Source organism: Caretta caretta, chromosome 18, assembly GCF_965140235.1.
Source record: "Caretta caretta isolate rCarCar2 chromosome 18, rCarCar1.hap1, whole genome shotgun sequence".
Taxonomy (NCBI): domain Eukaryota; kingdom Metazoa; phylum Chordata; order Testudines; family Cheloniidae; genus Caretta; species Caretta caretta.
Window position 1 is genome coordinate 15,689,952 of NC_134223.1, and position 144,179 is coordinate 15,834,130.

A 144,179-nucleotide genomic window follows, 5' to 3' on the forward strand; every position below is an offset into this window, starting at 1 on the left:
CAGGCTCGGTAAGAGCAGTGTGGGTACAAAAGCACGGAGCACTTGGTTATTTTCAGACTCTATGCTCCCCTCCACGTAATTGCCTATCAGCGTTTTGGGTAGAGTTGGGGTTTTACCACATGCAGGCTCTGCAATTTTCTACCCGGTGAAGAGGAAGGGGTTAAAGTTCAACTGGGCCATCTCTTTTTTTAAGGTTAAACCTAAAAAAAATAAAAAGCAGAAAGCTGAGCTTTACCGGCGCCAACCTTCAATATCAAATCAATACATTTGTCAAATTCTATAGACTGTAAGGGCCCGATTTTCAGCTATGTCATTCTCAGTAAAATCAATGCTCAGCCCACCTCAGAAAATGAAGCCCAAAAGGTCTAGATTCAGTTCTATTTTACACCATTTGAAGCGGATCCAAAGCCCCTTGAAATTAATGGGAATCTTTCCCTTGATTTCAGTGGGTTTTGGATCAGATCAGGACCTGTATGTGTTATTTGATTAAGTACATGGGAATTTGGTGGGAATTCTCCTAGTTGACTAGGGAAACCAGAGACAAAGCTATGAGATTCTGTCTCCAGTCTGCTCTCTCTCTCTTTCTTTCACCCTAACAGGAGCTTTGTGCTCCTCCTGCTTTAATTCAGTTGGTTAGATCAGTGGTTCTCAAGCGGGTAAATGTACCTGGGGCTAGGGGTACGCAGAGGTCTTCCAGGGGGTACATCAGTTCAGCTAGGTATTTGCCTAGTTTTACAACAGGCAACATAAAAAGCACTAGTGAAGTCAGTACAAACTAAAATGTCATGCAATGACTTCTTTATACTGCTCTAAAGACTATACACTAAAATGCAAGTTCATTTATATTCCAATCAATTTATTTTATAATTCTATGGTAAAAATGAGAAAGTGAACAATTTTTCAGTAGTAGATACTTTTGTATTTTTATGTCTGATTTTGTAAGCAAGTAGTTTTTAAGTGAGGTGAAACTTTGGGGTACGCAAGACAAATCAGACTTCTGCAAGGGGTACAGTCATCTGGAGAGGCTGAGAGTCATTCTGATGTGGTTGCTTTTGGTAGAACCAGCTGCAATCCAAGTAAGTCATTGCTGCACCAGTTCCCCACCGTTTTGCCAACATCCCTCAAATCATGGCTTTATAGACCTGTTCACACAGCTCTGCTGATGCACCTCATTCCAGCACCCCTGTGTAATTCGAGTCCTGATCCACAGGGAAGCTGGACCAGGACAGCGAAGGATGAGATGCAGTCTAAGGCACACACACACACCCCGTCCCCTTGCCTGCAACATACTTATGCACAACTACGGTTGAGCATCAGGAGAACACTTCTTTTGCAGGACCAGTTGAATGTAAACCCAGCTCTCTTTAGAACAGAACTGAAAGGCTACGCAAGGCTCTCATTGTGATGCTCAGAAAAAGAGTGCTCAGAAGTGCAAGATCTTATAGAAAACACGTTGCCCTCAATGGAACTACCACAAGTTACGTCAGCCGAGGGTCTGGCCCGCATGTGAATCCGTCTCCAAAGAGGGTATTCGATTCCTTTTCTCTTTCACGATTTTATGACTGCCCAGGAAGAGGGATGAAAATAAATGTTGCGGCTGTTATACCCTAAGTTGCTTGAATCCTCTTTTTCATCTAATTTTTAACTGTCCCTTCTAAATTCCCTAAAAGAAACAGGAAAGCTCAAAAAATCAACCACAGAAGCCTTGACTTATATCAGAGCATGAAGAAATTGCTCTTTTATATTTTTTTAAAATGGTTAAATCTGTTCCTTATTCACTGCTGGCAAGGTGGTTAGTCCTGGGCAGTTGTATACATTTACCAGCATTTCAGGGCTGTAGACTCTAGAGGACATAATGATTAAAATGCAGAATGTGGGTTAACAAGAGGCCATCAGCCCAGAGAGGTATGGCACCCTATGGAGTTAATCACTCCACTCTTTCCCCAAACTCCATGGCCCAGAGACAATCCTTCCCAGCTCCCAGAGATTCCTGCTTCCTTTGATAAAGCCATTCAAGGGAGAGTGATGCACCTGTTCATCATCCTGGGGGGGAGGGATAGCTCAGTGATTTGAGCATTGGCCTGCTAAACCCAGGGTTGTGAGTCTGATCCTTGAGGGGGCCATTTAGGGATCTGAGGCAAAAATTGGGGATTGGTCCTGCTCCAAGCAGGGGGTTGGACTAGGTGACCTCTTGAGGTCCCTTCCAATCCTAACCTTCTATGATCAGTTCTTTTGTATTCACTGCGCTATTAAAATGAGGATGGTATTTGCCAGCTGTGTTGTTGCAACTCTGTGGGCTGCAGGACTGACCAAGGGCATCATTTCATGATGTTTTAATGGGCAATGCCCATCTCCTCTCCAGGACCCCTTATTATGGGGAACTGAGGCCCCGAGAGGCTAAGTAACTTGCACAAGGTCACACAGGCAGGCTGTGGCAAAGCAGGAAATCAAGCCCAGGTCTCCCACATCCTAGAACATAAGAATGGCCCTAGTTGGTCAGACTAAAGGTCCATCTAGCCCAGTATCCTGTCTTCCGACAGTGGCCAGTGCCAGGTGCTCCAGAGAGAATGAACAGAACTGGTAATCATCAAGTGATCCATCCCGTCGCTCATTCCCAGCTTCTGGTAAACAGAGGCTAGGGACACCATTCCTGTCCATCCTGGCTAATAGCCATTGATGAACCTATCCTCCATGAACTTTAGTTCTTTTTTGAACCCTGTTATGGTTTTGGCCTTCACAACATCCTCTGGCAAGGAGTTCCACAGGTTGACTGTGTGTTGTGTGAAGAAATACTTCCTTTTATTTGTTTTAAGCCTACTGCCTATTATTTTCATTTGGTGACATCCAGGCACACACACCAACCACCGGGTCATCCTTCCTCAGACCAAATCAATAATACCCGGTACATTCACAGATCCCAATCTCTGCTCTTGGGTGCAAGGACAGAAAAGTGACATCTCAAACCAATTGCTGATTATCTCTCTTAGGTACTTACATGGCCCCCAAATATCATGATAGCTGAGCACCTCACGATCATCATTGCATTTATCCTCACAACATCCCTGTCTGGTAAAGAAGTGCTGTTATCCCCAGTGAAACTAAAATGCATGACTTTCAATGAGACGTAGGCTCCCAAGTCATGTAGGAAGTTTTGAAAAATGTTATCCTACGTGACTTTGGAGCACAAATCCTAAAGTCAATGCTCAATACTCTCTAGGGCCCAGGTCCTCAAAGGTAACTACATGCCTAGCTCCCACTGGAGTTAGGTGCCTAAATACCTTTGAGGACCTGGACCAGGGCTTCTTTGAAAATCCCTCCCTTGACCTTCATCGTGATGACTTGCACCAGGCTACACCAGGCATGCTGAAACACCCTAATTCCCCTGTTTTGTCTAGCCAATTATACAGATTACACACATACACACTTTAGACAAACGTTTTATTTTAAAAAAAATTCCTCCATTTACGATACTTAGACTATAATACAAAAGTTTGTATACAACGTGTCTATTTCACTGTAGGAAATATTAATTACACTATATGTATAACATATAACAATACATATTTTTTAAAAAAACATGTTTTCAGGCAGCTGTTGTGTTCTGGAATACATTTGCCACATTTTGGCACATGTGGTGACTATTTTGTATACAAAATAAATATTTCTTTTTAACTACATATTGAAGAGGCATTTAAAATGAAAGACTTCTCAGCTTTGCTATAGCATTTGGATTTTTTCCCTTCATCTATTTTATACACTCAGGCATACGAAATTACATCTGAAGCTATTTACAGGAAAATATATTGCAAAATCGTGTAACACATTATGGGTAGGCCAAACTCACTCCAGGTACGTCCACACTGCAATTAAAAATCCATGGCTGGCCTGTGCCAGCTGACTTGGGCTTGGGCTAAGGGGCTGTTTAACTGTGGTGTAGGAGCCGGGGCTCTAGGACCCTGTGCAGTGGGAAGGTCTCAGAGCCCAGGCTGCAGCTTGAGCCTGAGCATCTACACCACAATTAAACAGCCCCTTAGCCGGTGTCGGCTGGCACGGTTCAGCTGCCAGTGTCTAACTGCAGTGTGGACACACCCTTACAGGCATGTTAAATATTGTGATCATATATATAAAAATCACGTTTTACATGATTGAGAGTATACATGTAAAATATATTATAATATATACACAGAAGTACGTACACACACAGTAAAGCCCCGATCCTGCAAACACTTATGCACATGCTTAGCTTTAAGCACAGAAGTAGTCTCTCTGGAGTCTAGTTTGTATATGTTTGCAGAGCTGGGACCATAGGGTATGTAATAAACTATACCCATTTATATTAGACAAACCAAAATATGTAGGGCATAATTAACTTATTCATTTGTACAGTGCAAGGGCAGATCCTTTGCTTTTGACGCTGTTGAATGCCAATAACAAAACTCGTCACTCCTCAGTTTTCAAAGAGCTCTGAAAGATTTTTCAGAGTACTTCAAACATGAACCCTCACCCACACGGCCAGGAGGGAGGTAAATATCACCACTCCCGTTTTACGGACGGACATACTGAGGAACAGAGGGATTCAGTGATTTGCCAAGACCAGTTTCACAGCTTGTATTTAACAGGGCACTTCCCATTAACTTTAAAACCCATTCACCCCCTTGAAAATATCATGAGCCAACGAGAAGACGCGCAGCATCTCCATTACAGACACACTTGGCAACCAGTGTACCATTTGTTCCTGCTCCAACTGAATTTAATTGCCAAACTCCTATTTATTTCAACCGGGAGCAGGATCAGGTCCAGTGCTTGGTCAGTTCTTGAGTGTGAACTCCCGCAAAGCGTTCAGATACAGGATGGCAGCCTGTGTCTGGATTGTCTATCCATTACCGGCAGGATTCTGCATAGTTGTACTGTAATGCTACCTGCAGAAAGCCCTGGGTGTCACTACTGGAATATCAATCCATTGGCTCTTCCCAGCCAACGCCACATTTCAAGAAGAAGAAATATTATATCTAGGGGGCCTTGTGTTTTCTGCATTGTTTACATTGTCATGTTCCGCCACACTAGCAAGACAACACCTGCATTCCGAGTGGGGTTTGCGGAGGTTACTTAGCGAATAACGATAATCCTGTGGGCCCAGAAAGGGGTTCAAAAGCAACAGCGGAAAGGGGCAAGAACCAGTGACAGGGGAGCCTGATGGTTTGTGAACCTCCAACTATTTGGAGCTTTGAATAGTTGGCTGGAGTTTGATTGTAATTTCGTTCCACATGCTGATTCAGTTTAATTGTAATGTCAGGGCCAGGAGGGCCTCGAAAGCTACGCTCGTACCCATGGGGGCCAAACACTCAATGTAGATATAGGCAGTAGGCCAGATCCCCAGTGGCACACACGTAGTTCCACTGAAGTCAGTGGGTTAGGATCTGGCCCAATAAATACTATCTATGCTTTCATTGGAAGTTCTCTATTCCTTCCGCTCCCCTCCCTTTTTTCATAGTCTCTGCATTTGCTTTTCATGCCGTCTGTTCCCACCTTTCACCTACTTTTTCCCATCTGCAAACACTCATCTTGACAGGATGTTCATTGTGATGCACATGAACATAAATAGGAAGCACAAGAGTGGGTGTGCACTGGGCATGCAGGGTTTGCAGGTAAAGTAGCGGTGCAAATGCCGAGTCCTAAAGTCTGAAATTGAGACAAGTTGCATGCTTGTTCTCTTTGAGCGGCCGTCTCTTAATCTTTTCCTCACGTATCTGAATTTGCTTTCTCTCCAGGCTGTGAATATAAAAACTCTGCCCTTATACATAGACACACAGATTTGGACTACCCTCTAATAAGGACTATTGGGATGGTATGAACACACTGGTTTAGCTTAACAGGTGTCTGACAGGCAGAGAGGAGCAGAATGGCTCCAGATCAACACCTCTCAACAAATGCTTAAAAACGGTTAAGAGGCATTGCTGGAGTTACCACCTTCCATGATTCTGTTTCCATGTCTCCAGACGACCTACAAAATGGTTTTGACCAGGAAAGGCCAAGGCCCACAAAACACAAGACAAAAAAAGGATACTAGCAAGGTTTAAAGGGGGCCACTCTCTCAGGGGGAGGGAGAGCCAAAAGGGAAACCAGACTGGAATGAGACTCGGACAGAGGAGCCACTTGGGGGTCTGGAGAAGCTAGGCCTGCCTAGGTCACCAAAGGATGGTAGGGGTAGACTGTTGTTTTGAAATCCTTTCTCGAATGCATTCTACTATTGCTAAATACAGTATTTTGGGTTCTAAAAGGTCTGCTTACCTTATACCATTGGTCACAAACTCCCAAAGGGAAGAACGGTAGGTGCCCAAACTCATTTGGACCTGCTCGGTAAGCTCAGTTGATACCCATGGTACTATAGCCCACGTCTCAGTCTAAGAGTGGGAGAATCACATGATTCCACCCCGAGAGAGGAACAGGCATGAGGCCTAAGACCTGAGTGGGTGCACTCAGAGAGACCAGAAAGGAGACAGAGGTGCAGTCAGCCCTGGAACGAGCACCAGCACATACAGAATATTCCTTTACATGGGGAGTATTTGTTGCATTGCTAGGTTCCTACTGTCTGGCACAGATGACAGTACACTGTAGTATAACAGGGAATCAGTTTTTGATGAGGCTGGAATTGGAGTCGACTTGCTCTTCCTGGATAGGAATTCGAAAGCTCTTTCCATCTGAAAAACAGAGTACAGAAACTTTGTACAGAGCAGGAGGGGAAAGAGAAGCAAATGGCTCTTCTGGTTCCACACACACACGGGCGCACAGAATTACTCCGGCAGGGAGCGACTTCTAGATTACTGCTTGCTGGTCTAGCCGATATGGGGTATCTAATAGAAGTGGGATGGGTTAAGGGAACAATGGGGACCTATTTTATTGGGGCTGTGTAACGAGACGAGCAGGCAGCAGAGGGCTGAACCAGAACCATGCGTATAATTGGCTTTGAATTGAGTGCCCGCCCCCTGGCCAGTCAAACAATTCAGTCATTTGGAAGAGGTGAATGAAAGACCCTGCAGCAGCTCATTTGTACATGGACAGAAAAGGGTCACACCTTCAGCAGGCATCTTATACGGTTGCCCGGCAGAGTGGCAATTTTTTTATTATTTATGTATTATTGATTCCCCCTCTCCCCAAGTAAGGGGGAAAGTAGAAAAGAGATAAAGAAAAAAGGAAGAAGAGTACAAAATTGCACATAGAGGGGGAAACACACGTGCTGATGGCGTACGCAGACACAGTATATTTCAGCCAGGCTGGTCCGGTGTCACAGATTCACTCAGTGAGTATATGAAGCTATGTTATTTTTTTCAGCATGCTGTATCAATCCAATCCTTCTCCTCCGCGAGCTGATCTCCGTGGTGCGGGTATGTGTCAAATATTTTGGTAGCTATAAAGCCATACAGAAAAGAGAATAACGAAGTAAAGAGAAAAAGGAAGGAAGGGGGAACGGTAAGCAAGGCAGGAGGAAGAAAAGATAAAGGACTGGGAAGAGAAGGAAGGGAGCAGAGAGGGGAAAGGAGAACATCTCAGTTCCTATCCACTAGGGGTTTATTAAAGCCTTCTAAAAAGTTAAACCAAATCTCTTCAGATTTGTCTGAAGTCCCTCCTCTCTGAAATACTGTCTGTCCTTTAGCTACCAGGTCATCCCGATCACTAAGTCAAGCTTTTACCCCTGGAGGGGAAATTTCTCTTCCATCTAAGCAAGCCATTCAGCTACAGGCACTGCTCTAGAAAGCCAAGCTTTCTGTGAGCTGGAGAGTTTCCAGGGTGATCAGATACATCCCCCAAAACAGATCTTGGCTCTGGCAGACCCGCACCTCCAGCAACTGACTGAACTGGCCAGACCCATGCACTATAACTTATGCAGGGACCAATATAAAAGAAAAATAATTTTCTGCTGGATCAGCCTTAAAACACAGACCACAAGCAGAGTTTTTAAATGTTTTTCAAGGCACTCTCCCATTGGCTAAGGGCCAGGGATGTATGCCAATCTTTGTTCAAGGCCCACCACAGATCATTTAAATTAGAGAGTCATGCAGCGAGAGAAAACTTTACTGTTCACCAAACTTGACTGTCCAGAGGACAAGCAAAGTTGATCAGTGGGATTGTGAAATATTTTTGGCAGACTCCAATGGGGCTGTGTCTACACTGCTAAGCAATAGGGTTGGAACCCTGGGTCCCGGCTTGACTCAGGCTCGGACACTCTACCCCATAGAGTCCTAGGATGTGAGCCCTGGGTTAGCACAATGTGTGTTTAGTTGGAAGGGGGATTAGGAATTGAGCCTGAGTTTCAACCCTGGGCCTACTCTGCAGTGTAGCCATACCCTGAGAGACCCAGGTTATCCACCCATTCTCTCCAAATTAATAGTGTAGAACAGCAAGCTTTTAACAGAGACTCACCGAGTTGTCCATTCACAGGAGGCCTCTTTGTCTTATCCTTTTTGGTCGTCTGGATAGTCAAGAGGAGGATGGACATTCCAGATACCATGAGCAACGTTAAGCAAATCAGAATGAGCGATAAGGACCCTAGGAGAAAAATAAAGGAAGAACATTACATACGCACGAGAGAGAGAGAGAACACACGCACTGCTGAGCCCCTGCGTTATTACCATCCCAAGTTACATAAGACGTAGGCACTCTGATGCCATGATGATGAGCATTACATAAAAACTTGTTAAATCAAATAAGATGAGGAGCATGGAATCTGGGAGACTGAATGCATGAGAAAGTGATGATTCCAATAAGGATAATGACATAACTGTGGCAACCTCACAACCATGAAGGGAACCTATCGCCCTACAATTAAGGCTACATTCATGTCACAGGAGTCAGAGTGTCCACGTTTCCCATAGTTTTTAAAAGCTAACCATGACTGCAAGTGGGTAGGTGGCTACGATGGTAAGAGATTAAATCGTTTCACTGAGTTGACAGTTCATGTGAGCTGCCAAATTCAAATCTAGCACGTACATGAAGCTAAGGAAGAGCAGGAACCAAATCAACTGGGGAAGTGGAAATGAGCTCATTCTTCCTGCCTGAGGAGGGAATACACATGGGAGGTTATGGGATGCCTGGGTGGTACAATCACCTTGTTAATGCCTTGATTTATTTTTTTAAAGATAGAATTATTTATGTGTATATACAGGATGAGAGGAATGCTCATTGAGAGGCTGTGGGAAAACAGGTCTGAGGAGGAGAGGGGGGCTGCATGGCATATAGGGTTAGGAGAAGGCATCCAAAAGCTTGGGGAAGGGACAGAGGAGCTTGTGGAAAAAGGTAACAAAGGGGGCATGCAGAGGAAAAGAGGAGGCTGGCAGGCAACAAGTGATAAGATGTTGGCACCAACAGAACTGTGTGGGGAGTTTGAAACCGCTAAGGAAGGTGATGTGGAATCTGAAGTGACTGGTTACAAAGGGGGCTGATATAGTTGGAGGAAGATGAGTTTGGCAATGGCATTTTGGATAGACTGCAGGGGAACAAAAGAGTTGTTCAGAAGAGCAGGCAAAAGGAGGTAACTACTAGAAGACAAGACTCAGCCTTCCCTTACCCCAGTTAATCTCCTTTTTAACAGGAGTGGTGGAAATGGTGTCTTTGGATGTGAAGGGGGTGGATGCTGTAGTAGATCCATTGCTTCTGTGGCTGATGAGAGAGAGGTACAAGGTGGATGTTTGGAGTGTGGTGGCCTGTTTGTCCTGGTCATCGCAGATAGCATCTTCTGTTTTTGTCCCAGGTTTCAGAGTCTTTTTACCATAAGCGAGGCAGCTGCCAGTGTAAATAAATAAATGGAATTACTTAAACAGCTTCAGTGCCAAATATAAAGGTGACCTGCACAGGAAAAAAGATGGAGCATATGCACATTTTTGGGAGGGTGTGTGTGTGTGGGGGGGGGGGGCAATGACTTCTTTATGTTGTATAATGAAGGCCTGGATTTTTATTTCATTTTTTTAATTTAAAAAAAAAACACAACAAATCTTTTCCTGCTTACTTGAACATTGGAAATTCAGATGAACCCTCCCAAAGTGGAGCATGGGTTTCAGCTGTATTCCCAACTTCTGCTCAACTAGAGAGAACACCATGGGATGAGACAAAAAAGAAGAGGGGTGAAGAATTGCTCCCAGGGAAGAAAACATCATTGTTTCAGGCAATGCATGCTGGGTTAACATGAAAAGACTCCGTGCTTGTAAAACTAAACTGGCTCTTTACAAAGAAGACTGTTTACATGGATGTCGGGACATCAGCTAGCGTTCTCTAGTCATGTGCACACAGACCAATTTCCTGGAGCCTCCTCCAAACTCTTCCCTCTTGCAAGCTGTGGTCCTCCCTTCAGCTTCCATGTGGTCTGCTACAATCACGAATAGCTTCTCTGTGTGAGGTGGTGGAGCCCTTTCCAGTTATGTGACATTTCCACTTGGCCATCTTTCTACTGAAACCATCATGGTGGAAAAGGGAAAACGCAGGATACCAATGCATCCCATGAACTTGGCACATAGCCCACTTGCAGGCATCCTAAGAGTCATCATGAATACAAGTCTTACTGCGTTTGTTCCTGGCTTATCTTCGGGAATTCCATATACTAACTTTAGGGAAGGAGATAGAAGGGACTGCTGTGAGCAACTCTTAACTACTATGCAAGAAACAAAAGTTTAAGCTCAGTTTGTTTGGGTGAGGGATACGTACTTGACCCAGGGCCGACATCTGTCATTGTTTCCATTGGAAAAATGCCCATCAGGACAAGGGAAGCATTCTGAAAAATAGACAATATTTTAAAACTATGGTTGTTTGATACAGATTTGGAGTAGCTGTGAACATCCTTTGGATAAGCCAGGAGCAAGAACGATACATGACCATTACGACGATACCTTACATGTATAAAACAGCTTCCATTCCAGAGTGTCATGCAAAACCAGAGTACATACAACAGCACCACTGAAATTGCAGTCAACATTTGGATATGTACAAAGGGAAAGTAGCATACTGAACAAGTACAACACCCTTTTTATTCTGTTTCCTGGTGAGGTACCTTGCGTTTCCTGCAGCATTTTGCACATCCCCCTGTTAGCAGTGGTTGTCTTGGAGATGGAGATAATTTACAAAACAGCCAGCAGGTGCTTTTCACTAGGAGGAATACTGTCATAATTTTTTTAAAAAGCTAATTACTCACCTTTTCCTGACGGGGATTCCTCTGACGATCTGCTGTCGTATGGGGTGTAACCCTTCATGCACATGCAAACTGTATCGGATATCTTATCACACTTCTTCACCTCCATGCTTCCCCTATCTAGGAGCAAAGAGTTGGGGAGGTGGTAGGGAAGAAAGGAAATTAATTAAAAGCACAAATGAAACTGGCCTAGTGCTCATTGTTCTGCACTGGCAAATGAGAGACATGGAGGTCAATTCTAGTCTCTTGAAACTCTGTTTGCATGCAATGGATTCCCTTGTGCCATTTAACAAGGTAATTAAAGAGCAAATGAATGGGTTCAAGTTAGAGTCTTTGACTTGAAATATGAAAAAAAAATGCAAAATTAAACAAAACCATTTTTCCCCAGTCAAAATTAAAAAAAAAAAATCCACCAGCTCTTATAATGGCTTGAAAAAATGAGCAATTTTTGTGTGTGCAAAAACTTTATCTCCCAGCCCTTTGGGGAGCAGGAAAGAGAAGGGGGGCCTGAGAAGAGCACCTAAGGGCTTTAGGGGGATAGTCTGGGGACCCCTTGTAAAGAAGTGGCCACTGCATAGCTGACTTACCTGTGTCACAGACGGTGCAGCTTTTGCACGAATAGTAGTTATGCTTTGAGTTATAGTATCCATGTTGGCAGGGGACACACTCCGTTTCTGATGTTGGCGAGCAGCGGTTTTTCATTTCCTCACCTAGGACAAAGAGCACGTATGGGAGAGGAATCCCTTTGTGTCACTGTCCGGGCATTAACAGCCATGACCCACTTCTAGACACCGATTAGCCTTCTGAAAACAGACAGGAACATCCATCCCCTTCACCAATGCATCTCAAACAGCATTTTTCTACAATGGAACTTTTTGAATTATTTGAATGTCAGGGTATGCAGCTGAGGTCACTGACAAGGGTCAATTTGCCACTACAGCTGTGATACAAGAGGCTGATATCTGTACAATACTGTGGCTTTCCCACAGTACCTCCACCAAGATAAAAAGTCATTTGAACTGCCTTAGTAGAGACCAAGGGGCAAACAGATGCATTGGATGCTAAAGCAGGTAGGTTGATAGACCTATTATGACATGCAGCAATTAAATAGTTAATATGAATGTCTATAGCATCTTTCTCCAGGGGGATCTCAAAGCACATTAAACATTAATGTATTAAGCTTGACAGCCTCCCCTCTGAGGTACTGATGCATCCATCCAAGCTCTTCTATTGGCACTCATCGTGGTAGCAGATATTGTTGTCCCCTTTTTTTAAACAGGAAAATAGACCCAGAGAGAGCAAGTGACAAGGTCACACAGTAAGTCCGTGGCAGAGCCAAAACTCGAACCCAGGAATACTGCCGCTCTTTAATAGAGACTTGCAGCAGGTGGATGAAAGTACAGATTCTCCAGGCAGGAATTCACAATGCAAGGAATATTTACACTGACACATGACTCATGATCTTGAGTCAATACAGGGCTCCTATTTGAAACAGGGAGGTTGCTACAAAATTGTAAAAGAAGTTTCAGTAAATGGATAAGCACCTTCAGTTGAGCAACATTGTGCAAAAGAAAATGTTTTAAACCCAATCCTGCATATTTCCCTTGACTTCTGAGCTTGTAGGATCAGCCCCTATAGCCCAGATCCTCAAAGTTATTTACGCATCTGACTTCCATTGAAATCAGTAGACCATATGAGTCTATATAACTTTGAGGATCTGGACATACTTTTCTCAGTCTTCTCTTCAGAGCACTTCCCCCTGGCCCAAACTGAAAATACATTGACATATCCATAGAACGGGGGGGGGGGGGGGGGAGAGGGGGGGCACGGAAGATGTGGGAAATTAACTCTTCACACAAATGTTTCAGTTTTGTTTTGTACCCAAATCAGTATTAGCTCTGCCTTTCAGATTTGTGGTTTGATAGCACTGAAGTCTTTCCTAGCGTCATCCAAAGGTGGACCACTTCTAGGAGTTGGAAATTGATTCAGCCTCTCTCCTTAGACACAGGTGCCAACTATGATAGCAGTGTCTAATATGAACACCAATTCATTTCTAACATGCTCAATTAGCATGGCGTCTGTCCACTAAGAACTTGATTAATGTCACCAAAATCATTTCACTTTCACCAAAACAGCTGTCAGAGTAGTCTGGATTCAAACCACTAATTCAGGAGTGACAGGAGATGGCATCATTTCCCACAACTGAGATCAGAGGAGTGGAGTGCTTCAGCGTTTCGAGCATTGGTCCCGAGTTCTAATTCTGGCTCTGATGCTCATTTCTTCTGGCATTGGGCTTAAATGTTCTGTTTCCCCATCTGCACTATCCCACTGTTATTTAGCCCACTCACAGGTATGTCAGGAAATAATCAAATCACATTTGTAAAGTGACATAAAACACTACAGCACGTCTCTCCTTCTATTCTAGAGATTGCTGCTATCTGCTTTACTCACGGCTGTTACAGGCAGCTAGGTAACAGATCTCATGTGTCTCTCTCAGAATTAGAATTCCCCCTTTGAGGAGTACTTGTTTTAGATACACACGGCATTATACTAAAGGAATGCCTGAATGGACAGGAAGTGCCCCCTGTTAATTGTTGGTCAGTTGTGCCCTGAAACTTGCATATACTCCCCAGAGAACTTGCATATAATGGGTAGGTTTTTTGCAAGAAATGAGGCACACTCATGTTGCTGCAACAGATAGTGCAACAATACTGTACTTTGTACTTTCAGCTGAGTTCAGAATGCTTTTCAAACATTAAGTTTCACAACACTTTTGAAGTAGGTAACAATTCAATCTAGTTTGTTTTGTAGACAGATAATGAGGTGCAGGGATTAAATGACTTGTCCAAGGGCTAACAGCAGTCAGTGGCAGAACCAGGAATAGTATCAAGAGGTTCTGAGTCCCATCTTATGCTCTAGGTATCGAGGCACATTTCCTGTATCTTGCTAATGGCCTAACATACAGTATAGGCCAGTGGTTTTCAAACTTTTTGTATTGGTGACCCCTTTCACGCAGCACATCTCTGAGTGTGACCTCTCCCTTATAAATTAAAAATGGGGGGGGGGGGTAATTTAATGGGGGCTTGGGACTGTCAGCCTCATGGAGCTGACAGCTGGCGACTCCCATGTAACCACCTTGCAACCCCCTGAGGGGTCACGACCCCCAGTTTGAGAACCCGGTATAGGCTACTTGAAAATAAGGAGCCAACATTTTTATGCTCAGTACTTTTGAAGTCCAGCTGTAATTAATTTTTTATTCTCACCCTTGCTCTTGGAAAACGAGGATCACACTGTACTTTTTTCCACCCCACTCATTCATTTTCTCTAAATTTCACTGGGTGCTAACAGCAAGCAGTTCTGAGAAAGGATAACTCATTATTCTCACAGCACTAAAACCCATTAACTCATTATCTTTTGCTCATCCTACACTCTCAGGAAACAGACTACTCTCCTGAATGCAGAATGTTCCAAGAACTGGCAGGCAAAATTCAGGGCATTTTCTGAGTAGCTGGGAGAAAATTCATTTGAACAAAACCACAACACCCACAATCAAATGACTTTGTACCACAGAAGATACTGTCTAGATCAACTATCTTGACTGCTGCATTTTCATATGGCAATTACCAAAGAATATATATCTCCACTGTTTTACCTCAGTAATTAATTGCAAGACATAGGAATATATTTGCCTGTGGAGACAGGAGGGAGAAAGGTTCACCCCCCGTCTAGAACTGACTCAGTAGCTTCTAACTAAGCGACAGCCAGTGGAAACTCCCTCACCACATTAAGGAGAAAAGAAGTAGCATGTGACCCATGAGGGATTGGCTGTACCCACTTTCCAGGGGTGGGATGTATCCCAGAATGAGGAACTCAAAAACCCTCATAATTCAGTAGCTTTGTGAATACGCTGAGAGGGCTCACGCAGAAGCCAAGTCTCAAGAATGGGGATCTGTTACAACCAGGTTCTTTGGAAAAACACTGGTTTCAGTTTTCGCTGCAATAGCGAATGCAGTACAAATTTTCCATGGACAGGTGGATGGAACCGTGAAGAAAGAAAGAGCTCTCATTTGGAGATGCAGAGACAACTCTGTACAGGATTTTTTTTAAACGGAAACCTCTTGCAAAAAGGTGCAGGCACACAATCTAATCATCCTGCACAGGTGAGAATGTACCTTCCCTTCCTGTCAGCCCTGAACTCTACATGCAACTTTCTATTAACAGACTGCCCAGTGTGGTGTCACATGCCAGTTGTGGTTACTCTCGGTTGTCAAGTAATTTCTATAATCATATCCAACTAACAGTGCCTGTGTATTTTTTTTTTTTGCACTTTTCCACTTCCTCAGCTCTGTCTGCAGAACTGTCATTCTGCTCTAACAGCAGCTGCGACAAAGAAAAAACAGACAGAGCAAAATTCATTCAGTTTCTACCAAAAAGGAGAAAGTGGGAGGAAACAAGTACTCCGTTTGCTGCCACCTATGGTCTTGCCAAATCGTGCTCATGAATTACGTGAAGCAATGAGAACTAGCTCTCTTCACAGGGAGAAGTCCACATGGCATGTGGATCATGCCTGCAGAGCAATTTAAAAATCCAAGGATGCCGGCCATCCATAAATCTTGATTTTTCCAGTGATATTTGGCACGCCCTGTTCTCTTCAATAGGACAACATATGGTCGGTCAATCGACACTTTTTTTTTTTTAAACAAAAACATATAAGCTTTAGCTACAGTAAACGCTGTTTCAACGGAAGCAGCTTTAAAGACATCTTGCACAGTCTTACCCTTAACTTTACTAGACCTATTTTCTTATTAAGATGACCCACCATTGCAGCTACAACGTAAGTATTAGTGCAACAAGGCTTCTATGTCCACCAGCATTTTAACCAACATGGCATTTCCTCCTAATCAGAGCCAGGCTAGACAATAGGTTAGTTAAGGTGTTGGCAGCCAGTCTGTCTAGCATCACGGACCTGCACCAGTGGGAAATTTTAGGAAAAAGAAGCCAGCGTAGACGAGCCTTTGAAGATTTCATTCCGTAGAGTGACGCATAGAGTTTCTCACAGTTACCCACTTAAGTTACAGAAAGAGTTTATTGCAAACTAGACAGAATTCTAGACATCTTATAAAACAGTATTTTACAGTTCAGACTTTGTTTCCTACATATCAGTAACATTTTGGGTTCACAAGATTATTTCCCCCACCCCCACCTCATAAAGTGCTGGACTTTACATCTAACAAGGACTGTCAATACTGAGTTGATGATGAGGACTTACCAGGAGCACAATCCCTGCAGCATCTTTTATGTAAGGGATATTCAAATTGTCCACATATCAGCCCTGAACACTGCATAGCAGAGAGCAACAGGAAGAACAGAACAGCAGTAAAAGAAGAGAAGACAAATTTGGCTAATCCTCGTCCAGCCATGCTGACTCTCCACTTCCCCTGCAAAAAAAAGTAAACTCTAGGACAGGTTGAACCTAGACTGCGGAAGAACAGGAAGGCAATTCATATGCCTGCAATGGGGAAATTCCCAGCCATGTACCACCTCTTTTCAGCTCCTCCTCTTTCAGCTTTCGGGTTCCTTCAAGGAAGCAGGGAAAATAAAGTTTTCTAAATCAATTCTATGAAAGAATTATTTTAGGCCCTAAAAAAAGGGCCACATGCCATTTCTTAGCTTAAGCTTTTATTAGGAACGAACCACGTCCTTCGTGAGAAACCCCAGCCTTAGCCTCCCGTTATGTGAGCTGAAGTGCTGTCACTCATTTTGAAAGCCAGAAGGAGGAACAATAGTTTTACAAGAATTCTGGTGAGCAGCTTTTAGGGATAGTGGTTAAACGTCACATATTAGCCTCATGCTTTGCAAGTATCACTCCAGCTAGTGTAAATGGGCAGGGCTTTAATGGAGGGAGAAATAGGAGACAGTGTCCACCATTATTAGGACAAAATTAACTCCTAAGTACTAAAACTAAGAGTGTGGTACATCAGGGTACAGTGGAAGTGAAATACGGACTGTGTACATGCTAATTCCACAGGGGCTAGGTGCACATGGAATCAGCCCCTCTGCCCTTAGTACAACAGTGGGGCTACTGCATTAGAGCCACAGTAGCTTCCACATCAGCTGCATTGCTCTAGCCAGGGGAGTTTGGCCTATACACGAACCAGCTATTCTGACCCTTCTCTCAAAGCCTTCCTGTGCTCTATGGGAAATGAAGCACCCTGCAGAACTGTTTCCCTTAGGGCACAGGAGATGAGGAACCCACATGGATGTCCCTTAGCGTTGTTTGGTGTCCTCCTGTACAGCAAAATCACACCAGTTCTGTTCCCTTCCATGACTGAGGAGGAGGACCTGAAAGAAGGTGTGCCTGGGACGTGGGAGGGGGAAGCCAGCAGTAGTGAGAAGTGTGGGAGAGGGCATCAGCTTGTTCTCCTTCATGCACAAGTTAGTACAGCACAGAAAGGGAGAATGAGACCGATGACAGAAGCAGCAAGGTTTCACCTACATTCATCATTCAAGTTTTATCAACAGGAGTTAGATACACAGGTTTCAGGGCTCCCAGAATCTGCTTAGCTACCCTAGTGATAATGGCCTCTAAAGGTGTTCAAGCCAAGGCCCAAATTAGAAGACAATAGTCAAAAAGGGATTTTATTTGATTTTTATTTAAAATTTGTCAAGTGTTTTAGAACCAGACTTCTAAGCCTTGGCATTTCGGATGTCAATTTACAGTTCACTTGCAAGAAACCACCACCAGGTCTCTATTGGAGGGAAGTAAATTTGGACCTGAAATGAACGACGTCCCTTATAATCTGATACAGTTGAGAGGACTGCAGAGCAATTCTATTGCTGTATTTTATTTATGCTGTTCCCCTAATGTCTCTGAATTTTTAAAGACATACCCCAAATTTTTTTCCAGTCTACAGTCCTCTCCAAATATTTGGAACGTTACAGCATTAGTAAAGCCGTTCCTTTCAAAAGAAACCAGAGCTGCAGATTTTTTTTTTTCATTCCAAATCATCTTTTGCTCTACCTGCAATGAAAAAAGAACATGACCCACGCTGGTCTGTACATAGGAAATACAGGGGCCTCAGTCTTGCTAGGTAACATCACTATAAAAAAAAATCAGGTAAATATAATTTTATATTTTACTGACTTATTTCTTCCCTTTGCAACTTTTGATCAAATTCAACGGTCTTCCTCCTCCTTTCATAGCAAGTAGCAGGATCTGTTTATTCATTTGGAAGGGAATCAGAACAAAAGACTTTGATGTGGATGAAATTTACAAACAACATAAGGTTGGAAATGTGCTAAACTCATTTAAAGCAAAAACAATGTAAACGCTGATGACTATGTATTCAGATGCTACTTCATTACAATTGAATGCTGGTAAAGTATCATTCAGTTGGTAAATACTGTTAATGTACACACTTTACATTGCAGTTTCAGGAAGTTGTAACTATATGCACACACCCTAAGTTATATCACACAATGAATAACTCAACGTTAGTCTACTAAAGACCAAATAGGTTTCATTTAATTCCCCCCACCTTTCCCCAAAACACAAACCCTCCCACCTGCCATGTGCCGGTGATAGCTTGGCTACCAAGCACTTTATAGCAGTAGGCAGACTGCTTTTATGTTATGAACAGTGGTAAATGACCATGGATAAAAGCTAAAAAATCAACTACTGTAAGTAGTGCTAAATGGAAGAACTGGATCAATAGTAGATTACTGGCAGATGAAAACTGTCCTGTGGATAAAAATCTGACAGATGCAGAAATTGGGAAAGGCAAGATTGGAAGTAGAACACTAAAGAACCATAGGATGATTAAACAGAATGGTATCTGAACTTAGTTTCCTTCTTTGTAAAATGTGGAGAGAGGAATCTGAGTCTCTCCACACAGCCCAGTTGCCCCCTCTCCTCCACCAAAAGGGGTACTAGTTCTTGAAGAGGGGGAGGAGACAGACAGATTGTGTAGATCAAGTCTCAGTTTCTAATCCTCATGATGGTAACTGAACAGATTAATCCACAATGAAAAAGGTAACAGTGATGCCAGGGTAACATCAGGTGTGAGATAAAAAAAAAAATCATATCGGAGGTATTGTTTCAGGCCCTGTCTACACTACAAACCAACCATGTTTAAACAAAACCCAAAGTTGGTTGCAAGTCCTAGAGTAGTTGGGGTCTAAGTCAGTCTCTGGAGACTCATTTTAAAAGGAACATCCAGCTACTTTTGATTATGAGTAGAACATGAGTAGACTTTCACAATTTCCCCACTCTTTCCCCCCTTCTATTTGACTTATTTTCACTTCATGATTCAATTTCTTTAATCTGAGGTCTTAAATTAGTTTGTCTAAACGAAGAATCTCAATGCTGGAGCATTTCCAAAGCACAGAGAAAAATATTTAATGCAAAAAAGATCAATGTATATAAAAATACTTTGATACAAGCCATTTAACAAAAAAAGGGGACATTTTAAATCAAAACAAACAGCAATCTCTGTATTTACATTATATTAAGAGAATAAACTTGATCAGATAGAACACACCTTAATTGAAATTTCAAGCAATCCCCCAAAAGATGGGTTTTTTTTACAGCAAGGGTAAGGCTAGAATAAAGTGAAGCATTTTTTATTTTAAACATGAGTGGCTATGACCCTGGTGTTACACGATTCTCCATAGAGATTACCGCCAAAACAGATTAAACCAAAAAGCTCAAGGACCCTTAAGAAGTTCTGAACTGCCTCTGCTAGAGCACAGTACAGCTAGAGAAGAGTGGGACATACATTAAACCAGTGGAGGTTGAGACCAATCCTACTTGTAGGGATTAGCTTGTGAGACCTAACCAAATAGCTCCACTCATTTAACAAATTTAACCAGACAGACAGTGAATTCTAATTAGTTGCAACACAGTTCATGATTCTAAAAGCTGAATCCATTTTTTCTCCCTGCAGCTCCCTGAACATTCACAGGTTAAGACATTCCCCTCTCTGTATTTAGATATGTGAACAGTTTTGAAATGAAAGTGATTAAAATGAGCTTCTCGTTCCCACAGCTGCAGAACAGCACAAGAGTGGGACTTCTGTGACACTGTAGATCAGTTTCCATTCAGCTTTAAATCGAAAAAAGGATTTCACTTGTAAAATTTCAAACACTCCTGTTTAAAAAGGAAAGTAATTTTTCAGATTGTGAAAGCAGTGTTGGAAAAGCAGTTATTTAATAGTCTCCAACACTGCACACCCAATATCCAGACTAAAACGTATTGTGAAAAACGCAAGAAGAGGAGGAGGATGAACCAAAAAAGTACAGATCGGGTTGGACAGCCTTTAAATCAACGTGGTTGCCATTTCCTCTCTCATGGCTGTCTGTTCTTTCCAGCCATATGGTTCCTGTCAGCAGAGTGCTAAAAGAAAATACTTACTCTGTTCAAAAACTTTGACTCAGATGCAGCAGGCTTCTCATTCGTATAATGGAATGCAACGAAAGCCATGCCTGTCCAGCCAAAAGCAATGGTGAATATCAATAAGCTCCTCAGCAGTCAGAGTTCAACTGATGGAGCCTTTCACTTAGAGTGAATATTTTAAGAGTGTTCAAATTTTTCTTTTCTTCACCCGGCTAGTGGCTGCTCTAGTACATTTAGAAGTGAGTGAGGTGAATATATATTAAAGGCAGCTGAAAACACAACCTAATCAGCCCACCTGCATTAAGACAGCGTGCACCTCTGATGCAATTTACAGCTGACGTTCATGAGCTGAAAAGTACATATCCACACCCCTAAATATAAAGGATCCTGTGCTGAGCAAAACCAATGCAGCTTTTAAGCCAACTAATTCCTTGCTGGATTCTCCTAGAATGCTGTCAGAAAAGAAATATCTGAAACGATCCCCTTTAAAAAAAACTAAGATCCTCCAATGTTAATGATGATTTTCATAGATCAGCAGCTTCGTAGGCAAGAGAAGTTAGATATTTAAAGATGCCTTCACAAGGCCTAAGCTGAATTTTCAGCTATAATAACTGCACAAGGTAGTATGAACTGGTTAGTCCAGATCTTGCCTTGTTACTTACAGCCCTTTCCTTCTTTATACTGAAGGTTAAAGGAGAACTGCAGTTCTTTTATATGGACGGGTTTTTTTTTTTTAAGTCTAGGACAACACATCATACACACACAACACATATAGCAGCAAGGTAACTTTCTTTTTGTTTTTGGAAAGCAAGAAGGTGCTTCAGAGCTCTGCAGAGATGAGCATGATCAGAACTCCTCATGAACATTACGTGCGTAGTCCATAAGCTTGCTGCCAGTGAAGTATTCGCTGTATTTCAGGATCTCCTCCAGCTCCAAGTGATGGTTCTGATTCTCATCTGCCACAGCTATCATCTGCTTGGCTTCATTTAAGGCATTGTACTCATTCATAGGATCCATGTATTTCTACAACAGATAAGAAAGGATTCAATTTCTGCCATTGGGTGCAGTACAGCACATGCCTCGAAGCCAAAATTTGGAACCCTCAGCCTTTGACTGTTTGAGAAAATACTGAGGCCTCCATTATTTGACCCAAAAATGAATATAAATGATAGAAAGTACCAAAATACGTCAGTCTGCCCGGTCAATAACTTTCCTCTCAAAGGTCCTTCCAAACCCCATCCCCTCCTTGGTTCTACCAAAAGTCCAAAACTTCTCTGATGTTAGCTGGTGGCTGACTGCAACTGGTATTTCTACAATTTGTTTGATGTGGAAATTGGCCTCCAGCAGTCTTAGTCAGTGACAGAAAGTAAGAGACATCTGCAAGTTTCCAGACACCAGATTAGACCTAGAATCAGGCAAGGAAAGATCCCACACAAAATAAAAGTAGTGGTTGCTCAGGCCCCACTAGACAACTTTGGGGATCTTTTTTATTTTTGTTTCCTCCCAATTTCTTTTTCCGAGGAAAATTTCACCTGCAAGTAGAGAGGCTGAGTTAAGGTCTCTTTGATAGGCTAACCTTCAATCTTTTGGATTAACACTTTTCTGCATAGGCGTTTATTACAAGACCTCTTTTACAAGTAAAGCTCATATGACTGATGAGAGAAATTATCTGAAACCCACTCTGCATCATGCTTTGTTCACAAAATTGCCAGGAGATGCAGATGCCTGCTATCTAGTTGTTCATGAACTGTAGGAGACATTAAGAATACAGCTTGATTTTTAGAAAGCAAGTTTAGCCTGCAGTGCTGGTAACAAACAATATCTTTGATCTTCTAACCTGAGCAAATGTGATCAGGAAGTCTGATGGAAGCCCTGGATCCATTTTAAAGTCACTTCACTTCCCAACTCTAACAAATTCTATGAGCATGTGCATGAGAGACACAGACACAATAAGTATTCTGTTGATACTGGTTTAAGGAATCTGTGCTCTGACAAAACGACCAAACCTCAGATAAAAGACACCCGTTGCCTCTTCATTTAGACTTTCTTAAACAATGTAAAAAGAAAAGGAGGACTTGTGGCACCTTAGAGACTAACCAATATATTTGAGCATAAGCTTTCGTGAGCTACAGCTCACTTCATCAGATGTATAAAAGTGGAGAATGCAGTGAGGATGCTTTTATACATACAGACCGTGAAAAAATGGGTGTTTATCACTTCAAAAGGTTTTCTCTCCCCACCCCACTCCACTCTCCTGCTGGTAATAGCTTATCTAAAGTGATCACTCTCCTTGAAGTGATAAACACCCATTTTTTCACGGTCTGTATGTATAAAAACATCCTCACTGCGTTTTCCACTTTTATACATCTGATGAAGTGAGCTGTAGCTCACGAAAGCTTATGCTCAAATATATTGGTTAGTCTCTAAGGTGCCACAAGTCCTCCTTTTCTTTTTGCGAATACAGACTAACACGGCTGCTACTCTTAAACAATGTAGATTTTCATGATAAAGGAAGGTTTTTCTTTCAAAAGACAAAACCCGATTTTTTTCAGTTTAAGTTATTATTGAATAGAATTTATCAGTCAGACACCACACATGTGGAAAGTAAAAACACAAGGCATTTGTAAGGACTCTCCCCCATTCTGAACTCAAAATATTCCACTATGGAGAGAAAAAAAGGATTCCATTCATGATATAGGTAAAGCTCTTCAAGTCAGATAAAGCAGCAACAAGTTCTACCAGAGTAATTTCAAGGTGCCAATGGTTTCTAAGACTTACTCTCTGCCTGGCAGATTTTTGTAAAATGGAAACTAGAAAGATACAAATTAAAATCTCTCACAATGACTAACCCAGAAACAAAAAACACATCAACCAAATGTGATCACCTGTTTTGATAAGATTGCTAAGAATGTCCCATTTTCTGTGATGACTTAGTTTCACACAAGAATTGACACTATTAAACTTTGGCTCTATTGAACATTAAAACGGAAACAAAATTACAGAAGTTTCCACGACATCAGGCTTTGAGTAAATGAAAAAAATATAGATTAAAGTTGTAAGAGGTTTCTTTTCTTGCACGATTTATGGGTGTGGGCACTGGTGGTCACTTTTAGGAGGAAGCATTGCTTTACATGCACTGAGGACTTGGGACAGGTGAAGCGAACAAATCACAATATTTAAAATTTGAGATGTATTTGTAACTATCAAATAACCAGGATTTCTGAAGGAAACTTTTGATCTAGATAGCCTCCTCCAAACCCAGTGTCAAAAATGTGACATGCAATACTGTGACACTAGCAAACTAGATTCCAACTTACACCAAGGTCCCCATGCTCACTTGGATACTGACAAATACATAGCTGGAATCGGTCTGGATCACCTGTGTGTTAGTACTGGTAAAACAGGTACCCAAGTTATAAAAACGTCTTTAGCGTTTAGACTTTATTGAATGCTTGTAAATTGCTGCATGCATTAATCTCACATACAACATCTGTATCCCATGTTATAAGGCAACGGTGGGCAAAATTTTTGGCCCAAGGGCCACATCTGGAAATAGAAATTGTAGGGCAGGCCATGAATGCTGAAAAAAAATTGGGGTTGGGGTTTGGGAGGGGGTGAGGTCTCTGGTTGGGGGGTGCGGGCTCTGCGGTGGGGCCAGAAATGAGGAGTTCACTTTCCTCCCTACTATTCCAAATTTAGATTTTGGAACTCAGAACTTTTTGCACATGTTACTGATTACTCCTTTAATAAGCATCTAAACAGAGCATCTACCTTCTGGAATTTTGTTCTCTTATTGCTCACTAATCTTATTCCTCCCCCCAGTCCCCGCACCCACACACAAGTGACCTCCCTTAGACGGGAGAACCAGTGAGAAAAGACTCATTAACTCTAGGACTCCTTCACATAGCAAGACAGAGCATAGTCTGCCCAATCTGATTCATCTCTAGTTTTCATGTTTTTAACAATCCAGTCTTTTCAGAATCAAAATCTCTTAAACAACAAATGCATGTGGTGAAGTCGATGGCGCACCTATTTGGCAACTTTTACAGGTAAGTGACTTTTGAAAAAAGTATATTCACAAATCATGGTTCTCACTTTTTTTTTTAAATGAATTTGAATACACAGGTTGTCAGTTACTCACATTCAGATCGGAAGTGTGCTTCTACTCCTATCAATGATTTGGTTTTGTGCACTACACATTTAAAAATTCCTATGCAAGGCAATATGCAAAAGCAAAAGAAAACAAAACCCCAAAAAAACAAAACAAAAAAAAAACAAAAAAAAACAACCTGGCATGTAAGCTAAAGTTACTCTAGCATCCTTCTATGTTTGTACCTGGTTATATTATGGTCCAAAATGTAAGCATAAGAACTGCATCTTTTCCATCACCCTTCATTTGAGGCCAGGTTTTGGCTTCCTCTGGGTTTGGAAAGTGCTGTCATATTTTCAACGATATACATAAATAAAATAATGATTTCAGAGTCACCCACCTCCAGCTCTTCCATGGTGACAATGCCATCGTGGTTGGCATCAATCACTTCCTCAAATTCCTTCTTTCTATCTTTCACCCAATCATCATCAATATCCTGAGCTTGCTGGTTCTCTACTGTACCAACAGGCAAGGAAATGAACTCTGAAAGGGTGAGTTTCTTATCTCCATCTTGATCTGTAATGCAAGCCAAAAAACAACTGGAGTGAGGAGTCTACTTACAAGTGTCCATTGAGAAGTAAGACATGAACAATTCCTAGAGTTCAAGGCTCTTGGTGGTACCCTGTGGTTCCAGCACAAGTGTAAGTGAGGAAATTATAAAACTGATTCCATTTGTTCCTTATAACAATTTTATCCGGTCTAAGTTATGTTTCCAGTTAAAGTAGAAAACGATCAGTCAAGAAAATGGCTGGCTAAGTGAGATAAACCCTGTGTTTCAGTGTTGACCTTCTGGTTATAGGCACAAACCCAACTCCCTAGGTGCAAGAAGTTCTGTAGTTCATACTGCTCAAACTGCTTATGCCTAGGGGTGATCCATGCCATCTCTGATCTGAAGCAGAGCAGCAGAGAAAAATGAACCATATACTGCTTACACTACACCTCACCTGCCAATAAAGTGACAAACAGGAACCAGTTCTTTCTGAAAGGACACTCAAAGGATATTAGGCCAAAAAACTAACATGCTTTAAGAATGATTCAACTGAGAAATCTTGACTTGCAAGTTATTTCATTTTTCCAACCGAAGAGAAAGTTTAAAAAAAAAAAGAGCCATGCAATGTACTGTCAGATTAACAGCTCACTATTGCATGGACAGTAGAGGGCTTTGTGCACCAGCTGGTCAGTCAGTCTGGCTATACATAGAACACAATTGTTCCCTCCGCTTCACCGCCACTTTCATAAACCACATGTGTCCTTTCAAACCAGTTTCTGGTTTATGAATGATGACAGCATGTTTTTAATCCTCGCATGAACACAAATTGGCTACAGTGTTTTAACCTGTTTTTAAAATAGTCTTCACAATGTACACTTTTCCATAGTTTGTAAAGGTTTATAGTATAAATTCCCATGCATATCTTAAGGCTTTACTTGTACTTATTTGAAAATTATTCCAGTAAGTCCCTTACTGAAAGACATACAAGTTGAATTTCTTCTTGACATGCAATTTGGAAAAATGAGAACTCTGGGTGTCTCCAGAGCCCTGGACTTGTGACATTTTAACAACATTAATTTAATTCAGTAGGGATTCTTAATATATGTGACAAGTGTTTCCTTGTCGATGTTTGAAATGATCTTTTCTTGATATTGTAATCTTTGAAGCGTGCGATGTGCATTAGAAGAAACCTACAGAAGGATTTCCAGTAATATTTTTTAAGACTTACTACTGATGATTGTGAATTTGTTTTTGAAATAATGAATTGTTCTAGCACTATTATAAAAATACATCAATCATTCTAATTAAAATGGTGACAGAGGAAAGTTAAATATATGAACCAGACTCTATTAGTAGTCCAATGAGAGGTATCACAATTTTATTTTATGTATTTGATGTTTGCCTGTGAATGGTATAATGAAGGTTACGTTTTAGTCATGGGTATTTTTAGTAAAAGTCATGGACAGGTCACAGGCTGCAAACAAAAATTCATGGCCTGTAACCTGTCCATGACTTTTACTATATACCCCTGACTAAACCTGTGCTGGGGGGAGGGGGGCAGCCCTGGGGGGCACCATGGGTACTTGGAGAAGTGGGCAGGCCTGGGACGGGTTCCCAACCCAGCTCCTGAGAAACCACAACCTCCAGCTTCTAGCTCCACCCCAAGCCCCAGTTCTACAGCTCCCATTGGCTGGGAACCACAGCCAATGGGAGCTGCGAAGGCGGTGTCTGTGGATGGAGGCAGCATGTGAAACTAGGAGGTGAAGGAGGGGAGTTCCTGTCACCCTTCTGGGGAGCCCCCCCCAGGTAAACACCGCCCTGAACCCCAAACCCCAGCCCTGAGCCCCCCACACCCAAATTCCTGCTGCTGGAGAATGGGGAGGCCCGAGACTGCCCCAGCAGCAGCCAGTGCAACTGGCCAGGAGTGCCCGAGCTGCTCAGGTGGCTCCCGGGGATCAGCTGCACAGGCTGCTGCAGAAGTCACAGAATCCGTGACCTCCGTGACATACACAGAGCCTTAGGTATAAGTGATAACATTTAAAGCTCATTTGTTTTGATATAACTGTAAAGAAGCATTGACAACCATCAAATCTGGGCATGCCTATCCTAGATAAACAGGAACATCCATCATGCTTTTTAAGATATATTCCAGAACCGACACAGACTCTTGCATTTAAACAGCTTTTACATTCCAACAAGCAGAGAAGTTATTTTGCTGAACTCTTAACAAGTTAAAAAACACAGCAATGATTTTGTGGCAATGAACACTTGTTGAGGTATTAAGTTCTTAGAAATATCGACTATTTCCTACTTTAACATGCGTAAAAGGTATGATTTTGGATAATCTACTAGTGGTACCTGGAAAGGACAAAGTAGCTAGTTTCCACAGCGTCCTTGTCAAAGGGCAACCGAGCTCAGAACACCTCAGTTTTCCTCCTTCAGACTCTCCAGTAACTCCATGTGAACTTTCTTGACTCACTAATACCCTCTTTGGGGCTGGTTTATTACTAAAACATAGTTCAAATAATCCATAACGAAAGTCCCAAACGTAGTTCATTTCTCACACCCAGCGCATACCATCCTCAGTCTCAGATCCTCAAGTTCAGACACAGCACATACTATGTTCTGGTGTCTTCCACCACACCCAGGCTCTTTGTCAGTCCTCTCCTGTCCTTGAACCAGGACCGCCACCCCAGCCCTTCAGCTCGAGTGCGACCCCGCTCTTCCTAGCAGAGCATCCCCCACCCCAGCTTCTCTTATGGGAGTTAATCCTCCTCATGGGAGCATCTGTCATGCCCTCTATTCTGTTAACTGTTTTGTCTAAGACAGGCCAAGAGGTAGGCCCTTCCACTGTTCCTCTGGCTCCAGCTCTCTAGCGTGGAGTCATCAGTGGATAAGCTTGTCTACTGCACCCCTGCTTCAACCCTCTCTGGCCCTCAGTTTTGATTCTTAGGTTTAAAAGTCAGCAAACAACTCCCTCTGCTGCTCTCTTGCTTTCAGCCTTCCCCCAGGAGCCACCACAGCTTCCTTCGGGGAACTCCTCCAGTATCCTGATCTCAGGCTGCTCTCACTTGCTGATATCTCCCCCTTTAGTGCCCAGTGCCCTCTTTTAAGACTAACTGGAGTCAACTGACCAATCATGGGTGCACAAGCACCTTCCCTCTTATAGGGCCAGTGTCACCCTGTGAGAGTCCTTCATGCCATTGAATCATAAAATGACGAGAACACGCATCAAATCCATCTATGCTACAATCTACCAGATTGAGTGACCTTGTAGTAACACAGCAGTACCCAAACATACTGTAGTATGGTTGGGTCTTGCCCGTATACAATGAACCAAAATCTAACACACCCTTAGAGTTAGTATTGTGTTACAGGCAGAGTTCACCACTGATGTAAGGAGGAGCAACTCCATCGAGTTGCCTCCAGAGCTGTACCCTGATGATAGCAGTTTGGTCCCATCCACACATACAAGATCAAATCATGTTTCAGTTTGTTCCAGGATGCTACTGTTAAGGAAAAGTTAGCACATGTGACTCCATTTTGGTTTGGAGCCCACCACTGTTTAAATGCCAGCACATCATACACCAGGAGGAGTGATCCTTAGATACTGAATTCCTGTGAAAATTCTCCTCCTTGTTTCCAGCCTGCCTTGACTCCCAGTATCTGGTTTTTGTCAGTCTCTAACTCCCTGTCTCTTGGCCTTGACGTGAGGCCTCCCATTCTGATAATAAAAGTTACTGATGCATGGCTTTAGGACCATGCTGTGTAATTAACATACTGGTATAGCACGAGGAATGCACCAAGCAGGGATAGGTGGTAGATAAGACAAGGGTTTGTTTATTGGCTAAGGTTTCCGATGCACGAGGGCAACATGCTTTGCTAAAAAGTATATAACCTTTGTATAATCTATATTCGTGGTCCCCCCTGGCTAGCAGGGGGGCACCACGCTCGAGCGTAATAAACTTAGTGTTTTTTGGGAACTCTGCAGTTGTGGACTTTGTTTCTGTGCCTCAGCCTAGATTCGAACTGTGCGTGTCCTACCAGGTGTAATTCGCAGCATTGGTGTGCGTGTCCTACCAGGTGTAATTCGTAACACTACCATGATGTAACATGTCCCCAAACAGTAAGTTTTGTAGGGTACACAGGTCCCAAATAACTGACATACCTAGATCACGGATGATTTCTTTGACCATAAACTTCAGCATCCCCCTACTATGCTCCGGATGAAGAAAAGACAAGAACTCTTCCTCATTCAGTAACAGGTCAGCAGGTGGATTGTCAGCTTGGTACCAACGGTCTTTCAGGTTATCTAAAACTTCCTGTGCTAAAAAAAAAAAGTGTAATAATCAGCCCTGTAAACTTAATAGTAGTATAATATTCTGTATTTGGATAATATAGATTTTATTTACAGTTGTTAAAATACAACACAATTTTTCATGAATGAATTTATGTAAGATAGACTGACCTGTTAGCTGGAACCTGGTTTAATACTTCAGGGTACTAAATAAGTAATAATCTCTTACAATGATGGAATGTTTCACTCCAAAATATCCCAAACTATACAAAGAAATCATTTCCTATGCCACTGAAATATAGCTACCTTTGGGACAAAAATAACTTTAGCAAACACTAATACTATAAAACAATTTAGTACAGGACATGGAGAGTACTGAGAGAGCCAAAACAATGGGGTTAACACTTCTTTGTTTGAAAAAGAGTGCCATGGTATCTTTAATGGCAACAAGTTGTCAGACTCAGTATTTTGGTTTTATGGCTTATCTAAAAGATCATCTTTAGCAGCACAATACCCCCTACCACCATGCTGGTAACTGGTTCAGAAAAGACAAAAGACTGTCACCGACTAAATCACAAAAACACTACACCGCTTAAGTGTTCATTGAATGTCCCCAATCCAAACAGACTTCTCTGAACCTGATTTGCTCTTATAGATTTTTCAGCATATCTACCAAGTTAAGTTATTGGTATTGGTACTCTGCTGGTATTCTGTGCAATCCTTACATCACGATTTGAGGACTCCAGTAACTCAGAAAGAGGCTATGGGCCTATTACAAGAGTGGGTAGGTAAGATTCTGTGGCCTGCGACATACAAGAGGTCAGGCTAGATGATCATGATGGTCCTTTCTGATCTTAAAATCTATGAGTTTATGAAGAAAGTCATAGGCACTCAAGGATCTGTTCCTTCCAAGTTTCTAAATTCTATCAATTTCAAACAGCTAGAGCCATACTTAAAGTTTGATTAAAAGAAAAAAGGGTGGGGGGGATGGTTCCACTCCACCCCCCCATATGTACCATGTACCACAAATGTACCTTATGTCTGAATCATTTTTGACTCAGCCTTCAAAAACAAAAACAAAAACAAGAACACTGCAAAGACCTTGGTCAAAGACTAAACCTGTGAAATTTCAGCCCAATAGATGAAAGTTTTGGAAACTTATAAAAGACTTAAACAGCTTAAAATGGAAATGCTGTGGCAACCTTAACCATAGTCATCACTCCAGCTGCACAGTAAAAACTAAACTTACATTTCAATGAGTTTGGAACTCCTCTCAGTAATCCAAGTGTTCTATATTAGAATTGGAGTATCTGAGAATGTTTTATTTAAAAAATTGGTTGTATTATAGAGCCAAACCTTGCAAATTCTTCAGTTATGGTTAGAATCTAGTAAGTGGAACATTTTTGCTGTAAGGAGCGGATGCAAATTTAACCACACATGCACAGAGTTACATCGGAACAAAAAAGGCCAGCTTACGCTTCTGTTCCTTTCATTTTTTTGCACGTGTCATATGGCTGACAAGCATTTTTTTTTTTTAAACGCGGATGTTTTCCTGAATTTGACTGACTGAAAAAAATTACTATCCGAACAATAGTTTCCACTGCAAGTACACTACAGAGTTGTTTTTTAATCTGCAATATAATTTACAATACACATCTAGACAGTCTGGGACTGAAACTGAACTCGAAGGGATTAAATACATAACGTTTCTCTCCTCCTATTTTGGGCATTTTTAAGGAAGAAACACTAGAAGTCCAGCCTCTCTCTCACACCCACCCACCCACGATGCCAACAAACATTTAGCAAGACCCAACAACATTCTACATAATCCTGTGATGCAAGTCCAAAATTAATGTGTAAATTCCTTGTGACAGGGATCATGTTTTATCTGTTTTGGGAACTGTCTAACACGCTTTTGGGTGCTGTTAAATTATAAATAAGGAAGAAAGTATCAGTTGCCTCTATAATTCTAGAGCCATTTCACAATTAATGATCTTTCCCCAGAATTTAGAACAGGGTTTATCACAGAGGGCGGGAGGAATCCTTCAAATGGTCTTAGTAGGTACTCCAACTATGGGGCAAGTTTAGAAACAAGCACAAACTACAGTTTACACTGTTTATTTTTTAACCTGAGGTTCCCTCTGTCCATTTCTTACAACAAGTTCTCCTTCCAGCTTTAGAACATGCTAGTCAGAGTAATACCAGGAGCCAGCCAGAAAGGAGTTAAAATAACCAACGCATATTTTGAAAAGGAGAACTAGAAAATCCAAGTTTCCTGGGCAACTTTCTTGCTCTCAGTAAGTGCCTGATCCAATGACTATTGAAGTTAATGAAAAGACTACCCACTGACTTAAATGAACTTTGGATCAGGCCCCTAAAATAGATTCTGATGTGCACATGGCTGCTCATAAGCATCACTGAGCATATATTAGTTGCAAGGTTTGCTTACACAGTCTTAACACTGACAACCCTAAATATTTAAAAATCACGAGTCGGGCTCCCTCTAAAATCCACATAGGAAAAGGGCAATTTTGTCACAGGTGAAGTGAAATTATAGTTTCAACCTAGTCTGCCGCACCAAACTACCACCCAGTGCCCTTACACTTTGGATGTCCCAGTATCAGAATGACAGGGATGTTGCAGGTCAGCCCTATGTTGCATTTACACAATTAGTGAGTAAGAGTGCCATCCTTACACATAGCCTGGACCTTGAGAGCAACATGATGAATATTTTATCTAGACTATCTAATCAAAATAAGATATTGTACGGAGAGACTAAATGAAAAGTAATTCTGCCTGTCCTCATCCTCAGGAAGTGGTAGACAATTAGCTTAATTTTCTCAAACAAAGCTCAGTTGTCTGTTGCCCAGGTACTAAAATTAACTGTACACACAATTTCCTTATTCAGCAAATCTTAAAACATTTTTATCTGATCAGCATTCCTGTAAACTGTAGTTAACCACAATGCCATAAGATATGGCAGGGAAAACACCTGTATTGCATAAAATTCAAAGGCCTATTTGCATTTTAGTTGCCTTTTGATGAGTGGAAACATAACCCACTTTCAAATGACTAATTCCTGCAAGGAAAGACTAACAGTAAATTTAATACTTTTGAGACAGGAAAAGAAATTACTCCTTAAACAGTAACCATGTTTAGAACAGCAACAGGTGGGGTTCAACACAAAACTGCAGAATGGCACAGAGCAATGTTCAATCTCACTAACCTGAAGAATCTCTTTTTGCATAATATGGAAATGAGAAGGCTTTGAATTGATCTGATTTTGCTGCTATATTTGTAGTATTCGTTGAGTGCTAGGCAGACAGTATACACTTCATATAGTTTCTTGCATATATTTTGTGTTTATATATAAATGATAATGTTCTGCAAATTGCAAATCCCACCTTCTCATCATTTTAATAAACAAAATCAACAAAAATATTGCAATAGGACTGAAATTGTACACAGTTTTACTAACTAATCAGCTTGCTATGCTATATATTTGTCCACAAGAACAGAAGAGCAATGGAAGCATTCAGCACCGAAATGGAGAATGTTTTCTGGATTTGGTCCTCATAAGAGAAAGAGACCCAAAACCCTGGCTAGTAACAGGGACAGTGTTAGTTCAAACCCACCGTTATCCTAACAGCTTTGACAGATCTTCTGTTACCAAGTCTTAAGTATCTCCTAAGAAAAGACCACCCACTATGCAAAAACTGCAGTGGAGGAGGGGCATGTCACACTGTCTGGAGTGGTTGACCGAGAGTGCCAACCTGTCAGTTAAACTTGGCTAGTAAGAAAATACCTGTCTGTGATGCTTAAAAGGGGCTAACATTTCTTGCTTTGGGGCTTTTCGGACCCTCCCACATCTCGGTGCTCTCCAGAGGAGTCTCTTCCTTACTGTCCCTGACCAAATCAATTAAAGGGTCAGTAAACGTTCCCTTATCAGCACAACAAATCATAGTCACTCCCATCTCCGTTTTGTGGTAAGCTTTCCATCTATTGACACGTACAGTTTGTACAGCTCCCTTGCCATGGGGCTTCTTGACAATGCTTCCCAACAATTGTGCATTTTGTTTTTCCTCACTAGAATCTGCACTAACACCAAATCACCAATATCACATGATCTTTCTTCAGGACGTCTATCATACCAAGCCTTCTGCGATTCCTGACTTCTTTCCAGGTTCTGTTGCAACAGATCCATCACAGCTTGTACATTCTCTTTAAAACAAGTGACATACTCCCCTATAGGTTGTCTTGTCTCCTCAGTACTACCCTCCCCAAAGCCTCGAATTAAATCTAGGGGTCCCCTAACCTGTCTCCCATACAGGAGATCAAAGGGGGCAAAGCCAAAAGACTTTAGGGGGACACTTCTGCATGCAAATAGCAAATAAGGGAGTAACGCATCCCACTCCTTCTCTCACCTGGTGCCATACATTTTCAGTACAGCTTTCAAAGTTCCATTAAATCTCTCCACCAGACCATTAGTTTCTGGATGATAGGGGGCAGCCTTTAAATGCTTCACTTCAAACAACTCCCACAACTTTTTAAAGACAACAGACATGAAGTTTGCACCATGGTCTGACAAGATGAAATTCAATAAGGACAAATGCAAAGTACTCCACTTAGGAAGGAAGAATCAATTGCATACATACAAAATGGGAAATGACTGCCTAGGAAGGAGTACTGCGGAAGGATTATAGCGGATCACAAGCTAAATAAAAGTCAGTGTAATACTATTGCAAAAAAGAAAAAAAAAAAGAAAAAAAGATCATTCTGGGATTGTTCTAAGCAGGACACAAGTAGTAATTCTTCCACTCTATTCTGCGCTAAGGCTCAACTGCAGTAGTGTGTCCAGTTCTGGGTGCCACACTTCAGGGAAGATGTGGACAAATTGAAAGAAGTCCAGAGGAAAGCAACAAAAATTATTAAAAGGTCTAGAAAACATGACCTAGGAGGAAAGATTGAAAAAACTGGGTTTGTGTATTCTGGAGAAGAAAAGACTGAGGGGGGACATAACAGTTTTCAAGCACGTAAAAGGTTGTTACAAGGAGGAAGATGAAATATTGTTCTCCTTAACCTCTGAGGATAAGACAAGAAGCAATGAGCTTAAATTGCAGCAAGGGAGGTTTAGTTTGGACATTAGGAAAAAACTTCCTGTCAGGGTAATTAAGCACTGGAACAAGTTACCTAGGGAGGTTGTGGAGTCTCCATCATTGGAAGTTTAAAAGAACACGTTAGACAAACACCTGTCAGCAATGGTCTAGGTTATTACTTAGTCTTGCCTTGAGTGCAGAGGACTCAACTAGATGACCTAGTGAAGTCCCTTTCAGTCCTACTTTTCTTGGATTCTATGACAATTTCCCTGGGAAAACTGACTTGCTAAAAATGGTGAATAGGGCAGTGGCTACCATCGGAGCTTTGATATTAGATAAAACTGCGGCTTCAGGATACCTGGTGGCAGAATCCACCACACCAAGTATATATTTCTTTCCAGTCCTGGAAGGCTTAGTGAGGGATACAACAATATCTGCAGACACTCTGGTAAACACCTCTTTGATTATAGGCAATGGCTGTATAGGAGCCTTGCAGGGTCCCTTTAATCTCTTACACTTCTGACCATAAGTCAGAACTCTTACAGTAATTTTGTATTGTCTCAAACATGTGAGGGCAATACAAATTCCGTTTACGCCTGTCACAGGTTCTTTCCACTCTTAAGTGTCCTGTGAATGGACAATCATGAGTTATCTGCAGCAACTCTCCTCTGTATTTCTCAGGCACAACTACCTGCTTGCAAACCTCACCAGTATGTCTCTTTCTACCAAAAAACAAAAACAAAAAAACTACCTTTTTCTTCCCCAGCAGGGGTATTATTCTGAGCCGCAACCCTCTCTTGGTCCAGAGAAGGGTCGGCTTGTTCAGCCTTCACAAACTCCTCTTGAGCCTCACTTAAGTTCAGAGCAGATTCTGGCCACAGCAATGGCATTTTCAAATTCCTCCTCTGAAGAGGAGTTATTACACTCAGCAAAGAACTGAGGGCATTCCCCCAGCCCCTTTCCAGTCCTCCCTGCTTTGTCTGTGGACAGAGGAGCCCTCTTTCTGGCTGCGAGTTATAACATTAACCTGCTTAGACCTGGCTAAAATGTTACTACCTATTAAAATATCAGCAGGAAACAAATTCCTGATGCTACCATGACCTCACCCTTAAAATTCCCCTGCTCAGGGTGGATCTTAGCCAGAGGCACAGTCACAGAGAACTCAGTCAAAGCATTACACTTAAACTCTTACAGGGAGTTTTGTCTTCCTCTCACCAAACTCTCCTTAACCAAAGTGACTTGGGGATGCTGTGTCCCTCCAGCCCTTACAATCTATAACATTTAACTTAGCATCCTTAATACATTTTTCATTACCTTCCCAAGACTCAGTCCTCAAATAGTTCACTGGCTCTTCCTCCTCCTCTACTGCTGAGCCTGGGGCAACGGTCGTGGCACTAACACCAAGGGTTGGGAGTGTAAATTGTGGGGGAATCTAAGCTTTGGGTAACTTGATTTTATATGGCCGGAGTCGCAAGGCACCTCATCCACTTTGCCAGGCTCAGAGCTTCCCTCTCTGATAGTGGGAGTGGCCTGGAATAAATCAGCCCCACTCTGGATGGTGTTTATTTTGCCACTTGGGGTTTATTTCTCATTATTTTTGAGGTAGGTCTCGGGGCAGGCCCAAGTACTCCTCCACCAAACAAAAGAAACAAATTCATAACACAAAACAAAGGGGAATATATTTTATTACCCCCTCTCTGGGGGTGGGGTAGCCTTGTTATTGGCCCCAAGGTGCCGGTCCTTCCCCTAAACAGGCAGTTAGGTAGCTTTCCATGTAGGAAGGAGTGCAGCCTCCTACCCTAGAGAAGTCTTTCTCCCTACTCCCACTAGCCCTTCAGCAGCTTGCCTCTCCTCCTCTCTCACAAGAGAAGTGGTTTTTAAAAGGTCTCAGGCAGCCCTTAACTGGATTCATATGTCCCTAGTTGACCAGAGGTAACCCCTTTTCAGCTTATAGGGAAAAGGGCTTTTATCAATCTAGAACTAGTATACCTGCCTTCCATGGAGTGTGTTGGTGATAGGAGTGCTTTCCTAGCCATCTCCAAGAGTTTTCGGTCTTAAAAATGAAGGTCTCATCTGTACGGGTGGTAGCCCTGAGCTTTGACGTTCTGGACTTGTTCTGGTCTTTGTAGTTGAATGTGGCAGGTATACAATAAAAACCTGATTTGGCTGGGACAAAAAAAAAAGAAAACACCACTCTCTTTATAACTGTCCAGCCTAACTTCATCACACTGGGAGCCAAGCAGTGTAGCAGACTACCTGCCTTGCCTTTGGGTAAGGGGCTTTAAAATCTGGCCTCCCTTGAGGTTTTTTTTTTTTTTTTTTTTAATTAAAGTTGGGGTTAGGTTTATTTCTAGACTCCTCCTCCCCCCCCCCTCTTAACCTGGGGGACAGGGGGATTTCCCTTCCCTTGGGATTTGCCCCTACCCCCCTTGGAAAGTCCTGAAAGGATAGCTTCAAATCAGCAACTGAGAGCTTTGTGCATACATTTTGACTAGGCAGCAGGAAAAGGAATAGAGGTGGGGCACGAGTACCTTCTGCCCCAGATGCCAGAGCCACTGACTGGTACGGCTGAAGCTCCGGGCAACCCAGGAAGAACGTGAGCACCAGAGACTGATGGTGGAATTGCAGATCAAGGAGAAGACGGAAACCCAGGAGGTGGAGGAGGAAGCTCACGAAAGATGCATGGAACTAGAAGCTGAGGAGAGAGCACACCTGAAACAGATGGAAGCTCACACACTGCAGCTCAAAGAACTGGAGCAGCAAAAGCAGCATCCCCAGCGAGTGAGTATACCTCCACACAGGGAGAAAGCCTGCCCAATTTATCAAGAGACTGACTGTACAGAGGAGTTCCTGTCCATCTCTGAGCGACTGTATGGTATCCACAAGATTCCAAAGGATAAGTAGATACCAATCCTCTTGACCAGAATAACTGGGGAGGCAAGACGAGTTTTTAATGATACAGAGGAGGGTGATGCTAAGATGTATAAGAAATTTAAAGAAAATATATTGAAAAGGTTTAAGATTACATCTGAGTCCTATCAATTTGAAGTATAGGAATCTTAAAATGTTTGACAGTATCACTCATGTTGAATATGTGCATAAAATGTGTAATTTTATGAAAAATTGATAATAGGATCAGGGGCTATGAAAAACTCATCTGATGGTACAGGAGCAGTTGTTATGGGTAGTTACAACCTTCCACAATTATGGAGGCTGCAGAAATTGCTATTGAATATGTTGAGTCAAGGGGTAGGGAGGTGGGTACGCAGAAACATATAGATGATCTGGTCTGGTTTCCAGCTATGAATTTGTCAGTACTCAGCTGACACCTATAGACTTGGTAAGAGCTGGCCCCTGGTTTGCCAGCATCACAGGGCACACTGGATGAACGAGGACAAAGTTGAGACTGCCTAACCCACCTTCACTTTGGACAAAGAATTTGACCTTAAGTCTTCAGAAACAAAAAGCTATTGTACCAACCCAGCACACAACCCAGCCCAGGATAGAGAAAAAGAATTCACAGTAGAACTCCATTTATCCAACCCTCCATTATCCAGCTCTCGCAGAGGTCCAGAAGCAGGCACTCTCTCCTGTGGCTGCTAGATGGTGCTGCAGTGTTGCATGTTCCCATTCTCCAGATTATCCAATCTGGTCCCAGTCCCCATTAGACTGGATAAATGGGGCTATGCTGTATTTCTTTTTTCACACGACCATTCCTACTTCTCAAAGTAAACAATGACCTGGGCTAATCTGCACTTGCTGTAGAATACATTGGGCACAATAACCAATTTATTCTGCCTTCCCCCCCACCCCACCCCCCACCTCTCCATCTTGCCATTCTATTGAGAAGTGAATTTCCCAGTTTATAAATCACAGCTAAAAAGGTGAAAATTGCAAAACTGAAATCTAGTGATCCTAAAAATGTAGGGCCCAATCTTTGTAGGATTAGAGGGCTCTCAAGGACCTGATCATGCAAGGTGGTGTTTAATGTTCAGCTCCTTTCCTCTCTTCATTCTTGGTAGCAGCTTCTGTGGCATTTCACCTCTGTCTCCTTTCAAAGCCAAAGCAGATGCAGTCTTACAGCTGGAACAGTAGTCCTGTACTGAGTCTTGATTTCCAAGCTGCCAGTTCAGCCAATTTACTGCTCGTCAAAGAACTGGAGCAGTACAATGCTTTTCTTAGCAAAATATGCTGGTATCAGCAACTGAAAATACTTACTTTCTTCATCAATTTTTAGCTCTTCATTGTTTTTCATCTTCTCTGCAATCTCTTTTTCATTAAAGCCCTTGCTTGCCAAAAACTTTATTTTATACTCGTCCCAAGACACATGGCCTGTAAGACAGAGACATATCTCAGACATCAAAAATAGTCTAACATTTTAAAATCCAAGCTTCTGGTCTTGTTTCTTTTGAAATCATCTATTAAAACCCTTTACGCATCTGCAATCTGTAAGAACCACATCCATTCACATTTACTCATAACCACCCAACACTTGTAAATTTCATTGGGAGCAGTGATATGGCAAAAATACCTCTCAACCAATCCTCCTCAAAGTGGACTAGGGTTCCTTTCCACAAAGGTAAAGCCTGAAATATTCCTATGGTTGTCCATTCTAAGGGTCAAAATTATGTCTTTGGAGGTCAATGAGAGCTCAAACGCATCACCAAGGGCAGAATTTGGTCCCTACGTTATTTTTAATGGGTAGGACTGCCTAAGGATTCAATCTGACTCAGTGACAACCATTTTAATTTTCTTTTAAGTTCCTTTTAAGTCTTTTCTATTATAAACTAAGTAGCTTCCCAAAGAGTGATCAAAGATCTAATAGCTACGTTTATCTGGTTAACTATACTGCTTTTGCCTTACCTTGTTATCATTGAATCTGCTCTCTTGAAAGAAAGCAAAGTCAATAAAACACCAACTCTAAGGCCCTGATAAAAAAAAAAAAAAATCCCCAGGGTTTTTTAAATTTCCGACCGTTGCCAACACCAGCACATCTCAGCCAGCATTAGTAATGTTGGAAGCCCCAATACTGATATGCATTTTTAAATAGAGTCAATTAGACCTGCCCTGAGCAAGGTTACATGATATACATGACGTTAAAAGTGACTGTGGGAGCAAATGAGAGCTCCCAATATTACTAATGTTGGTAAAGCTGAACCAGAGATAGCAATCATGGAAAATATTAAGAAAGTTTCTCCTAGTGCAGTCAAGTCTTCAGAGAAGAAAAATCCTCTATTGTCCTCCCCAGTGAATGATACAAATGTAAAGATGAAACTGGTCTCATGGACTTCAAAGGGACTAGGACAGGGGTGGCCAACCTGAGCCTGAGAAGGAGCCAGAATTTACCAATGTACATTTCCAAAGAGCCACAGGAATACATCAGCAGCCCCCACATCCCGCGCCCTGAGCCTTCCACCCACCAGCAGCCCGCTGATCAGCGCCTCCCCCACCCTCCCGATCAGCTGTTTCATGGCATGCAGGAGGCTGGGGGAGGGAGAGCGAGGGCACGCCAGGCTCAGGGGAGGGGGTAGGAAGGGGTGGAGTGGGGGAAGGGCCTGTGGCAGAGCCAGGGGTTCTGCAGTGTGCACCCCCAAGCACACTGGAAAGTTGGCACCTGTAGCTCCAGCCTTGGAGTCGGTGCCTGTACAAGGAGCCGCATATTAACCTCTGAAGAGCCACATTGGCTCTGGAGCCACAGGTTGGCCACCCCTGGATTAGGATTTGGCCTATGATGAGTGCTTCAGAGCAATTAAATGTGCAGCCCATAGTCAGTTTGACCTCTAGCTATAATGTTTTTAGATGCCCTAGAATGACTATTTCACAAGATAAATGTTGTTCTCCTACCATCACCATCAGGGTCCACAGCTCGGAAATGCATTTTGTTCTCTTCCACAGCTTCCTGGAAATGCTCTTCTGTCTTCTCCATGATCCAACGCTGCATCTCTTTAGCGCTTATTTTTTTGTCCCTATTAATATCTACCCTGCAGAGGAAGATATGAGAACAGTTAAGAGTCCAAAAATACCCCAAAACACTAGACATGTCACTTCACTGCCCACTAACAAGAACAGAAGACAGTTAAAACAGAAGTGAGATGGTTCAGTTTAATTACAGAAAAAAATATTACTCACCACTTGAGTAATATATTATTTAACACTGAGCCATTGACTGAAGAGTAAACATTTCAGAGACAGCTATAAAGTTACCTGGGAAATTAAAAATGGCTAAATGTAAAGTCTGAATAGATGAGTGGGCAGAATGAGACAAACTCCCTTAATAGGATCAGTTATTTTCATTTTAAGATTATTTCTTTCACTGTTCAGGACGGCCATCGTGTTCTAAGTACGCCACGCTGTTTTCCTTCAGTTGCAGCAGTCAGCCTTTTTGCTCTTCTCAAGTGAAGAACAATGTTCGTGGGACTGCCCAGTGAAGTAAGGTGCTTAATTATCTTTCATTATCCTGTAAGTTGGCAACATCTACCCAGCTTTTAAAAACTGCAAAGTTTTTTTTTTTTTTTTAATAAAGAAATCACAGACAGAAGTACACTGCATGGTCCATGCTACGCTAACTCTACCTTTCCTAAACTTAAAGTGTAATTGTTTCTGATTTTTCAACTTGCTTGCTATTGTAGACTCTCACTAGTGCAGATGTCTCAGCATCTTTTACTTCTTGCTTCCTTCTAGATCCTTTCTTCCTCCGAGTTCACTGCAATATCTCAATTCAGTGTACTTCCAAGCTTGTCTCCTGCTGACTTTCAGGATTTAGCATTCTTTCCCCCTCCTTTTTTATTATTAAATTCATAAACTCTCCCTCATTTACTGGGAAGATGAGATGCCCCTTATGCTTAACCATTTATTAGAAAAAGCTATAGTCATTAAGAGAATGAAAATAAAGTGAAAAACCTTGGTGCATGAGCCTCTAAAAAGGTTTCTCAATTCCTTTAATGTTATTGCTGTAACCTTAAAAGATATCCAGAAGGTCTTCTAACAATTATTTTTTAACCCTTGATCCATGAAGACGACCATTGTTTCTACATGTTTATAGGATGGTTGACTGAAAAGCGATCTTACAAAAGTTAAAACTGAGGTAATGGACATCTGCTCCCTGTGAGTCTCGCCAGTCACATCTGCTTTCCTTTTTTAGTACAAAGACAAGATATTTTTATGTTCACTACTGGTCAAGTGCAGAACCATAATCTATATTACATTCAGACTCATTGACCAAATTGCAAGATATGTGCTAATTGTAAAGTCTGTTGGCAATGATGGATAAAAGAGCAAGAAGTTTGCTCAGTTTTTAGAGAACAGATGAGACTGTACCATTGGCAGTTAAAATAAATCATATTTCAGTTACACAAATTTAATATATCATGAAATGAGAATAAGTACGATCACCCAAATGTCATTTTTAGAGTCCCTTTTCTGAACATATCAACAATCCAAATGTAAGTGAGCATCAAAAACAGAGAAGACATTTTGTTGACATTTAAGAACCTATTTAAAGTATACCAAAACCACCCATGTTAAAATTTTAAGAAGCGTATACAGACACAGGCTTTACTTCATCTTTTTATCTGTTTTCATCACTATCTTAAGACTTCATAAATTTTATCATTGACACTTAGGTTATTTAATACGTTCCTCCACCTTTAAATGTCAACTCAAATGTTACAGTTAGAACAACCCAAACATCTGATCTTTTTTAAATGTTCATCTGTATTAAAAAGTGCAACATTAAAGTTTTTAAATACTGTACTGTTTTCTCACAATGTAAGTACATGCACACCCGGACTATCAGACTCACTGTGGCAAGCAGTAATTTAGAGCTGACAATAGTAAAATATGTTCATCACACTTGTACATACATTATAGTTAAGCTATCCGAGTAATGATATTTGTGATATTTTGGTACTGAATAAGTAACAAAATGGCAACAGAAAGGTTTATCCTTAACTTTGACACCTCTCAATTGCATTAGACCAGATCAGAAGCCTACAGCCACTGCACATGACCTCTATTCAATATAGAAATTTAATAATGGCTCCCAAATAAGACTGTCCATTTAGTGATTGTAAAAAGGCAGCATTCTTGCATTTGCCTCTATCTATTAACCCATTCCTCAGTTCTCTATATGGTATTGCTTTTCTTCACCACTGTGGTTCCCAAGAATCATCCAGACATATTGATTCAATGAATTGGTACACCCAGTGGTAAGGCTGGCCATATTCTTTCTGACATCTATAAAGCATCATATTTTTTAGGCAAACAGTGCGCTTACAACTGTACAGAACAAGACATGGTCCCTGCTCTGAGCTTATAATCTAAGAGGCAGAATGGACCATCAAAATAATAGTGCGTGAAGATATCTTATTTAGAATGGACTATTGAAAACGATTCCCAGTAATAGTAATGAAAGGTTAGCTACTGGGTAACATGGGGCTAAAGCTGTACAAACAAAGATGACAAATGATACTAGTACAGCCTACAATTCACGAATATTTAAGTAATAGAGAAAGTTTTGCTAAGAGCTCTGAGAAGACGACAGCAAAGTGTTCAGCTAAAGGGGAAAACACCCAGATCTTAGTTCAGAAATAATGTATATTCCACAGAACTGTAGCCTACATGATCTTAAGAGAATTTAAGCTTCCATGTAAAGTGAACAAAATATACAGAAGAAACATAACTCAGCGTAGACATTCCTCAGTTGTCTCTGGGTGGAAAATGCCTGATGCAGGATGATAATCTTTCGACACTTTGCCATGCATCAGCTCTGATAAATACATTGGTTCCTCTTGTTCTTCAAGAAATACCATTAATATTACAGCAAAAATTAATGTAGCATTTCATAAATTCTGTAGAAATCTCTCCAAGAAATTCCAGAATAAGAAGTCAGACTGAAACACCTTCCTCTGACAATAATCCTGAGTTCTCAACAACATAAAATACAAGACAAATGATATTACATTATAGTTCACTAAACTGTGTGCTTTTTCCACAAGAAAATTACAGATTTCCAAAAATAGATGGTAGCTGCTGCAATATGTGATAACTGTGCCATGGTCTGAATGCACTTTAGTGACATCCAGTGTAATTCACAAAAACTGTTACAAAGACCATTACACTTAATAAGCAAACAAACCCAGTCAAGGTTAGCACTCTTAACTGGTGGCAATAAGTTTAGGTATAAGGGAGAGTCAGGGAGTACACATGTACCATATTTCATTGTCCATGCACAGCAAAAATAGTTAAGAAACATTAGTATTAATGTTTATATCGGGCCTTTAAAGATAAACACAGTATTTCTGTTAAAAGGAACAAATGTGGCCTTACTACAGGTGTTCCATAGGAGAAGGCTTATTAGAGAAATCCAATTTATTTGTAGTGAATCAAGCACAGTACTGACCAAAGTAACAAAAACCAGCCACCAACTGAGAGTTACCCAGTGGCCTACATGAAATGAGCTTGGTGATCTCAGCCTATTTTCCGCCCAGCAGGAATCCACATCACAAAGCATCACATCTCAGCAGACAGGTCAATGACTGAACTTCCTTCTTATAACTAGAGTCCATTCCCCACATCAGGTTTCCAGGCACATTGACATAGCCATTTGGGGAAGACTGCATTGCTCCTGCTGTATATATTAAGATTGTCAGACTAGCAATTTCCATTAGCTCTAAATACAGTTTATTTAAGAACAAGACTATTCCCATTGCATACAGATAATGAAAACCAGACTCAAAAAGGTAATATTTAATAATGAGAACAATGTCATTTATTTACAGTTAAAGTGATATACAAGAGTTTGCTAGACAACTTCTTTAAATCTCTAGATGCAGCATACTTTAAAAATACACAGATCATGACAAATAGGACAACTATCAAGGTAGGTAAGGTTTTTAGCTAAACAACCCATCAAATCTAAAAGTCTAGCTTCATAACAACAAGCAAGCTAACATGTCCCCTGAGCTTCATTCTACTTTCAGTATAATTGTCCAAATCTACCACTGCTATGGCTATAATCTCATCATCTGCCTTCCCTCACAAAAGGATAGGCAATGACATTATAAATGAAAATTGTGATTAGGTATACCAGATGTACTTCAACATTATCCCCAAATTATGCCCTTTTTAACTACTACATTAGAACACTCCATTGGTTTTGGCAATCCCCAACATAACCACTCCCCTACTTCTATTCTGAGCGATAAGAATAATAGACCTCAAATGCTATGAGAGCTTACAAGCATCACTAAAGTTCAGCCTCTTCCCTTTCAGTGCTTGTACGAACCCCACATGCTCAGCCTCAAGAAGGAGTGAGCTCAGGAGTTTCACAGGAGAAAGAGGGAAACAACCTTACCCCTACACATACTGGAAGCAAACAGGATGCAAGTTTTCTGGCTAGGGACCCCATGAATGATTAGTCAAGGACTGGCATTCAATTGCCAAATGTGTGTGCTTATAAGGGGTAGGAGATATCACCAAAATATGAGCAATTAAAAAGGTGAATACTCACTTTCCAGACACGCACAGTGGTAGATTACCACCACAAAGACATCCTGACAGGAAACCACATGTACTACATTACTGAAATGGAATTACAAAATTCAAACTACAAAACAGATTTAATTTAATTAAACTAAGAAAGCCCACCCTTTACAACTGAGATTTGTGGTTTGAATTCTGGCATCCAGTCTAGTCTATGGTAATTCATGGTATGGCCACACATTGAATACTGAATATCTTAACACACTTCTTGGCCCATCAAGTGCCCAGATACTCACCTTCTTACAGAAAGATAAAAAGATAAGCAGATATGTTTATATGTTATGATAATCTTATGTTCTTATGATATGCAGCAGGAATTTCTGCATGAAGTGATCATTTTTGGCCAAGACTTCAATGACAGATGTCTTGTCAAAATTAGCCCTTATCCCATTGTACTTCCACCAGGAAACAATTCAGAGGACTTTTTTGCTGTCGTTGGTTTTAGAGACAGATAAATATGGAGTTTTTTGCATTGACCCAGAAATTCAATTTAGCATGCTTTTTCCATAACAAGAATAAAAAAATTAAGTAGTTTGTTTAATAAAAATAAAAAAAAAAAAGAAAAGACTTTACTTAACATCCAGGTTTCAGAATTTATGAAAATATCTCAAGTCTTTACAACAGGCAAGTTACTGTTTAAATCAATTAGCCCACTGGTATGTCTGAATCTTGAAGATCATACCCTCTCAGTTAATTCCCCTGTGGAACCTGATAATTAGAAATAACTTTGCTCTTATCACAGGGAGAAATTGAAGTTTGCTGTACCTCTCCCTGCTTTCTCTCTCAGTAATTGGACAGAGAATGAAGAGCCTTTAATACCAGATTCACAGGGTTTTTTTACTTCCCCATACACCCAAAAAAACCCAGAAAACACCACCGCCCCCTGGTGACACCACCAAAAGTACTGGAACAGTCTGGTTTTAATACATATTAGTCACTACATTTAGAATGACTTTGTGCTAGCGGGACATCTTATCTCCGCTAAGTGAGAGTAGCCTCAGAAACAGAAGCCAAGACTGTTATGACAAATACCTTACTCTCTTCAATTACATAATCTTATCTATTCCAGGCTCTCGAAAATCTCTGAAAAGAAAAAAAAAAGTTTATGAATATAATTCAAAGAAACCTAAACTGTATCACAAGGAGCACAGCCTTAGAAAACCGTACAGGCTAATATGAGAAGAGGACTAGTTAAAATGCAATGAGACTGCAACTGTCTGTGCTGCATTGAACACAGAACTTATCACCACATTTTGTCTAGCTCACCCCATCATTTTTAAATATTACATAACGTATGACTGTTGGAACAGCTACAACAGTGAGACATTTCATAGGCATGTATTCTTACTTCTTAGGTCTAGTTTGTTATAGATGGTTGATGTGCAAAATCTAATCATATTATAAAATTTGTATTTTTCAGATCTGAAAGTTACCTTAAGTTCCATTTAGATATTCAGCAAATTACATCATTGGGCTTACCCCACAAGACAAACTGCATTTGATCAAAAACATTAATTACTGACCACAAAAATGTCAGTTACTATTTCGTATGAAAGAATGGCTGTGTCCCTAATTAACTTGATCAAAGCACACTTTGGCTGATAAGAGTGATACCAGAGAATAACAGACAAGGCCAACCAAATTTTCTGGTATGGGAAAAGTCAAGTAGAACATGAAAATAACACATTTATTTTAATATATTTAAAGAAGAGTCAGCTGCAGAACACAGCTGACAGATCTACTTTGGGCACAGTTTACTCTGAACACTAGTCCATTAAAGGGGCTTTAGTTGTACTTCGCTAAATATAAAAAATTCCAGGCTCAAAATTATAGAAAAAAAATTCTAGTCCCCTGAACTTTAGTCACTTCAGCCCCATTGTTGGTTCAAAGACCGCATCAGTTAAATATCTAGCTATTGGGTCAAGTTATCCATTTAAAAAGACAGCATCCCCCAATTGTACAAGACATGGGAAGATGCAGGGGAGCCGGGAACAGTCTCATCTCCAATCTCAATCTTCATGTAAAACTGGACCTATACAAGATTACTCCCTCATACAGCAACTGCTGCTTTTACCCACTCATCTCAGAGTTTCAAATTTCTGTCTCAGGCTTTAGATTTGAAAACATGCCTGTTTTGATAAGATCCTAAAAGATCCAATAGATACTAATTTATCTAGAAGAATGTGGATAGGATAAAAACTCTACCTCTGAGTTACTATTCCTTTTTTGGAAAAGGTATAGTGTCTCACCTTGTTCCTTAATCACCCCATTAGACAACATGCTACATACTTTGAGGGTACCATTCCAAGTGGCATATAAATAGATCCAGGAACTTTAGCTGCTGCTCATTAAAAAAGAAAAGTAATTTTTTTTTAAAAAGTCTTTAAGAGAGGCATTTTCCTTTTCCCAAAGACTCCTTACCCCTGGTGAAAGGAAGGTCATTTTTATCTTTCAACTCAATCTTTAGGAGTACATCTGGAAAACAAGCTTAATTCCCTAAAGAATTTGGCAAACCTTCTAATCTGATCTCACCGAGGGAACACAATGTGGAAAAGCACTTGAATTAGGTCGATAATCATTTCTAAGGTCAGGACAGAGGTGGCCAAACTGCTTTTGACCTACCAAGGCAGCCTCCATTGCAACAAATAGATAAAAGCAAAGGGAGACTGCAATTTGTGATTTGCAAAAGTCACTAATCAACATCTGAATCTGCTAATCAGCTTTCAGTTTCGTTATTGCCAGATGTTTATTTGATACAGGCTTAACAATAAATCCTTAATTTGTAAAACTGTCAGTGGAGTGATTGGTTGAACAGCAGATTAGCAATAAATGATTTTAGTTTAAGTGTAGAAGGGTAAGCCAGGATAAGTATACAAATTGGTTAGCATTTGAAAAATAAGCTTTGTGTTAACCCTTTCAGACATCTGCTGTTGAGAATACAGCACAGATACAGCAGTGTTTTTCATTAGTAAGTTATGTTTTTAGAGCTGGGTTTGTTGCACTGGCTAAAGAGACAAAAAGTTTTGCAAGGTTCCAGTCTACCATGAAAAAGAGCTATGATCCAAGCAAACCATCCGATGAAGTGAGCTGTAGCTCACAAAAGCTTATGCTCAAATAAATTTGTTAGTCTCTAAGGTGCCACGAGTACTCCTTTTCATCAGTTGCCAGGAACTCCCCAGTCTGACACAAACTCTCTTTAGCCTTGAGCAATCCTCTTAACATCTGTGCCTCAGTTCGTCCCAGGTTTAAAAGTAGAACAATAAGTGACCATCTCATAGGAGTGCTGTGATAACTAAAGTTTAGTTAGTGATACAGCATTTTAAAGGTGTAATATTAACTATTACTAATTATCATTACAAGAAATGCATTTTGAGTCCTGTAAATCCATGGATATTTGCTTTATATCCGTTGAGGCAGATATCCGCAGACCATTTTTGCAGATTGGATGCGGATACAAATTTTGTATCTACGCAGAGCTCTAATGAGAGGGGTGGTGTCATTACAGCATACCACAGAACTATCCTGCTCCCAGGAATTGCAAATCAGACATTTCATGGAGCAGATTGCTTTGTTTGGCAGGGAGAACTGAATGCTAAATGAGGACCTTAAAAAAAAAAAAAAAAAACAACCACCCTCAATGGAGTTGCATTGACAGCACCTACTGAAGAAGCAACACCCTGTTTTCCAAGTGTTGCAGTGGCTAAAGAATAGAACTGCTGCATGGTGATAAACAGAAATATCTCGGGAAATCAGCAGTCTTCAAAATTGCAAATGCATAGTCACCTCCATCATTGCCAGATACTCAATTACAAACTGTTCCAATAAAAATTTATTTCAAAGCCTCCCTGCCAATTCCAGCACAATTAAACAAAATGAAAAAACTTCACATATTCAAGATCTTTTTTTTACTGCCACCAGAATTACCTACAAATATTAGAAGTACCAACTCAGTCCACACTGTTATAACAAATAAATCCACGGTCACAAAACACAAAGAGAAGCAACTCTGCCATCTAGTGGTAGTGACAATTCACTGTGGTTTTATTCTTCATATGTTCTAGTCTTAAAACTTACACAAGTGCACTTTACTGCACTGATTTCCATGTCTGCTAAAATAGGAATTTATCTAGTTATTGATTTAAGCCACTCCTAATAGAACGAAAGGAGCTTTATAAACAAATACAAGAAGTGGGCACATTTTTATGCTTAAAATAGGATTTTTTTTTTGTTACATTAGAATAAAAGCCCATCTAGTCTGAGGACCTTCAAGTAATGATGTTTAGCATGGTGTCATAATTTAAATATTATACCTTATCTTTCATTATACTTCTCTTTCTAAGCTCTGGGGAGTTGTCTACATATGTTTAACTGCAGCAGTAACAGAATTTTGTAAGCTCTTCAGGAACTCACGAAGAATGAAGAAAGGGAGAGAAATTATTTCAGTTTATAAATACTTGGGATGGACCAAGATACGAAGGTTACAGGAGTTATTTAATCATTTAAACATATAAAATACAAGGGAAAAAAAGTCAGACATAGTATCAACTTCAAGGGGCTTTTGAACAAAAAGGGACTATACGTGCTATGGGAAAGTGAGCTTTTTGCTGAGTTTGTCTTTTTTCTTTAGTCCTGATTCTCTCCAGAATATTTTCTTTTCCCCTGATAGTATTTCTGTGGATCATACCAGAAGGGAAGTAAACCCAGGCCCAACAGCACCTCTAAACAACATATACTTACTCATCGATTAAAACAGAGTAACAGAGAAATGAAGTGACTTCCCCAAGGTCACAGTGCAGGTCCAGTGGCAGAGTATAGAATAGAACCCATGTTTTCCAATTCACAGTGCAGTGCCCTATCCTTTGGAAAATTCTACGACACTAATGCATGAGACTAGAAAATGAGCCTGACTATACCCAAAGCACTCAAAATCCAAAAAGTAAACAAGCTGGGAGGGGGGAAAAACCTCCTAAAAATCTTTCAATTTTAGTAATCCAAGAAGTTACTTAACATTAATTTTTTTCACGTGGGAATTTCATTTTCTGTGGTGGATTTTAACAACAACCTAAGGCCCCAATCCTAAAAGCTGATTAAAGTGGTTCTGCATGGGCACTGGAGGTGGGGAGAACCGCACATATTAAGCCCCACTGATTAGTTTAAAGGGTCAGGGCCTAAGTTAGTTGAATACTTTACTAACATAAATGTAATGCTTTACGCAAGGTTGCTCATTCCTCTCATTGTAATCATCCTTCAAAAAAATCTTTCAAGCTTGTTTTTCAAAGAAGTTTAATTAACTGAACATAGAGGAAGTAGAGAAAAATATAAATGCAGCGGGATTGGTTGCATATTTTTCTTGATACACTATAACATAACTTACTTTGAAAATATGGCCATAAGCTTCCTTCTGTTCCTTCTTGGTTCAGAATCTTCATCAAACTCTTCCATCTCCTTTCCTAGAAAAACCTCTTGATGAAACTCCTTGTTAAGATGTCCATCCATCTCCATTTTGACCCCATTCAGGTGGTCTGGGGGCAGGATCTCATTATCATCTTTGCTGTCAACCGCTTTCTCTTTTAAGACAGAATTATTTGCAGGCCTGGCATAGACATCCATCAGCAGGAACACAAACAGGAGGGACAAATAGAGAGAGCCCAAACTGCAGAGGAAGGCTTGTTTTGACATCATTGTTGTTGTTCTTGTCCAAAATATTAACAAATTAATTTATGGTGAAAGAGAGATTAAATGACCTGAAAGTAGGGGGGGAAAAAAAGCAGAAATAAGGAACCTAAAATTGTAAAGCTACAATTTTATTTTAAGCTCCAAATCTAAATGTAAAAATCCAGCATATTCTGTTGGTCAACATTAAAAGCTTATCTTAAATGACAGAAGCCTGTTTTGCAATTAGAATAAACGAATGTTGTACAAGTAACTAGAGTAAGAAACAGGTTTTGCAAAAAAGTGTAGTGCAGTTGCAAAAGCAGTTCCAGCTACCAAAAGAAAAAAAGGGAGGGGGGTAAAATCTGATGATAGGGAATGTGGAGAAGTTCAATGTATGTCTGTTTCAGAAGAGCACATGTACAGATCAGATGACAAAGGCTGAGGCAAAATGTTACATTACCGGCATAATTCTAGCATACATCAGGCAAGTCTGAGACATATGAAGCTACATTCCACAACCAACAGAGAAAACAGTTCTTTCTAACATGGGGCTTTGCTCTGAGAAGTGTCTAATTTAACAGAACTCATCCCTTTATGGAGTCAGAATCACATCAGCTTGCTGCTAAGACCCCCCCATCCTGCTTTGGGCACCATGTAGGCCAGGAACGGGCAAACTACGGCCCACGGGTCGGATCCGGCCGTTTTAATCCGGCCCTCAAGCTCCTGCTGGGGAGCAGCGCCATGCCCCCTCCAGCTCCTATGGCTTCCTGCACCCCAACCCCTGCCCCAGCCCTGATCCCCCTCCTGCCCTCCGAGGCACTCAGTCCCAGCCTGGAGCACCTTCCTACACCCCAAACTCCTCATCCCCAGCCCCACCCCAGAGCTTGCACCCCCAGTCGGAGCCCTCACCCCCCCCACTCCACTCCTCCGCCCGGAGCCCCCTCCAGCACCCTGAACTCATTTCTGTCTGCACTCTGGAGCACGCACCCCTAACCAGAGACCTCACCCCCTCCCACACTCCAAACCCTATTTTTTTGAGCATTCATAGCCTGCCATACAATTTCTATTCCCACATGTGGCCCTCAGGCCAAAATGTATGCCAACCCCTGATGTAGGCAGATGCTTGTGCCTGCACAGAGTATCACTTGTGGTTGATTATGGCATTGCGTGGTCATAAAACTCACTGAAGAACTAGGACCTAAGGCCCCAATCTTGCAAACACACATATACGTACATAAGAAGGCTCTGACCATTGGGTCAGACCAATGGGTCCAGTGTCCAGTCTTCCAACAGTGGCAGATGCCTGGTACTTCAGAGGGAATGAACAGAACAAGCAATCATCAAGTGATCCATTCCCGGTCATCCACTCCCAGCTTCTGACAATCAGAAGTATTTTTACAAATACTTGTCCAGTGAATCAGGACCTGAATTAAGTTTTTACTCCTTTTACTAACTTTATTTCAGTGAGCACTCCAAATCCAGTTCACCTCTAAGAGAGAGAGCTGATTCTAACCTAGAGTGTGTGCCAACAACAGACTGTTTCAAGACTTTTTGTGAGCAGCGCATGACCAAGTTCCCAAGAAATGTTTCTAGGGCTGGCAGGTAGGAAAGAATCTTTACTTAGAACTGAGCAAATCTGATGTGGAATCAGTGAGAAATGAACATGCAACATCACAATGCTTTTTTTTGTTTGTTTTTTAAATAATTTTTCAGACTAAAACAACATTTTAAATCTCAAGGGATAAAGTGATTACCAAAAGTGAATTTACTAGAACATCCTGGTAAAAGGAGATATAGCCAATTACAGAAGTAAGTTTCTGACAGAATCCTGGTAGAGTCATAAAAGTATTACAAGTTTCAGCAAATATGATGTAATAATTTAAAAAAAAATTTTAAGGGATAAACAGTGGAGAAACACTATACAGCACCTACTAAACCTGCGCTATTCGCTACTGAGGGAAGATTTAAGAAGAATATAGATATCTACCTGGATAATTACAACAGACAAGCTTAGGACATTTGCTCAGAGGTTTGAGGAATATCAACCATAATGTTTCAGAACTTAATACGATCACATTTAAGATTAGAAGAGGACATTTTTCCTTCCTCGCTGAACTACCCAATTAAAATCAACCTTGTAAATTTCTGTTTGCACACCTACCTGGACAGAACTATTATTTTGACATGTGAGAAAATCCCCACCATCACCATTATACAAGGACAATAATATCAATTTCAAGCATCACTTTTCCATCTGAAAATTTTGTATCTACTATTGTTACCAATAATCCCTAAAATTACTGTAACTGCAAGAGATTGAAAAAAGAAAATATTTTCTCTAATTTGTTCGTGCATTTGACATAACTTTGTGTGTAGTGAGTGTCACTATTTGTTGACAGTGGATGCCATTATCCAGCCACTGCAAGAGTGTTTACACTAATTATGCAAGGAAGCCGAAATTGAAAGCGAATAGCTAGCTATGCATCAAGAAGGAGAGGAACAAGAGACCAATAACATTTATTATTATTACTCTCAGGCCCAGCCAAAAGATCTTTCTAAACATGGGGGGGGAGGGGGGCGAGAGAAGGTTTAATTATTTTGTTTTTAACTAAGGGAAAGCTGTTTAGATGGCACTCTATTTTTTTAGTCAATTAAAAAAAAAAAATAAAAATCAAGCTACCAGAATCCCATCATCATGGTAAATTTAAGCAAATTCTGTTAGGGCTGATACAGTTTCATGACCATTTTTACAAAGTTGAATTGAACAAGTCCATTTCGAGTTTCCCGTTTTGCAGGCTAACCCCACTTTCTACCAAACTCTGTTATTGAACCTTCACCTGCCCCATCCCACCCAATAGCTCAATTATACAGCAACAACTTGAGGAAAAGCTGTCAGCATGCACAGACTGTACACACTGTATACAGTCACTTACTCCTGAGGGAATTCTGCAGTACTGTACAGTGCAGAATTTGCACAAAGATCAGTGCTCTGTGCAAAATTTCCTTCTTCACCTGCAGAATTGGCACTGCATAGCTACTGGCCACCACTAGGGGCTGCTGGACCCAGCAGATCCCAGCTGGCAAACAGCCGACATTGCTGGAGGAAGGGGAAGCTGGAGGGATCCAGGCATTCCCTGAAGAAAGGAAGCCATGTGCAGGAAACTCAAGCCTCGGATCCAGTGTCAGGCAGTTTCTCCATCTGTATCCCTGAGTGGAGTCAGGGCACGCAGCTGGGCTCTGGGGGTAGGGGGCACCTCTCAGCTGGGTTGTATTTAATTTGTGCCAGGGCTGAGTCCTGGCATCTCTAGGCTCCACAGTTCATAGCCCCGGCACCTCTGGGCTTGCTGCATCAGTTATGAAAGTAAAAAAAATTGTTTGAGCCCCGGCACCTCTTTCATTACAAATGAAGCACTGGGGAGGGGGTGTGGGTGTTTGCCCCCCCCCCCCAAGCTGGGATCTGGGGGAGAGGGGGCACAGCAACAAGAACTGGGCTGGCGCAGGGGTTTCTTTAACTCTCTCCTCCTAGGGGAATGTTGTCATCGGCATTGTTACAGGTATTTTGAAATAAATTACCAAAACAATTGAATCCGGCATGATTCTATAGGGTCATTTTGACAAATAAAAGAGACAGATTTTAAAATACTGTGCACAGAATGTGCCATTTTGGGGGCGCAGAATCCCCCCCCCCGGAGTAAGGGCCACGTGCACGAACACACAACTAGGGGCAGAAGAGACACTGGGGGAAAGGGAGCTGAAGGGAACGGACGAGGGTCGTCGAGCGACAAGGGGGGGGGAAAGGAGCCCCTGACACCTCCAGGTCCCAGCGTTGCCCCCCTGACCCACACGGCCATCTCCAGACCCCAAGAATCCATCCACCCTCTGTCTCAAGGTCCTAGCGCAGCCCCCCCGCCGTGTAGGCCCCTTTCCCCCCCCCCCAGGTGGGTACAGAGACACTCAGCTCCCTTCCTCCCCCCAGCCCCTCAGAGCTCCCAGCCCCTCTCCTTCGCCCAACCCGTCGCAAGCGCGGGGGGGGGGGGGGGCTCCGCGGCAGGCAGCCCACGCCAACGCCGGTACCTGTGCGGGAAGCGGCCAGGCTCCTCATGCCCACCCCGGCCCGGGCCCCTCGGTTCCGCTCCCCGGCGCGACCCTCCGCCGAAACCCCCTCAGGCAGCGATGGCTGAGTGGGGGACAGGAAGCCGGAAGCGCCACTCAACACTAAGGCAAGGACCCCGGGGCGTCCCATCCCGCCTGAGTGGATGGATGGATGGAAGGAGCCACAGCGCGGGGCCGCGGTCCGGGGGCTACACACACGGAGACGTCGCGCTCCTGAGAGGAACGGACACCCGAGCAGTGCCACGAAAGAGCGAGTGCAAAGCAGGCACCGCCAAGGCCACCTTTGAAAAAGGGCCCGGGGAGTGAGCGACCATCTTGGATTAGGGGAGGGAAGGCGCTCCCGTAGTGGGCGGCCATCTTTGTTTAGGGCAGGGAGCCGTATAGTCGCTATTCCTTTGCGTGGCTGTGGGCGGCCATCTTTGTTTAGGGCAGGGAGCCCTATAGTCACTATTCCTTTGCGTGGCTCTGGGCGGCCATCTTTGTTTAGGGCAGGGAGCCCTATAGTCGCTATTCCTTTGCGTGGATCTGGGCGGCCATCTTTGTTTGGGGCAGAGAAGCAAATGTTATCTGAATACCGTTGGCAACCATCTTTGATTGGGGCCAGAGGACCCTCTATGCAGCTACCAGGTGACACTGGTCAAGCTGAAAGAACAGGAGGACTTGTGGCACGTTATAGACCTAACAAATTTATTTGAGCATAAGCTTTCGTGAGCTACAGCTCATTTCATCAGATGCATTCATACATGATAATATAAAATAGAAATATTAAGAAATGGAATTGCCCAGCTCCCCTTCTTCTTCCTAACTTCCCAGTTCCTACTGCTCCTCATCCTTCCTCTACCCCAAAGTAACAACAAATACAACAGCAAAGTGTAATTTACAAAACCCTTCCATTTCATCCTCATATTCATTTACTTCTCTGCCATATCCCTACCCTCTACCTCTTGTCTGCTCTGTTTCTGTCAGATGTAAGTCCTGATTGCACTGTACATATATAAGAGGCAATCGGACCTCAATCCCAAGTGGGGACTTGGGGGCTATCATAATGCAAATAATTGTTTACTACTAATGCTAATTTTCAATAGATGGGGAATCTCAATAGATCACAAATATAATATAAGCCAGTTTTTGTTTTGCAAGAGGGTGGCAACTTTTCTATCAAATCAGTACCTTAGCGCCCTTCTCCAGGCCTTGGTCACCTCACCTCTCAGAGTGATTGTAGAAGGGTGTGTGCCGACTCAGGCAGACATCGCTGTGTCATGCTTAGTTCACAATGTGCAGGTTATCTTTGCCAGCCTACGGGCAAGAGGGTTAATTTTTCTTTTTCTTTTTTTTTTTAAGTTTAGTTTCCAAAGTACAACATGGAAGTCTCCAAATAAACTGCTATTCCATCAGAAAGCATTCCAATGCAACCCCTGACTGGGAAGCCCCAGCTGACCGTTTCTAAATTACTTCACATGGGTACTAAGGTGCCTAATTCCCACTGATTTCTATGGGAAGGGGAGTTAGGCACCTCAATACCTTTGAGGCTCTGGGCCTTGGCGTTCAGAGTAACCGGTGTCCAAAGGCCCCATGTCAGCCCCCAGCTGCCCACCCTCCACCGCCTTCCCACAAGAGAACCCCGGGCGCCCGAGTCTCGGAGTTTTTACACGGGCGGGCTAGGGGGCTCCCTCCCCAGAAGCGGGGACATCTCCCCGCGCTACCCGCGCCGGCTCCGCAGCTCCCATTGGTGGGGAACTGCGGCCAATGGGAGCTGCGGGGGCGGGGCCTGCGGGCGGAAGTCGCTGCGGCGCGCAGAGCCACCTGGCCTGTCCTCTGCCTAGGACCCAGAGGGGGACCCCCGCCGCTTCTGGGGGAGCCGCGCGAGGTAAGTGCCGCCCGGCCCCGGAGCCCGCGCTTCCTCCCGCGCCCCAACCCCCCCTTACCCCAGCCCGGAGCCCCGGCCTTGCAGCGGGGGCCGGAGCCGGGGCCGTGCGCCCCCGACCCGTGGTGCTGGGGCTGCGCGGGGAGAGGGGGACCTCGGGGTTCGAGCCGGGAGGGGGGAAGAGAGGGGGGCCTCGGGGTTCCAGCCGCGGGGCGGGGGGGAGAGAGGCACAGAGAGGGGGGCTCGGGGTTCCAGCCGCGGGGCGGGGGGGAGAGAGACACAGAGAGGGGGGCCTCGGGGTTCCAGCCGCGGGGCGGGGGGGGGAGAGACACAGAGAGGGGGGCTCGGGGTTCCAGCCGCGGGGCGGGGGGGGGAGAGAGGCACAGAGAGGGGGGCTCGGGGTTCCAGCCGCGGGGCGGGGGGGAGAGAGACACAGAGAGGGGGGCTCGGGGTTCCAGCCGCGGGGCGGGGGGGGAGAGAGGCACAGAGAGGGGGGCTCGGGGTTCCAGTCGCGGGGCGGGGGGGAGAGAGACACAGAGAGGGGGGCTCGGGGTTCCAGCCGCGGGGCGGGGGGGGGGCTCGGGGTTCCAGTCGCGGGGGGAAATAGAGAGGGGTTTCAGCCTGGGGGAGGAGAGGGGGGACTTGGGGGTTTCGGCCTGGGGGGCCTCGGGGTTCCAGCCGCGGGGGGGGAGAGGGGGGGGCTCAGGGTTCCAGCCGCGGGGCGGGGGGGAGGAGAGAGGGGGGGGCTTGGGGTTCGGGGGGGGAATAGAGAGGTGTTTCAGCCTGGGGGGCCTCGGGGTTCCAGCCACGGGGCGGGGGGCAGAGAGAGAGAGAGAGGGCGGCTCGGGGTTCCAGCTGCGGGGCGGGGGGGAGAGAGACACAGAGAGGGGGGCTCGGGGTTCCAGTCGCGGGGCGGGGGGGAGAGAAACACAGAGAGGGGGGCTCGGGGTTCCAGCCGCGGGGCGGGGGGGAGAGAGACACAGAGAGGGGGGCTCGGGGTTCCAGTCGCGGGGGGGAATAGAGAGGGGTTTCAGCCTGGGGGAGGAGAGGGGGGACTTGGGGGTTTCGGCCTGGGGGGCCTCGGGGTTCCAGCCGCGGGGGGGGAGGGGGGGGGCCCAGGGTTCCAGCCGCGGGGCGGGGGGGAGGAGAGGGGGGGCTTGGGGTTCGGGGGGGGAATAGAGAGGTGTTTCAGCCTGGGGGGCCTCGGGGTTCCAGCCACGGGGCGGGGGGCAGAGAGAGAGAGAGGGCGGCTCGGGGTTCCAGCTGCGGGGGGAGGGGGGCTCGGGGTTCTAGGCACGGGGGGGAATAGAGAGGGGTTTCAGCTTGGGGGAGGAGAGGGGGGCTTAGGGTTCCAGCCGTGGGGGGGAGAGAGAGAGGGGGGCTCGGGGGGGGGGAATAGAGAGGTGTTCCAGCCGCAGGGGGGGGGCCTCGGGGTTCCAGCCGCGGGGTGGGGGAGAGAGAGAGGGCGGCTCGGGGTTCCAGCTGCGGGGGGAGGGGGGCTCGGGATTCCAGATGGGGGGGAATAGAGAGGGGTTTCAGCCTGGGGGGGGGCTCGGGGTTTCAGTCTGGGGGGGGAGAGGGAGGGCTTGGGGGTTCCAGTCTGGGGGGGAGAGTGTGGGGGGGTCCACGTGTTGCCCATCTTCCCCCCCCACATGTGTCCCGATATTTTAATTCTTGCATCTGGTCACCCTAGGTGCAAGCCTCAGCCTCTCCCCCGTCCGAGTCTCTCCCCTGGCACAGGGGCAGGCGGCCCCGCAGCGGGTGCTGCTCACGCTGACTCGGCAGCGAGGGAGCTGCTGGCACGGCTCCGTGAGCGAAGAGAAAGAGGTGGAGGGACCAGGGCATGAAGCCGCCGCTGAGGGGACTTGTGGCGCCCTCACTGTGCTCGGAGAGGAAGAGTCTCCCAGCCTGCTACCCGTCCCAGACTCCATCCAGGACATTCTGCGGGAAGGGGGCAGGACTGCTGCGATTCCTGCCTAATCCTCAGGGCCGTGCAAGGTGCTGAGGGTGGGGCCTGTGGCTGAGGGGCAGAAGCCATTGTGGGGGCCGAGGTTTGCCCTGCTCGCTCGGGAGGAGGGAGGTGTGAGGGCTGGGCCTGGCCTGGTGCTGCTCTAGAAGGGGGTGCCCATAGCAGCCTTGGGCCTGGTTCTCGCCTCGGCCTCTGAGGAGGCGTCGGTGTCTCTCCCTGCCACGATGAAGCTGCTGCGGCTCCTGTGTCGCCACAAGACAGCGCTGGGCCTCGGTGGCCTGGCGCTCTTCGCTGTAGTCCTGCTCTACCTGGCCAAGTGCACCTCAGAGAGCCTCAGGCCCTTGCCAGGTCGAGGTCTGCCCCACAACCAGGCACTGCAGCCGCCCCGCGGTGGAGTGGGAGCCGGGCCGCCCCTACTGGCAGCCCCGCTGCCCCCTGAGGAGACGGCTTTCCTGGCTGTCCTCATCGCCAGCGGCCCCAAGTATACAGAGCGCCGCAGCATCATCCGCAGCACCTGGCTCTCGATGGCTGGCCGGCCCCCTCAGGATGACATCTGGTGTCGTTTCGTGATTGGCACAGGCAGCCTGGCTGGGGAGGAGCTTCACAGCTTAGAGTTGGAGCAGAGCCGTCACCGAGACCTGCTGTTGCTGCCTGAGCTTCGTGATTCCTATGAGAACCTGACTACCAAGGTCCTGGCAATGTATGTCTGGCTTGATCTGCACTTGGACTTCCGCTTTGTCCTCAAGGCTGATGATGACACCTTTGTACGCCTGGACGTACTCGTGGAAGAGCTGAGGGCCAAGGAGCCACGTCGTCTCTACTGGGGCTTCTTTTCTGGCCGTGGTCGAGTGAAGTCGGGTGGCAAATGGAAAGAGAGCACTTGGCTCCTATGCGACTACTACCTGCCTTACGCCCTGGGTGGTGGCTATGTGCTGTCTGCAGACCTGGTGCATTACCTGCGACTCAGCCAAGACTATTTCAACATGTGGCAGAGTGAAGATGTCTCGCTGGGGGCTTGGCTGGCTCCTGTTGATGTGAAGAGGGTGCATGACCCACGTTTTGACACTGAGTACAAGTCACGGGGCTGCAACAATAAGTATATTGTCACTCACAAGCAGAGCATTGAGGACATGTTAGAGAAGCATCAGACTTTGGCCAAAGAAGGGAAGCTCTGCAAGGAGGAGGTTAAGCTCAGGCTATCCTACATGTATGACTGGGGAGTGCCTCCTTCACAGTGTTGCCAAAGGAAAGATGGCATCCCCTGAAAGTTTTGGAAAAAGGAAGGGCAAAGTGTCAAAGGATAACTCTCTGGGCTGGATCAGTGTCATATGGGGACACCTTTGTATGTAAGGCTTAAAAATTATTCTGAGATTTTACATGATTCATACGTCAAGACTGTGTGCAGGACCAACATAGCACCATAATTCATAAAAGCTACTGAAGTGCTGTGATTTGTCTACAGATACACAAAATACAGGAATAAAGGGGGAAGTGAGGGAAAGGTTATATGATGGAATTTAGTGCAAAGGGGGGAAAAAAGAAAACTTTTTTTTAAATAACTTGGATGCAGAGCAGGTTGGAAGATGTGTCCCAGATTCCAAAGTTTGTTTGTTGAGAACGTGTCATGCCTTCACACCATCCCCAAGATTGTGAAAATAATGTCTACTGTTTAATTTTTTCAGGGAAAAAATGTCATTTTGGCCAACCATTTTGGCAAGTTTTTAAGACTGTAATAAAGAGATAGCAAATCAGTTGCTAGTGCCAGTGGAAGCAGGTGGCTGGCTAGAACCACTGGCCTGGCATCTAAATGAAGGGAAGTGTTGTTGAGATATTTGCACTGGTTACTTTATACTCTCAATGAGGGGGAGGGTGGTGTGTCCAGTCTTTGGAAAGAGTTCTGATTTAATTATAATAGGTCTTGGGTAATATCCCTGAATTTAAATCTTCAATCATTTTTTTAAAAATAGTTTATGATGTACTGTGTAATCTGGATGATCTGGCAGCTACTAAATAGGTCTGTATTTGGAAAAGTGTATGTGTTATGCCATATTGCAGTATTAGGGTAGGTTCTCAACTATCTTGATTTGGAAGTAAACATTTATGCTACAAACCTAGCACTCGGTTATTGGGATTAGAAACTGCTCTTGTATTCTCCAAGTGCATTGTGTACAAAGAAATCTCAACTTCCTAATTTTTACAAAAAATGATCCCACTAAGAAGTATATGATCTAATTATGCAAACAATAGGACTACTTACATCAGTAAGGATAACCTATGTGAGTAAGAGTTAGCAGGATTAGACCTATAACGTCTCAAATTGGAAGTACAAAACTTTATCAAGTTATCTGGACTAGATTTTCAAAATAAAGCAATAGATCTGTTTAAAAAAAATAAATCTGAAGAATTGGCCATTTTAGTTGCTAATATGGTATGTAAATAACTGGGGTTTATTTTTTCACTTCTCTGTAGTCCTGTCTACTCTACAAATGAATCCATTGCTGACAAGAATTGTTGGGCATGTTTGGTGTGTAACTGAGAGTATAAATGGGCCACTTTTAGCACAGTGACAGAATGCATTACACTTTCAAATAATTCTAACACATTTTCTGTGCAGACTTTTAGTTGTGTGATTGAATAATCCTGATATCCTGTAATGGTGTTGAAAATGGTTCCATCTGTGCACACAGTTACACCTTTGTCCACACTGGTCCAGGAGGACTCCCTTCTGAAAACCCTTGTCAGTAACAGATCTCTTTTCTAGTAAAGACACATCAGCTTTAAAGTTGATGCCTAAAGGGCATGTTCACATTCTTCAGTCTTTCTTACAGTTTGTTGCACAGTGCACTTTCATACTATTATTATTTCTTTCTCTCACTGGACGGTACACCTTTCTCTTACCTGTGGAGGGAGACTTCAACTTCAAATAATAAGATTTGGTGCTGACATCATAACATTTTTGCTTTTCAGACCCAACTTAGTAATTTATTCCAAAGGAATCAAGTGTATTTATTTTCTCGTCATTAAAATCCACTTCTTCTATCTAGTTTTAAACAATTTCTTGAGAGGATTAAGTGGAAAAAAACTCTTTTTGGAAAGGAAAACAACTCCTTATTTACATTAAGTATTTCAACAATACATTCTGTAACTTTCCTTCTAAAAACAAAATTAGCTAATGAAGACATCGAAAAAGTAATTTATTTAATCTGATGCATCCAGTCTTTTGTACTTTGACATAGTGATGCTTACTGCAGATGTGCCCTTCAGTGGAATATATTCCTGCAGAACAAAAAGTTTAAGACTTCACCCGGTTGCAAGACATTAAATTGGTTTCAGTAATCCTTTTAAAGTCTGTATGTCTCTTTGGTCTTTGGGCTAAATTAGTATTGTACACACATAGTTCAGTGTTTGTAATTGTGATAATTTATTTATAAATATTGTAAATGTACTATGTATTGTTAAAAGTTTAAGATAGCTAAGTATCATCTTATTTTATAATTATTTAAGAAAGTGTGTTAAGTTTCACAAGTGTTATTTGTGAAATGCTTTAATTTATTGATGTACAGTTCCTAATTTAAATAGGGTCTGAGTTGTAGATCCAAAAATCTGCTGCATGACTCTCTTAACCTGGTAAGAATGTACTAATCACCCATTTATCTAAATATCAATGTTTATGTAAATCACGGGCATTGTCGCTTCTTTGTCGTTTTTTGTTTTGTTTTTGTTTTTTTTGAAAGGTTCTCTTTTCAGAGCTTTCATGTGAGGATGAGAATTTGAGGTTCAGAAGAATGGAAAATTATTTGTCACATCCCAAGTGACATCTGGATGGAAGAAAACATACAAATGCGCACACACACACTGATGGTTAAATTTTTTGTAGAATGCTGAGTTCTTGCTGTGCCCCTGAGTTCCAAGAATATTGAGCAAAAAGAAAAGGAGTACTTGTGGCACCTTAGAGACTAACCAATTTATTTGAGCATGAGCTTTGAGCTTCATCCTACAAAGTACTTACTTAAACATATGAGTAGTCCTCTTGATTTCATTGGGACTATTCCCATACTTAAATTAAAATCAAGACCAGAGTGCCCAGCACCTTGAAGAATTAAGTCCATAAATTATTGTGGTAAATATAGTTCTATTTGAAATCTAACAACAAATTTGAGTAACAAAGTCCTTCTGGTCTAGAATTACCTATGTTTTGCCTCTCAGTTCAAAAATTAATTGTTTTGGAAGGTATGACTTATGTAAGTTGATCCATTTTTTATGTTTCTGGAATATAGAAAAAACATTTTCCCACATGTTCTGATCAGAATATTTATGCTTGAAAAACTCTCAAGTGCCTCAAGACAAAAGAAATTCAAACCTGTCTGACTTCGTAGATCTGATTGACACTTTAAAAATTCCAAAGTTGAATTTTTAATGACTGCTATTTTGCATGTTGGATGCTCAGTCGAACTGGCAAAGTTTGCAAGATTTGCAAGCCAAATAAATTGCAGTTCAGTGAGTTTAAAAAGTCTTTTAAGGTTGGTTCTGTTAGTCAGTGGGGCAGAGAGTCTGCTGAGTTAATCAGCAAAGAGAACTGGTGACCCAGAAGTCATTATTATAAATCCAGGATCATTATCAGCTTCACAAGCCAAATAACTCAAGAGTTGTATTTCTTTAATTAGAAAGTCACATGTAAAAAACCTATTGTTAATGCAATGTTAAGGTTAAATATCAAGTAACTTTACACAGGCAATGTTTTATATTGCTTGACTTTCAAGTGCTTGATGTTTCAACCCTAACTGTTGCACTAAAATGTTTTGTTTGCATTTAATTATGAACCTATATTTTAAAAATTGCATTTAAGATCCCAGATCCGGAACAGCACATGCATGTGCGCGCGCGCACACACACACGTATATAAAATATAGGGTTAAACGACAAATATATTTTAAAACAAAAGAGCTGAAAATCGTTTTTCTGACCTTATGACTGAGTTCTGTATTTCTTTTACAAGGGATGTTGACATCAGAAAAATTTAATGCAGTATAAGGATTTCATGGTTTAGGTGATTAGACGTCCTGTACTGCTGTTTGAAAAACAAAGTGAAAACCTGGCCCTGTTGAAGCTAATGGGAAAGTCCATTGTCTTCATGGGGGCCAGGATTTCACCCAGAGTGCCTAACTTCTGCTCCTAACAAGTAAAAAGTATTTTGGCCTTTCCTTAAAGATCCTTGTATTGAAGTTAGTGGGAGTTTTGCCACTGATTTCAGTAGAAGCAAGATCAGGCCCAAAATATATTCATTTGTAATTTTTCATGTCTGTGTTAAATTAATTATATGGAATCAAACTTTTATTAAATAGCATTTCAGTTGACTTCTAAGGGAGTTCCTCATTTAAAAAAAAAAAATGTCAGCCATTTATACTTGTTACTATTATGGTGTTGCAGAAAACGTCCACAGGACTCTTCCCTGGAAGACAAGAGGAAGATGGCTCACCTCAGTTGACCTAAACAGTTTTCTAAATATCAGTTGATGTGGGCTGCAAGTCACTGTTTATTTGAAATATTATATTAATATTACACTTGTGTTCTTTGCAGGGCTATAGTAAAACTGTGCTGTTTGACAGAACATTAAAAGCATTTTTAACTTTTTTTTTTTGTTATTCACTGGATGATTTCTTTAATAGTTTAATAGTTTTCAAATTGTACATATAGAATTGTCTGTCATCCATGTTAGAAGTTGCATGCCGTAAATTAGGTCCTTTATAAAATCCTATTACCACGATAGTGTTTCAAGTACAAGACCGAAAGATTTTGGTGCACCTATTGAATTCCTCTTAAAATGGTCACTCTGATATAAATTCAAATAGAAAAACAGAAATTTTGCTTTCCTTTGGGTGATTTTTAAAATGGCATGCAGAATGATTCGTGATCTTGTTTAATGTGTAAAAGTGAGCTAGCTGAGTCTTATATTAAAAATTTAACAAATCAATTAAAAATAATTTTGCTATTTTAAAAAACATATTGCCCTTTCAGTAAGGGCCTGCATCTAGAAGTCAGTTACCTATTTACCTAAACTAAATACTCTTCTTGGAGTTGCAAGAAACCGCTACCAGGAAAAACAAACTTCCCTGCTGTCTAATCTTGTCCATATAAAGAATGCAGAAGTTCGGCATTAAAATGTACTATTTGTGGCAGATATTACATTTTATATACTTACATCAGTTGATTTTGGCCTTTGAACTACTGTAGGAACTATTTCATGCCACAGCTGCGTTAGCCTTAATGCCAGGAAAAAGAAATTATTAAGAAAAACATTAGGGGTATTGGAAGGTGGTTATGCTTTGCTCTTCTATGAATTTCTGATCAACTCCAGAATCCTAGCTGAAGTAGAATTTAATGTCGCTGTATACTTGACATAAGCTGACAATAGAGCATGTACAGAAATGGTTATTTTGGATGTGCTATCTAGAGTATTCCTGCAGGTGTTCCTTCATATACCTCTGTGAAATATCTTAAAACTATTTAATTCCTGGTATGCTACTTTGCTAGTTAATTCTTATCTTCTAATACAGACCACCCTCCGTTTTTATCCAATATCTAGTCAGCTGTGGGAGTGTATTAATTTACTTACTGGACCTTCTTGAAGCTGGAAGTTGCTGGTTATAAAGTGTGCCTTTAGAAACAATACAATAGTTGAGGTTTTGTGCCCAGTATAGTCGCCCATTTTCAGCTATGCAGCATTGCCAGTTGGAGGTCACAGTTGTCTGTTCTTTCAGCCTTTGTATAGAGAAGAATGGTAAGAAACTAAAAGTACTCGTGATAAGAAGCATCTTGTATACTGCATGGTATAGCTGTCCATCTCCTTAGTTTTATGCCTTTATTGGCCAAAAAATGTCTCTGCGCTGGAACTTTTATTAAAATTACTGTTGCTGTCATGGTCACTTCTTGTAGAGTATGGAAAAAAGTCAACTTCACTATGAACTTTGGTTACATTTAATTTTTTTCTATACTGTTGCGAAGTAGCGGTATAGGCAGTTGGCCCAATCATGCAGTCCTTGCATGTGCAGCATTTCCATAAATTATGTAATGTTCCCATCATGCCCAGAATCCTAAATCAGCATGCAGGCTCCATTTATTAAACACAATGCAAACAATTCCAAAACATGGCTCAGCGCTTACATCAACATTCTTCCTAGGTTGTCTCTTTTTTCTGCCTTAGCTCTGCAAGATCAGGTCCAATGATACGGACACATTTATACAATAAATAATGTACAGAATACACAGAAACTGGTATTTGGGCAAATGCCGCACATATTTACCTTCATTTCTAATTGGTAGCAGGTATGAAAGGGTTTGATCCCAGTACAATGAAGTAAGTAGAACGACTCCCATTGATTTAAATGGGCTTGGGGTCCTACCCTAACTTCTCAAAAACCATTCCATGTCTAATCTGATATACAAATCCTATAGACAGTGGGTTTTAAAAATTCTGGCAAAACATAAGACACTTCACTTTAATATCTGCAGGTGATTTTCAGATGTCAGTAGAATAATTTGTTCAACTGAAAGCACATTTTCAAAACATCTTTCCTGTTTGCTGAGTTCTGCTCCTACTGGAAAAGTGTCTATTCTTACCCATCTTCTCTCTTACTGCTAAATTGGCATTGAAAGAAACAGATCAGAAAACTAGCACTGACAGAGTCTTGTCTTTATTAGAATAATCCTATGTGTTCGACATTTTACAAATGAATTAGTGACAGGTCCAAAACGAATTTGAGTTAGAACCGGTTATTCCTTCCAACTATATACAAATTTTATATTTTGGTTGTGAAAGGCTACCGGTTTTCATTGGCAGCTCTGTGGTCACCCGTTTGTTCTTTCCTGTCAAGGAAAAACTTTCACACATGCTACCTGGAGTACCAATACTTAATGCCTCCTCTTTACTATTTTAATCTTCCTATAAAAACAATGCAGTTATTCCTGGTATACAGCATTTGGAAAGGTTTAGCAAATTTAAGGCATCACAAGCCATATTGGTTGATTTCTAGTGTGGAATAAAAAGAACAGCTCTGACCTAACTATGAATAGCTCTGACCTAATTAGAAGAGATGACTCAGATACTCAGCACAGTGTGACACCTGTATTAAGTATATTATTGCATTTGCTGATGTACAATCCTGGGGAAGTAATGATTTGATAGATAAAGACTGTGCTTCTGAAATAGCGGCAAAGAGTCCTGTGGCACCTTACAGACTAACAGACATATTCGAGCATAAGCTTTCGCGGGTGAATGCCCATTTCGTTGGATACAGGGTATTCCCCCACGAAAGCTTATGCTCCAATACGTCTGTTAGTCTATAAGGTGCCACAGGACTCTTAGTCTGGATCTGTAAAAGCGTCAAACACGGCTACCCTTCTGATACTTGCTTCTGAAATGCGTACATTAATCATTTATAATTACTTCTGTGCTTGGGATCTGACAAACCTGTGTTACCACTTTAATGACAGCCAAAGCTAAAGTTAAGATTGCAGTGTGACATCCCTTATAACACACTGCTGTCACTCATGCCTTATTTCAGTATATAGTTTCAGCCCCTTTTTATGTAAGTTAAGAAATCAACTGAACTCTAAAATGACAATATCCTCTGTGGCTAAAGCGCAAGAAAAATGGTTATACAGGTTGTTAAAAAATGACAAAATTGTGTGATGACACAATGTGAGCCAATCAATCTTGCTATACAAACCTTAACATGTTCATTATGTAACTTTTGTGCTTAAGGCTTTGAGCCAGAAAAGCATTTAAGCATGTTTAAATTTAGACACATAAGTAGTCCCTTTGACTTCATTGAGATTACTCAGGTGCTTAAGTGCTTTGCTGGATCAGGGCCTAAATTTGCAGATTTAATATTATATTAATGTAGGATTTTACATTTTGTTTAATAAATATCTGCAAGAGCAAATTTAGACTGGAATAGAGGTTTCACTGGCCATCTGGCTCCCTATCCCATGGAATCAGGGCACTAGGTCAACAGAGGCTTCTCCAGACCTGAGGAGGATGTAGCTCTGTTGCTTGGGAAGGAGGATTCTTTGAATGATGTGTTGTGACATTCTTTAAGAATTTAAAGGTTGCTACCTTCCCAGTTTTCTGGGGTGGTCTTAAACTGAGGACCAGTTTAAATACTAGTAACACTCTTGTCACACCTGCTTGTATGTAGCATGCGAGCTACATTCAATGCAGTGGAAAGCAGGGCAGACTTTCAACACTTAAGTTGTATTTTGGTGGGTTTTTTTCTTAAACACCAGAAGAAGCGGAAGCAGACTTTGCTAAAGGACACCTACCATAACTTGTTTTGAGCATGTTTGGCTTGTTCATCTTAACTTAGCAAATCTACATGTTTGTTCTCATGTCCTTGTAGTTCAGCTACTCCATCAGTTGCCTTACCAGTCAGTTAAATTCTCAGGGCTGGCTTGCAATTTTTTTTCATGCTCTAAATTCTGATTTCAGAAATGTCAGATCTGTCAAGATGGTAATTAGATTAGATTATTTTAGGATAAATATACAAGAAAAAACAGGTGTATTAGTAATGCCCTAAGGCATGTTAACACAGTTGTTGTACATCCTGACCTACAGCAATAGTGTTTCAGTGGTGCACTTCGTTAAAGTGCAGTTATCGATGTGCAGTGATGCACACCACATGGGGCTGTGATTAGCATCTGGCCCTCTGCATCTATCCTGTCATTTGTAGTATATTAATATAATACCTTTTGGGGGTTTGATCCTCTACCATTAGTCAATGGGAGGTCTGCCATTGCCTTTAATGGGCATTCCAGATGCTAAGGAATTCGGATAGTCAGGCCATAACTAACTTGTCACAATTGAAATGCAATTTTTCTTTATTTTTTTGGTCTGGCATGCCTGCCAGTTTTTACCTCATATTCACACTTGTATTTATCTTTCTCCAACTAGTGGGGAAAAAATCTTCAGGGGAAAGAAATCCATTAAACATTCAATTCTGCATTACATCAAGGAAAATAGCTGGCACCAAACTGAACTGTGAAGTGGGATTGCAGTTTTGGGATCCTGATAATACAAAGTCAAGCCATGTGCTTAATGGTCTTGGTTTGTCTTTAATCTCTCAAATGTGGCAGCTCATTGTAGAGAATGGTTGAAAGCAATAGTGCCAGTAAATAATTAATGGCAAACGTTTATGATAATTCCTCTGGGAAATGCCCATCTCCAGTAGGATAGGCTGCCCACTTGTAAGAAGTTTCTCCTTCAGATCTCTTGAATGCCATCATGACCATACAGAACCCCACAATATGTGTGCTAGGCATGTAAAAGGAACCGAAAAAGCCTGCACCAATTTAAGGTGGCCCTGCATTACGTGATCATAACTATGACCCCAATCCTGCAATCTGATCCTGTCAAGCTGGGTCTCTTGCACCAAAGTGGAGCCCCATTGGCTCTACTGAGACTCTGACAACCAGGGCTCATCCGTGGAGAGCGAGTTGCTGGATCAGGCCTTACTGTCATATAAACCAACGCTCTGTCCTTGTGTTTTCATGAACTGAAGTAGCTTGAATGTGTTGCCCTTAAGCACATGCTGCAAAACCCATCTCTTTTCTCCAGCTTTTAGAGAGTGAGGACAACTTTGATTGTGGTGGGAGACAGGGAGACTTTCGGTTTGTATTGCCTGGCTTTGCTGGTTAACTGTTGGATGGGAATGCCAGAGTTGTAATAAGGGAGCTGTTTAAATATTTGTACTATATTATGCCATGGGCGCCTACAACAAGCTATTGAATTTTGTACTGATAACATAAATCTGTATCAGAGGAACAGCCGTGTTAGTCTGTATTCGCAAAAAGAAAAGGAGTACTTGTGGCACCTTAGAGACTAACCAATTTATTTGAGCATGAGCTTTTGTGAGCTACAGCTCACTTCATCAGATGTATACCGTGGAAACTATCCGCACAGACACACCCCTGGAACCCCGACCTGGGATATTCTATCTACTACCCAAGATCCATAAACCTGGAAATCCTGGGCGCCCCATCATCTCAGGCATTGGCACCCTGACAGCAGGATTGTCTGGCTATGTAGACTCCCTCCTCAGGCCCTACGCTACCAGCACTCCCAGCTACCTTCGAGACACCACTGACTTCCTGAGGAAACTTCAATCCATCGGTGATCTTCCTGATAACACCATCCTGGCTACTATGGATGTAGAAGCCCTCTACACCAACATTCCACACAAAGATGGACTACAAGCCGTCAAGAACACTATCCCCGATAATGTCACGGCTAACCTGGTGGCTGAACTTTGTGACTTTGTCCTTACCCATAACTATTTCACATTTGGGGACAATGTATACCTTCAGATCAGCGGCACTGCTATGGGTACCCGCATGGCCCCACAGTATGCCAACATTTTTATGGCTGATTTAGAACAACGCTTCCTCAGCTCTCGTCCCCTAAAGCCCCTACTCTACTTGCGCTATATTGATGACATCTTCATCATCTGGACCCATGGAAAAGAAGCTCTTGAGGAATTCCACCATGATTTCAACAATTTCCATCCCACCACCAACCTCAGCCTGGTCCAGTCCACACAAGAGATCCACTTCCTGGACACTACAGTGCTAATAAACAATGGCCACATAAACACCACCCTATACCGGAAACCTACTGACCGCTATTCCTACCTGCATGCCTCCAGCTTTCACCCTGACCACACCACACGATCCATCGTCTACAGCCAAGCTCTGCGATACAACCGCATTTGCTCCAACCCCTCAGACAGAGACAAACACCTACAAGATCTCTGTCAAGCTTTCTTACAACTACAATACCCACCTGCAGAAGTAAAGAAACAGATTGATAGAGCCAGAAGAGTTCCCAGAAGTTACCTACTACAGGACAGGCCTAACAAAGAAAATAACAGAACGCCACTAGCGGTCACCTTCAGCCCCCAACTAAAACCCCTCCAACGCATTATTAAGGATCTACAACCTATCCTAAAGGATGACCCAACACTCTCACAAGTCTTGGGAGACAGGCCAGTCCTTGCCTACAGACAGCCCTGCAACCTGAAGCAAATACTCACCAACAACCACATACCACACAACAGAACCACTAACCCAGGAACTTATCCTTGCAACAAAGCCCGTTGCCAATTGTGCCCACATATCTATTCAGGGGACACCATCACAGGGCCTAATAACATCAGCCACACTATCAGAGGCTCGTTCACCTGCACATCCACCAATGTGATATATGCCATCATGTGCCAGCAATGCCCCTCTGCCATGTACATTGGTCAAACTGGACAGTCTCTACGTAAAAGAATAAATGGACACAAATCAGATGTCAAGAATTATAACATTCATAAACCAGTCGGAGAACACTTCAATCTCTCTGGTCACGCAATCACAGACATGAAGGTCGCTATCTTAAAACAAAAAAACTTCAAATCCAGACTCCAGCGAGAAACTGCTGAATTGGAATTCATTTGCAAATTGGATAATATTAATTTAGGCTTAAATAGAGACTGGGAGTGGCTAAGTCGTTATGCAAGGTAGCCTGTTTCCTCTTGTTTTTTCCTACCCCCCCCCCCAGATGTTCTGGTTTAACTTGGATTTAAACTTGGAGAGTGGTCAGTTTGGATGAGCTATTACCAGCAGGAGAGTGAGTTTGTGTGTGTATGGGGGTGGGAGGGATGTGAGAAAACCTGGATCTATGCAGGAAATAGCCCGACTTGATTATGTAAAGAGTTGTCACTTTGGATGGGCTAGCACCAGCAGGAGAGTGAATTTGTGTGGGGGGGTGGAGGGTGAGAAAACCTGGATTTGTGCTGGAAATGGCCCACCTGTTGATCACTTTAGATAAGCTATTACCAGCAGGACAGTGGGGTGGGAGGAGGTATTGTTTCATATTCTCTGTGTGTATATAAAGTCTGCTGCAGTTTCCACGGTATACATCTGATGAAGTGAGCTGTAGCTCACGAAAGCTCATGCTCAAATAAATTGGTTAGTCTCTAAGGTGCCACAAGTACTCCTTTTCTTTTTATAAATCTGTATGTTTTGCCTACTGGCTGTGCTTGGAGCTGAGGGCATCTAGTAAAAGGCCATCACTAAACCTGCTTTCACTGCATTAATGTGCATTTGCTTTAGGGGAGACTTGCCTGCAGCCTGAATTGAGCCCTGTATTTGTGAATAGGCAAAGAGGTGTTTGTTTGCATTTGGCCTTATAAGTGTTGGATGAATTGTTAATGCGAGTACATGAAAATTAATTAGGGCTGGGCTTTTCAAAGGCATCTATCTCATTGTTTCTCAATCTTTTTGATACCAGGGACCGGCTTGCTACCTTCCTAAACTGTGTCAGGGAGATCTCAGGGACCAGCACCGGTCTGTGAACTGTTCATTGAGAAATACTTATCTGTGGGAACTGAACACCTGGTTTCTATAGACTTTCAGTGGGAATTGTGTGCCTAATTGCTTCCAGCCCTTTTCAAAACTATAGCTTTGTTCTGTGGCTACTGTAGTGAGGAACACATGGTCATGCCAATACATCAGATCTGGCCCAAGGGCTAAATGTTTGGCACCCTATCTCTACAGCCCATGCCTTGTTCTATGTCCACAACAAATCACAGACAAGCAAGAGTTGTTCTCTACTGCAATTTGTGCAAAACTCAAATGACCACAGGGAATGCTGCAAAGCCAGGAAGAAAGTAAACTTCCATGAAAAATTCTGCTCAACAGACAACAGCTATAAGTGATGGAAGATCACTGCTAATGTTGTGTAAAGTAGCCTGAACAAGAAAATAAAATGTGGAGGGGAGGGGATGTATGCTTTTATGCATCTTGCTGTTGCATTGCACAGGAAAGTGGTTATGGGAAGATGTATCCTGTGGTGCACTCTCTCTTTATGGCATGCAACACACCCACAGTGTGGCAGGTGGCAATATATATACTAGCTTTAGAGCCATAATGCAAGTGATGTGCACTTAGGTAATGATTTCCCTTCATGTCTCTGGAGCAATTGATTGTAGGGCTGCACTGCAGTTAAAAAGACCTTGCATTCAAAATGCATTTCATAATAAGAGGAAAGATTATTCTTTGGTGAATGAAAGCAGTAGCAGACGTTGGGGCATTGCTGGCTGGCTTTCAATTAGAGGAGAAATTAGTGATGGGGAGTCTGGGTATATATTTAATTCAACTTGTTTATTTACACTATACAAACCAGTCCTGGAACGGAGATGGTCAAACAGCATGGAGGTAATCTCCTTTTATAAGTTTCAGAGTAGCAGCCGTGTTAGACTGTATCCGCAAAAAGAAAAGACTAACAAATTTAAAATTAGTCTCTAAGGTGCCACAAATACTCCTTTTATAAGAATCTCAGTTAAAATATTAATCCCTGGTTCCCAGGGAACAACTCTATCAGTATATAAATTGACCTGTTTAATATCAAGTAGCAATGCTACGTAGTCAACTAGTCACAAAGGAACATTGTGGGTTATTGGATGTTTGGTAGAATAAAGCTATCCTGCCAGAGAGGACAGTTAGAGCACAGGTGTAGATGACTCCTGGCTCCTGTTCTTGATTATGCATGTGCCTTTGCTCTGTGGCCTTGAGAAGATCATTTAGGTTTAAATTTTCAATTTTGGGGGACTCATTTTTTGAGTGCCCAATTTGAGACACCCTGGCTCTGGCATTGCATGGTGCTGCTGACCCCAATTTAAGTCAATAGGAGCTGCAGATGCTCAGAATCTCTGCAAATCAAGCCCAAAGTGTCAATTTGGGCACTCAAAATTAGTGGGCATTCTACAAAAATTAGGCCTTACCTTTCTGTGTTTGATTCTCTCTTTGTAAAATGGGTATCATAAAACTTATCACTGAGGAGTAGTGTTGAGCTTAATTTATATTTGTAAAGCACTTTGCAATTATCAGATTATGAACACAATCTATTATTTCACTAGCATGAAGTCAAATAATCTCTCATTTGTTAGCTATAAATACAGTGGAGTATTTAAACTTTAATAACACATTTAACCTGATTGCTCACCCATTCTCATTAACACCCCTAGATTATGTTATGCAGAGTGGGGAATGAAGAAAAATAAATCAAGAAATCCATTATTATTTTTATCCAGGGCAGCAATTATGTGCTGGAAAACTCTCCAATTATTCATTTCAATTGGTTACTTTCATGTAGCTTGCCATGTTGCAAGTTCAAAGACATAAAAGAGCAGAATGTTAGTAATAGTTTGTCCAAGGATCATAAGCATTTGTATATTATATGGCTTGGAAAAATGATTTTGAACCTAAAATGCAACATGTTCCGAACTCTAATGAACTTTGAAAATTATAGACAGGGATCCTGACTGCAGCAGAAGAATTGACCCAAACTCACCTAAAATTGGAAGCAACCCTGAACTGAATCTGTTTTTGAGATCTGCAAAAGCCCAGTGAATTTTCTCCATGTTATTTTTCATCTTGAAGCCTGGAGTCTTTGTTTTAGGACCCTTTCTAATTCCTGGAAATGGAAATGGTCCTTTGACTTAAATGGGAGTTGGATCAGGGGTTTGCTAGTTCTGACCAGGAATAGAAGTAGAAGTGTCTTGAAAACAGGCTGGTTTTGCAAAAGTTGCATTTCAATATGCAGGCCCAAGAGGTTTGCATAGTCCAGATTGATACTCGGATTTTGGAGGGTTCATCCAATTCAATCCTCAGAACCTTTTGTTGTTCACACAATAAAATCTTGCCTCAAATGAAGGGAAGGAATTCCTGTTGCATTTGTCAAACCAAACACATTTCCCTGCTCAACTGACCTTCTCTGCTCAATGCAGGCATCAGCCTTTACTCCCATTATTCAGCTTCACATTGGAAGTTATGTGGGTTCATTGAGCTGAATTTATGTCTCTGCCAGAGATTCCTTTTGTGATCTCAGATAAGTCATTTAATCTTTCTGTATCTCTGAGCCCCTTCTGTGCAATGGAGATGACAGTATTTCCATTCACCTACACGTTGTCTGTCTTGCCTTGCTAGATTGTAAACTATTCAGGCCTGGGAGTGTGTCTTACTGTCCATGCGTATAGCTCCATTGGGTCCTCTAGGTATTACAATAATACAAACAATTATACTCTTTTCTAGTAATTTTGCCCTAGATTTGCTTCATGGTCTCACAATTGACATATGACCTCAGTGGCATGAGGTATTAATGCTCTTCAAAGGGGACATATACAAACAAATAGGATTTCCTGGGTTAGTTTTAATTTCTAAGGGCAAATTGAATTAGCAAGATTAATTAATTTAACTTATTTACACTGCCTGTACCTCTTCTTCTGACAGAGAGCCTTGCTAATAATTTTCCCTCAGCAAATGTTCACTCTGACCGCGGTTTAAAATTTGACATCATTTCCAGATAGATTATTGCCTGGAATGAAAGCAAATAATAAAAGCAAAGCACCAAAATTAAATTGAAAAGATTAAATCAATCTCAAAAATTTTATTCCTGGGAACAAAAATGAACACTGGGCAGGTTATCGGCTCCATGTGGAGAGTTCCCGAGTACCTCTTTGTGCATCACAGTTGCTAGGCAAGCACCGAGAGTGAGGGACAGATTTTTAAAGGTATTTATACTCCTAAAGATGTAGATAGGTGCCTGGTGAGATTTTCAAAAGTGCTTAGGTTTCAGAGTAGCAGCTGTGTTAGTATGTATTCGCAAAAAGAAAAAGGATTACTAGTAGCACCTTAGAGACTAACCAATTTATTTGAGCATAAGCTTTCGATGCATAATGCATCTGATGAAGTGAGCTGTAGGTCACGAAAGCTCATGCTCAAATAAATTGGTTAATCTCTAAGGTGCCACTAGTACTCCTTTTCTTTTTTCAAAAGTGCTTAGGGGCCCAATAGGAGTTAGGTGCCTAGGCGCTTTTGAAAATCCTACTCGGTGCCTAAATAGCTTTAAAAATCTGGCCATAAGTGGCTCAGGAGACTGGCAAGAGATTTTTGTGAGGCCTTCAATGTTCAAATTCAGCCAAGGTCACTGGAGTAGAATTCCAGGTGGGTGTGTTGGTCACAGAGTGAACTGGATATCTGGCTCACTCAAAAGAGGCCGTAAAGGCGAGTCCTGCTCCCTCTCCTCTGCTAAAATCGCAGTCCGGGAGAGTTCCCCCTCCTCTCCCTGGTCTGGATTACAGCAGTGCTCTGCTACAGCTCCCCTCTCTTCTTTAGCCCATGCAGTGAGAGGGCCCTTTTCTATACCAGTCTAACCCACTGCCAATAGCATTTCTAAAGCCCCACCACCATTGTGTCCAAGTTCCATCTATGGCGTACAAAACAGAGAGAGCTGAATCCTTGTTCCTTGCCCTAGCTCACCATGAGACGTACAGTCACGTCTATATTGCTTTTCACCCAAATGTGGATCAGCGCCTGATTTTGGTGCCTTGGCTTATCCATCACTAAGAGGGGGCTAATGACAAACAGGGTATAAAGGGGTGTGAATTCCTGTGAGCTCCTTAGCTGACAGCTAAACACCATAGGGAGGGGCAGGATCAGCAAAGCCTAGATTACTTGATAGCGAGAGAGAAGACTAACGCATCCTTACCAAGAAGAGGAAACTTGAGTGGCTCCTCTGTGCTGGCTGGTGCTTCGGTACTCAGGGGAGGTGAGGAAACTTGGGGATTGAGGGGACGAAGAGGGGTTCCGCATAGGGGTGAGTTCTAAACCCAAGATTGCTTTTCCAGTCACTGGAGAGGCAAAGTCCCTGGCAATAAACGATAGCCCAGCTCATCCCCGAGAACCCTGCTTTGCCATTGCACAGAGATGCAAATGTACCAGACTCCAGAAGACTCAGGATAAGAGCTTCAAACCACCACCATTTCTGTGACCCATCTTCATTATCCCAGACCCGGCGCGGGAGACGTGCGGCCTTTCACCCCTGCTCAGCATCTGGCTACAGATTAAAGGTCTCAGCTTTCCCCCTCTCTCCTCGAGCGCTCCATGCAACCTTATGGTTGTCAGAGTTAGAGTAAGGGTGGGGGGAATGAGCTTTCGCAGGCACACTCTCACATCTTCATTGTTTTAATCTCAATGGTTCCTGAGGAAACTGAGAGCAAAAGGCTTGGATGGTGTATGGCTTTTGCATAGTTCGCTGGGAGGCATTGTGAATTATGCATGAGTTATGCTTTATGTAGGCCCTGGCTATGTTACATCTTTAATTTATTGTCTCTTTGGGACACGCCACGTCTTCATTGCTGGATCAGCTCTGGTTTCTATGGACTTGGATGACTGAGTTTCGATCACTTCAGAAATTATTCCAAGCCCATGCAATCAAATAGAAATAAGCAGTCGCAGCCATAAAGCACTGAGCCTAAACTCGGAAAGGTTCCTTGCTATCCTCCTGGCATACATGAATGCAGGTTGATATATCAAAGCAAAAAGGGGTAAGAAGAGGGAAGAATGAATAGAGATAATCAAGTAACAACAGCAACAACAAAACTTTCATTCATAACAGGCTGGTCTGGCCATGAACAACTGGAGCATATTTCAGTGGGCTTATTACAAGCTAAAGACAATTATGTAGTTATTTGTATTAGAGTAGCACGTAAAAGCCCCAAACTGAGAATGAGCCCCTTTGTGCTAAGCACTGTCTGTACACATAGTAAGAGACAGTTTCTGCCCCCAGAAGTTTACAGTCTAAATAGACAAGACGTACAAAGGAAATATTATTGTCCCCATTTTTAGGTGCCTGTGGCAGAGCCAGCAGATGAACCCAGTCTCTGTGGTCCCAGTCCAAACCATCCTCGCAACAAAATTAAGAGCAAGACTGACATTATCTGACAGAGAGACTGATTTTAAGACACTATCAACATAACAAATCACGATTTAAAATAAGTCCTTTACCTCTCTTATTATTAATGGCAAGAACATTTAACCCCAGTATTTTTGCTATTTGTTTAAATTTTGCATTTCACCATTTGCGACAAGTCTGTTCAGTTTCATTTTTATTTATAGTGAATTTTGCTTTCCAATTCTCATGCAAAACCTCAGCTATAATGTGTTTTGCTTTCACAAGATTGTAGGAGGATATGTGAATAGAAAGGTCTTTCAATTGGACTTCTAAACAAATCACAGAACACCAATGTTCATGTTTGATCTGTAAACACACCCCCACGTCTTGTTTGTATTAGCTAATAGATCAAGTTAAGCCAGAAGCTAGCCTATACTTAAGGCAATACATTTTCAAAGGTAGCTGGTGATTTTAGGGGCTCCAACTCAGACACCTGCTAGCGGGTCTCATTTTCAGAAAGTGTTGAGCACTCGTCCTCTGAGTATCAGGTCCCTTTAAGGTGTCTCAGTTTAGGTACAAATCACTAGTCAAATTTTAAAGTGTGGGGTTTGCAATCTCTCTGTTGTACTACTTGTATATCATCCTGGTATCTGAGCACCTGTCACTGCTCTGGGCATGGGCACTCTCTCTCTGGCCTGGAGAGAAGAGCAAGCATAGCCTTCCATGGTTCTTCATTGTCTACATAGCACAGTGACAGGTTTCAGAGGAACAGCCGTGTTAGTCTGTATTCGCAAAAAGAAAAGGAGTACTTGTGGCACCTTAGAGACTAACCAATTTATTTGAGCATGAGCTTTCGTGAGCTACAGCTCACTTCATCGGATGCATACCGTGGAAACTGCAGCAGACTTTATATATACACAGAGAATATGAAATAATACCTCCTCCCACCCCACTGTCCTGCTGGTAATAGCTTATCTAAAGTGATCATCAGGTGGGCCATTTCCAGCACAAATCCAGGTTTTCTCACCCTCCACCCCCTCGCTGTAGCTCACGAAAGCTCATGCTCAAATAAATTGGTTAGTCTCTAAGGTGCCACAAGTACTCCTTTTCTTTTTACATAGCACAGGATTCCCTTGGTAGTCTAATACGTTGTTAATTGAATCTGCCTTGAAACCAAACCCAGCCTTCACTGCTAGGAGGTGGGGGAAATGGTTGTACAAACTGGGAACTTGCTTTGCAAGTTTGCAAAATAGTAAAAGGTCTGAGGCGCTCTCCAAATTGCCAACTCCTATGTCCAAGCCTTGATGATCCTTACAGTATGTCTAAACTGCAATTAAAAACCATAGCTGGCCTGTGCCAGCTGACTTGATCAGGGCTGGTCATTCTGCATTGCTGCCAGGGACCCTCCATCTCCTCTGGGAGAGTAGTTCTAGATATCCTCAAGCAAGCCAAGGGGGCTAACTCACTGGTCCCTGCACCAAAGAGCACGCTCCAGCTACAGGATTCCAGTCACCTTTTCTTCAGGGCTTCCCTGTTATTTCTTCAAAATAACACAAGCTAAATGCCTCATTCAAGTTCCTTCTTCCCCTTGGGTCTGTAGGGACCTATCTGCACCCTACAGAATTATACTCCCCAGGCCACCTGCTTGGGAGTCCCAGCAAGCTCCCATCTCTTCCATAACCTGCTCCCCGCAGGATAACACTCTGCAGGCTGTTCGCCTAGAAGTCACCTGTAAACTAAGTTTGCTTGCCTGTCTCTGCTGGTTTTTATGAGGACCAGGTGATCTTCAAGCTATCACATGATCACTGGCCACACTACCTCTGCTGGGAGGCAGCTGATGAATTACAGATGGGGGCTAAACTCAGTTCCCGTAATGGGCCAGCTACCCTGTGACACTGCCCCTACCTGCTTTCTCTGGCCTGTGTAAGACTAGCTGAAAGGTTTTTTCTTTGAAAAATGCCTTTTTGTTGAAGTAGTGTGAACATTCGGTGTAACATTTTGATGTCAATGACATTTTTTAAACTTGTAGATTGAAAAAAAATTTGAAACAAAAATGAAACTTTCTCTTTAGTTTCAAATCGAAATTTTCAGTCGGTTTTTGAACAGCAAAACAAAAATTTCACTTCAAAATGAAATGAAATTTTTCTTTTCTTTTTCTTTGCCATTAGAAAAACTAAAATTTTCTGTAGCGCTTTAAGAATGAAATTGGTTCATTCGAAATTTTTAATGGAAATCAAATTGGATTTTTCAACCGGCTATATGATATATTTACCTGCAGTATATCACTCAGCCACTAGATGTCACTGTGTGTTTATAGAGTTGCGGACAGGACTTGGTCTCTGGTTAGCAAAGGAAACAAAGCTGAAACCCAAGCTGCATGGAATCATGTTTGGTGGCTAGAATTGTTATGTTTCTTAATAAATGCTGCCTTTTAAGATAGACTCCTGGAGGCGGGGGGGAGGGTTGCCAGCAGGGAGCCCACAGGAATCAATGGGGATTGAGCCAGCATTATTAACTCCCAGGTGTATTCCTCCATGGAATTGAGGATAGATAATAGGACCTTGCTCTCATCTCAGCCAGGTTCCATCCCCATCCAGATAACCCCCTGCTTAAACCAATGGAGCTTCCAGATATACAGAGAGAACATAAAATATGCTCTTAATGTCTCAAAGTCCAGCATGAAGAATATTTCATGGAGGCCACATGGCGAAGCTGGAAATGAGATCAGTGTTTGACTGGTCCCCATCTGAGGCCCAAGTGCCTGGGTTTTATACTATTGAAGTACTTACGGAATCCAGTGACATACCGGGGCTAAAAGGTTACAGGAGACTATCGAGTTTTGCCCTGTTTGAGAAATGAAACCCAGCGCCGGTCAAAGCCTTTGGAGGATCGTGTGCGTGCATGTGTGTGTGGTTAGAGCTGGTGGGAAAATTTCCATCAAAGTATTTTTTGACAGGAAATAACATTTTAAAAGAACTGGACATTTCTGCAAAAAATATTTTCCATTTCAGTCAAAATTTTCTGGGTTTTTGTAAAAATAAAAAAGTGTTTCAACAAAGCCTGCAAAATTTTCAAAGGAAAAAAACATGTCCTGACCAATTGTTTGTGTGGCTCTTTTTTGCCGGTTTTGTTTAGTTAATTAGCAAGCGGGAACGTGACTGATGGATTTTTTAAATTAATATCGATGTGCTGAGCTACTCCAGGAGTCTCTCTGAGAGAGAGTAAATAATCACTGTGCACTCAACTCAGTCACCTGGAAGAAAAAAATCCATTTGGCATTGCAATGCTGGCATTCGGGGAGGGAGGGGTGGAATGAAGGATTTTTTTTTAAAGCAGGGTGTGTGGGGGTGACGTTACCGTTGTTAGGGCAACACTTCTATTTATGCTGAGCCCGATTCTGTGTGATCCTCACTAATTTTGAGGAATCCTTTCCCACGCACTGGGCCTTCGTGATCAATGACGCCACTCTCATGAGTAAATACCACTCCCTCTGAGAAAGCTCACCGAATCAGGCCTTCTCTGCACAAGTACTTACACCTTCGCTTGGAGAGTCAGAAGAGATGTGAGATTGTATAAAACGTGGCCAAACAGGCCCCTGTTAATGCCCTGGTGCTAAAGCATACGATGCCATGGCACAATATGCTCAATCCCCACCCTCAGGTTTGCAGGTCCAGCTCCCACTGAAAGCAGCAGGTGTTGCACCAACTTATCTGAGGACAGAATTGACCGCAATATATTTCCATATATTCTGGCACAGCAGAGAACCTGATCACATGTAAATAGCTGGTAGGGGTTTCTTTGGTGCTTTTCCTCCCAAGTCTTGAGACACCCACAGGTCAGCTGGCAAAAATGCTCAGCAGTGGGTGGAATTCCCTTTGGCCACTGCACATTCCCAGGGCTGACAGGAGCATCCTTCACTCTTGCCCAACACAAAGCATTTTTCTTGTGAAATCAGGTCTCCACATGTCAATTACCAAGCCTGGGAACCCTGTACGAGATCAGACAATTGGTCCTTTTAATCAGGCCTGCTGACTACCTGATGTTTCAGAGGAAAACAAGAAAAAGTTCTGGATTGCAAAGGGCCTGATTCCCCTTGACTCTGATGCTTATCGAATCAGGTGCACCCGGCCAATTGTGCAATACAATACATGGGGGAGAAACTCCTTCCTGAACACTGCAAAGATTAGTTTACAGTCTGGAGAATCAGGGTTGGTTACTCTTATATCACAGCAGGTTGCACAGTGTTGGTGTAGGTGCTCCAGGGAGGGACAAAGTCTTCCTCATTATCGCTAAATGTGCGGTATGTCTTCATGCCACTATGTCAGTGGGCCCCGGTCCTGCCATCTGACCAGCATGCTGGGACTAATGTGTTAGCAGAGAATCCAGTTAAAGTCTCTGTGGTGTTCTGCCCATGCAGTTCAGATTGCAGGACTGGGGTCACAGCTATTCATAATAATAAGGATGCAAATGTTGTCCAGTGGCTATGCAATTATCTGGTCCTGGTTTAGGTCCAGCCCTGTTATCTGACTTAATGATCTCTGGCAGCCGTGTACATTTACAGATGGATTATAGACTCTGCACGAGCAAATGTACAACAGCTAAAATATTATCATTTTCATTCACATTTTCTTTATGTTCTCTCTCCCTCTCCCTCTTCCTCATTCCTTGCTGTTGATTTTGGGGGAAAATATGGAGAAACTTAGAAAATATTTAGAGGTTTTATGAAAATTCAAAAGGCCACAATTATCCCATCTGCCTCCTATTTGCTTATCACTCCAGTCCTGAATTCTGCAAGCCACCACCTGAACGCCATCTCCTGATATGGAACAGCATATTGCACCCGAGATGTCACCACAGGAGGGTTAATGAAGCCACAGGCCCCTTGTGGCAGCTCAGTGTGTTTCCCTCCTTCTGTTTGCCACACAAGAGCTGAGGATTCTGCAGGATCTATCTATTTATTTATTTATCTAAATATCCTGCTGGATCTATTTATTTTTCAAGCAGCATATTCATTCCAGCATAAAATTCAAGAATGATTGATTATAGCACAAGCCAAGAAACCATTTCAAGAACTGACAGGACCATATGTAAACAATAGAGGGGAGATAGGTGGAAGTCAAAAAAAAAACCCAACCACTTTAAGCACAGGAATTATTATTATTTATGAATGTGGTTATTTGGCAGAGTGTTTAAGGGCTCCAATCGGGGTTGAGACCTCACTGCGCTAGGCACTTTACAAACACTTATTAAAAGACAGTCCCTTCCCTAAGCTGAAAATATTGGATTGCCGCTGTAGCTATCAGACCTAGATTCCAAACTCACCGAAGTTTGGGGGCGTGCAGAACTGTCGTTTTGGTTTTGGTCTGTCGGTCTGCCTGGTCACTCTGGCCCTCCTTTCATCCTATGACCCCAAGACAAAGAACGTCCTTTGCTCCGGGAAACCAGCTAAAAAAATCACTCTTTGCTCAACTTCCAGGGTGAAGTCCTAGCTCCACCGATGGCGATGGGAGTTTTGCCATTGACTTCAAGGGGATCAGGTTTTCATCCTAAGCGTAGATCAATTTCTTTATCTTCAGTAGCAAGGAGCCCTTACCTGGCAGCGCGTCCAGGTGAACAACTCGCTCAGCTGTCTGTATCTACACCTGGTAGCACAGGAGTAATAACCACTCCATGTAGGCTACACTGTGTTCTTAATATGAATATGATCCCTCTGCATTTGAATGGTGAGAATTGCAGGAGTAAGACCTTGGCTGGCAGTGGGATATTTTGGCTGCAGTGTAGTGCTGATTACAGTGAGTTAGTTGGGCAATAACCTCTCCATCTGGCTCTCCTTGTCATTCCCACCATACTCCCTTCTTCAGGGACAGTTATGGTACCTAAAGGGTCTTCCTGCATCTCCCTCTGACCTGCCTTTGCTCTAGGAGCAAGAAGTTCCTTAATCTAATAAGCCACCTACCTGATTTGATGGGAACCCCAGCAGCAAAGTTCTGAGGAAAGGAACGACAGGTCTCTCGCCAGCTTTTCTAGCATGTTAGTGGGGAGCCATTGAGGTGGACTCTAACGGGGATGATGCGGTAAAGAGGTGGGTGCCCCATGCTGCAGTTGTGAGAGGGAAATGAAGTGCAGAGGGCTGCCGGGGCACATGTGAGCTGGGGGTGGGGAAAGAGGAGAGGGCCCCTGGAATTTGGCATGAGCCTGGGGAACATCCTGCTCTGGCTTCAGTCTTAACAGCCCATTGTAGCCAGTTTTTTTAGTACGATTCCAGGATATTTGGTTAATTCTGGGATCTCCTCCCCACGCCAAGGCTGCTCCCGAATGCTGCATCTGGAAAACATCAGTGTCCTACACTGGCAGCCATTTGCTGCATGGCTAACTGCCTGGTCTTTAACAAGGGAGAGCACTGCCCAGAGGTTATAGCAAGGGACTGGGAATCAGGACTCTTGGGGGTCCACTCCTGGCTCTGATGCTGACCCACCACGTGGCCTCAAGCAAGTCACCGAGGACCCGATGTTCAGAGGTGCTAAGCACCCACAACTCCAAGAGAAGCCACTAAAAGCACCTCTCAAAATTAGGCCGTAGCCCCTCCATGCCTCAGTTTCCCCATCAGTAGAATGAGGATGACAATGCCTCGTGCAAGGCTGTGGCGAGGCTTAATTCACAAAAGGCAGTTGGAAGTCTTCCATGGAAGGGGCTATGGAAGTGCAAAGCGTTATTACATTATTGTTATAAAAACCCAATCTGGCTCCTGAAACGCTGCACTGAAGGCAGATCCCGAGCCTGCAAGGTTTATGAGGACAAGCAAAGGGGTAAGAAAACAACAACCAAGATCTAATTTCTTAGAAGTAACAGATAGTCCGGGGAGGATATAATTGAAGTCTATAATAGCTGCAGATAAGATCAGCCTGGGTTACTATTTTCAGCTAGTCCCAGACACTAGGACTGGAGACACCGAAATAAATTCTAAAACCTGAGACAAATTAAGTGCAGTGGTCAGGAAGCTGAAGGGTCCCAGAGAGCGAGCACAAGAGCAAGAAGTAAATGAATATTGCAACAGGGTGGAACCAGCTACCAGGCAGGCTCCCATCCCGAATGCTGAGGTCACTGGAGAAGACAGAGAGACGCCAGTCTCAGGGGGAATCCGGAACACAGGCAAGGGGTGAAATGACCTCTGTTTTATTCCCAACATGTCTCTTCTGTAAGAAAAGGGACTTTATCCACATAACAATGCAATAGAGCCTGAGCTCTCCTGCAATTGGGAGCTCTGTTTGCTGATAGGAACAGAACCTGGCACAGGAGCAAAAGAATCAGAGTATTGCTTAGCCCACTTTAAGGCCAGATCCTCAGCTGGTGCAAAGGGGCATTGACGGCAGTGAAGTTGGTTTCAACCAGCTAAGGTGCTGGCCCAAGGCATATATTCCAAGTGGACAGTGCTGTGTGAATAGTAGCCCTTGCTGTTTATGATGAGGTAGTGGCCACAATGTGTTCCTGTAGGTGTCTTCCAAACATGCTCATGGCCAAACAACCAATGGATTCGGCGGGGGGGAGTGAAGGGGGGGAGAGGCAAGGATACAACATCCAAACAGCGTGAACAGGCTGATGGTAGGTGCCCACACTGTGATTTCCAGAGGGTTTTTGGGTGGTGGGGAGGAGGTCATTGGTTGTTTCGTTGTGTGCTTAAACGTGTGCAATGAACTGGCAAATGCAGTTTTTATGAATGCAGGCAACCAGGGTATTTGCATCTGCCAAAGGTCCCAGAGGAGTCTCACCAGCCCATTGTGGCCATTGCAGAAAATATGTGGACTAACTGTGCAGTTGTGCCTATGGCCCCAGGCTTCTGACCTTTGCAGATATGATCCTTAATGACAGACAATTTGTATATATCTGCAGTAAAGGTTTTATATATATATATATATATATGTGCAGTAAATTTTATATATATATATAAAAATTGACTGCATATATATATATAAATTCTCTCTATCTAAAATATTTGTATGGTATATTTACTGTGGCCTTACAGTGAAGAGCAGAAAATCCAAAATACCATGTGCAAACCTATTCCTCTGAGAAATCAGGCTTACCTCTGCAGTCCCAAGAAGTTCAGAAAATCTAAGTAAGCATAATAAAATTGTGCCACATATGTACAGACACCACGGTTAGCAACAGAAGTCAAACTTGGGAATTTCAGCAGCAGAAACGCAAACCTTTACCATCTGGGCTTAATGAGCACCTCCTCTAGGTGAAAGGAAGGAGTAATCTGTTATAGTCACTAAGGACAGCCACGAGAGGGTGACATGATCCCAGACACGCATCTACTGTATTACACAAGCCTCTAAATTTCTGGATGCTTTACTGGAACCAAAGTAATCCTCCAACTTTTTTGAGATTCATCCAAGCAGCTGTGCTGGCTTCAAGCTTCATCGCTTTAGATCCTTGCACTCCATTTGGATTTGCCTTATGTTGGCCATTGTTCTTTAAATGAATCCAGGGCCCCCGAAGGGCTCCCAAGCCATCTGCAGAAGACAGACACACACAGAATTGACAGAACATGAAGGAAGCGTGATGGGCACTTCTCCACCTGCCGTTTCCCAAATCAAAGCGGCGGTGCGGCATGAAGCATGAGGCTGCCCCCGCAGACCATGCTCGTGCTGAAAGATCAGAAGCGAGCAAAGCCGATGACAAATGGGAGATGGCATAAGTAGGGGCGGCGAAACATTTGGGCGGCATCCCGTCACTTGTCTCACCTCCCGTTCGTTCTGCCCCGTGTGGAGAGCACCCCACCCAATGCATGTGGATCCCTTCACTCCCTACCCCTGACAGCTTGTTTATTATGTTGCATTTAGCTTTCGAATGTCTTGCAGATGATGTAAAAGATCAAAGACCCTGGATTTATATTCCTTTCCACCCACTGATTTTCCTTCCTCCAGTCAACCTTTGCATAGACCCGAGCAGTTCCTCTGGGTGCTGGAAATCCATCCTGTAAAACCAGCTAGATAATTAACAGTGTCCTGGCATGGGAGGCGCTGTGGCCGGCAGTGGGGAAGGTGTACACGCAGGTGACGTGGCTGCAGGTTTACATGGATTCTTTGGGAAATATGTGGGAGTGTGACCGTTCAAAACCAAATTAAAATGATGGGCTCAGAGTCTGCTGGGCAGAAGATCTTGTGGCCCTTTTCTGGAGGCATTAGAACTAGTAGTGGTGGGCAAATTCTTCTACGAAAACCATGGGATCATGGGCACCATTTCATTTTGGGTGGTCATGCGCCCCCAAAGAGACACCCTCTTTTTACAGCTAGGGAACAAAGAGGTGGAGTGACTTGCCCAAGGCCATACGAGAAGCCTTTGGCAGAGCCTGGAGCTGCCCCTATGTCTGCTGCTCCCGAGGCTAGAGCCCGATGCAATGGAGCATCCTTCTCTCTATGAAATGATCGGGGACAGTGAGCTCGTAAGAGCATTTCTACAAGCAGCTTGGTCCAGCCACTAAGTCCTGGGGCAGGGCATCACCAGACCTCACTTCTATCCCTGGCTCTGCCATTGACCTGCTGTGTGACCTCATGCCAAGTCACTCAGTCCCTGTGTCTCAATTTGCTGTACAATGCCGATAGTTCTGCTTTCCCACCCACATTTTGCAGCCAGAACAGTCACACGCAGTCCACAGTAATGGTGTAATTCAGGGCGGCTATGGCAGTGGCAGGGTTTGAACCCAGCCCTCCTGAGTCCAGGCTAGACCAGCCTTTCTCTCTGGATGGAAGCCAGCTAATCTCAGGGTGAGAGACCCAGAATAAAAGATGTTGGTGACCACAGTGAACAGAACGGTGTTGATAATATTTTTTAAATGATTTTAAGCTATATCAAAGCCACCCAATGCCATCGCAAAGCCCCAACCGGTGACACACTGAGGTAATGAGTAACTCTTTGGAGACACTTATTGATCTTAGGTACTTACACGGCCCCCATTCCCACAGCATCTGAGTCCCTCACCGTCTTTAATGTATGTATCCTCCCAATACCCCTGTGAGGTAGGGCAGTGCCATTATGCCCATTTTCTAGAGGGGAACCGAGGCACAGCCAGACTCCGAGATCACCCGAGTCCCAGGTTAGCGCACTAACCACTGAGACAGACTTCCTGTCTTACAGCCCTGAGCAGAAGAATTGTGCGTGTGATGTGTGTAAATCAGGGGCAGGCGGACCACGGGCCAAATCCAGACCGCCAGACACTTTCCAACATCTTTTTATTGACTTATGATCATCCTTATTGTTATTATTTTTATATTGTTTTCGCTGGAGTCTGAACCTTGACCGAGAAATGTGGAGCTTGACAAAAAATAACTGATTACCCCTGGTGTAAATGTTCCCACTGCGCGAATTATTCAGGATGTGCTCTTTCCCTTCTCCTCCTCCTCCAGGGCAAACAACCGGTTGTGATTCACTGATCTCTTTCTAAGCAAACACACAACTCCTTCCATGTAATCAGAGTTTGTTTATTCCACTGCCTTCCCTTTCATGTGGGGCCGATGGCTTTTCATTTCTTCACAGCCATCAAATGCTGATTTCGCTTTGCTTTTGTCAGCTAAATGGGCTGTAACAGAGAGTCATAAACAACTAGATCAGAAACGTCCGTGTTTATTTGAAGAGAAGTTCTGATTTGCGCTTTTTTTTTAAACTATCATTCATGATTCTGGAAAGCCGGCATCTTTTTCAGATTTGTTGCTTACTCTGCTTCTGCTGAAAGAAAATGAAGGAGGGAAAGAGAGAAGGAAAAAGGAAAAGAAAGCGAAATCAAGGTGCGGCTGTCACTCAGAATCCACTTTGATGTAGGTCTTGATCCTGCCAACTCTAATGCATGTGCCTTCTACTTCACCAGGGCTACATTTGCTTAAAATTAAGCACCTGCTCAAGTGTTTGCAAGACCAGCACCTTATCGCCTAGAGAAGCTAAATAAACAATGATGGATGAGGGTAAAAGGGCACCTTTAGGGATTTTTTCCCCTTTTTTAAACAAAATTTGGGTAGTGAATTTACAGGGCCCATGAGTGTGAGAGTGTGATATTGCCAGACACCGTGCCTCTGCAGAGAGATGGGCTGCTTAGACATATCAATGGACAGTTCAGGAACCAAACCGACAAACGAGCATCATAGTGACATGCACCACAGAGGGTAAGTACAAGGGTCATTTTCATTCACCGTTGCAATGCAGGAGGAGGGAACACAGCTGCGGAGTTGCACATAGATGGCAGAGCTGCTCAGGGAAAATATATTTCTTGTGACATTTTTCAAAGAAAACCCTTTTTTTTTTTTTTTTTTTGCTTTGGTTGTTGTCTAAGTTTTCCCAGGGAATTTTTTCAGTTTTTGGAAACTGAAAAATTTAGGGAGGCTGGGAGTTTTTCTTTTTGGTCGCCCCCCCGCCCCAAAAAAATTGTTGCAAGAGACTGAAATTTTCCTGTTAAAGTTTCCATTTTGCACAATGTTTTTAGCAGCTCTCCTCAGTGGGGTTTTAGTAGATGGGAAATGCAGACTATGGCATACTGTTCGAAGCTCTGTTTTCTGAGACGAGCATGCCTGAAGTCAGTGGGAGCTGCCGGCATGTAGAATTGACCGGGGGATTTGGATAGGCCTAAGGTAAAGGCCTGCCTTGGAAGCTTGGGAATAAGCAGGAGGAACAGACAGGCGTCTAAGATAAATATAGGGCAAGTACCGCCTGGGAAACATAGTCAAGTTCAGGCTTCATGGCCCATTCAGCCACTGGCTCCAGCTGCCTGCCGGCAGGGGGCCAATGAGTGCCAGTTGCTTGAATGGCTCTGTTGATGTGAAAAGAAAAGGAGGACTTGTGGCACCTTAGAGACTAACCAATTTATTTGAGCATGAGCTTTCGTGAGCTACAGTTCCACATACAGTTTCCACGGTATGCATCCGATGAAGTGAGCTGTAGCTCACGAAAGCTCAAGCTCAAATAAATTGGTTAGTCTCTAAGGTGCCACAAGTCCTCCTTTTCTTTTTGCGAATACAGACTAACACGGCTGTTCCTCTGAAATCTGTTGATGTGGACACCTTGCTCGCTAGGAATGGGCTGAGACCATCCTCCCTGGCCACTTAATGAGATTCCAGCATTACATTACCACTGACCGGCTCCAACGCTCACTCAGAGACCGACAGGTTAAAAAGCTCAGTGTCACCTTGACAATTGGCCGCCCTGAGCCTTCAGCTCAAGGTGCTGCCTGCAGACCATTTGCTTGTCCTTGGGGAATGTTGGAAAGAAACCGGGGCTGTCGAGACGAGCTGTGGACGGGGTGCGCTAATTCAGATATTTAATACCGGCTGTGAGTGCACCAGTGCTGAAACCATCGTAACTTGGCTATAAAAGACTCTAGTGTCAGAGATACAGTAGCGTTTTTCATGCCAGCAGCTGTTCTGGGTTATGGCTCCAGTCTGGCTGCACTGCTCTGTGGAATACGTTATTAGAAAATTAAACCAACAAATACTAGATTAAAGCAATGCGCAGAGTCTGAGTCCAGCTCTCAAAAGGCCAGGGCATGCACTGGAATCCCATCCTTCACCTGCCCTCTTCTGCCTAGATGGTTCCGTTCCTACAGGGTCTAATTCTGCGAGGCTGAGTGTTCCCAACTCCCATGGACTTCAGCAGAAGTTGAGGGCGCTCACAGGTGGTGCTCAGCACTTGGCAGAGTCGGGTCCATGGTATACAAGAGATGCCCCTGCGTGCTAGGCCCAGTGGGATGGGTTGGCAGGGGCCAAAGAGCACTGAGAAGTTCACCTGTCATCTTTGCTCTCAAAGGTTCTTTGCCTGGCTAAGGGACACAGGAGGCTTCTTATGTCTCCACTCAGATCCTGGACAGCTCCACTCACAAGGGTGTGAGCAGGTTCCTATAGTCCCCCGTATCCTGGTGTGGGAAGAGGAGATAATTCCCATTTCCCGCCTCTTTTCCCTACCCCTAGAATCCAAGAATTATGAGTCAACATAATGCTGGTGTAAGGTCCCACAGAACAGGTATAGCTTGGGCAGCAGGTCTGCCAGCTTCCCACAAGCTCTGCTCTGCCAAAAGGCCCTCCCAGTCCCATCGCCCATGGATGGGACCCCTGTGAAGACGAGAAGGCAGGCTGTCTACCCTTCAATGCCCATTCCATAGCGGGTCTCTCTGCTTAGGCTGCTAATGCCCAGGGAGTGATGTTCCAGTTGTGACGATGGTTTGTTTTGATGTGGACATCTGTCAGCTGACTAGGACAGCTAGCTCCTTTCATGCTGGCTGCCCAATGGCCATCAGATGCTAGCAACATTCGGTCAGAGGACCAACCTAGGCAGGATTTGAACCTAGAGGCAGAAGGCTCCATAGTCCATTGGCACCCCCGGGGCTTTTGATTGAATAAATACTAGTTCTCTCTTTATGCTCCTGTTTCCTATGCTGATCTCCGCAGCCTACATGTGGGGCTATAGTGCATTTGGCCACAATCCCCTTGGAAAAGGGCTTCATTTGGGAATGATGACCACAGCAAGAGGATTTTTTGTTACCACACGCACAGCACAGAACTGACCCACTAAGGCAAAATCCTAGGGGTGGGAATGGGGGTTGGGAAATCCTTGATGGAGAAATAATCTGTTAACAAAGCGGGCTCCAGGGCCGTGGGAATAAATCAAAATTTGATTTCGTTTTTCCTCCGCTGAGCGGCAGATGCCGTAGATTCACTCTGCAGGCTGACTAGTGCATTTATTGCCAGTGCAATAAATGAAACCCATAGAATTTTGTTTTTCTCCGCAGTCACAGGAGTTTTTAAAAAAAAACAACCCAGGGCCCTTCAATCTCCAAACCGCTAACTTTCCTTCCTTTTACATTCTGGAACTTCGCCCTGGCCAACCTGATCCCAGCAATGAGGGGGTGGGACAGGAAAAGGGTATGGATTCCTATAGCTGTATCCGAAACCCCTAAAAGTAGGGCGTTTACCGGAGAGACAACGAGATGCAGCGTCTCTCTGGTATGGCAGTGCTCGCGGGCGCCATGGTAATACTCTGATTTATACATTCATTTCCTACTTTCATATGTGGTTTCGAGTCCCAGGCTCTGCAGTAGCATGCTCTGTGCACACACACAGGCTCCCAGCGAATGAAAGGAATAACTCTGCCGCAAGGGATTAGTCTGATAAGATCCCACAAAAAAATAAATGGATTCTCTTGATTTTTTTTGCAAGGGCTTTACTCAAAGGGGGATGGGATTAGACCCACCCGGCCATTCCAAAGCAAATCTCCATGAGCTTGTGGGGAGGAGAGAGGGGATGCAGGAGCGGGAGCTGAGGGCTGCATTGTCCCCGGGAGGCATGGGGTGAAGCAATGCTGCAGGGGGGGCACTGGGATAACCCCTAAGCTCTGCAAACACACAACCTGCTTGTCCAAGGTCTGCTTAGCCCTCTGGTGTGGGCTCATGTGGGATGCTAAAAGTTTCCACCCCTGCCCAGGAGGGATGCTGCACTGACTTTTAAAGTTTCTTTACCTGTCTACAGAATCTGATGGCATTGCCGGTTTGCTGGTTACTTGTGGCCAAAGCTCCCCTCTGCACAGCACCTGAGATCGCTCAGCAGAACTCATTACTCAATAGGCTCAAGCCTCTGACAACCCTTGGCTAGCGCCTTCTCCATGGGTCTCCACAGCTCTGCTAGTAGACCTTAATTTGGACACCTCCCTGCCATGCCATCTCTGGGCTCTCTGCACAGCTCTGGGGCAGAGCTCAGCATCTATGAAACCGCTGTGCTGTTCAGTGCAGGTGAATCCCGATACAGTATCCGCTTTCCTCTGTATGCTAGTCTTGGGCCCCTTACCGGTACAGCTCTGGCAAGGGCCCACACGGAGGCAGTGTGGTCTACTGGAGAGAGCACCAGACTGCAGGTCAGGACACTCGGATTCTATTCCTAGCTTTGTGACCCTGTCCAAATTGCTTTACCTCTCTGCACTTCTCTTTCCTCTCCCATCTTTCATCTTGTCCGTTTACATTATAAGCTGTTTTGGACAGACACTATCTATCACTATGTGCATGCAGCCGCTCTCAGCTGGGGCAGCCAGGTGCTACTTTGCTGATAACGCTCCTGCTATTCCAGAGCTTCCTCCCATCTGGACCTATTCAGAGTTCTGGGTCCTGATCTGCAAACCCCCCTCCACCCCCCCATTATCCCAGTCCTAAACCCGAGCCTTCTGCTCAGGCTTCTCAACCCTGACCTGCAACGCCCCTGCTTCTGGAGCAGCACTGGGCCTCTCTTGATAAACAGAGAGGCAGCCCAGCCTTGACTCCTGTGTGTTTTTAAGCTGGATTTACCCCATGTCTCCAGGCAATAAAAGATGAGTGCATTACTCCCCGGCCCGTTCTCATGGCTGCCTGCGCTTTTCAGCAGAGTTTGGGAGTGGGTAGCTTGCGGTGGGCATCAGGTGGACTTCGGCCCCATCTCTGTGATTCACACCTGCACTCAGTCGTGTTCCACCAGAAGATTCCGAACAAAGGCGGCTGAGGGCAGTTGAGTCAGGTGGCACCCAATCCCAAGGAGGATTTTCGTGCCTCAGCTCCGCCCCACGAGGCTGCCATTTAATGCGTTCCATCGGCGATGAATGAGGCGCCATCAGGAATAAAGACAACTGATGGGAGGAAGGACACGCTCTTTACGCCGCAACACGTGCACGCAGCTTCTTTTACGGGCGTGAGCCCATCGGCAGTGAGCAGAAACCAGATCTTTTGGGCTGTCAAATCAAGGAGACAAAATGAAATGAAGAAAATAGTGTGCTCCCTTTCTGGGCTCCGGTCACGTGACCACATTACCGGAGACGGCCGGTGGGAACCTGGAGGTGCCCTGGGTTTTCATCGAAAAAAAGTCCTGTGGGAAGGATTCCCCTAAGTGGTGGGTGGTGCGCACTTTGTACAAAAGAGGGCGCTAGAGTATTTTTAATTGGAGACACATGGTTCTCAGTGGGAGGCTGCTCAAGTCAGTTCCAGCTCATCATTAAAAGCAAAGGAATAAAAAAAATTGAGGCTTAAATTTGACCGCAGTACATAAATTATGTTTGTAAGGCTGTCCCCCATTACACACATGAGAAGGATTTTTTTCAGCATAGGGGGACAATATTTCACCTCTAAGGAGAAGCTGAAGGGTCAGGTTCTCATTTCAGTTCCATCTGTGTGAACCTGGAGTTACTGTACGAAAGCCAGTGGCGTTGTTTCAGATTTATGCCAGTGTTGCTGAGAGCTGCAGCCCTATGCTGAAAAAAATCCCTCTCATGTGTGTTCATATGTCGACCTGAGCTAACCCAAAGGAATATGTTGCACTTGACTGTGATCCAGATTGAGTTTGAGTTTGGTTTGGGTTTGTGTCCAAACCTTGTTTTGGGTTCCAGTTTATCAGCACTGAAATTGTGCAGGCTTCTAGATGGGAAGATGTCAGTCCCACAGTGGCAGAAGTTTCACAAAATTAGCTCAACGAGCAAAATATCTGTCATCTTGAATGGTGCAAATCGAGCAAGATGAGCTGCTCTCGTGAGATTTCCATCATTTTACAGCTGAAAACTTCGCCTGAGATTTTGGCCTGACCTGAACCAGAAAATAGCACCCCCTTCTGGCTTTGGATTCTCTCCAGAACCAAAAATCATAGTTCCCAGGCTCTGTGTCAGAAGCTGCCCTGAAAAACAAAAAGACTTTAGATTTGAAGTTCTGGGTCGGGTTCTCTCTGGTTCTGAAAGGGACTGATTATTTTAGCTCAGAGTGCCTCTTTCGCGGGGCTTTTCGCATATCTGCTGCAAGAAAAATCCTCTCAGACGAGGAAATGGCGCCTGACAAAACATGCCGCTCTGCGACAGGCAACGAAACCCAGCAAAGCAGTGATACATGCGTGCGCAGCGAGGTTCCGGAGTGCAGTGACACATGACGCGCAGCTGTGCAGTGACAATTCCCTTCTCCAACAGCTGGCTGTGCAGTCACATTTTGGAAATGTTTCAGAGTAGCAGCCGCGTTAGTCTGTATTCGCAAAAAGAAAAGGAGGACTTGTGGCACCTTAGAGACTAACCAATTTATTTGAGCATGAGCTTTCGTGAGCTACAGCTCACTTCATCGGATGCATACTGTGGAAACTGCAGAAGACATTATATACACAGAGACCATGAAACAATACCTCCTCCCACCCCACTCTCCTGCTGGTAATAGCCTATCTAAAGTGATCACTCTCCTTACAGTGTGTATGATAATCAAGTTGGGCCATTTCCAGCACAAATCCAGGTTTTCTCACCCTCCGCCCGACCCCCACTCAAACTCACTCTCCTGCTGGTAATAGCTTATCCAAAGTGACCACTCTCCTTACAATGTGTATGAAAATCAAGCTGGGCCATTTCCAGCACAAATCCAGGTTTTCTCACACACCCCCCCCCAAACACACACACACAAACTCACTCTCCTGCTGGTAATAGCTTATCTAAAGTGACCACTCTCCCTACAATGTGCATGATAATCAAGGTGGGCCATTTCCAGCACAAATCCAGGTTTTCTCACCCACCCCCCCACACACACAGACTCACTCTCCTGCTGGTAATAGCTCATCGAAACTGACCACTCTCCTTACAATGTGTATGATAATCAAGGAGGGCGATTTCCAGCATAAATCCAAGTTTAACCAGAACGTCTGGGGGCAAGGGGGGTCGGAAAAAACAAGGGGAAATAGGCTACCTTGCATAACGACTTAGCCACTCCCAGTCTCTATTTAAGCCTAAATTAATAGTATCCAATTTGCAAATGAATTCCAATTCAGCAGTTTCTCGCTGGAGTCTGGATTTGAAGTTTTTTTGTTTTAAGATAGCGACCTTCATGTCTGTAATTGCGTGACCAGAGAGATTGAAGTGTTCTCCGACTGGTTTATGAATGTTATAATTCTTGACATCTGATTTGTGTCCATTTATTCTTTTACGTAGAGACTGTCCAGTTTGACCAATGTACATGGCAGAGGGGCATTGCTGGCACATGATGGCATATATCACATTGGTGGATGTGCAGGTGAACGAGCCTCTGATAGTGTGGCTGATGTTATTAGGCTCTGTGATGGTGTCCCCTGAATAGATATGTGGGCACAGTTGGCAACGGGCTTTGTTGCAAGGATATTGTTTCATGGTCTCTGTGTATATAATGTCTTCTGCAGTTTCCACAGTATGCATCCGATGAAGTGAGCTGTAGCTCACGAAAGCTTATGCTCAAATAAATTGGTTAGTCTCTAAGGTGCCACAAGTACTCCTTTTCTTTTTGGAAATGGAGACCAACATTTTGGGATCATGCACAATGGTCCATATCAACTCACCTATGGCAGAGCCAGCTCCAGGAATGCCAGGGCCACTGCCCAGGACCTGGGCAGGCTTGACATTGCTGGGGGCCCTGAGCAACCCAGGCTTGGGTAGTCCTCCCTATCCCATGCAGGTGTTTGGAAGAAACTTGGCAGCTAGGAGAGTGATCAGAAGCCCTGGCCTGGTGAAACCAGTTCGAGCCGGTCAGAAAATGGTGAATATTTTCCATGAAATTTTTCAAAAGAAATATAAAATTTGGGGTGGGGGGGATTTGTAGAAAATGTTCACAAACACTTTCTGGTTTTTCTACCAAAAATCAAAACTTTCCCATTCTTCCAAAAAAAACATATTTTTTTTCCAAAATGTTTCCAAAAAAGGCCATTTTCCAGCCACGTTTTTTCTCTGATTAGCTCTAGAACTAAGTCAGCTGGTGCAGGTGAATGGGCGAGATTGGACATCGGTCCTGGTCTCAGGGTGGCGGTCATGGCAAAGGAAGTACTAGACTTTTCCATCTCTAATGTAAGTCTGATTCCACGGTTCTCTGTGGGTCTTGGTCTTGTTCCTCTTCACACTCCTGAAGTTACTGGCCTGTTGTCAGTTATTTTCATCATAACCCTGCCCCCAAAGGCACCGATCAGCGTCGAACTCACTTCTCGCTGGGGTCTCCGCTATTCAGCGCTCATGCACCAGAGGGTGACACACTCCTGGCTGAAGGCGAGCATCGCTCAGAAACAACGTGGATGGATCTTGGGCGTGATTCTAACCCAAGGAAATGGGCTCACACTGAAAAATGGGAAGGCTCTGAGCAGAGCCAGCTGCCCAGGACAGCACCAGCGCCGGATGAGGTCTGGGTGCAGGGGGTATTGGCAACAAAGTTTGGGTGGATTCTGAGCAGTGAGAGGCCGCAATGGAACTGTGGATGATTAGCTCTTCCCGCCCATGGTTCACAATACCAGCTGTCTTTCTAGGCAAATACTGGAGGCTGTTAGCAGCAGCAGGAATAAGAACTTCATTCACTTTACTCCCAGTTACTTTGCTCTCTGTAAGTGAAATTCAACCCATGCAGAGGAATCAGCATGAGGCCTAGACACCAATTAAGTACCACTTCAGCCCTCTTGGCAGTTCTTAATTGGTGTCTCCCGCTTGTGCTGGCCTTCTGCAGAGGAGAGAGAGAGAGAGTGTGTGTGTGTGTGTGTGTGTGTGTTTCAGAGGGGACCCAGAAACTGAGGTTCTATCAGCTCTTTTCACAAAAGCAGGGGTTGGTTCTGTTGCTCCTGACCCTCCTCTCAGTATGATCCAGTGTGTTGTGCCTCATCGGTCTGCGGTGCTCCACCCCAGAGGTGGCTGCACATCAGCCGTATGTATACCTTCTGAAGTTCTTACCCTGGCAAAATTCCTTTTGCCGGTAATGGGCGTTTTGCCTGTGTCAGGAATGTAGGATTCAGACCATAATTTGCAAAGTGCTTTGGGATGTTTTGGGCTGAAAGACACCCTGTAAATACAAGATGTTCACTCAATTACAATTACTATTACTGTGCACTTCTAGAGCACATTTTACTACTCATCTGGGGAACATGAGCTTTGCTGTAGCAAAAGGATATGATCTGATGTTGCAGTTCAGATTCCAGGGGAAAGGGGACACTCTTCCAGTCTAGACAGCTCTAGGACCGCGCTGTCATCACATATCTAATCACCTCTTCTGAAGCTGAACTGTCGACTCAGACTCCTCGACTCTAAGGTCAAGAGGGACCATCAGAATCATCTAGTCTGACCTCCTGTAGACAAGTGCTGGGGCTGAGCTGAGCCTGGGAGAGGTTCCATAGGTTAACAGTGCAGGAGAGCTAGGTATTATTGTTATTAAGTAAAAGCTATGCAAAATGCCCTCCTATTCTCAGCTCCGAACTTGCCCCCCCATGCCCTGCAGGTTGACAGCTCTCTCTGCATTTCGTTTGCTCTCCCTGTTGGAGTTGCACTGCAATGGATATAGGCTGGTCCCACTAGCAGCCAGGAAGAGGTTAACTAAATGCAGTAGAAAGCCAATAAACATATTCCTCCACATTCCCTATGGAAGCAATCAGGGTGGCTACACATGGGTAAATAAAGCATAGCCAGGGTGGGTGGCCAGATCCCATATAATCCATTATAAAGCATGAACCTTCTGGGCCTGGATAAACTCCCCTCCTGCTGCTCTGATCTGAGGGCTGTTAACACTGCAGCTAATAAATAAATTTCCAATCTCTATCATTAGCAAGGATTTCCCTAGCTGGGCACCAACAATTCTCTGTCACCCATTGAAGTGAACAGAAAGGCTCCATCTGACTTCAGTGTGCTTTGGATCAAGGTTTAAAGACCTAATATTAGGCAAAAGATCAGTGTAAGGGTGGATTATAAAGAACGAGATTTCAGTGCACTTGTTGAAATAGGTTTCCTTTATATTCTCTTATTATTATTTATAGCAACACCTGTCCTTGTACAGAGGTGGTCACAAAGAGCAAGCACGCAATCCCTTCTTTCAGCAATCTCAGCCCAAACACGAGTGCTAGGTTGCCAGGGAGCAACTGCACCAAGAATTGACTGTCCTTAGCGAGGTCAAGGCAGAGTGCAAGCTCTTCTGCTGTTTGCAGAAAGGTCCCTCAATAAATAAACAAATAAATAAAATCCAGCATCAGAAACTAACAATACTGCATTTTTTTGAGGACTGAATACTAATCATATACTAAGAACAAAAATTGGGAAGACTATGTGTGATAGCTCCATCTGGGGACATCGGCTGTAACAGTATATCCAAAGGGATCCCATCACCCACTATTGACATGCAGCCAACTGGACAGAAAGAGAGGAATCCAGTTGGGATTGCAGAAAGAATTTAGATAGGTGGAGTGTAAAACAACCCAAATTAGAAGTTAGCCAGGCTACCAGAGTTAATTTACCACCATGACTGATACAAGAAAGTCATGGGATCTCTAGTGAGCACCAGAGCTTATTTGCCCAGGATGGTATTACAATCATTTGCCAGCCCCAAGAATGTACAGTACAGTATTGATCTGTACCATGTCAGAAATATCTGGGGGTGCTCATTGTTGTCAACACAATCCAGGGCATCCAGCAAGCTGGTGAAAAAGCCAGGAACAGACCCCAGCAGTCCTAACTCCCAGGGCCTCCCTGTGATTTTCCCGTTGGTCAGAATAATCCCATTCTATTGAGGGAATAAACTATGCAGTGTTGTGTGAGGTGACCTGTTCACTTTCCTATTCCCTCACACCTCCGTTCCATAACAGGTACCTCCTGCCTTTGGCCAGTTAACCAGCATGCGGAATATCTGTCTATTAACAAACAAAGGAAGAAAGACAAACAGACAATCAGCATTCCTGTAGGAGCAATGCTGGGGAAATGGCTCGTGGATAAATCAGTTGCAAACATACCCCAGCCTATTCTTTCTTTGTAGCGGTGCGACGTTTTGGAGGTTGGCCGCCAGGTGTGTACTTGCTGGCAGGGCCAGGCACAGGGCTCGTGGAAAATACCTCGTTTTCCAGAAAGAAAAAAAAAGCAAACATTTAGATCTACTAAATACATCCCTTTGTAGCTCAGAAAACAACTGCCTCAGTCTCCACTGTTTACTTTAGAAACAGGAAAAGAACATGGCTCTCAGTCAAGGGTATTCTGGGCTTTTTTTTTTTTAAGGGTAATTAGAGCCTTCCATGGCTAATTAAATTCGCCAGTGAATGAAAGCATTTTCTGGAATGGAAGCCAGCTTGTTTCACTTTGTGCGAAACACGGCTCTTGCGCATCTCCTACTCCAGTTTTCTGCGGGTGTTGGCTGTATTTCTTAAGTGCCTTCTGGTCACCACCACATAGACGATCTGTATGAGTGATCGTCTAATGTAGGCGGCTGGTGTCTCTGGGCACCACTGGATGGGATCAGACTTGTCCCCGTGCGAGAATCTGTCGCCCCCTTGTGGTTGGTTCACAGAGTGGAAGTGAACTTTAATAATATTGCTAAAACATCATGTCAACCTTCTGTCGCAGGCATGTTCCTTTAACTGAGCTGGCCGAGATCTGGTCCTGAGTTCTAGTCCTGATGTTGCATGTGGACAGTTTTGCTGGGGACCTACATGTATCCAATTAGGGATACCTGATATCACGTCCATGTGATTTGATTTTTTTTCTGTGCCTTCTGCTTCCACTGCTTCCTTCTGTAAGAGAAAATAGGCACATTTTCCTGTTGTTGGTTTTTATTGCTGACATGATGCCTACCTTGACAATGTGCGGCAGGCACCTCAAGGTCTACTAGCAATCAAGAAGGATGTTCTAGACACATTAACAATGAAGTCCACTGGATAAAGGCCTGCTCCCGCTTCCATTGAAGTCAGTGGCAACTCCTGTTGTCTTTGATGGATGCAGGCATAGGCCCTTGCTGTGTATGTGCAGCGTTGGATGGAAGGCAGAGCTGATGGGATGCTGATCAAATACATTTTTCGGTGAATTTCAGCCAACTCCACTACAGATCAGCTGATCAACGACTATTAGCTGAATTCATAATTCAGTGAACAAAGTAAAAACTCCACACTGCTCCTTCTGCAGAGAACAAAGTCCCAGTTCACTAAGACACCTCTTCCCCTCATTCAAATCCCCATATCTTCCAGAGTGCCCACAAGAAGGGAGCATATGGCAATGAACAAGAAAGGGGGAAAAAACCCTAGAAGGACCCGATTTAGTTCTAGTGGTGCAAACTCCTTTGTGAATGCTCTGATTTCTATTTAACAGTGACTTAATTTAGCTTAGCTTAAATTGGTTTAAAAACTAACTGAAGTTAAACTAGTGCAAACTTTCAAATGGGGCAGACAAGTCCTAAGAGAAGACTCAGCCCCAAAGTTATCCCCTGCTCTGGGTTCCCATTGCATCCTCACAGCCAGGTGATTATGTTTTTACTGTAAGTTCTTTGGGGCAGGGTGGGTCTTTCCTGTGTGTTCTGCAGCAGGCTGGGCTCACTGGCCGTGCTGAGCATGTAATAAATCATCCTCACAGTGAGAACATCAGCAGATGCCTTTGGAAGGAGTCCATTTCAAAGGCAGATTCTTTCCCTCTCTGACGTTGGCTTTCCTGTTTATTCCTCTCCAAACCCCAGTAGATGGCACTAGGCTCTTCATCATCTTTTGACATGTAAAGTATTCATCTACAATTTGCTTCCCATCCTTTCCCAGTGGTAAATACCATCATGTTCCCTCGCCCACTGGAATGCTTCACACTCAGACAAGCTTCCAGCTTGTCATTCTCTCGTCTGTTATGTTGTTGTCCCACTGGTGAGGAGGAAATTTGGCCCACGCACTTGAAGAGAAAACAGAAACCAGGTGCCACTTCATGGATGATCAGAAGCAGGTTGCCCTAGGAATCAACCGCATCCCACAGATTACTTATGATATTGTATTGGGCAGCCAAGCAAAGGAAGACATCTCATGGTGTTTGTGGTGGTGGTGGTTCCCGGGGTCTGATCATGGGATAAAATTCTGGAGCTACTCAAGTAGATTCTGGTACATGTGGAAAGGGGACTGGGTCTGAGCAATTGCAACGTGGGGGGAGATTAGCGGTTACTCCTTTCTGGTTTCATCCGGGCTGCTCCAGTTGCCAGTTAGCTCCTGAAATATGATCAGCAACAGATGGTGAGTTGAGCAGCAGCTATCAAATCCTAGCAGGCTTCTGCTGTTAGCAGGGACCTTGGCTTGTACGTGCCATGGGTCCAGTGGGAGATGACACGATCCCTGACATGAACTGACTCCCAGGGAGAATGCTTTTCCTCCATCCTATCCACATCCTATCCCCCTTGTACATTCTAACCACACTCCAGTAGAGGATCTCCCTGGTTCTGTCGGTGGCATGGAACTGGGATGTCAGGGGAAGGCAGAAATACATTTAGTATTAAAGCCATTGCACCATAGTTAGGTGCTGGGGACCTTTGATATTCTTCCCTCATTCCCATGCTACATTTCACAGGTGCCGTTTACCACAGGTTCTTAGATCATATCCTAGGTGCTCAGATACTGTGTTGATATAGGTATAAGTAGAGTAATCCTCTAATGGTGGGTCTGAGACCCAGACGCTTGGAATATATAATACACACCCACACACCCATACCCCTGTGATGTGCACCATACGTTGTTGTGGGGAAAATGGCCTCAACTTTGGGTAACTAAGCCATAAGGCCTTGACGGTGGTAGGAAAACTTCTGCAGTTTCATTGGAGCTACCAATGCTGGAGGCCTGTCTACCAGCAATCTTATCCATGTGTCATCTGACCTTCTTCAGTGCAGGGTAAAATCCCCATGTCCGGTCTATAATCCAGCTTCCACCCGTGCCGAAAAATGCTTACAGAGTTTCCTATGTAGATGGACCCTTAAAGCAGTTTGACACTTCCACCAATCTCCTGAGGTGCTACAAAGAAAGGAATATGTTTCCCATAAAGGTCCTTATGTAGCAGGCATGGTCAGCAGAACCAGAAGTCCGTGACCATATTGAGACCAGGCTGAGTGGCAGTGGACACTGGTGATTTTCCTTAGTGTCTCATTCCTGCTAGGAAAGTTGATCAAACTTTTCCCTGGCCTTTCTGAGTGCAGAGAGGAGAGAATAATCCTGTCCTGAAAGGTCTAATATTTACTACGGCTGCAGCCGGGGGCGTAGCAGTGAACACACCTGAAATATACCTGGAAACAAAAACAGGACTGGGGATCATTTACTGCCTTTGTTATCTTAATTAAACAGCTCATCGATAGTTGTGAACACCCCAACCTGATTTTGTCTGAATGGGGCTGTAGTTTCCTGCCACTTAGAAAGCATTTCAAAAAGATGAGTGAAAGGAAGGTTAGCTTGCCTGGAATCCTACTCACTCAACAGGACAATCCCTAAGAGTTTCCAGGGCCGCCCAGAGGGGGAGGCAAGTGGGACAATTTGCCCCAGTCCCCGGGCCCCGCAGAGGCCCCCACAAGAGCTTTCGGCGGCGAGGGGTCCTTCAGTGCCGCCGAACACACCCGGAGTGAAGGACCCGTAGCCGCTTCTTCCGCTCCGGGTCTTCTGCGGCAATTGGGTGGCGGGGGTCCTTCCGCTCCATGTCTTCGGCGAAGTGCCCCAAAGACCCGGAGCAGAAGGACCCCAGCCGTCAAAGACCCCAGGCCCCCTGAATCTTCTGGGCGGCCCTGAGGGTTTCCCAACTCATTCACAACCAGGGGGTCAGGAAGGTCACTTTCAGCAGAGAAGAGCAGGGCAGAATTGTATTTGTGTTGCTGTGAGGGCTTGATCAAACCCCATTAAAGCCAGTGGGACTTCAATGGGCTTTGCATCCAGCCTTGAACCCCTGTCTTGCCCAGGTAGTAGGAAGGAAAGTATGTTTCCCTGAGAAAAATCATCTCCGAATATGGCTTTCTTTGAGGTTCCTGCTTTTGAATAGCAAGAGGTGAAGCCGGAAAGATTCAGCAGCCCAATTCAGCTAAGCACCCAGACATCAGGGTGTGAACCAAAATATATAACCATCCCACCTTGGCCTGTAAGTGTGGGTTGGCGATCTCATGGGAATAGGCTCTCTCTCCAGATCTCTGACTGGTCCTGTTCCCAGCTGGGCCTGGAATTGCCAGGCAGAACCAGAAGTGAAGAGGTGCATAGAAATGAAAACAGAATTGCAGAATTAAACAAAACTCCAAAAAGTCTGAGTTGGCCCTAATTTTACTGATTTGCCCATAGCTGTGCTTTACCCATCTTAAAGGCTGACATATGGGATGCACAAAGAGGTAGAGTGACCACACAGCGAGTCCTGCATGTTCACACAATGACTCAGCCTCTTAGCATGGGTTAAAACCCCTGTGCCTAAGTTGAACCAAAAAGGCTCCTAAACTGGTTCTACTTGCAAGAGTGGTGGAGAAATAAAGTATATCCAGGAAGAACATTTCTGCTGTGCTGCTGAATGTTCCACCCGCGTCCAGTAGAACACAGCTCAGCAGCTACTGCATGCTCCAGGTTCATCTGGAGACAATGTGTTCTGTGTAATGACAAATATTGTAAAACATCCAGGCTAAACTCCCCTGCTGAACATAGCAGGTAGTACATTAGGGGAGAACACACCTGAACGGCTATGGAATGCACCAGGTACAAACTGATAGAACACCACACAGCTGAATGTATCAGGTGCATCCTGCTGATGAACACACAAGATTTGTCCTGGTAGAACACACCTGGATTAGACAGCACTTGCTGTGTTGCAGAAAGTACCAGGAACAGCTTCCCATTCTATTGATGTCAATGAAATGTCAATGAAATGTGCCTGGTAGCACAGAAGGGCTGTGGGCGAAGAGCAGCAAAGCAGTCATAGGTTTCAGAGGAACAGCCGTGTTAGTCTGTATTCGCAAAAAGAAAAGGAGGACTTGGGGCACCTTAGAGACTAACCCATTTATTTGAGCATGAGCTTTCGTGAGCTACAGAAGTGAGCTGTAGCTCACGAAAGCTTATGCTCAAATAAATTGGTTAGTCTCTAAGGTGCCACAAGTACTCCTTTTCTTAAAGCAATCATAGACATTTCCTTATTTTCCTTCTAATGTTTCTTTCTTTCTTTCTTCCAAATATGGGGCCAGATCCTCGACTGGTGTAAACAGGTGCAGCTCCATTGAAATCAATTTGCACCCCTGGAGAATCTGCCCAGAGCTATACATTGTGGCCAGCCCAGCAGCCAGCAGAAGCAGATCTGTAGTGATATTTTCTTCCTTAACCAGCGTGTGCAAGGATGGCTTTATTCTGCTTGCGTTTCGCTCCGCTGTCTGACACCCTGAGAGCAAACCAGCTCTGTTTCATTCAAGCACATCTCCCTCCCCCATCCCCAGCCCCTCCAAGAAGTCTGGCTTAACAGATGACTGCTAATGATCAAATGAGCATGCCAGACCTCGCTAGGCAGTCATCGTCTCTGAGCAAACACAATAAAGAGCCGGGTCTTCTTTTGTCAAAATGTGATAGGTGCTCACAGCTGGTAGGATAGCCCCAGGTTGCAATGTGACACATTTGCTGTTGTAAAATTGATGTTATCATTCCAAGGGGGTGTTGCATTCAAAGCAAACAGACCCCCCTCTAAAGGGATATTGGTAGTGACTCATTTCACTAAATGTGTCTTAGCTGAGGGCTGTAATATTTTCTTTGAATGTAACCGTTAACAAAGCACCATTCTCACGGCCATGAGGCACTTTCCATTCCGAGCCCATCTGTGCATGCCCTACATACAGACAGAGGCATCCTGCCCCTCGCGATGGGATGGGGCAGTAGGTCCAGTCCCTCTGACATGTTTGATGGAGGGCCCAGAGAAAACAGAACAGAAGCAAAAGCAGCATTAAGAGAAGAAAAGGAGGACTTGTGGCACCTTAGAGACTAACCAATTTATTTGAGCATAAGCTTTCATGAGCTACAGCTCACTTCATCGGATGCATGCCACAAGTACTCCTTTTCTTTTTGCAGATACAGACTAACACGGCTGCTACTCTGAAACCTTTAAAAAACATGAGATTATTAAACATAATCTATGCAGGGGTCTTTGTATTGGCCTTCTAGAATCGGAGGCTTTGGGGGGTTCACAATTTCAGGCTTTTCTCTGCAGCCACAAAAAACATATTTATTTCTTTTAAAGGAAAGCTGAGATTCTCACATCATCATAGGAATCCGGAAGCTGGAGCTTTGAGAACACCCCAGATCCTCAGCCTCGCAATAAAATAGTGAGCATTGACCATGCTGCAGTCCCACTTAAATTGCATTTCAAAGACTTAAATAGTGCCTAGGTCTTTTGCTAGTTCTCTGAGTTCAACTCAGTATGAAGAATTTTAAAGGCGCTGTGCAAAGGTAGGTCAAGATTTAGGGTTAAATGCGTTCACGCTGAGTGTTCTTGGAAATACGTCGCTTTCAAAACCGAAGTCTAGTCATTCCCAGCCCCCTGCACACGCACACACACCTCCAAACACAGTGTAAGACAAGTAGAGTTTTTACCCAGGCGTCAGGCCAGCATAAAACAAAAATACTGTGTTAGAGTCAGACCGGACATGATCTCATGTTGAGAGAACTGGAGCTACCAAACGATGCTTGTTTGTTTAGCAACGTGTGAGCCGTTATGTGTGAAATTGCAAGTCGACCAAGTCAATTAACTTCATTCTGCCATGAAAGATCAGAGATCCTGACAGTAAAATGCTGATTTCATATATTGGCTGGTTCAGCCAAGAAGTTAGCTCATGCATCTCCTCAGATACAAGGTGGAGGAACTCCAGAGGACTAAGAACCAGGAGATTCCTATCCCAGATCTTCCATTGACTCTTGCTGTGGCTCTGGATATGTCATTTGACTGTTCTCTGCCTCAGTTTTCCGATCTGTAAAATAGGGATAATGATTCTGACCAGCCTCGTGGGACAGTTATGAGAATTAATTGGTTAATGTTTGCAGAATTCGTAGATTTTGAGGCCTGAACGGAATCACTGTGGCCCTATCTAAGCTGACCTCCTGCACAACGCAGGCCACTGCACTTCGCTGTAGTCAATTCTTGCTTTGCAGATGAAAAGTGCTGTGGACGTGCACTCTGTGTTTGGCTTCAGACTGTACTGCCTGAGCTTGTGGCTTTAGGTTGTAAATTTGTTGGTGTGTTCTTCTGCAGTCCGCTGTATTTTTACTACGGATCACCCACAATACCAGAGCTCTGTGCACTTATGGCTCTGTAAATAACGTTCATATGGCTAGCTTTTAACTGGGCGCTCTGTCCATGCAGGGAAGTAAGAGTCTCCCTTACACCGCTGGTTGGGTTACCCACACCGTGGAGCTGGGCTTACAGGAGTAAGATGTGCAGAGCAAGTGGGCGAGGAGGAACAAAATGGGTGAACACTTGGTTTCTTCCCCTTCCAATGTGCCAGCTGACAAACTAACACAAGGGATATTGTAATTTGCAGCTGAGAACCTGCCGAAAAGTCCTGTTATTTATTAATTTCTATTGGACTTTCCACACAGGTTCTTTGTGTGTATTAAAAAAAATGCACTGTAAAAGAAACTGATGAAAGACCAAGCTATCAGGGGCTCTCTCCATCCTTAACACATCCACAAGGTAGGTCAAGGAGCACAGCCCCCATTTTAAGGTGAGGAAACTGAGGCACGGAGCAGTGACGTAATTTACCCAAGGCCATATGTTGAGTCAGCAGCAGTGGGGCTGCTGTGGAAACAACAGGGATAATCATGATTTGAGTTAAGGATGATATTCACCCCTGTGCAGATTTCCAGGACAAGACCTATGTGTCACTTAGATCCATATAGGCCCTAAAGTGGGATGTAAGTGGTGCTTAGGTAGTGCTGGCCTTCTGCCCGGGGCGAATTTCACCATCAGAGCCGAGACTCGGCTTTTTTTGATCATGAATGTTCTGCCTTTTTGTGAGTTTATGTTGATACAATTTCTCTTCATGGAGCCTGATATAACTCATCAGAGAGAAAAGGAGGACTTGTGGCACCTTAGAGACTAACCAATTTATTTGAGCATAAGCTTTCGTGAGATATAGCTCACTTCATCAGAGAGACAAGCTGGGTGAGGTAATACCTCTTATGGGACCAACTCCAGCGGGTGAAAGAAATAAGCTATTGAGCTATACAGAGCGCTCCTTCAGGTCGAAAGCTCGTCTCTTTCACCAATAGAAGTTGGTCCCGTAAAAGGTATTACCTCGCCCTCCTTGTCTCGCTAATATACTGGGACCAGCATGGTTACAACAACACGGCAAATAATTCATTCGAGTTTGACCATTTCCTTTTTCAAACCTGAGTCCAGATAAGCCCTCCTGGAGTCAGGGTGACTATTGAATATTGCCAGCTATTATACTTTTAAATCCGCCTTAGTTCAGCAATGCAGAATGTCTCCACATTCTTTACATCAGCAGCAGCCGCAGCTGCTTGATCAAGCACCACAGAACGCCATCTGCATAGCTGAGTTAACCGGTGCATCTTCTCCATTGTGGCTTCAGCCCATATCAGCCTCCAGCTGGGTCACAGTGGCAGCAGCTCCTGCTTTAGCTTAAACCCAGCTGGCGTCTTTTGCAAAATTATGTTGAGTGTGTGCCTCGGTGGCCATGAAGTGGCATAATCCCATTGACCTGATTGGGTCACCCAGAGTTACACCGCCTGACGGTCTGTCCTGTTTGAGTGAAGGGCCTTTGGATGCTTTCTGAAATGAGAGAAGGCTCCTCTACCATGCTTTCTACAGGTCACAGCTTCTTTTTCCTTTGTACCTTCCCCTGCCAGCTTCACAGACAAAATGGCAGAGTACGTGTTGCTCTTGCTTAGCCCTCTTAGAGAGCTAATTATGAGAAGTGTAGGAACTGCCAAGAATAATCTAATAACAGGAAGGCCAGCATACATCTGCTTGGGTAGGGTACACCACACACGTCGTGAAGGATGGAGCCAGGGGAGGTAATGAAGGCAATGGACAGGGAAGACTCAAAGCTGTGTTGTGCTGACAGACTGGCCTCTGATTCTCCCAAGGAGTGGCAACCCAGGGCTGTGCTGCTTGTCTCCACAACTCAATCCAACCTCCTGGGACCATGAGAGCTACTTTATCGCAGCGCTGTGTTGCATGACCATAGCACTGCTGGCTGGCCCCCTCGCTCCTGGAATTAGATGTTACCTCCAGCTATACTCGCCACGCTGGGGTGTCTTGTCACATGGCGGCGCCCAGAATCCCCACCGCAGCTCGTGGCAAGTTCTCCCGGTGTGAGTGTTCGCGCGGACAGACCCATGGAGTTTACCTAGACGCCCCTTGGAGAAATGAATAAACAAACCACCGACATGGAACCCAAACACGCTCTCGGTGTGGGGCCTTTGATGGAGCGTCAAAGGGCCTGGGAAGCCACAGGCCCACCGGTGGCGCCAGGCACAGCTCATCATGTTCATGCTCCGCCTTTGTGCCTCATGCTATTGAAGTCTAGAGGAGATGGAAATTTCCATCAAAGAAAGCCGCTCATGGTCTGCTGCTGTAGGTTTTCGATAAAAGATGCAGTCTCTGATTAAAAATAAAATTTGTAAGACAGGGGAAGACAGCAGCAGCTGCTGCAGCAGCTCTAGGCAGGGATCTCAGTTTATTCCAGGATGAATCCTGTTTTGCAGTAGCTTATAGGCATGATCTGGTGGTCTGGACACGGGATGGGATCAGGACCTCTGATCCTGTCCATCATCTTATGAATCCACCCAGCCATCCATTCAGATATCCTCCACCGCATTATGGGGCAAATGGCCTTTCAATGGGCTTAGTTTGCCCATGACAACCCTAGTCTGTACTCCACCTTGGAGCAACTGGCTATTCCAGGGGGTGGTTTATTGGCAAATCAGGACTGGAGCACAGTAAAGGGGATTCACCAGGCGGGCAGGAAGGAGGGGTCCCTAGACTCAGAAGAGGCCTGTGATGGAAAAAATAGTGCTCAGGGAGGGAGAAGGGAATTGGAAAGACACTCTGAAGGAATAAGAAAAGGAGTACTTGTGGCACCTTAGAGACTAACCAATTTATTTGAGCATGAGCTTTCGTGAGCTACAGCTCACTTCATCAGATGTATACCATGGAAACTGCAGCAGACTTTATATACACACGAAAGCTCATGCTCAAATAAATTGGTTAGTCTCTAAGGTGCCACAAGTACTCCTTTTCTTTTTGCGAATACAGACTAACACGGCTGTTCCTCTGAAACCTGAAGGAATACACTCCCAGCAGATGTAGACAGGTGAGATACAACTCTGAAGAAAAGATTGGTAACCCCCAGCTTGCAGGGATGGAGGGAGGGCGTGTATGACTGCTTTTGAGGAGGGATGAGTCAGAGTACAGAAGAACACGCTAGAGACTAAAGGAAAAGCCTGTTTGGGCTAGTTTATGCTGAGGATAAGGGAAACGGAGTCATGAAGCCCAGGCAGGACCCTGCACACATGGTACCAGCAGTGGGATGCTGGGACGCTGTGCTTCTGGCAGCAGAATCAACAGCAACTGATGTAGAAGCAGATAGGTCAGCAACCTGCTGCATGTTGAGGCAGCAGCAAGCCAGAGGTTTTTAGGACCTCCAGAGCTGGCGGACGCAGTTTTCAGGGGCAGCGTACTGAGACACAGGGGGTTACCGACGACTGGGGGTGGACGGAAGGAGAAACCCAGGAGGGCGAATGTCCACATGGGAGAACTAGCTGGGGCTCACCCCTAGGCTGTTTGGCTGGGGAGTTCATAAGGAAGGCAAAGGCGAGGGGGGCTCATTGGAGGAACCCCACCGCCTAAGAACAGGGGGATCCTCATCAGCAGAGGAGCCCATCACACCACAAGGAGTGTGTGGGTGGCTGAGAACGAGGAGGCATGCTCTAAGGAAGGGTTTGCTCTGGGGCAGGGGCGCATGAGAGGAAGGGTGGCGAGTTCCCAGGGGAAGCCTGCTGGGGAGGGTGGTAATGGAAAGGGATGGCTTGTGAGGTGTGGGCATGACACCACAGGGGGAACTTGAGGGGCTATAGGGAATACTATGCAGGTAGATAGAATGGCCCTAATCCCAAGTTAGCGAGGGCAGTGGTTGCAGCATGATGGCCCAAGAAGCCAGAGGTAGAGTCCTGAGGAGAAAGGGACAGGATGGGACTCTAGGGCCAGGGTCAGTGAAGGAAAAGAGGAGTCCTTAGATTTAAAGGGTAGTTAGGAAAGGAACGTCTGACCTGGCTGGGAGGGGCAGTTAGACGAAGGGATTCCCCTCCATCCCCCCAGTGCACTGAGGATACTCGGTTCTATGGAATCCCGAACCTCACCAGTACCGAGGGGGAAAGGCCCTACATTTTGTGCTCTGTTTTTACTGCTCTCCAGGTCTCCTGTTAATGTCTCAGCCCTGCATTCCTGCTGGCCTGAGGACATCTTGAAGTAGCAGGGATTAAGTAAATGAGTGTAAACATTACTCATCCTGTGCAGACAGAAAGACGAGGAACCTTGCAGATTGGCAGTCTAGACGACCAGGCGGGTGGGTGGCTGGGGGCAGGGAGAGAAACAGCAACTAACAAAGGGGGGGGGGGGCACTGAAGGGGGGACATCTTCAGAAAGCGAGAGGATGAATTACAGCTACAGTAGCTGCAATGTCACCCCCTCACTGTAATGTCATCCCCTCACTTTCTGCACCCCCTCCCTCTCCCCAGCAGCCGTAGCCAGTCCTCACGGGGAGCAGATCTGTTTGAAGGCTTCCACTTCCAAACCCTCCAGGAGCTCTCATGGAGTTAATGAAGATCTGACTAGCCCTAGGTGTGGAGTTCCTGTGGCAGGTAATGATTTAAGCATTGGCAATGCTAGGACTCTGTAAGGAACACATGGCAGCTATTAGTTGTAGACCTTCCCCATCAAGTACCCCTAGCTCTGGATGAATCTGATGTGCCAGAATTCCACTGATTACTCAATGGCTTGAAATTCTATCCCATGATTGTTGGACTGTTGGGGTAGGGTTACCAAGCCTCCAAGATTGTCCTGGAGTCTCCGGGCATTGAAGATTATGTCCTAGGACGACATGGGATGTCATGGCACTACTTCCAACCAAAATTGGCAACCCGAGCAGGTGGTGGAGAAAAGAGGTGTCAAATTCTGGATCTTAATCCAAATATTGCAGCTCTGGCCCGTTTTTGGATTGGATTGTGCAGTTACTACAAGTCCTAGGTGAAGGACAGTGCACAGCTGCCTCAGAGCAGACCAGAGACCAAATTGCAACAGGAAAGGTTGCAATTCAGTCCTTGATTCCTCCCTTACTCCAGGCAGGAAGTAAACTATGCCATGCCTGAACCCGGTACAAATTACTGCCCCCATGTACCAGTTCAGCTCTACTGGGCAGCCCATTGGGCAAACTCAGCCTTGGCTCCACCCACTTCTTGCCCGCTCATTCCTACATTGGGGTAGGGGAGCAGGGGCTGCTCTGTTCTGCACAGACTGCTGGCGTGGGTAGCTCACTCAGCGTTGTGCAGTCACTCATGGCCAAGCTCTCTCTCATCGATGTATCATGATCAGCGGAACTAGAGTCCGAGGGGACAGCCGGGGACTGGGGAAGGCGGGGAGTTAAGCTGGAAGCAACTGAGGCCCATAGACAGAGCAGTCCATAGGGTTCAATGGAGTGCCACTTGTTCAACTTAACCAGCATCCAGCTTCACTTTTTGCAAATGAAACAGACTCAGGAAAGATCCCAAGACAAAGCAATGCCCTTGGCCAAATGAGAAGCTAATCCAGAGCTGAGGAAATCTATTTGAACCCCCTCAAAGGGTGGGGAGAGAGGGGCAAGGGGTCCAAGCCACGCCTAGCCCACAGCGGGACTACAGTCCCCGATGGTGAGCACCTTCCCTGCCCACAGCATTAGAAACAGACTCAATCATCTAGCTGGGTGGGGACGGGACGCAGGCTCCGGCAGGGTCTGTCCCTTCTTCAAGTCCCCTTTGCCATGACGCCGAGGTCTCTGTTATCTGAGGGGTGGGGGGAAGCAGGGTATAGGGAGGGGAGGGCTCTTGTGAAAGCACAGAAGCCCTTTCCTGCTGCAGCATGGCTCTCCTCCGGCCAGCTTTGGCAGGCTGCGCGCAGACAGAGCCGAGACAGTGATGGAAACAGTCAGAAATACAACTTAAGCAATTTTCCGAAATGCGATGTACAAATAAACGCATTAGCCATCTTTTCCTCCGCGACCACAGAACCTGCTCCCAAAAGCAACACAGCCAGGCACTTATTATAGGCTTAATGAGCTGTCAAAAAAACCCACTATTCATCTTCGGCTACTTATTTTGTCCCTTGCCCCCCCCCCACTTCTAAAGTCATAACTCACACCACCACAGAACCACACAGGCAGCCTACAGGCTTGTGGGCAGAGGCACAGGCCGACTTCAGTGCACATGCCTCTGAATAGCCATGTGCTGCCTTGTGGGCCTGGCTCTGACCCGATTTGACTCTGACCCCGGCTGCGTTAGCCCTAAATCTAGTTTGGGTTTGGCCTTTCAAGCCAGAAATTGTACAAAAGGGTTCGTAGGGGCGTCATGATCCTTTCTCAGTTTATCAGCCACCTTCTCCCCTTAGTTAGTAAAAATCAGCCACTGATAGCACTTTTTCATGCAAAGATTCAAAGTGCGTCCCACAGATGGGTAAGTGTCGTTATTCCTATTTTAAAGATGGGGAAACTGAGGCACAGAGCAATGAAGTGTCTTGCTCAAGACTGCAAAACAAGTCAGTAGCAGAGCTGGGAACACAACCCCGGACTGCCACCTTCCCATACCAGCGTGCTCATAGCTAGACCACAATGCCTCCACCTGGCTAGATTTATTGCTAAGACGAAGAGGCGCTTTCCCTCCTAACCTCTGCATCTCACCATTACCGTTGGTGCTAAGCAATGTCTCGTCCTCCGTAACCTACTAGCCGGTATGGCACTGGGGCCATTCTACTCTGCTCCTGTGCCGGCAAGTCACAGTACCACCGAGTATTTGTGTGTGTAAGCACACGCTTGCTACTTGTGTTTTCTGTACTTTTTCCTTTATCAACAACTCCTGGACTGCCAATCCCAGTCTGTTCCCCAGCTCCAGATTCATTTTCCAAAATAAAATAAGCAGCCATAATAAAGCACACTCTACCCTGTCTCTTTGTCCCTTTATTGTGAGCTAAACTGCCAAGAGGCAGATCCTGAAAGTGCCTTTCCTTCCTCCAGCCTGGCGCCGTCTGCTCTATGCCTGAATTCTTTCCAGTCACAGAATGGTCTTTAGATTGCAGCTGAATGGCAAGTATTAGCAACATCATCTGCAAATGGGATATGGGATTTGGCCTACCCACTTTTCAAGAAGTTAACAGACCTGACTAGCTCCCCCAGCCCAGTTGCGGTGAGTCCTTATCTTTCTATCACCAAATACACTTCACGAACCACCTCTTATTATGATTTATTTGTATTACAGCAGCACCCATTGCCCAGTTGTTAGCTCCTTAGAGCAGGAGCTATCTACAGAAGCCAAGTGGGGAGATTAATTGTAGATCTTTCGTTCCCTCTCTTTAATTTCTTTTTAAAAAGGAGAATGACAAAATGGATTTTATTTATTTTTGAGGTGTTTTTTTTTCTTACTTCAAGGTGTACTAAAGGTTTTCGAAATGAAACAAACCAAATGCCTTGACAGAATTTGCACAATGGCAGAATTGAGAAAAAAAAATCTCTCCCCCATTGATCCTTTTCCCAGAATTTCATAGATTCAGACATTTTGAATAAAACCTTTTTGGATGCTGAGGAAAGATCATTTACTCACTCCACACCCAATATTGTTCTGTTTCATGCTCTGCGTGTCTTGCCAGGTGTCAGGCAGGAATAGAAGCTGAAATTCAGAAATACTACAGGAAAAGCTAATCTCCTAATATTTTGTTTTCCAAACAATTTTTGCCGTCTGGAGAAGTTCCGAGACGCTTCAAATCAAAATTGTGTCTCCTACCCACAGCTGATCCCAAACTTGGACCTTTTTCCTGAACTTCACCCCCTGTTACAGCATTCCTGAGAGACTGAATTGAGCTGCAAAATTTGTATTTTGAGCACACCAAATGTGTGTGTGTTGAGATCTGGAGGTTTAGTGTGAGCCTATCTCTAACCTACAGGCTTATAAAGATGAGGGAACAAGCTGAAACCAATATTGACTGCTTGCTTTCCACAAAAAGTCTATTAAAAAGGAAAGTTGTTTGAAAACCACAAACTTTACGCAGAAGTTGGTCCTGCTCCATCGTCTCAGTCCACAGAGCTCAGGGCATCTTCAGACACTGTTGCTAATAGTGGGATCCAATTTATAAAGAGCTTCTAAGGAGACATCTCCCATTTCCTTGTGATTATCCCCTCCTAGCCCTTTGTAAATTAGATCCAGATATCCTTGGCAGATGCATGCTTGCTTCCCCTCTAGATGCTCTGGGTGTTGCATACTGAAACGGTGAGCTTGGTGCAAGTTTTATTGTTTGTTTTCCTTTTTGTGATAAACAAAAAGAGTTTGTTTATTATTAAGAAATCTTTGCACTTATATGGAATACATACAAGGATCTCAAAGCACTTCATATACATTGGCTAATGCTCACAAAATCCCTGTGAAGTAAACACATTTTTACCGCCATTTCACAGATAGCGGAAGGCCTGAAAATCTCACAGTCGTGTCTGCTTCAGCCCCCACTGACATCAAGGAGAATTTGGATCTAGCCCCAGGTTAGTGGCAGAGCTGGAATACAACCCTGCAGACCTGCCTCTGAGCCCCTTTCCTTAACCATTAGACCTCATCCCCAGCTCTGCACCACCCTTTCCCTCCAGGACAATGACAAACCCTCTATTCTGTGGGAAGAGGCCGAACGCCAGGACTGCACTATTCTAGCTTTCAGGATAACAGGAGCCATGATGATATCCCAGCAGGGGCAGCTCTACCAATTTCGCCACCCCAAGTAGTCGCCGCCGAACTGCCGCCGCGGGACACGGAGATGCCGCCCCATTCTCAATGCCGCCCCAAGCAGCTGCTTGGAACGCTGGTGCCGGGAGCCGGCCCTGCATCCCCGGCTTGTCCATCACAACCTCAGACTGTTTTGGTTTAAAAACAACAACAAAAAAATAGTCCAGGCTACATTTTGCTGCCGACTCTGCCGGCTGAAAAGTCCCCCCTTAGCCAACACAGGCTAGAGTATAACCAAGATGCTTGGGCAGAATCCTCAGCAAGCAACTATCAGCCTGTGGGTTCAAGCTTCCCTGTTCAGGAGAAACACAGCAAACTAGGGACGGACAAACCTGCTCGGATGACATAAGAACTGGCCGGCACCTTGACCCACCACTGACATGGAGAGCTGGGCAAATATAGACAAAACTTATTCATGAAAATTTGCCCCTTTGCTGCTATTCACAACCCCTTTTACAGCAACCAGTACAAAGGGATCTTGATTGGAGCCTCAGGGTGCTATTGCAAACAAGAATTCTTAACAGCGAGACAAGGTGGATGGTGAATAGCTTTTCCTGGACCAACTTCGGCCACTGAGAGAGAGAAGCTTTCACACTTAGGCCTGAAAAAGAACTCTGTATAAGCTTGGAAAGCTTGTCTCCCTCTCGCCAGCAGAAGCTGGTCCAATAAAAGAAATTCCCTCACTCCAGGCTTGCCAACAGCAATTCCAGGCCCCACGGCCAGGGCCATCTCTGAGGCGGGGGTGGGGGAGCATGGCCCGGGGCAGAAGTGATGAGTCCGTCACTTCCGGGACCACCTGTCACTTCCGGGACCAATCACGCTGGCCTGCAAGACCCCCAAAGCGCAGCACCTGGAGCGGTTACGTGTGCAGGGAGCCCAGCAGCCCGCCCAGGTGATTTCAAAGGGCCTGGGACTCCCAGGCCCTTTTAAATTTCCTGGGCCCCTGGGCAATTGGCCCCTTTGGCCCCCTGTCGGCAGGTCTGCCGCACCCACCTTGTCTCTCTCATATCCTGTGACCAACAGGGATGCAGTAATTCTTAACAGCATTTCAAAGCTTCATACTCCAGCATTCAGAGTAACAGCCGTGTTAGTCTGTATTCGCAAAAAGAAAAGGAGGACTTGTGGCACCTTAGAGACTAACCAATTTATTTGAGCATAAGCTTTCATGAGCTACAGCTCACTTCATCGGATGCATATATGTTGTCCCCAGTGTCCCTTTGTTTGCATTATTGATGGCGTGTCTCATTCACAGCTCATCAAGGAAACAACCCCTCATCTCTTCCCTGGGGGGATTCCCCATTCTGCAACATGCTGAGTGGGCTGGCCCTGATCCAGCCAAATACTGAAGCACGTGCAAGCATGGGAGTAGGCCCCTAACGCCAGGCCATCATATGCTGACTCTGAACGGCTGCTGCATCCATTCACTCCTGTGTTATCAAGAGAGGCCCTGGGTTGTATGTTTCCTGGTGTCGAAGGTTGCTTCATCAACATAAGACATTTCTGTGATATTTTGGATCTTTGAATATAAACCAAACCAAAAGACCTCCCTCCCCTTCCAGCAGACCCACCCGCTTTGTTCTATAAACCAACATATTTCTGGAATCTCGGTTCTCGTAAGCAGGGCTGAGCTTCATGAATACCAGAGTTCCCAGTGTGGATTACAGAGAGCTCTATTCCGCACTTTCGGAAGGGGCCAGGCTCTAGCTAAGAGAGACTGCCCACTGAGCAGCCTAAAAGCTGGTGGCGTGGGATCTCAGCGTTCCTGTGGTGGCATGAATTACACCACTACTCCAGAAAGTGGTTTACAATGGATTAACCTGAATTTTAGGATGGGGGAGCTGAAGGGAGCACCAGAGGGATGTGATCTTTTAGTTTTGTATTTTTTTAAGCCAGGCATCATTATATTAATTATTATTATTATTTGTACTGTGGTAGCATCTAGCAGCCCAAGTCACAGACCACAGTCCCAGCGTCCTACGGGCTGTACATATGCTGTTCACTTAGATTGTGAGATCGTTGGGTCTTGTTGGTCTATGTTTGTGCAGTACCCAGCCCCATGGGGTCCTGGTCCATGATTATGATCAAAACAATAATAACAACAACATTTGATATGACCAGAGCTGGAGCACCGTGATCTGTTTTATTTAAAATGAATGTAATGCCAGCCTGTTTGAAATCCCAGAAGTGTGGGTGGAGCCCACTAGAGCAAAAAGGCCAGAGCTGAATTTGTGCCAGGACTGAGCCCTGGCAACTTGGCTTGGCAGTTCATAGCCCCAGCACCTCTGGACTTGCTACATTAGTTATGAATGTAATAAACTTGCACCTCTTTCATTACAAACTAAGCACTGCAAATGGCCCAGCCCCTGAAACACAGGTGGGGCCAGAGAGCCAGGAATGGACTAAACCCAGGGGATAACAAATGCTAAAACATGGACTTAGAATCATAGAATAGAATATTAGGGTTGGAAGAGACCTCAGGAGGTCATCTAGTCCAATACCCTGCTCAAAACAGGACCAACCCTCAACTAAATCATCCTAGCAAGGGCTTTGTCAAGCCAGGCCTTAAAAACCTCTAAGGATGGAGATTCCACCATCTCCCTAGGTAACCCATTCCAGTTCTTCACCACCCTCCTAGTGAAATAGTGTTTCCTAATATCCAACCTAGACTTCCCCCACTGCAACATGAGACCATTGCTCCTTGGTGCCAGCTTGACAGCCCTGGAGACCGAAATCCTTTTCTTATCCATGGAATAGGAACAATGTGGATGGGGCAGAGGGAGCTTCTCAGACATCTGACCCCCTGCCAGTGTGTCTCAGCCTTGATCTGCAGAGGCAACCACCCCCTGAGCATCTAGGATCTATTCGCTCTGGGGCTTCCCCGCAGAGGGTAACAACAAAGGACTCAATAAGTGCAACTGTGCTGCTGATTGTAATGCAATGCAGATATTTGTCCACGAGGAGCCTGTTCCCAGCTCATTTCACTCAGGCCAGGTGCCGTGTGTTGTTTCCTAGGTATTTGTCCATCTCCAACTACACTAGTAACTACACAGTGTAAAGGATCACCAAAAATTCACACCTGGGATTGGATAACTAATAACATCCCAAAGCACCAGCTCACCCCTTAGCAATTTGACAATAGCTGCTGCTCACGACAGAGCTCTAGGGGTACCCAGAGGTGGACTAGCAGGGGGTTGCAGGTCAGGACTAAACGTGCATGAGCAGAAATGCTCACCTACATTCTGCCTGGTTGCTGTCACTGCTATCAGTCCTTCAGTTTCACAAGCCCCAATGTGAAAAAGGAAAACAAAATCTCTGAGATCATTTGAAAAACAAGTCTCACCGTCTGTCAAACCCAGGAGAAGCTTTTGGCGATTACATGAGAAACACATTGAGTAGTTCAGTTCATCTGCCACTGCCTTCCCCTCCACCTCACGCCCATTTCAGTTCATCCCAATCTTTCTATTCCTCTTCTGGTTCCAACTTTGAACTTAGCTACTTGGACAGAGGGAGCCTGGTGCAGAGAACTCACCACCCGCTGTCCAGACGTGTGGGATATTTGTGGATTTTGTACCCATATTTATTTAGCAAGGGACTCTGATAATTCTCCCTTTCCAGCAATGAAATATTTCCTGAAAGATGAGAGCTGCAAAGTATTCTCCACAAACCAGAGGACAAAGCCAAGTGGCTTCCTTCCAAATGCATCGCAGAGATGGTGACTGGCTGTCTCTGCGGAGGTCTAAAAGCACTGTACCCTCAACTCCTCCTTTCCCAACCAACGGCATTAACATTGAATGTTCATTTCATTTAATCCCCAGTGCTACTGGTTACCTAGTTAACTACTGGTTATTCACATGAAACTTCTGCCCAGTTGTATTGAGGCCAAGCAAACAGAACAAGCCCAGAGAGTTGTGTGTGCTGTGCATCATGCAGTAGGTGGGCAGTGTTTGCATGTTATAAATCATTCACTCTGCTTTATGCAAAGCTAATATTCTGTCCTATAATTTGTTCAATTATATAAGTAGCACCCTCCATTCTTGCCAAGTTGGCTGTTACAATGGGATTTCCATCAATGGAAAAAAACTAAGTTTATTCATAGATAGCACTCCTGGCAAATCACACCTAAGGCCCACTGAACTGAGCAGGGGTGAAAACCTACATTGCAGTATACAATGGAGAACACCAGAGGGTGCTAGAGTAGGGCGGAGAAAGACAAGATGGCAGGCAGTATGGCTTTTACGTTTGCCCGAATAAAGTCTTCGGTTTAATCTCTCTGATTGCTGCTGGTTGCTTTCGGTCCAAAGCTGAGTGCATCAGAACTCTGGGCTCTTGTATGTTACAGCCTCTTGCTAGCACCAGATGGAAGGGAAAGCAAAATATGGCTCATGGCCCATGCACTCACGGAGACCAACTCAGTCCTACCGCTCTCCTTGCTGGGTCACGCAGCTGAGATGTTCAGATTTCAGCAGCCAATCTGCAGGCCTGATTTGGGAGGGATGGATAAATTGTTCTCTATTAGGAAACAGATCCCAAACTAAACTAGGCGTTGGATCTTAGGCATGTCAACCTTGCCAGTAACCCTTAGATGAAAGAAATACCTGAGAGGAAATATTTATTTTAAAGCACATTCCAGGAGATCACATTTCTGGCAGCTTGACTCCAGCACTCTAGGAATCGAGAGTCTTGGGCCCAGGCCAAACATGACACTATCTCTGTGCGCTCTTAATCCGGCTTCACATGGATTTGCGGCTGGCCGCGGGCACTCTCCAGAGACTTGCCTCTCTTCGTACCTTTGACTCCTGTCACCTCAGCAGCGTCTGACATTCCAGATGAACTTTCCAGCGCTGGAGCTGGATTCACTGGCCATAAGACATTACAGTCTTCGGGAACCAAGGGAGGGAATGGGATCTAATGGTAGAGCAAGACATTGGGGATCAAGACTCCCAACTTCTGTTCCCAACTCTGACACTTATGATGGCATCAAATGTCTTGCTCTGGACAGACAGCAATGGAAGACATGGTCATCACTAGGCACAGGAGGTGTCTAAAGCTAAAGCACTTGCTCGCTCCGTCACCTTGGGAGAGTCACATCTCTTCAACTAACTACGACACAGAGGTCAGCAAAATGGGACTGTACAATGTGGTGCACTCTCCACCCGCAGCATCCCCTTGTGTCAGGGTGCAATGCTGCAAGGGGTCCTCACCCCCGGCATTTCCTGCTGGGCAGCTGCCTCTCACCAGGTCTTCAGTCCTCCGGCCCAATCGCAAAATGTTCGGTCCCCTTCCAAGGTAAAACAGGATCCAACTGAAAATCCAAGCTAAACAGCCCAATAATAATTCTTGCACCCGTCTTAGGCTCCACTGAAGTGTTTTTACTGGCCCTTCCCTACAGGAGCGGAACCTAGTGCTCCTAGATTGAGCTTGCATGCTCCTCTCTCAGGGCTCATAGGGGAACCCAGACCCACCCTCTACTCCAGCCCAGGGACCCTGGATTAAGCAGCTCAGGGCTTGTCTACACTTACAGCGCTGCAGCTCCACCAGAGTAGCTAGAGCACTTAGCGAAGACACTGTCTACACCGCGGGAGAGCTTCTCTCGCCTGCGTAGTTAATCTACCTCCCCCAGAGGCAGTAGCCATGTCGATGGGAGCAGCCCCCTCTACACAGCACCGTCTACACCGGGAGTTCGGTCGGTATAACAACATCGCTCAGGGGTGTGGATGGTCCCCTGAGCAATGTAGTTGTACCGACATACGTTTGTAGCGTAGACCAGGGCTAAGTCTGCTTCTTCAGATGTGCTGCTGTTTCTGTAGGCCACTGCCTGCCTCTTCTTGTGCTTAACAGCCTCCCTTTGGTGCTCCAGCCTCTGGCTCCTCCCTTCTCTGCTGAACTAATGAGTCTTCTGCCCTTCTTGGGTTTCACTGACCTGCTTTTCTGACCTTGCTCCCTGGGGGTTCGCCGGCCTGAAGGAGAGAGCCCTAACTTCTCTGCAGCCTCTGGCTCCACACTGCAGTCCCAGTTCTATTTAACAAAAAGAAAAGGAGTAAGTACTCCTTTTCTTTTTGCGAATACAGACTAACACGGCTGTTACTCTGAAACCTGAGTTCTATTTAAGTAGTCCTTTCGGATTCCCTGCAGCTGGGGTCACAAATTATCATTAGGTTTACCATATCACCATCAGCTGGGGACTAATTCCCAGGCCCGGCTGAGCCTGGCTTGCCTTAAAGGGCCAGCCAACCTGCTACAGACTAAAATACACTGCCTAATAATTCATCATTATTTAATTATATTACAATATCAAGAGCCTAGAGGCCCTGGTCAAGATGATCACTGTCCCATTATGTTTCTCACTGTATAAACACATAGTAAGAGGCAGCCCCTGCTCTGGAGAGCTTACAATCTAAATAGACAAGGGAAGGGGAGAGGAAAAACAATCACCCTCTCTATTATATATTTTAAGTGCTTTAAGATCTTTAGATAAAAGTTGCTAAATACTTGCAAAATATTATGATTGGACATTGGCAGTTTGGCACCTCTCCTTAAAGAGAAACCGTCAAGATACAAATCACATATTTTTCATAAGCAAATTTCTTCATTATGTTATTCACAAAAGAATTGGTGGAAGAAATTTTTGTTTTCAATTTAGTTTGATGAAAACTGGCTCTTTTTCTAAACAAGCATTTCCAGGGGGTTATTTTCTAAATTTTCCATTGTTTCAATAAACGACAGAACTGAAAAGTGTGCAAGTTTTTGCTTTTTGCTGATAAAACAGATTTTTTTTTTTTGAAGAAAGTGTTTTGTTTCTTTTAATTTTTTTTCCACAGAAATACTGTCCAGTTTCAGATCAGCTGTGCTCATAATACCATACCTTATTAAAGCTGAGACGTTTCATTTACATTTTCTTTTTCATGATGTCAGTTTGCTTCTTATGTTTGTTTTTTCTCTCTCATAAAGTAGGCAATGAAATAGACAGGACAGTTCCACTTCTGTGTAGGGTTCGTTTCACTTGCATTGTTATTAATTATTTGTTTCATTTGTATTATAGTAGCACCCAGGGGTGCTGGAACAATTTGTATAGTGGGGATGCTGAGAGCCATTGACCAAACTGTAAATTCTCTACATAATGGAATCCACTTCAAGCCAGGGGCTGCAGCAGCTTCCCCAGCACCACTACGTCCAGCCCCTATGGTAGCACATAGATGTCGGCCTGAGATCAGGGCCTCATTGTGATGGGCAGTGTGGAACAAGCGTAAAGCTGTCTGTGCAGGAGAGAGAGCTTTACAGGTCTGAGACTGTGGAAAAAACTCCCATAAGAACTAATGACCATCACAAACCTCACCATCTTCTACTTCAAATGCAAGGTGCACTTCTCTGACCTGCCTTCTCCGATATAAACACATTAGCAGCATATACATATAAAAAAAAGTTGCCCCAAGCAAAATCCTATCTAAACAAAACACACCATTGCACAGAATTCTCCCCCTGGAGATCAGAGAAAGAATGAACCGCAAGTGACAGATGTTAGTAATGCTACTTAATACAATCTTGGAAGGTGATCAGATTCTAGCAGGATGAGGCAATATAAGAACCTCTATAGAACAGACAGAAAATGTGTAGGCCCCTCGGAACCACCAAAACCCTGTAATACTTGAATTGCACAAACACTGGGGGAGTGTTTGTTTATTTTTGTTACTTAAAACTCCTTTGTGTTCAATATTTTCTAATGTTCTGCCACATGTATGAGCTGATTCTTAGAAAAACTAAATCAGAGGGTGTCAAATATAACTCAACAGTGTCCCTTTAAATAACGACATTAAAGTAAATAAATACGGGAACCATGCCACCATCTGAACTTAAAAAAAAAAAAAAAAAGCTTACCAATGTTTTCCCTACCTTGGCTGCATTGCTTGCAGCAAACAAGGCCATAAAGCAATTTATTGGGCCAATACGCTGCCCACATCCTGTCAGGAGAAAGATTAAGCAGGAGTCCTATTTGTGATATGCGGAAACCTCATCTTGCTCGAACTCTCAGTGGCACGGAGCTTTGTGTGCATTGGCAGGAGTCAGCGGAAGAAACAAACAACAGAAAGGTGAGCACTGCCTCCCCGCCTGAAATCATTATTTCTCCTTGGCATGGGTACAATATTTAACTATTCAAATGTATAACAATGTCCCACCGCCAATGAAAATAGTACCTCTGGGTTAGCAGGTGAAGCCCACAGGTCAAATGTGGCTCAAAGAGCTCTAACAGAGCACTCACTGGGAGGAAAGCTCCTCTTGTGGTTACGGCACTGGAGTGGGACACAAACCCTCGAGTCAGTTCTTGACTTTTCCACAGACTGGCTGTGTGACCTTGGGCCTATCAGTTGATCACTCTGTGCCCCAATTGCCCATCTGTAAAATGGGAATCATGGCACTCCCTGGCCACATCAGGGTGTTGTAAGAGTAGAACCCACTTGAGTGAGGCCCAGATGTGAAGGTGATGGGGGCCATCTAGGTACCGAGCTAGACAGACAGCCTCATTTCCAACATGGCAGGTGCAGTCTACTGAGACTGCAGGTCCCAGCATGCCATGCATCATCTGGATCTGAGAAACCTCAGAATTGCAACCCAGCATTGGACACAACTCGGTATTTCTGGCTGAGTTTCACTGTGAGTTTGTTTCTCCCGGGGGGGGGGGGGGGGGGAAGGGAACTGACACAAAATGAAGGTAAAAACTGTTAGTGTAAGCTCCTGTGGACTTGAGATCTGCAGAAGACTTGAGTGAGCCACAAACATTTAATGCTGGCAGTGACCTTCCTTCTGTCTTCCCATTTATATTAAACCAACCCACTCATTACTAACCAGGGCTTGTGCTCATCCCATCCCTCCTCAGACCAAGCTGTGAATGAGTGGGCAAGTGACTGTATCTGTGTAAGATTGCAGGATTATCAGGGTCTGTGTGTGTCATTCTAAAGCCTAGAATGTCTGCTGAGTCTGTGTGAAGCGATGGAAACAGCTACAAACATGGCTATGAGCTCGTTTTGTTTAGACTATCACCAGGTTCAGCGATCACTGGGATTCACAGCCTGTTACTATCCAGTTTTACAGTTGTCAGCCGTTTTGACTTTATGAATTACATCGGCGCAGCATACAGCTACAGCCCTGGACCATTGTGATATCAGAGGTAACTCAACCAATCAACACTCTTACGCTACAGCTAATTTGCATGCAACAGTTTCATTGGTTGTACGAGGGAGACTCCACAGATGGTGGATTATTTGCTCCAATCGCCACGCCCTGCAGCAGCTGTAAATGATGAGTTTACAATAATAATGCCTAGCTCTGTTCAGCCGTAGATCTCACAGCATTTTACAAAGGCATGTCAACACCATTAGCTCCATTTTAAAGATGGGGAAACTGAGGCACAGAGGGGTGTTGCGACCCTGCAGCGCAATGGCAAAGCCAGGAATCCAGGTCTCCTGAGTCCCAGTCCAGTGCTCTATCCACAAGGTCATCCTCAGGGCCAGCTCTAGATTTTTTGCCGCCCCAAGGCAAAAAATTGGCCACCCGAAGCTCCGACAACACAACTGCTCAAGCATCAAAGGGTGGCCGGAACGCTGCCCCTGGAATTGCGCTGTCCCAAGCACGTGCTTGCTTTGCTGGTGCCTGGAGCCGGTCCTGGTCATCCTCCTGCTATGTTTTGCCACATAGCCCCTAAGGGTATGTTTTAATAGGGAAAAAATGATAGCCGTTCAGAGATCAACTCCAGGCCAAATCCCCATGGCGTCTGAGTGGTTATCGCCAGGGGAAATGTTCTAAGCTTTAAAACTTTTTTTTCATTTTCTTTGAATATTAAACCTTCTGTCAACGAAAACAGCGTAAAATTAAACCGCAGCAGAGAAGCGTTAAACTGCTAAAGCTGGTAAATCTGCCAGGTATCAATTTGTGAAATTCACAGAGCGTTTGAAGTGTTTCCAATACAGTGCAGGATTTGTTCAGTCCCGTGGGGCAAAGGAGAGATCTGATGCTGCTTATATCAGAACTCTGATATAAGGGCAGAGGGAAGGATGAGATACAGTAAAAAGATCATAGCACACACTCTACTGGGAAGAGACATAGGCCAGGTGAGTCAGAGATTTGCACACACTGGTTTTTTTGAGCATGTGCATCCCTAATTTGCACACACATGTGCAGACAGGTCATTTGAAGCACACATCTCAGCCATGCACAAAAGGGCAGACACACTTTTGCCTGCTCGGGGCATGTTTTCCCTCTTGCTTATGTTTTACACAGACGGAAGCCAGTGAATTCAAAGGAGCTCCTCTCTCAATTTATTCGGCTGTGTGACAAGCATCAGGAAGAAGCTTCTTAAAATGTAGGCCCTCTCTGCATGACTGTCTCCAATGGGGATGGTGAAAATGAGTCTGAAAAGGCTGTTAATGCCCCAGAGTTTCTTCCTACCCGAACTCTCCTAATATCTTTACTCGTTTTTAGAAACAATCCCTTTTGAAGACTCTGACACGTTCAGCTACACTTTGTCTTATTGTTCTGGAGACCTATGCACTCCAGCGTGCAGGAAATGGAAAGTTTCTGTTTGTGGTATTAGCTATTATTTGTAGTGCCAAGAAGCCCCAGTGACAAACTGGTGCCATACAAACACAGAACAAAAAAATGGTCCCTGCCGGGTATTTCCAGCTGGAGCGGAAAGGAGAAATACTGGAAATCTTGCAGGAAAGCCTCTTCTTGAGATAATTGTAGCCTAGTTTTACACACTCACCAGGTGCTAGTTCAGAGAAGCAGCCACGTTTCTGGGGTGCTTCTCTAAGCCCCAAACGTTTTGCAGTTCTCCCATTTCTAACTCCAAAGCTCAGCTCCTTTGGACCCATTTGGCCTGGGAGAAGAGAGCTCCACCTCTCTCCATCCTGGATGTGGGAGCAGCCATCTGCCAGGGCGTTAGACCCAAGCATCTGCAAAGTGCTACAAGCAGATAGACTTGGATTGCCGAGGGAGCAGGTTTGCTTTGTAGTTACGCCAGTGCTGGCTCTCGGAGCTCAGTTCATGAGCAGCGAGTTGGCTGGAACCTCATAGGCCCGGGTTCATTAACTTGTGCCTCTACAGGCAAATTCAGTCTGCCCAGGTGCTTGTTAGCTCAGCAGCCATAATTAAAATCACCTGTGCAAAGTGTGGGCAAGGCCAGGATGACACATTCCCTCGGGGGCACTGCAGGGGACACAGATTTGGGGAAGTCCAGGTTCTGCCTCTGAGCCCTAAGCAGGGGAAGGTACTTTAATATTCTCTCTGCTCTAAGGACATGCAGCCTGGGAAGACAGATTCATCACCTTCGGATGCTGATATTTGTCTTGGTCCCCTCTTCCCTAAGGTGATTTCCCCGCCCTAGGTAAAGGGATGCTCCATGCCTGTCTGAAGCAGCCATACAAAAAATAAACACATGCAACAACAAACCATGGGCTGTTTCAAGAAATGTGCATATGGCTACCAGCATCAGGCCTCTACGGCTTCGCTGGCTGGGGCCCAAAATTGTGGGACTTACCACTAGTAAGACAGGAACATACCAAGGGGCTGGGCAAGGAAGGAAGGTCAGATACAGATCTGTAGGCTGTGTCTTCTAAGTACATTTCTTGGGGCCTTGCTGGTGTTGAGGGGGGTGCTGGAGCTTGTGATGGGGGTCTGGTTCAAGGGAGCAGGCTGGCAGACATGGATTCTCTTCCCAGCTTTCCCACTGACCGGCTGTGTCATCTGGAGCGAGTCACTTTGCCCCTGTGACTCCCCTCCCCATCCTTTGTTTCTGCGGTACGAAGTTCAGGGAAGTCACTGTCTCTCGTTATGGGGTAGGACATGCACAAGGCCCTGATCCAGATTGCAGCCTCCAGGTGTTCCTGCAAGATCAATAATAATGAAAGCAAAGCCCGAAACTCAAAGCATATTTCCCAGTCGTGGACCCTACGTGAACCGGAACCAACACCAAAGAGAAGGGATGAACCCCGCTTCGCCCGGCAACACATGAACTCAAACTGCTGGAACAGCTGAGGACTGGGAAGGTATCAATCCTCAACTCAGTGAGGTACCAGTCCTCAGCTCAGTGGTTTGCACTGGAGCATCCGACTTGAAGTGTGTGAGCAATTTACTCAAGCTCTGGCCACGTAGCCACAGTAGCTGGATGTTAAAAATGATCAACAAAATAGTTAATCATGATAGTTAAACCGCCATGGTTATGTGTCAGAGCCAATGCCCCATTGAGGGGAATGGGGACACTTCACACCTCTCCTGGAAGCAGGGTCAGATTTAGGGGCAGGCAAGCCAGGTGACTGCCTCGGGTGCCAGACTTGGGAGGTGCCGTAAGGTATTCAAAAGTTTAACCAATGGAGTGGGGGAGGGGCGCTGCAAACACTCCTCACCTGGGGCGCCATTCAGTCTAGGGCCAGCCCTGCCTGGAAGTGTCATTTCAGGCAGGCTATCACCAGATTGAGGAAGACTAGGTCTACACGTAAACCAGTTCAACAGCCCAGCTGCAGGGCTTGTGTGTGGCCACTCACTACCCCAACAGGAGGGGCTCTCCCCACCCTGGAGTGAACCCACCTCTCCAACACAATTCTTCCGTTGCCAGAGCACTGTCTACACCAGGGATTAGGTCATCTTAACGACATCACTCAGGGGGGTGGATTTTTCACACCCCTGAGCAACGTAGCTGGGTCAACTGAACTTTTTAGTGTAGACCTGGCCTAAAACAGCGCTGCCCTGGGTCCCAGTCAGAACGGTTTCCTTCGCTCCTTAGGGCAGGTGCCTTCTTTTTGTTCTGTGTTTTGTTCTGTCTGGTCTATGACTAGGTCTCCTGTGCGCCATGATGATGCAAACAATAAATAATAACAAATGCAAGGGCTAGAAATGTAATATATTTTTTAAACGAAATCTTCAATTCTGCGGAAACGGAGGGGAAGAAGTGTCGGTGCCATACACCACCCAGTCTCTGCGCCATTTGATCCTTGACTGCCATTGTCACCAGCCCAGAGGCCTTCCTTCGACGGCTTACCGTGGGCATTTCACTGAACGGCTCAGATCCCATGGAAGCCTGAGCAGAGCGATAAAACCGAACGAGGGCTGTGTTTGTTTCTCCAATAAGTTACACACGGCGGGAGAGGCACTGCCAGACCACACAGTTCTGTTAGTCAGGTATTTTTTAAAGAGGGAGACAACTTCATTTTTGTTTCTTTAGTGCATAAATACAGCCCGTGGGTGGTCTCCAAAGGAACATGCGCGCCTGTTCTCTAACATCTCCTGCTTTCTTTGGAACCACTGTCAAGCAATGCTAATACCTGCTGGTAGTGTATTTAATGTATTTATACAAGCAAAACAAAAAACAAAACCCCTGCTCCACATAGAATGACATGAAGGGCCTCAGCTTTCAAGGGATACCAACCCAGGATCTCTTCTTCTTGTTGTTTTTGCAGCCACATATATTTGTGCCAGCAGTTCTGGGCCGGCAGTTCAATGTGCAGGCATCAGCACTAGCTTTGAAATCGCCAGCTAGCTGATTGGTGAGCCGTGAAGACAGCCTATGCTTTAATGCCAGTGTTGGCCGCAGCGGTTAATCGTGGGTGCAAACGTGTGGGGACAACTGAAAGTCAGACTCTTTTGGGTTTTGTACTGGAAAGCAGCAAGAGCAAGGGCATGCAAATGCTACGCATCCTGATCTCAGATGTTGCATCTGTGTAAGAACCATCCTCGCGATCATCATCAGTGATTGAGCTGAGGATCCGCAGAGCTAAGAGCATGACCCTCTACTGCTTGAAATAAAAGACTGAGGGTTTGATGCTACATCCCTTGAAATTAATGGGAAGACTCCCATTGACTTCATCTGGCATGGGAGTGGGTCCTCAGACCCCTAGCAAGGAGCCCTAACAGACTCATAGCTTCTGTGGATTGGACAGAGAGGGAGACACGTAATATACACTGAACAGCGGGTTACACCAAGGGCACTAGGATGCTGAACGATAGCTCAGTGGTTAGGGCACTAGTCTATGACTTGGAACATCTTGGTTCAAGTCCCTGCTCTGCCACAGAGTCCCTGTGTGACCTCGGGCAAGTCACTTAGCCTATCTCGGCCTCAGTTCCCCCTTCTGTTACTGGAGACAATAGCAGAAGCGTTGTGGGGACAAGTTGTGAGGCACTCAGATACCATGGTGATGGGGGCCATACAAGCAACTAATGCTACGTCTACACTTACAGTGGCGTCTAGAATACAGGCACTACGTGTGTAGTGACATGCCGCAGTGAAAGGCTCCGTCAGTGGGGAAAGGCTCTGGTGAGGGGGAAGGCAGCAGGACATTACATGGCTAATTTTAGCAGTGTAGACATGGGAGGCACTGCTTGGCCCATAGAGAGCATGTGTAGGGTATATACCTGGGGGTTCAGGCGCAGGGCATTGTACTCACCTAAGCTGTGCCATGGCTATTTATACCCATGGTAGGTGGGCATGCAGTGTCTGTACTCCATGTGTTGCTGTAAGTGTATATGTACCTTGAGGTAGTGTTTAGCACCCCAAATATACCTACGTTAGGCACTCAAATTTGAAAACTGGGCATGACAAGAGGGAAAAAGTCATCATACACTCCCCTCCCCCACCCAGGGTCTTTTCCAAAGCCTGTTGGAGTTAATAGCAAGAAAGACTCCCACCGATTTCAGCAGTGTTTGACTCAGACCCTTCATCTCCATGGAGAAATCCACAAGTGTTCCTAAAACATCTGAGGCAGACCATCTGTAGAAATAAGCATCTGAACATGAAATCACCTGGCTCAGCAGGAAATTAACAAGGAGAGGAGGAGGACTCAGGGAAGGACTTACCAGCAGTCTCTCCCTTTACAAGAGTAGTCACAAATGCTAATCTAAACTGGACCTCTGTACCAAATTAAAACAACGAGGAGTTTGGTGGCACCTTAAAGACGAACAGATTTATCTCTCCATGCATCTGAAGAAGTGGATTTTTTTACCCACGGAAGTGTATGCCCAAATAAATCTGTGAGTCTTTAAGGTGCCGCCGGACTCCTCGTTGTTTTTGTGGATACAGGCTAACACAGCTACCCCTCTGATACTTTGTACCAATTTAATAGATCTTGGTTAACCAGACATTTCCCCTCCTCAGCTCCCCACCCCCTTTCTTGAGAAATCGTGTTAGTGTGCGTGTTTCCACCTCATTCACATAACTTTCCTTCTAGCCCTACTGATCGCTGTTCTACTCCAATTTTCATCCTTAATGCAAAGCAGACCAGCTCACGCTCCTTTCGGCGAGCTGATGGGATCACTCCCTCCTCCCATCTTTTAAACATAAAAACATGTGGCATAATCTTCCTTTCAGTCATGAAAAATACAATATAATCTTAAGTAAATATTAGCGTTCCACTTACGTAAATACAAACTGCAGTTGAGGGCTGGAGCGCTGAGCCTTACAAAACCCCCGGCTGAAAATATTTCTTTGGAAAGGACAGTAAAGGTCAGGAGTGAAAGATATTTTGATGTTTGCGATTAAATTAGGGGGAGAGTTGTGCTTGAGAACGCAAGGAATGAGCAAGAATTGCACCGTGAAGCGCTTGGGGAAAGTGAGACTGCTTTGAATGAAGCTTTCTTGTTTTGCTCCTGAATAAATTTCCCGGTGACTAGTGATCTGCCCCATTTGTTGTTGGCTACTGGGCATGATTATGTAACAAACCAAGATGGCCTGCCCCTTGGCACCATGATAATCGGTGGTGTGGAGATTGAACTCATGACCTTCAACACTTGTACAAATTGAACAAAGGGAGAACTCCTCTAGCTATGACAAAATAATAGGCTGTTATAGCTACTTGGGCCAACCACCAGAGGGAGACATCATCACACACCCACTCAGCTAATGTAGTTACTAAATTAATATTACATTTGGTAGCCATTTGGGAGAGAAGCCTCTCTCAACAGCTAAGGTCACAAATGACGAGGAGTTGGGTGGTTTCTGAACATTTGTGTGGCTGAAAGCAAACCTGATCAAGCCCTGACTGAACACTGTTTGCTCTTCCCAGCTGGGAAGGTAATTCCCCATCAGGGTAGAGATGGGGCTGCTATAGCAAGGAGGGAACCTGGGCCTGATTTATGACTTGGGGTGCAGGTGGCATTAGACATGTATCAGGCATACTCAGGTATCTCCAATGCCTGGGCAATACTCAGAGCCATAGCTAGGCTATGTATTTTTGCTACACACCCACAGTATGATGTTCCTTGTCAAGTGTCCACCCATCCTATCTGGCACTTCTGGAAAGACAGTGTCACTCCTGGAGGTGAAGCCCTGTTTCTGGAACCAATGCCTACCATTAATGAGGGAGGCGTGCAGCTCATTGAAGAGGACAGGCACATAAGAGGAGGCGCATGCAAACAGAGGTGTACCCCTAACAGTGGCCAGGCAGAAAGGCTTGGGCACAAAATGCTACAGAGAAAGCACGCATGACTCATGAGGCATGACAATGGCGTGCGGTTGGCCAGCGTGAATCCTTCACATGGCAGTGGCTGGAAATGGTTCCCGCAGGTCCAGGGGAACGAGCGAGCGGCCTCAGTCCAGGTCCTAAGGGACAATCAAGCAACTGGAAACAAGCCTCGTGCCATTTGGAAGCTCCGTCGGCAGGCTCAGCAACGAATCACCTCGTCATGCCCCTGAGAGGCTCCCGTGGGTAGGTGTGCAGAGAGCTGGCTCTGCTGCACCTTACCTAGAAGGCTTCGTTCTCTGGTACCTTAAATCCAGTGCCTTTTATGAGAAGTAAGCTCATTTCAACTGATTACTTTAGGGTGGGTGTGAGCAGGTGCATAACACTGACAGGGACTGACTGTGCCCTGAGGCAGCCCTGCCAGTCATGCATGGTAGGGAGAAGGGCTATAAAACGCTGTGGTCAGCCATGGAGAAGCCCTGAGAAGGGAGTGGCTGGTGACTCGCCAACTCTGTAAAGAGTCCAGCGAACCCCGGGGCGAGCCCAGAAAGGAGAGAGGGATTTGGCTGCCTGGCTGGAAGCACTCCAGTAAAGCGAGCCCTGCAATCACTGACTTTTCCCCTTTGTGCAGACCCGGGAAGGGCTTGTTCTCTTCTGAGTTTGAACTTTTGCTTTTCCCCACCTGTAAACAAAGGGAGACGGCCTGCAAGGGTGGGGCCCACTTCCAGGGTTCAGAGGCTGGGGCCTGGGACCACGCTGTATTGGTAACTGGGGCCTGGGCCCTGACACAGCTAGGGAGGCACCCCAGAAAGGCTCTTTTTAGGTGGAATTTTCAAAAACATTTTAACGTGCTTTAGGAACACAAGTCCCTTTGGCTGCCAATGCGGCAAGTGCTGCTTTGGAAAATTCCATCCTTAATTAATTAATGTAAAATTCCCAGAGACTGTTAACCTGTTCAGCTCCTTTCAGACACCGGCAAACGACCCATTCACCCTCACACTTATATATATTTCACTCCGGATAAATGCAGCTGGTTTTTTATTAGTCTTTAAAACATGAGAGTCCTTCTACATTCAGCATCTGTCTGAATTTTTCTCCATGATTACTTTCTTCTAACATTAATTGCACAATCTTTCCTTTGTTTGGTGCCCTATTTTTCTCTCTCCTGCTCTGAGCCAGATTCCCATGGGTTTTACAACTACCACGCCTTTGATGCTGATGTTAACTGTAAGAGGGGAGCTTTGTCAAAACCGATTTCTGCTCATAGCTGGCATCAGAAAAAGAAATTAAGTGCGTGTTTGATATCTCTGCTCTTAAGGGTGATGGTTAGCAGAAGTTCCTTGGGGGAAAGGACTGTCTTTTTATTGTACAGTTGTACAGTGCCTAGCCCAAAGGGGCTCTAGGCTCAGGTAGGGACTCTAATGATTAATAATATGCACCAGAGTTGGGAATCTTCTGAGTCCCCCCCCAGCTCTCAGAACTTTAAGGGTTGGAATAAAATGGAATCCTGATCTCCACCACCTGGCTTTATAAAACCGTACCCAAGCAAAACCAAAACTGTGGCTTCCTTGTGCATCTCCTGCTGCACATTGTACCATGTGCAAAAAGGATCAGGCTGCAGCATTCCCTGTGTGAGTTATTTCCCCAAAGCTCGGTTTGGTTAGCAGTTTTGATCTGGGGGCAATCTCCAGTTTAAATGCAGCTAAATTGTACCCAAGGCCTACAAGTAAGAGGAGAGTATTCTCAGCTCCCGGCTTCCCCTTCTTCCCCTCTAGCAGGAATGTGGCTTCAGCACAACATTGCTCAGTGGTGCACACCCAGGGAGGATATTACTAGCATCGGGAAGGACTTAAAGGCTTTGCTTTGCAAGGATTTGTGTGAATATCGCCTCTGGCATCAGTCTCCACCAAGATCACATCCCCTCCTATGAGTTTTGCTGCGGGTTGCAGGTTCAAACACCTCAGAGCAAAACTCAGGGAATGTCATGTGTTTATTCTGTTGCCGTAGTGCCTGGAGGAGCCCTAGTCCTGGGCCAGGTCCCCAGGCTGTACAAACACAGAACAAAAAGGCAGTCCCCGCCCCAGAGAGCTTGCAGTCTGAGTACTAAATGCATCAGGGGGTTTTGGAGACCAAAACTATGTGAAAGAGCCAATTTCACAGGGATTCTGAAGCAAACCCATAAATCTTCCCAGATTTGCTCGGGTTTGTGAACATTTCTTTGAACCTGGGCTGAATTTGGAGCTGGTTTTGGAGGAGGTTTTAGCAAACATTTTGCATGGCTTTGTTTAACACAAGGATTTCCATGAGCAATTCTGTTCCTCCGGTATTACCCAGCAGGGGATGTCAGAGATCAAAATGACAGGTTTCAGAGCAGCAGCCGTGTTAGTCTGTATTCGCAAAAAGAAAAGGAGGACTTGTGGCACCTTAGAGACTAACACATTTATTTGAGCATAAGCTTTCGTGAGCTTTATCACAGCCTGAACGTGGCTTTGACTCCCACTGCCCTGAGAGGTCTCCTCTCCCCTTTGCATGGTAGTACAGCTAGAGCGTCTCCGTAAGATTTTTAAAAGAAAAGCGGGAATTGGGACCAAATCCTGGAAATATGGGCAAATGCCCAGACAGCGTGAGCCTCTGCATGGCCCCGGACAAACCGTGCAGAGTACCTGGTACAAGCAATTCTGATCACCAGGACACTGCAGCACACAGGAACTGCCGGAGTTACCGCTGCAGGGGTGAGCCGCCGACATAGAAAAATGTCCCCGACAAACGTTATCCGTGACCTTTTTCACACTGGGACAAACTTGCTGCAAAGTTTTGAGCTTCCCGGCAGCCTCTATGCGTGGGCCCCTGTGCATCCGCACTGGCTTTTCAGCTGCCACAGCTAGCTAGCTAGCCAGCCAGCATGTGCCAAGGATGGCTTGGCAGCAGAGCACTAGCCCAGGCTTGCAAAAATTCTACTCACCCACTTCCCCAGGGTGAGCCACTTATTTGACAGGAAAGAAAATCTTTGTGGGTTTTCGGGAATTACTGCAATAAAGGGCGGGCTGGGAAATTTCATAGCTGGGCTAGCAGATCTTCACAATGGGTCTGCTAGGCCGTGTAACCAGATCCTGAATTAACCACGCCTCCCTGGGATCTGGATACACAATCCGTCAGCATTAGACTGGCACAGATCTCAGGGCCAGATGCACAATAACTCAGTGGCTTCTGGTCACTCATATAACATGTATGAGGATCTTTTTGCTGCTTCCACTTACTGTTTCACCTGTGGGCAGGTGATATACCCTGTGGGCAGGATATACCCTTTATTTGTACGCCTTTGGCGGCCTGACAAAAACAACGCCAGCTGCCACTGATGGCTGAAAGAGAGAATTTGTGAGCTAAACTCCTGGCTTTGCAGTGTAGCTTTGAAAGAGCCAACCTGCCCTAGACTCCGAGGCTCACATCACCCCGTCGAGCGCCTGCGAGTGCCGGAGACTAACTACCTAAATCCAGGTTTCTCTGTGAAGTTCTCTCTCCTAGGTGGCTCTGATTCTGCTTGCAAGCGTGCAAAGCCCATTTTAACATTTTCCAGCCTGAGAGCTGTCGTCCAACTGGGGTGGGCAAACAAACGGCTTGTCACCGCCAAGTATGGACCAACCTTGGCTCCGGCAAGAAATTTCCAGCCGCGATGGAGCCAGACACATTTACATTCCTCTATTTGAAGTAAAACCCTAATCCTCTGGAAGATTTGCTGTCTGAGCGGGAGCTCTGCTCTAGGGTTTCCATCTGTCTGACAGCACGGGGCAGCAGTGGGCTTTCAGAGAAAGAAGGGGCTATGGGAAAAATAGGGTGGGGGCATAATACTACTTAGGGGGTTCTGTCGTGGAGGAGTCCAGAGTTCGCAGCAAACGCAGAGTCACTGCGCTCTAATGAATTGCGTTGTGTGCCCTTAGGCATTTTCACTCTGAACTAACTGCGGATTAAACCCCCGGTGTGTGAAAGCCTGTGCTTTCATCTTCAAATTGCATTACAAACATTCCCTAATTAACCCTCACCATCTCCTCACTCTGAAGTGGGACAACATTATTATTATCCCCATTTGGCAGATGGGTAAACCGAGGCACAGGGAGACCGAGGGTATTACACCCAAATCAAACAGCAGTCAGAATTGGTGCCTGGCTTCATATCCCCTGTTTAGCTCATGCTGCCTAGATACACAGGAGTATTCCATATATTTCTGATGAGTCCAAAGAGAATTTACTCTCCCAGATGGTTTATCCCACATATGCTTTTTTTCAGAGGGTCGCTTCCAATTTTATCAAGGTGCAATTCACTGTGTGTTTATTACTCCTCTTTCTTCCCCATGGGTAATGGGGGACTCCTCCTAAAGAGGGGCTGGGTGCCTCTGGAAGTCAGAAGGGCTGTTCCAGGCCTACTGCAGCAGGAAAGGGTCCCGCACACCTGCGGAGAGTGGAGACATTTTGCTAGTGGACTCATGGGGGAATGGAAGGGTAAATCTAACAAGCCTTGCAGTGTCATTCACAGCTGTACAACGTGAGTGCTCAGGATACTCCCCTCTGAGAGCAGTGGTGGATTTTGTTCTGTTTGTACAGCTCCAAGCACCACAGGGTCCTGAGCTACGACTGGGGGGGTCCCTCCGTGCTACCACAATCCAGCTAATACATACTACTACTGCATGCCCTTTGCCCAAGTGGAACCGGTGGCAGAATGTAAAAGGCAGCAGAGAACCTGTTATTAAGGTCCCACCATAAGCACACTGGGCCTCCTTTTAGCCTAAGCCCGAAGTGAAGGGCCAAAGCACAACCTGCCTCAGCCAAAACAAAGGCCTAACAGGTTAGACTCATACTCTTTAAGGTCAGAAGGGACCATTATGATCATCTAGTCTGACCTCCTGCACAATGCAAGCCACAGACTCCCACCCACTCCTGCAATAAACCTCTCACCTATGTCTGAGCTACTGAAGTCCTCACCTCTTCCTCTTATCTTGTACTGGGCAGTGGGGGTGGGAGGGAGGAGGGGAATTAACAAATTTCCCACAGCTGGTCCAGGCCCCGCTGCCCTCACAGCTAGCAACCATGCTCCTTCTTCCAGGATGAAGAGGGTTTAACCCCTTATCTGCCAAACTCTGGGCCTGGTCCATTTACGTACATAGATGTCCTGTTATTTATACGTGTATTACAATTGTGGCGAGAGGCTGCAGCATGATAGGGGCCTTCATTATGCTAGTACTCCATATACCCATAAGAGTGAGACAGCCCCTGCCCCAAAGAACTTACACTATAAATAGACAAGACAGACACAGTGACTTGCAAAAAATAACTTACTGGCAGAGTTGGGATTAGAACTCAGGTCTTTTGAGTCCATGCCTTCGCCACCTAGTTATGCTAGCACCCAGACCTGCTCCAGCAAGGCAGAGTTTGGGTTTAGGTCAGGAGGAAGCTCAGGTTAAGGGTTCAGGTACGAAGTTGTGTCACAGATTGGCATTCAGTAGCAATGAATGCGATGTACTGGTTGCAAGAGATTTCAGGCACCTTGATCTGCAATCCTCATACAATCTCAGCTACATCCCAGTGCCAGTAGCAAGGCTCTTTGGCAGGTGCCAGGCTAGCCCAGCTTCCAAACCAGATTCTGCTGTTCAGGAAAATTAAAAATTAAAAAGGGAGAGAGGAAAAAAAAAATCTTGACAACCGCTTCCCTAGTTTGGCAACTCTACCTTTGAGACACACCAGGCACAGAATGGCTGTCGGCACCAGCACTGGAGACAAACAGAAGGCCATGAAAGGAAACAGGTGCATTTAAAAAAAAAAAAACAACACCTGCAGAAAGAACAACCTACTGGTTCAAGTGAGTGCTGAATTTATAGCTGCGGATGCATGTTTGTTATTTTGAGCAGCCAAAGATCTGTTTGCAAGTCCAGCTGAGCCTATCTGGGTGAGGATTTCTAGGGTAAATTAGCACAGGGATGATGAGCCTCCAGTAAATGGGAGTGATGTGGAGCGGTTTTGCTCCTGCATGGCCGACCACACAGTCTCCTTTGAAGGAAGCGTTTGGGGTGGGGGGGGGAAACTGCATCCTCCGCTTGGTTTTGCCTGAGATCGTTTTTAAAACTACTGCACTGAACCCTGCAGATGGTAAATCCTCCCTGTCTCCTCAGAAGAGAGATTATTAGGAGTAGCATTACAGTAGTGCCCCACTGAGGCCCAGTTCCCTTTGCTTTGGTACTGTACAAATAGTAGGACAGTATCCCTGCCCCAAGGAGATTACAGTTTAAATAGACTATACAAGGAGTGAAAGTGACTTGCCCAAGCTTGCATAGCAAGGCAATAAATAAAACAGGAATAGAACCTGGGTCTTTGGAGTCCCAGACCAAGGCCCTAGACCACATTACCCCAAAGACATAATAAGAATGCTTTATCACGAATAAATTTAATCCACTTTGGAAGTGGCTTAAATTAATTCAGAATAAGGCACTCTTATTTCAGAATAAGAGTGTCCACACACAGAGTTAATCAGGAAGAGTTAACCCACTTTAAATTCACACTCTACCTTATTCCAGATTAACTTTCATGTGTGTAGACAAACCCAAACACAGCCACCACCATGCGGGGTCTCCCAAAGTCCAAGCGTGGACTAAAGCAGTCGCATCTACACTCCATACACTCCTCTTGTGCTACATAAATAACAAGAATATCAAGTAATCGGTTGGGTGTTTTCCTGTCTCCTCTGCATTAGCCAAGTGCTACGTTGCCATTTTAAAGCACTGCACGTTTATGTGGGTTGTTCCCTGAAAGGGCTAAGAGTAAATTCCCGTATTTCATAGCTAAGTATGTAGTGGCTATTTGTGGGTCTAATAGCACTGACTTGAGCCAGGCGTCACGCTGGCAGGTGCTATGCAAGGTTCCTATGTGCAGAACTGCCAAAATGCCCGGTCTGCTGGCAGCCCCATGCCTGCACCTCTCTGAGGACCTCCAACACCCTCTACTATTTCAGGCATGGGCAGAGATTGCTGGTTGCACCAGATTGTGCCCAGCAGCTGAGATCAACAGGCTCATGTTGCTTTTAGCCAGAGCTAGGTTTGAACCCAAGCCTCCAGGCATGAGTCTCGTTAATGGTGGGCCCCTCACTTCCTTATGGTCCAAGTTCTGGGGCTAAATGAACAGAGAACAGTCTGAGAACCTGTCAGTTGATGTCATTTTACTACTGAACTCTCATAAAGATCGCCTAGCGAGCCATAAATTAATCCTGCTCTGGATTTCCTGTCAAGGGCTTGGACTTGCTGCCCCAGGCTCTCATTTCTTTCAGTCCAGACATTGTGAAACTCTGATTTTCCTGTTTTCTCCCTTGATCCCCTTAAAGGTCCTATGGCTGGCTCAGATCACCTGTGCATTTTCCAAGCCATACTTAGCCCACTCCACGACAGCTCGGCCTATGGGTATATTGCTGCAACGGGCTCTCTTCTAATGTCAGACCTCAACGCTCACACCTGTTGACATTTGCAGATGGCTCAATTGCCCTTTGCAGTAGGATTTGGGATCATCTGGTTGTAGGGGCAGAATAGAATAAAAAGGGGGAAACTACATTTGTGCCACAATCTGCCTCAGAAGCAAAGCACGGTTCTGCTGATGCTCTTTCGCACCAGGGAGCTCACCCACCAGCAGCCAAAGTAGCTGTGAAAAAGCAAAACAAAGAAATCTCTGAGACAAAGTTCACACATACAGTGCTGTGATTAACTCAAGCCCTGGCCAGCTGCAATTACATGTAGGTAATAGCACTATGCCTTCCCAATAGCCATCAAACCAGAGCAGGAATGTTTAACCAATTTCCTGCTATAAATACCCTGTCATGTTTGCAGATAAGAAATCCTTTTAGCAGAGCACCCCACTTAGGGCTGGTTTATTTCATGTAATCAGAGACTCTGGATTCCTTATTTGGTGTAACAGCTTTTCCCCTCCCCAGCAGGTAGAAATGCAACACTACATCTGTTGGCATCTGGATTAAAGCCCTTCCTCATTGATCAGAAATTGGAACCTGTGAATTACTGGAGACACCATGTAAAACAACCTGCAAATGTGGCTCGTAGGAGAGAGAGGGTTTAAGATGGTTATGTGCAAAATAGCCAGGATCTGGCTGCTAAGCCTGCTTAATTATCCTACCCACCATAGAAACAATACCACTCGGGACTTCCTACCTATGCTTCTAGGCTGGCGATCGTGGCCACGGTTCAATTCAATGCAGGATTTGTGTGCATGCTTTGGCTCTGTGCCCCCCTCCCCGCCCCGCTAGATCCCTTGAGATTAGCACAGGGCTCAGGGGGTCCACAAGGTTTTAGAGTTGGATTTCCTACTTCTTCCAGGGTCGGGGGAGGTAAGCTGTAGTGGCACCAGAGAAAATACCAGGAAGCCTCAGGGTCTGATCCAAAGCCAATGGAAAAACTTGCATTGGCTTCAATGAACTTGGTTCAGGGCCTCCGTGAGAAATGCCTTGCAGAGATTCCGTCTCATGATTCTCTCCTGAGGACTTCACCCACGGGAGGGTATAATCCAGGAGATTATGGCTAAGCTTGTCATTTCTAGCACATGGGTACAAATGGAGAGTCAGGGATGGAATAGATGTGCTGGGCCTGTGACCCATTCTCCAGCCCAACCAAGCTAGCTCCAGGCAGTGTAATCTCTCATCTACAGCTTTAAGTGCCTTGAGCCATGGGGCTTGCTCTGCTGTCCTTAGGAGACCATTCCACAATCTCATAGCTCCCCAACCCCACCCCCACCCGGCAATTCTCCTTGAAATGCTGCCTCAGTTGTCCTTGTTATCCCACCTTGCTGCCACCCTTGACAATTCCTCTGCCTCCATTGTGCCTGCTTTGACGTTTCTCTCCCTCTGCCATCGCTGCTAGCTAGACATGTTCTTTTAATTTCCCCCTCACAAATCAGTCCCTCCCTCCAGCCCCTTTTGATCCTTTTCATCGCCCTTCTCTCAACCCGCTCCAAGTCTGGGCCCTGCGTGACTCAGTGTTGGCAGGCCTATCCAGGGTCCTACAAACACAAGGGTCAGCGCCTAGCTCTTGGCCCTTGGCACCCATGCCCGCTTTTGAAGTCCCGCCACAACCAGTCTCCAGGCTGAAATCCTTGCATGCTCATTTGCATAACAAAGAGCTTCAAGGAAGAGATATTGGGAAAGAAAAGTGTTTCTTTGTAACAAATCCCCAAAGCATGTCAGAGCCTCCCTTCTCCCATCACAACTGAACTTTTCCATTTCCCCTCCCCAAAACCTTCCTTTGAAACCCTCACATTAAATAACATACACACATTACCATGCTTGTGGTCAAGTATTAATCACGCCTGTTAGCGTCTCAGGCTCATAAATAACTTATGCCTCCAAATGCCCTCGTAGCATAGGCCTGTCCGGGTGAGCTGAAAAATACCACAAACCCTGACAGCTCTCTTGCTGAGGCTCAGATCGCTGGATATCAAATGCTCTTGAATAAATTAATGATTTAAGATTCAGATCTTGTAGCCTGTTAGGGGACTCGTTCTGGAGACAGGGACATTCCAGCGGCATTACAGCTAAGTGGTTAATAACCTGTGATTCGGTTGGTTACGATCTGGAGGGGGAAGGGGAAAAGACTAGTGAGCACTAGTGCCGTCATCATATAGCATCTGCTGGTGAACAGCCATTAGTACTCGGCCGGTTGAAAGGCTGCACAAATGGTTCAAGCTCCCTGCATTTTCCAATCACTTTAAGGCCAAGGGTTATGGGTTCATTTCAGACTCTAAATCTGTGTTTCTAAGTCCTTCATTGTCACCTGAGTTGGGCCACCCCCAGGGCACAAGCACTGAAATCCAGCCCATCTTCTATCTCCTCTTCCTTCACTGGGTGAGGGAGTCATCTACCTACCTGAGATGGCCAGGACGTCTTGCCAGTGCCAGCCAGGCATAAATGCCCAATCAGGATGAATGTGCGTTGGCACAGCTCCAGGATATGTTCCTGTTAAAGAACAGCAAGAAGAGATGGCTGGATGCCAACGGCTTGGAGGTACATCTGGCCGCTGCATGGGCCAGTTGGCTCCCCCAGTCACAAATGCTGTTCTGTTCTAGTTTCTTGATGAGGAGGAAAGGCAGCTGTAGAATGGAGACCTTTCCACCCTGCCAGCTCTTTAACTCTTTCACGCCCAGAGCTGCTCCCTGCCACCTCTAATGGTCAGTCCGTTAGGACACACTCACAACCCTTTACATCCATTCAGACACCCGTGCCTATAACCCAAGAGCAACCACCTCTTAACGCTACCACACAGCTGTGTCGCCGTCCTATAGACCTCTGTCTCCCATCCTGCAATGGTTTACTTACCTTTGTGTTGTACGTCTCCATTGCTATGATGCCTACAAAAAGCGGACCGTGGTTAGAGAGCTGGTGTACTGAGCCACTACAGATCATGGTGTCATTGGTATCCCTGCACTCCCCCCATCTGTCTGCGGCATCCACTTGTTGTCTTTTGTCTTGTATTTCAGTTGTAAGCTCTTTGGGGCAGGGACTGTCTTTTTGTTCATGGTTTGTACAGCGCCTGGCACAGTGGGGCCCTTATCCATGGCTGGAGCTCCTCGGTGCTACCACACTATACATGATTCATAATCAATATGGTATTGAGAAGAGATGGTTGGAATTTTTCTCACATTATTTATTGTGGAGAAAATGGCATGCTGCCTTTCAAAATCTGCTAAACAGAAAACAGAGCTGGCATTTTTCACACAATCATTTGCCTGGGTTCTGACCAGCTTTAGGATGGCATCTGCACTGAAGACAGGCCCAAACCCCAACACAGATTGTATCCACTTCATTGTGGCTGATCCTGTAAGGCAAGCAGAACTTCACCCCTGAACTGGAAATTCTTTCAAGCAGAGATCATGGGAAGGGGTTGATTTTCAGATCTGTTGAGCATCTGCACCTCCCATTGGAGTAGATTCTCCCCTGTTCCCAGCGGGGATGTCAGAGAGACACTTCAGACCGTGACCCTCTGGGCAGACCTATGCGGCTCCTGCTATTAGCATGAGTTAGCAGCCATTGGCTGGCCCAGCAGACTTGTCCTGCCTCCGCGCAGGGAGCTTGGGGACTTCTCAAGGTTCCTCCAGCCCTACATTTCTATGATTCTACAATTTAGACAAAAAGGCTTTTTTAGGTCCAAAATGATCATTTTCTGGGGTGGGGGGGTTCCCAATGAATCATTTTTCCCCAGTAAATATATCCAGTTAGAAACAGAAAACTTTTACTGAGGTTTTTTTTTAATGCCAAAAACAATTTTTGAAAACTAACAGCCCCAAAACAATACAAACCGAACCAAACCCCAATTTTCAGTATTGGTTCTTCTGTGAAAAGTTTTCAGTTTTTCAATAAAATATTTGTATGGGATATGTCATATTAAATAATAGTAAATAATAATAGTTGTTTAGGTTGATAATGGTAGCACCCAGATGCCTCAGCGAGGGTCAGGGTCCCCACTGTGCTAGGTGCATACAGACACACTGTAAGAGACAGTGACTGCCATGAAGAGCTTTCGATTTTAGTTTAAGTCTTTCATTGTTTGTTTATACTTTGTTTCACTTCCAGGTGCTCATGCACGAACAAGATGCTTCAGTGTTTGAATCGCCAGCGTGTGGGGAAATGTTTAAATAATTTCATAAAACAAAACAACAACACCCACCCACAGAAAATAGAAATACAAATATATTCATGATTTTATTTCATCAGATTTTGTATAACGTCTATTTTTTCACTACCTGATTTCTGGGCCTAACCCTCCTGACTACATCACTTTAAGCCAGCTTCCTTGCAAGCTGGAATGTCACAAGACCCTTTAATGCGTCAATATAAAATTGAATTGTATTGCTGAAGATGTGGTCTAGAGCCTTGGGAATATGCACTTCGAGTTGCCTCAGAGTTTTCACAATATTCATCCCATTTCATGGATGCTGTCATGAGTGCAACTTTTTTTTTATTCTTCGTAGTTGACAGGAGCCACTGATCACATAAATCAAACAGGATTTGTGCAAAATTCACAGTGATGGCCCTTGTCATCCAGTATCCCTCTGAGGTCTGTAAACAAATAGGCCTGAGAAGGTTCTCTCTGGCCACAAAACAAAACCTAATTAACTAAAACACCAAATTAATGCAATTCCAATGTTTTGATTTTGCTGAGCTATTCTTCCCATGCTCGGCTCCTTTCAAAACCAGATGCGAGGAGCATGAGAGCAGCTCATGGCCCACAAGTGCTCCCTGAGGTATCCTGCTCCTCCTCTGGGCTTCTACAGCTCTGCAACCCCCTAGCCGGCTGAGGGTGGCATTATGATTATGTATTGTGTGTATCACAATAATGCCTGAGAACAGGGCTGCATTGTGCCAGGCACTGTGCAGCCATAGAGTATCATGATCACAATTGGACCCCAAGGGCTAAATCCACTGGTTTGCTAAGCAGATTGAGGCACAAAAATAATTGGTTATTTG

At 44.7% G+C, this 144,179-nt stretch overlaps 3 protein-coding genes across 4 annotated transcripts; 1 reads left to right on the top strand and 2 right to left on the bottom strand.

Moving 5' to 3' along the window:
* Positions 1-3,509: 3,509 nt before the first annotated feature.
* Positions 3,510-17,655, bottom strand: TNFRSF4 (TNF receptor superfamily member 4). Its single transcript, XM_048824749.2, has 7 exons — positions 16,443-17,655; positions 11,761-11,883; positions 11,177-11,293; positions 10,693-10,759; positions 9,563-9,777; positions 8,419-8,544; positions 3,510-6,698 (listed from the first exon to the last, which is right to left on the bottom strand). Exons 1-7 carry the CDS (start codon positions 16,591-16,593, stop codon positions 6,628-6,630), a joined length of 870 nt encoding a protein of 289 aa, XP_048680706.1. The 5' UTR covers positions 16,594-17,655; the 3' UTR covers positions 3,510-6,627.
* Positions 17,656-19,546: 1,891 nt separating this feature from the next.
* SDF4 (stromal cell derived factor 4) lies at positions 19,547-55,008 on the bottom strand. 2 transcript variants are annotated; one of them, XM_048824748.2, is made up of 8 exons: positions 54,872-54,996; positions 52,032-52,106; positions 50,517-50,886; positions 40,445-40,581; positions 38,819-38,932; positions 29,376-29,534; positions 25,058-25,233; positions 19,547-21,590 (listed from the first exon to the last, which is right to left on the bottom strand). In XM_048824748.2, the coding sequence occupies exons 3-8, from the start codon at positions 50,822-50,824 to the stop codon at positions 21,414-21,416; spliced, it is 1,071 nt and encodes a 356-aa protein (XP_048680705.1). In that variant the 5' UTR covers positions 50,825-50,886; positions 52,032-52,106; positions 54,872-54,996; the 3' UTR covers positions 19,547-21,413. The 2 variants fall into 2 exon arrangements, with proteins under 2 accessions (XP_048680705.1, XP_048680704.1); XM_048824747.2 differs by lacking the exon at positions 52,032-52,106 and having other exon boundaries at positions 54,872-55,008.
* A 1,654-nt stretch (positions 55,009-56,662) lies between these two features.
* Positions 56,663-64,374, top strand: B3GALT6 (beta-1,3-galactosyltransferase 6). The gene is made up of 2 exons (XM_048825002.2): positions 56,663-56,777; positions 58,468-64,374. The coding sequence occupies exon 2, from the start codon at positions 58,968-58,970 to the stop codon at positions 60,006-60,008; it is 1,041 nt and encodes a 346-aa protein (XP_048680959.1). The 5' UTR covers positions 56,663-56,777; positions 58,468-58,967; the 3' UTR covers positions 60,009-64,374.
* Positions 64,375-144,179: the final 79,805 nt, after the last annotated feature.

Excerpts from the sequence above, each read along its gene's own strand:
- TNFRSF4 (XM_048824749.2), bottom strand. The coding sequence starts at position 16,593 with ATGGCTGGACGAGGATTAGCCAAATTTGTCTTCTCTTCTTTTACTGCT. Across the intron at positions 11,294-11,760 it reads CTGCACCGTCTGTGACACAG|ATAGGGGAAGCATGGAGGTG; the intron begins GTAAGTCAGCTA and ends CTTTGCTCCTAG. Across the intron at positions 9,778-10,692 it reads AGATGTCGGCCCTGGGTCAA|CTGCCTCGCTTATGGTAAAA; the intron begins GTACGTATCCCT and ends TTACACTGGCAG.
- SDF4 (XM_048824747.2), bottom strand. The coding sequence starts at position 50,824 with ATGATGTCAAAACAAGCCTTCCTCTGCAGTTTGGGCTCTCTCTATTTG. Across the intron at positions 29,535-38,818 it reads GCTAAAAATTGATGAAGAAA|CACAGGAAGTTTTAGATAAC; the intron begins GTAAGTATTTTC and ends TTTTTTTTTTAG. Across the intron at positions 21,591-25,057 it reads TCACCATGGAAGAGCTGGAG|AAATACATGGATCCTATGAA; the intron begins GTGGGTGACTCT and ends TATCTGTTGTAG.
- B3GALT6 (XM_048825002.2), top strand. The coding sequence starts at position 58,968 with ATGAAGCTGCTGCGGCTCCTGTGTCGCCACAAGACAGCGCTGGGCCTC.